General features: G+C 38.8%; 1 protein-coding gene and 1 pseudogene across 2 annotated transcripts; both read right to left on the bottom strand.

The window, feature by feature from the left end:
* Nucleotides 1–16,114: 16,114 nt before the first annotated feature.
* On the bottom strand, nucleotides 16,115–125,393 carry LRRC69 (leucine rich repeat containing 69). Of its 2 annotated transcripts, XM_017341434.4 has the most exons (8): nucleotides 125,205–125,393; nucleotides 107,032–107,158; nucleotides 104,083–104,155; nucleotides 98,425–98,620; nucleotides 93,985–94,056; nucleotides 39,058–39,159; nucleotides 34,488–34,667; nucleotides 16,115–16,456 (listed from the first exon to the last, which is right to left on the bottom strand). In XM_017341434.4, exons 1-8 carry the CDS (start codon nucleotides 125,385–125,387, stop codon nucleotides 16,346–16,348), a joined length of 1,044 nt encoding a protein of 347 aa, XP_017196923.3. In that variant the 5' UTR covers nucleotides 125,388–125,393; the 3' UTR covers nucleotides 16,115–16,345. The 2 variants fall into 2 exon arrangements, 1 of the variants encoding a protein (XP_017196923.3); XR_016235800.1 differs by lacking the exons at nucleotides 16,115–16,456; nucleotides 34,488–34,667; nucleotides 39,058–39,159; ... (1 more) ...; nucleotides 107,032–107,158; nucleotides 125,205–125,393 and adding an exon at nucleotides 104,785–104,917 and having other exon boundaries at nucleotides 98,562–98,620.
* Nucleotides 89,367–89,593, bottom strand: LOC149126266 (thymosin beta-4-like; annotated as a pseudogene).
* Nucleotides 125,394–126,147: the final 754 nt, after the last annotated feature.

Genomic DNA, 126,147 nt, shown 5'->3' with positions numbered 1-126,147 from the left:
CAGGGGAATCCAGGCACATGGACCAAAGCCCACCCTTGTCAGATAGAGTTTGAACTCCATTTCTGCCACTTCTTAGCTTTTTATCTTCAGGGAGTTCAGTTGATAGAAGTATTAATAAAATAACTTTCTCAATGTATAAATCATAAAGGTTGTCAAAGAGTAAGGAACGTTGATAACTACTGGACACTGGTGTGGTGGTGAGTGATATCAGGAGTAGAAACAGTAGTCGTTTGCTTTTTTTAAGTATGTGTTAAGTGTATATAGCAGCTAGTATTGTCAGCACTATGAGAAAAGATTAACAGTGTGTTAGTTTTGTTCATACCTATGAATCAGACATTCACAATTAACTAAGAAAAATATATTTATAACAAATATAAACAATAGGGCTTCCGTGAAATTTTTACAAGGTTTGTGGTGCTTCCTGCACTAACTCTTGAAGCAACAGTGTCACCTAGTGGTTGTGAAGTCAATAACAAACAGTTAACAACACCTGGATCAAGGTTCCTAGATTGTTTGCCCAGGACTTAGTACTGCTGATGAACGGTGATGATAAGTAGTATTGTCATATTACATCAATTTATCTCACTTTATCTTAGCAAAATGATGCTCATTCTGCCAACATAATGCCTTGGGTACTGCTTCCTTTACCTCCCTTCACCTGATAGTCTAATTTACTGTTGTAGAAAATCACTGCTGCTGCCCAAGAGGTTTTAATTATGAAATTACTCAGTTGGAGTTTGGACATCTCATAGCGTCTCCTAACCCTGTTATTCCCTAAAAACTTTGGCAGAAGGGGAGGGATGTGGGCAGTGCTGGAAATATGAAGCTTGAGGCTTTCTCAATTACCAGCTTCAAATTTTTTTGCCTTCTATTTAGGTTAGAGGTTTCCATTTTCTTTCTCATGCAGTCAAGAGGATCTGTGACTTTCTTTTGGAAAAAAAAGTTTCCCGAAGCCCAAATTCAGATATAAACATTCTATTACAAATTTTGTTTCTGTGTTAATTGAGAACCAGTTTCTACTCCTCATAGATTAGTTAGCTTCTGTCTTAAGGGCCTCACAAAGAGCTGAGAGATTTCTAACCCATAGGGTTATGCATGTAAGTAAAATTTTTAAAATGGAAAAAAATAGGTTATTTTTTTGTTAAGTTACAGAAATGTCAAGAGAAATTAAATGTAGACTCCCAAATAGCCTCTAGGGGAGATTTTACTTTGGCCCTATTTAATCTATGTCTTATATGAAAATATTATAGAGGTCCAAAACTAGAATTCCATGGCCCAGTAGTTACCAGATGGCTAAATTAAGTGAACTTCACATTAAAATGATAATATATCAACTCAGATATGGCTCAAGATTATCCATCAATGACTACTAGAGGTATTTCCAGAGTTCGTTTGTCAAATATATATATATATATATACATATATATATACACACACACATATTTCTTAAATATTAGTTAGGAATCATTCCTTTCAAGAACAAATCTTTTTTTAGAGACTTTTTAAATTCCCTAATGACTTTCAATCACCAAATGTTTCTGTGGCTCTCAGACCTTTTACAGTTTTTTCCTCTCCCAAACTACACTTCACCCAAAATCTTTCATAAATATTTCATAGCTGACACTGTTTCACAATGTTCCTGGACTCGTGGGAATTCTTACTTTCTCTCTTTCTCCTGCTAGGAATGAGTAAAGATATGAACCATAGTCCTTGTCCTAAACATGAGCAGGAATATATCTCCTATAATAGTTCCTTTCATCCCCTCCATTAGCTCTTACTCTCTTAAGGCCTAGTTTAGGGATTTAGGGGCCAGAGGTAGACAGTCCAGGAACAAGTGCACCCTGCAGAAACCCCAGACATTTGATTCCCAAAGGAGCTCCAACCCCTCACTCAGGATTTCATGTCACAACTACTTACAGGACATCAGTGATCACTATTCTAGGAAAATCTAACTGTAAAGTGAGAGGAGACACTGTGCAGTCCACTTGAACAGATGAGGAAAGAATGTCATGTTCCTCCTTGAATGCATTTCTTAGCTGAAAATGTCTGAGAAAATCAGATAGCAACACAAGGACTGTTTAGCAATAATAACATGTCTATTCATTGAATGGAATGATTGCTTTCCATCATAATCATTTCCAACCTGAAAAAATATAAGCTTCTCATTCAGATGTGGCTATTTTATTTAAAAATATCAAATAGTTCAATACTTAATTTCTCAATTCCCTCTTGAAGCTCAAAAATAAACCAGGCATTTTATGAAACTGAAAAGAAGCAAAGACAATAACCTTTCACTCCCAAGTGTCTCTGTAGCCATTTCATAAAATATGACAGAAAATCTACCCATTTTAATGCATTCAAGAATAATATATATAATATGTGTGTATACAGATGTGTGTGTGTGTGTGTATATATATATATATATATATAAAATATACCATATAGGAGTGAACATTCAGACTAAGTGCTAAGCTGCCCATGTCCCATGTTGGAGTACCTGTGTTCAAGTCCTGGGTCACTCCTGACTGCAGCTGCCTGCTAATGCAGGTCCTGGGAGGCAGCAATGATGACTGCAGTCATTGGATTTCTGCCACCCACACGGGAGATCTGGATTGAGTTCTTGACTCCTTACTTTGGTGCAGCCCAGGCACTTGTGCATTTGAGTAGTGAACCACTGGGTGGGATCTCTTTCTTTTTCTCTCTCCCTCTCTCTCCTCACACACTCTCAGCCTCTCAAATAATTTTTAAATTTATGTACAGGTTTTTATTTTGTTATTTTATTTATATGAGAAACAGACAGCAACAGAGAGAGAGACAGAGAGCTCTCATCTGCTACTTCACTCCCCTGATGCACACAACAGCCAGGACTGGGCTAAGCAGAAGTTAGGAACTAGGAACACAATCGAGGTCCCCGACATGGGTAACAGGTATTCAACCACTTCAGACAACACCTGCTGCCTCCCAGCATGTGCATTAGCAAGAAGTTAGACTCTACGAGAGGGTCAAGACTCAAACCAAGGCATTTTGATAGGAGATGCAGGCATATTAACTGCTAGGCCAAATGCTTGTTTCTACACACTGTTCAAGTAATCACTTAACCGTAAGCCACTGCCCTGCTTCTTAAGAGGCCTAGAAGAATTTTCTAATCCACAAACCAATTAATGAAGTTTAGGAGATCAGTATAAAAACATAATGGGTTCAAAACTTCAAGTGAAAATTTTTTGCACTTTTAATGCTATTATTTTGGAAATAACATATTTTTCAATTTATAAGATAGTCAAAGATTTAATGCGTCACTAAATAGTTCACAAAAACAAAAAGCAGAAAGATAATAGTTCAGGAGGAACACAGGCAAGGGCCATAAACAACAGCAAAATGGAAAGATGCACATTTCACAAATATACAGTAAATATGACCAACAGATTTTATTGAAACCTGTTAAGTTGGGGCACCCATTGTGGCACAGAGGGTTTAGCCACTCCTTCAGATACTATATACCATTTTAGAGGGTAGGTCCAAGTCCAAGCTATGCTACTTCTAACCCAGCATTCTGATAATGTACCAGAGAAGGCAGCAGATGGCAGTGCAAAGTCCCTGATATTTACTTGGAAGACCTGGATGGACTTTGAGGCTCATGGCTTTGGCCTTGCCCAGCCCTGGCCATTGCAGACATTTGGGAAATGAACTAGTAGATAGAAGATCAATCTCTCTATTTCTCTCTCTCTCTCTCTCTCTCTCTCTCTCTCTCCCCTACCTCCCCTGCCCAGTCCCTCTATCTTTCAAATAAATAAATATTTTTTAAAAATAAAATCAGTTAAGTTATAGAGCTCATGAATTCCAAAATATAATTCTTACCAACATTCCGCACCCAGAGGGATGTGGTCACACTTGAAGAGCAAGAAAAAAACAAATACCAGAACTTTCAGAGAACTGGGGATTATACTAGTAGAAAACAAATTAAACTAAGTTAACATGAAAATGAATTCAAGAGTCATGGCAATCCAGTATTAAATTCATTCTTCTTATTGTCCCAGTCTTCTGCATCTGGCATCTGGTCTACTTAGAATGAGCAACTGTTTCTGAAAACGTGAATTTAGAGAATCATCCTTAACAGTTGGACAAAGGACTGGCATTTGACACACCAGTTAAGATGCCAGTTAAAACCTCCACACCTCATATCAGAGTGCCTGGGTGCAAGTCCCCCCTCCAGTTCCTGACTTCTACTTCTGCCAATTCAGATCTCTGGAGGCAGCGGTGATGGCTCAAGCATTGACCCAGTCCAGCTGAGGCCATTGAGGCCATTTGGAGAATGCACCAGCATATGGATACTTTCTGTTTGTCTGTCTCTCCTCCCTTTTGTCTCTCAAGTAAATAAACATTTTTAAAAAGCATGTTGGGGAAGAGGAGAGCTAAAGGGCAGAGTGCAGGAGAGTGACCGTTTTGGTGTTGTTCTTGGAGGGTTATAAAGCACTAATTGTATGTAAGTTTCTAAAGAGTGCAAGTTTGTGTAGCAACTGAGACTTAAAAAGTGGTGTTGCCGGGATTCTGGCTCTCTGAGGACTCTGACAAGGCATAGGCGTATTTGAAATAAAACAGGGGGCTGAGAGCTGTGGGCTTTGCCACTGCCACATTGGGTAATTCTGGACAAGTTGCTTTGCTTTTCAGGTTTCAGGAACACATTTGTCTGAAAACTGAGACGCTGTCAGGCGACATGTTCCTCTCCCACATTTCCAAAGAGGAAAGCTGCCTACTGTCCTTTCTCACTGTGTCTTCTACAACTCACTTCCCACTCCTGTTTCTCCCCAAGTTTCCTCCCCTTTGCTCTCATCCAGCTTCACACTATTACAAGGACAGATCCGATGCAGCTCAGCTGGCTGTTCTGAGGCTTCTTCTTTTCTCACAGGGAGGCCAAACAGTACAATTTAAATCCAATCAGACAAGACAGAAGCATCTTGTAAACCTAGGGCATTCTCTACCAACCGGGAAATATTCTCAGTGTACTTCAGTTTTCTTGAGAAACATTGGGCCTTTGGTTGTCAGTAATTCATCCAGAAATGTGCAACCTTTCTTGGAATAAAAGGAATAAAAGCAAACCCAAGAGATCACCTCATTCAATCATCTGCATTTTCTAAATGTCTTTCCCTAGGAAATCAACATCTTTGTTTAGATTGAAGCTCCATATAGGTGTTTTTTCAGCCTTCTAGGCATAGGCAGTGCCTGATTCTTTGGTGCAATGTCTGGGGACCTGAGAATGTTCTGTCAAAACACACTAACACCACAAAATAGGCCAATGTAGGATGCCTGGCAACATCTTCACTGACTCGCCCCTCCTCATCATCCACCCGAGCATTCCTACACTCTGATTTCCTCAAGTCATTAGTCACTTGATTTCCTTAGCTGCTTCTGGAATTAAGCAAGACATACTTAACCAAAGAAACAGATTATGGTACATGTGCCCTAGGCAGTCTATTGCTACTAAGCAAATGACAGTATCCTCAGTACTGTAAAAAGCATTCTATAGTGGAAAGGATTTTTTTGGTTTTTAATTGACACATAGGGGTGTCATGTGACATTCAATACATGTGTACAATTTATAATAGTGATCAAATGAGGATAACTGGCATATCTATCATCTCAGGCATACATTGTTTCTTTGCAAGGGGAGCATTCAAAATCCTATCTAGTATATTGTAATATTCAATTAATTGCAATCAACTACAGTTACCCTACTGTGCTATAGCACATTAAAAATTGTTCTTCCTTTTCAGTTTTATCCCTATACTCATTAACCATCCTCTCTCAATTTCTCCTTCCCCCACACCCTTCTGAGGCCTTGGCAACCACTAATCCATTCTCTGCTTTTTGAGGTCAACAGAAAAATACTTTTCTAACAATAATCCCTTTCATGAAATGAGAATTTGGAATCAGCAGTAAAATAGCTGGTGTCTATTTCATAACAGATTTAGTTTCTCTAAATACCTCTCTAAATACATAATGTATCAGAATTCCAGTTACAATACAGACCCTCATAGGAAAGAAAATACAGATAACGTATTATGAACAGATTCGTTTGGTTGGAAACAACACCTGGAAAGGTTTATATTGAAAAAAATTCAGTACAATCAATATTTCTATCACAAAAGTAGCACTTTGTTGTCCATATACTTCTAAAATATATTCAGAGAAAAATATTAACCTTGGATAAATTTCATTTTTCTTCCCCAATAATTCCGCTTCTAAAAGGAACTGTCAAGGAGCAGGTGTTTAGGCTTATGATTAAGATGCTCACATGCTACACTGGAGTGCCTAGGTTTGATTCCTGGCTCGGGCTCCTGACTTTAGCTTTCTGCTAATGCAGACCTAGGGAGTCTGAAGCGATGGCACAAGTAATTGGGTTTCTGCCACCCACCTGACAGACATTGATTGAGTTCACAGCTCATATGTCTAACCACAGTCCCAGCCCCGGCTGTTGTGGGCATTTGGGGAATGAACCAGTGAATTGGAATTCTGTGTATTGTGTGTGAGTATGTATGTGTCTCTGTGTGTCTTTCTTGATGCCTCTCAAATAAAAAAAGGACTTCTCAGCTTGGAAGTATTAGGTCATTTTTGTTATATTATGCACTAACAAAATTCTGCAGCATAAGAGGTGAATTTATCTAACTTTCTAAAAGATGACACAAAGATCCAGCACTGTGACTAGAACATTTTAATAGGTCATAGGAGGGCTAATGACAAATGTTTATCTGATTTCCAGTTCCTGCAAACCGTGGAAAAGAATTCAAAACAAGGAAGAAAGACAACAATTGCACATGCATGAAACACACACAGATTTCCCTTTGTCACACAGTACTTGTTCTTGCCTGGAATCCAGGAATCTTATACTACCTACTGTCCCATCTTTTGCTTTACAGTTTTAGGATTTAAAATAATCCACTCTAAACTTCAAATTGGAATGCAGTGATTCAAAGTGCTACAGCCCTAATCCTGCAGACAAAAAAAAAAAAAATGAAAAGACACAAGAAAGAAAAAGAAAAGAAAGGTCTCTCATTGCAAATACAGTGAGACCTTACAAAGTGCTCTCCTTCAAACAGTGCCCCTTCTGCCTACAAGGTCCTGGGAATGCCTTTGGCCTCACGATACTACACGCATCTGGTGTATGTCCCTGTACCTTTGTTTTCCAAGACTACAATGTGTAAGGAAAAGAGTTAATTGTTTACTTGTTAGAATTTCATCCAGAGATAGTTGATATATTTTCCTTTTCATTGGTCTGCTAGGCATTTCCAGCAATGTCCATGAGTATCCTTAATTTCCCATGTCTAAAGTCAACTCATCATTTCTCACCAAATTCAGCCTTTCTTCCTCAATCTTTTGCCATCTACTTGACACTCAACGTTCTTTTTTAAAAATCAACTTTTAAGAGCTGGCGCCGTGGCTCAATAGGCTAATCCTCTGCCTTGCGGCACCGGCACACCGGGTTCTAGTCCCGGTCGGGGCGCCGGATTCTGTCCCCGTTGCACCTCTTCCAGGCCGGCTCTCTGCTGTGGCCCGGGAGTGCAGTGGAGGATGGCCCAAGTACTTGGGCCCTGCACCCCATGGGAGACCAGGATAAGTACCTGGCTCCTGGCTTCGGATCAGCATGGTGCGCCGGCCGCAGCGGCCATTGGAGGGTGAACCAACAGCAAAGGAAGACCTTTCTCTCTGCCTCTCTCTCTCACTGTCCACTCTGCCTGTCAAAAAAAATAAATTAAAAAAAAAATCAACTTTTAATTATTTGAAAGATGGGGAGACAGATATCTTCCATCTGCTTATTCACTCTTCTTTTAAGCATCTACAACATCCAGAACCAGGAGAGCTAAAGACAGGAACTGGGAACTCAGCCTAGGTCTCCCATTCACTTTCAGGGACTCAGGTACTTGAGCCAACACCTGCTGCCTCCCAAGTTGTGTATTAGCAGGAAGCTGGAATTAAAAGCAGAGCCTGAGCTCAAACCAGGCTCCCCAACATGAACTAGAGGTGTCCATGAGCTAGAGGTGTTATTACCTGCACCAAACACCATCCCCTGGCACCTACATTCTTAGAGATACTCAACACAGAATCTCAGAAGTACCTGTGTTTTCATCTTCCCTTTTGATGTTTAATATTCAGTTAGTTCTCTCTATAATATCTTCTGTCTCCCCATGTTTAATTCTTACTGATGTTAACTCTCATTTAATGTGCTCATGTATATTGTGACTGTAAATCTCACTCTGTTCTTTCTCCTCCTTGCTTGCTTGGTGCCCCTAAACTCCACACTGTTGGCATTACCTTCCATCATTCTTGTTTTTTAGTACAAAATCTATGTAAAACATAAGGTTCTACAAATTCCAGGTCCTCCATAGCATCAACAACAACTATTGATTGAGCATTTACTGAGGTGCCAGGCTAAGTGCTTCCCATATATTAATTCTAAGAATGCTCAATATAACCCTCTGAGAAAGGAACTCTTAGACTGTGTTACAGATAGGGAGGTCACAGATAGAAGTGCAGAGAAGTGAGGAAGCTTGCCTATTGTATCATCACACTGTAATAGGGAGAGGGTCATGTTCAAAATGTACCAGGAACCAAAGAAATAGTGTTCCAATTGCAGCAAGATGCAGGTAAGAGGTCCAAGTGGAAGCTTCAGAGAACTAAAGGAAGATGGCTGTGAGAAGTGAGCTGGAGGAAACAGTGGCAAGAGATGAGATCAGGGGCCAGTGTTGTGGCACAGCAGGTTAAACCACTACTTATGACACTTGCATCCTGTATCACAGTGCTGACTTGAGTCTGAGCTTCTGCACTTCCAATTCAGCTTCCTGCTACTGAACCTGGGAAGGCAGAAGATGGCCCAAGTACTTGGGCTCCTGCCAACTATGGGGGAGATCAGGACGGAGTTTCTGGCTCCTGGTTTTGGCCTGGCTCAGTCCTAGTTCTTGCAGCCATTTGGGAAGTTAACCACCAGAGGGATGTTTCATTCTTTCTCTCTCTCTCTCTCTCTCTCTCTCTCTCTCTCTCTGCTTTCCATATAATATTTTTAACAGGATATATAAACCAGAGAAGAAGAAAAGTTAAATTACAAGGGTTCTATGAGCCTTGTTAAGGAGTTAAGGAGTTAAGGAGTTTGGACTTTGTTTAGGACTTAATTAGTAGCCACTGAATATTTCCAAGTTGCTTTGGTTCATAGCAGCTTGTTCATAATAGACAAAAAATGAGAAAAGCCCAAGATGAAAAGCTACATTACAGTTATACCATGGAACAATATTCAGTAATAAAAAGAACAAAGGCCTGACATATGAAACCAAAAGGGTGAATCCTGCGACCATTACACTGAAAGAAAAAAGCCAATAGTAAAGAACACATATTGATCCCGTTTCTAGGAAGTTCTAAAACAAGCTAAATCTACAGTAGAACAATGCTTGACTCTGGGTGGGGCAGAAGTTTATTGTAAAATAAGGTTGCCAGATAAAATACAGGATTGTTAGCCAAATTTGAATTTCAAATAAATAACACAGAATGTTTTAGTATAAGTATGCCCCACAAAATATGAGTACCTGTGTGATATTATACTAAGAACATATTCATTGATTTGCTGAAATTCAGATTTAGCTGGATGTCATGTATTTCTTATTTGTGAATCCCATCGACCCTATGCAGTCTCCCCTCCCTGAGTTTGCAGAAATGTGGACCAGCCCTCTATGTCTTCTGGATGCTTACACACTTGCCCTTGAATGTGCCACATCCCTCAGCTGCCCTCGGATAGCCCAACTCGCTAAGATCATAGATCCTTTGCCTTCTTATACAATGTTCTAAGCTCTTTTAGTTTCTGTAGCTTTCTTGCCTATAGTGCTGCCCTGTTAACCATCTTCACTTACTCCAACCCTGTACCAAGAAACAGAGCACCCATCTTGGACTCCTTTCACTTCCAGTAATGCAACTGGCCCCTCAGGACATCCGCTGTAGTAGGATCAAGACTATTTCAAAGGTCTTCCATTAATCCTGTTGTGCCATGGCAGCTTTGTGAGTACCAAGGACCATTTTGAACTTCAAGTCAGAAGCCTTCACACAATTTGGAGTCCTCTGGCCTAGAGAAGGCACCCAAGTTTCCAGCATTCTATTGGCAGATTAAGCTGCCCTAGGACTTTGCAACAAGAAGCACAACGTGTCAGCAAGAGTTGCAAGAGCAAATGACTTCCAGTCATTTATTTTCTCACAGCTACAGCCTGAATAATAACCTAAACAACATGAAACATGTAAAGAAGTATTTTATGAGGAAGTAACAATAGGAGTTCTAAGGATTACTGTGGAGTCTTTAGAAGCTTTGTTAAGTGAGAAAAAAAAAAAAAGTCTACCTTCATTTAAAACAGTCTCATGGCGGGTATTTTAGCACACCAGGTTAAGCTGCCACTTGGGATGCCTCCATCCCAGGTCAGAGTGCCTGGTTCAAGTCTTGACTATTCCACCTCCAATCCAACTTCCTACTAATGCACTCGTTAGACAGTAAATGCAGTTCAAGTACTTGAGTCCTTGACACTTATGTGGAAGACCTGGATGAAGTACTTGGCTCCTGGCTTTGACCTGTCCCTTCTTCAGCTGATGTGAGCATTTGGGGAGTAAACCAACAAATTGAAGACCTCTCTCTCTCTTTCTCCCTTTCTCTTTCTCTCTCTGTGAGTGTATGTGTGTGTGTGTGTGTGTGTATGTGTGTGTCTAGCCCTGCCTTGCAAGTAAAAAATATAAGCAAACATGTTTTACAATATTATCAGTAATTTCCATTAATAAATATGTTAGCATAAATAAAAGAATGTTTTAAACATAAAAGTCCAAATAAAACAAATATCCTTAAAGGTGTATTGATTTGATTATAGAAAAATAATAGCAATATATTAGCCAGATCTAGCACCACTTTATCCTCTGGATCCAACTAATACCTTTCTTAAAAGTTGTTAGAAATATTGAGTAATTAAATGGAGAAAATTTATCTTAGCTTATGGCTACAAAGGACATAGAAACACAAGAATCAGAGAACATACTTGAATTTTTCATAATAATCACAGATATAAATGCAATTAATTAATAATATTAATATATATTGTTCTCTTTGAAACTGTCCCACATCACAGATAACAATTTACACCAAATAGTAAAAGACATCTGTGTTTCTATTTTTATTTACCTCCTGAGGAAATTCTAAGCAAAAAAGAAAATTTCCAGAGATTACCCATGGAATAAACAAAAAAGGAGAAAACATGGATCTAGATTATTCACAAAAAGTTAATGTTCCAATTACTTCAATTTTATATGAATAAATAAATGTAAGTTGTAATTATTAGAAACTAAAAATATTTTTGTAGTGTTTCATGTCCCAACAGTAGCTTTTTACCACACACTCACATGCACAAACACATCTACAAGTAAGTGACTTAATAAACCAATGATTCAGAACACAGAGTGGCCCCACAGAGCAGAAGCAGCTGCCTCCTGCTCTGTCTGGTTCCAGTGTTGACACCTGATACATGACCATGCATTCAGCAACCCTGAATTTTCTGACATAAAGTCATGATTACTCTTCAGCACATTTTAAGTTATTTGATGCTTTCTAACATCATCCTGAGCTTTTATTGCTTCAAATACACAAATGGTTCCCATTCACTATATCCATCAAACTCACTTGCTTCATGTCTCTGATCAGATATAACTTTATCAAAACTAAACTGCCCTATATAAAACCTTTCTCATTATTCTCTAACTCTTAAATTCTGTTTTACTCTCTTCAGAGTAATTATCACCATTTTAGTGGTCTCTTAGTTATGGTTTCATTTTCTCATTAGAAAGCACGCTAAGGGAGAACAGGAGCCCTTTTTTGGTCATCGTATATCCTTAAACAGAGCGCCTAGAAGATAGTAGCCCTTCAATAAATAGTTGTCCAACAAATAAATAAATGTGAAAGGAAAAATTAGTCAAAAAGAGAATTCATTCTATTTCAGATATAATAAAATTGGGAATGTTCAAAAAAGGGGAATGTTCAAAAAATGTTAAAAATGGAAAAAAAGCTGGCAATATGGCATAGCACTTTGAGCTGCTGCCTGCGACACCAGCATCCCATATGAGCACTAGTTCAAGTCCCAGCTGCTCCACTTCTGAGCAACCTCTCTGCTAATGTGCCTGGATAAGCAGTAAAAGATGGCCGAGGTACTTGAGCCCCTGCCACCCACAGGGCAGGCCTAGATGAAACTCCTGAATCTGGGCTTCAGCCTAGCCAGATCCCAGCAATTGTGGCCATTTGGGGAGTGACTCACTAGATGGAAAATCTGCCTTTTTCTTTTCTTCTAACTCTGCCTTTCAAATAAATACAATGAACCTGTTTTTAAAAACTAGAGAAATAAGGTAAGCATTTGTCCTAGTAGTGAAGATGCAAACACCCCATTTTAAAGGATCTGGATGAGATACCTGACTCCAGCTCCTGACTCCAGTTTCTTGATAATATAGACCTTAGGATGCAATGGATGACTCAAGTGATTGGGTTCTTGCCACCCATGTGGGAGACTTGTTTTACGTTCCTGGCTCCTAGCCTCAGTGCTATACCCAGAGTCATATGGGTATTTGGGGAGTGAACCAACAGATGACAAATCACTCACTTTCTATCTCTCTGCTTTGCAAATAAACAACTTCTTTTTAAAAGATAGGGAAGAAATTTGCTAGCTACTCTCTCAGGTGTGATAAATGGAGCTAAGTGAATGTGATGGGAGTATCATTCAGTAAGGACAGAAAGGAATACAAGATTAAGAACCACACAGAACACTTTTTTTTAACAGAAAAGCATAGAAGAAAATTCAGTTGAAGGGATGAGGAAGGATAAACCAAAAGAATATGGTTCAAAATAGTGAGAAGATAATCAGTTGATCTCCATGTGCAGAAGTGTGAAACAAGACCCCTACCATACTCCTTACACAAAACTCCACTCAAAATGGATCAAGGACATAAATCTGTAACCCAATATCATCAATATACTAGAGAACATTGGGGAAGCTCTGTAAGAAATTGACACAGAGAAAGAATTCTTGGAAAAGATCCTCAGAAGTACAGGCAATCAAAGCCAAAATAGACAAATGAGATTACAAAGAGCTGAGAAGCTTCTACACTTCAAAAGAAACACTCAGAAAAGTGAAGAGGCAACCGACAAAATGGGAGAAAATATCTGCAAACTATGCAACTGATAGAGGATTAATATCCAGAATCTATAAAGAGCTCAAGAAACTCAACAACAAAACAAACAATCCAGTTAAGAAAAGGGCAAAGGACTTGAACAGGCATTTTTCAAGAGAGGAAATTCAAATGGCTAACAAACACATGAAAAAATGCTCAGGTTCACTAATCATCAAAAAAATGCAAATCAAATCCACAACGAGGTTTTACCTCATCCCAGTTAGAATGGCTCTCATAGAGAAATCAACAACAAATGACACCGGCACCATGGCTCACTAGGCTAATCCTCCACCTGCGGCGCCAACACCCCAGGTTCTAGTCCTGGTTGGGGCGCCAGATTCTGTCCCGGTTGCTCCTCTTCCAGTCCAGCTCTCTGCTGTGGCCCGGGAGTGCAGTAGACGATGGCCCAGGTCCTTGGGCCCTGCACCTGCGTGGGAGACCAGGAGGAAGCACCTGGCTTCTGGCTTCCGATCGGCACAGCGCATCAGCTGTGATGCGCTGGCAGTAGTGCCACTTAGGGGAGGGGGGAACCAATGGAAAAAGGAAGACCTTTCTCTCTGTCTCTCTCTCTCACTGTCTAACTCTGCCTGTCAAAAAAAAAAAAAAAAAAAACAACAACAACAACAACAAATGATGTGAGGATGTGGAGGGAAAAGGTACCCTAATCCACTGTTGGTAGGAATGTAAACTTGTGCAGCCACTGTATACGACCGTATGGAGATACCTCAGAAATCTGAATGTAGACCTACCATGTGACCCAGCCAGCCCACTTCTGGGAATTTACCCAAACAAAATGAAACCAGCATATGAAAGAGTTATTCGTACCCCCATGTTTATTGCAGCTCAATTCACAGTCACTGAGATATGGAATTAACCCAGATGTCAATCAACTGATGACTGGATAACACTCTGCAGTACTACTCAGCTGTGAAAAAAAATGAAATTCCATCTTTTGCAACAAAATGGATGCAACTGGAAACTATTATACTTAGTGAAATAAGCCAGTCCAAAAAAGACAAATTCTATATGTTTTCCATGATTTGTGGTAATGAATAGAGTACCCAAAAGGTAATCTATAGGAGTGAAATTGACATTTTGAGATTCAATGACTATTTATAGCACTTGCCTCAACTGTTGAAGAACAGTGCTTTTTTTCTTCATACTATTTTTTGAACTTTTTACTTAGTGTAGGGTTAATCTTATGAGTATAAAGTCAACAGAAAATAGTTAATTTAAAAAATATGCAAAAATTAAGAATGGGAATAGGAGAGGGAGGAGGAAGAAGGGTGGGAGCATGGGTAGGAGAGAGGGTAGGATGAGGAGTACTACTATGTTCCTTAAACTATACATATATATGTATATATATATATATGAAATACATGAAATTTGTATTCCTTAAATAAAATTTAAAAAATAAATTAACAAAACAATATGATCAGTTAAGCCCAAACCTAGAGAGTGCCAGCTATATGAGGAGCAGAGGTATTGGGAGAAAGTCATTGATAACCTATAAGAGATCATTCGTTGTGCAATGGTAGGTCAGAAACTGGGTTGCAGTGCCTTGAAATATGAAGAGGAGAGGAATAGAAAGGTAGTAGTAGAAAGTCAAGTCTCTCTTTTGTTTCACCTGAACTTCAAAGAGCTACCTGAAATTCAATGCATAAATGAATATATTAATGGATGAATTTATAGAATTTTCTGCCCAAGATCAAGATGGAAAATAAATTGTAGTTGAGGTCATGGAATGAAAATAGTAAATAAAACACTTTTTCATAGCACAGATTGTATGAAAACATTTCCCTAATCAAAATTAACTTACTGAGTGGTTTTCCCTCAATAAACCTGCATAGTTTATGCCTGAAACTGATTTTAATGTGTTCCTATGTCTTTTATTTGTACTTTGCTTTTGTTTTTGCTTAAAATGCATTCATGGTTAATGAAGCCTTTAAATAGTTACCTTGAGGCCTCATCTCCATCTCAGTGAGGCCTGAACCTTCTTCTCTGGAACTGAGGGCCTTTCTGCTACACTCCATTGAATTAGCTTCCAAGGTATGCTAGTGGCAACTCTGATACATGAAGCGGTACATCCTGATCTGATGTCATAAATTGCCTAAGTAGGATTTTGTACATAGTAGACTCCACTTTGCTTTCCATCAGAATGACTACCAAATAGTTGTGTAAAATATATATTTCTAGTGGAGTTTAAATATAAAATCATGGTTAAATTTCTTGCTGTAAGAATTCATAGCAACTCTATTTTTATTACTCTGTCCCTGTTGTTCTCAAACTAGAACATGCAAAGAAATCACCAACAGAATTTGTGAAATCAGAAATTGTTGGACCATTCTCAGAGTTTCCAATGCAGTCCTTCTGTGATAGAGTCAAGTAATTTGCATTTCTAACAAGTTCCAAGGTAATATGGTTGATGCTGACAGAATCACACTTCCAGGAACCAATACTCTGCAAAATATACCATGTGCTTTCACCATTTCTTTTTCTAGTTTTATGTTGTCATTCAAGGAAAATGAGGCAAATTCTCATTTCAACATTGCCACTTTGGCTCTTGTCAGTTTCTCTTGTGAAAAGCTACAAAGGAATGAAGGAAGGAAAGAACTTTGAAAGCAGTAATAAAATGATGTTAGGAGTTGCCAAATCTGAGTTTCCAGCCTTCACCCATTTTTATGTGTATTGAAGGTTTTATCTTAGTCACTAGATGCTAGTGCCTCAAGTCAAATTACAAAAATGAAATACAGCTAGAACTAAAAAGTGGTTCTCTTTCTATTGCAAAATGTTAATAAGGTAATTCTTTCTCCATCAAAGTCTATTAATACTTATCTAGAAAACAAGGGTACTGATTATAAAATAACAAGAAAGAATAACACTCATTTGCCAAAGCTTTATTTTTTCATTTTTTATTTTGTTTTTAAACCAAAAAAACAGCATGCCTAAAAATCTAAGCAATCTAAAGGTAGTGCTTAAACCGTGATCTTTATGGCTGAGTTATTTTTCCTTTACTTGATGTATTGACAAAGAGAACAGACACAGCATGGTACCATAAGTAGGTCATAATATGTGTACAGCGCTACAGAGCAATCCAGAGAGGTCCTGAAGAAGCATCTCACCTGTTCTATGCCTGAACAATTCCAAAGAGGTTAGCACCACGTTGAGTAAAACATTTGTAAGAACAAACTAATACTTGGAGAGGTATCAGCTGTAGATTCCTGCTTATCTTCCAGTTCTAAAAATAAAGATTAAAAATTAAATTAAGACAGTACTCAATAAATATTTGATTAAAATAAATATTTTATTTCTTAGGAGTTTCAAAACACTGACTTCTAGAGGACACATTCTTCTATTTATGCTTGATTTGTTCCTTTCCCATACACAATTAAACTTAACTGTCTATGAAAGACATACTCAACAGTAAACATAATTCATATGATAAAGGATTATATGTGCTTTTGGCCAAACATTATTATGTAAAGTAACCATAAAATATTTTGGATGAGAGTGAAATATAGTTCAGTCAGGCTGGTGTTGTGGTGTAACCAGTTAAGCTGCTGCCTGTAGCACCAGCACCCAACATGGGCACTGGTTTGAGTCCCGGCTGCTCCACTTTAAATCCAGCTCCCTGCCAATGTACGTGGGAATAGCAGCAGAGGACAGTTCAAACCCTTGGGCCTCTGAACCCACATGGGAGATGCAGAGGAATCTCCTGCCTCCTGGCTTCAGCCTGAGCCAGCTCTGGCAATTGCAGCCATTTGGGGAGTGTACAACGAGTGTACAAGCATATGGAACTTCTCTCTCTCTCTCTCTCTCTCTCCCTTTCTAACTCTGTCATTCAAAAAAATAAAAATAAATCTTAAAAAAGTACAATAAATGTGAATCTGACTTCTGCCTATAGGGGTGTTAAATTGTCAATTATCATACATTTCCTGAATGTCCCAATGGGCATCTTGGTCTTGCCCGTTCAGCATCCATTTCCCATGGAAATTAGTTCTCCTCATCTTCTTGGTTCACTTTTTGCAATGTTCATTAAGAACTTCACTGGTTGAGTCTCAAGCAAATTGTCCAATATATAACTTAAGTTTTATATTTCAAATATCGCAGATATTTCTTCTCAGTGCACAACACAGGCAGTCAAAAGTCCTATTAGCTAACATAGCATACATGTCCAGACCACTTATATTTTAAATAATGGCAACCCCACAATTTTTATCATTGCTATACCTTATAATCAACTTCTATAGTCAATACAGTTCTCAGTAAGGCTTTCAAACAGGGCCACACAACTGTTAGGCTAAGTCGGTTGATAGTGTGGCTTAGTTTACCATGGAACCCATCAGCCAACATCATCACAAGCCGCAGTGAGAGATGTAACCACTGTTCTGCTTACGTTTCCACAAAAGAACTTTGAGATATAACTTATAAGTTTGAACATATAGACATAATTGTTAATCCATCCTTGTGGAAATAGCAGCCTTCTAACACTGGTGATTTATTAGTGATGATCCAAAGTCCTAAACATATCACTTTCACCTGTACCCCCAACAATTATTGTGAAGTGCTTAGAGGACACATAGCACTACCCTAATCATATGCTATTTTAGATGAAGGGGAAAAATGATGTGGAATATATGCAAATATAAATTCTTTCCTGCAAAGATGTTCAGTTGATCAATCAGAAAACAGTTACTTTCCACAATGGGATCTTGGTGTTGTCCATCTAGCAGCCATTTGCCATTCTGCTGCCACAAAAGCCCACTTTTTCTTCTAAGGGAAAGGAAGGAGAACAGTCCCTCCACCAATATCAGTCCACATAATGGGAGAGTAAGAAGACAATTCATCACATGCTTTGGGTCAATATAAAGCCATGTAACTCCGCCCAGCCAATATCTTGACCACTTCCCTGTGACAATTGTGTGACTAATCTAGGGAAAGCAAATGACTCAAGACAGTCCCCAAAAGCCAATGAGCCTCTGACCCAGGACTTTCTCTTGTCTTTTGAAGAAGGGAAGCTCTCTCTCCACCCCAGAAGGTACAATTTAAGGAACTACTGCCTGAAAATGAAGACAAAGGAAAATTGAGACTATAAAAACGGACATATTCTTCATGATAACATTGGGAGCCTAACCTGGCCACAACTCACTATTTATTCAACCACACTCACCCCTGGACCTTAATCATAATTTGAGATAGTGTCTGAATTAAATAATTTTGACAAAGAGTACTGACAAATAAAAGTAACTGAGAATCTACATGTCATTAGGCAAAGTGTCAAAGATACAAAGATACATAGCCAAAAAAAATCCACGCTTTAAAAACCTTTCCCAGCATCTAGTTGAAAAGACAAAATATAACTAGAAACATATGGCTCAACTTAATGATAAATTCTGTGTAAATGCAGAGAATACTAACATAGGCTGATATTAAGCAAGATTTTACATTAAAAAAAAAACTGAGCTGAATTTTGAAGTATGACCAGAATGTGACTGCCTGGAGAGGAGGCAAAAGAACATTTTGGGAAGGGTGAACTATTAGAGCAGAAATTCAAGAACATGCATATTGAATTGTGTAAACATACAGTATAAACAATAAATTGACTATGACATGTTAAACCATGAGATATCAGCAATAAATACATTATTCCAGAAGTAAAAAGAATGCATCATTATTTCTCTAATGTAGACACATCATGTATATTTAAATCTATTCTAAAGAAGATAATATAGATTACCTCACTATAATGGCTAGGTGTTTAAAGTCTGCTTGGAGAACTAACAAAAATCAAAAGCTAAGCATGACCTTTTTATTTTCCACACAAGGGTCAACATTCCCATCCAACTGGCTCTCCCTGCCTTCTTCTGTAATATAGCTCAGATAGCACTAATGGTTTATTGACATCAAATCAGACTGCACACATTTGCTCAGCTCTTGTTTTAGAATCCTAAGCAAATGATAGAGTCATGAACTAAGAGAAGGAAGTTAGAGAAAGAAACAAACATAAGCCAAAGAAACAAATGGAGCCATGCATTATTCAATTTGCTTTGCCTAGTTTCCCCATGAAGTGAAATGTTTATAATCGAAACTATTAAAAGCATTTTCTATTTCCAGTGTGGTTTTAGCCATTCCCCATGTGTCATTAAGAAATTGCATGGGCAGAATTTGGGTTGGCTCTTGTTGCAAGCAGGAATGCAAAGTGATTGTGTCCCTCTTTCCCCCTCTTGGACGGGTTATTGTTTAGTTAATTAGAATAAACTGAATGTTTTGCTTATCTTTTTGTTTGTTTTGCCAAGGGCCATTGTCTATCTTATAATGAATTTGAAACTTCATTAGTGATTATTCCTTAACTTATAATTTCTATTTGTAATATATTTCTCAGGGATATGAGTTGATTTCTGAAAATTTTGCTGAGAAAAAAGGATCAACATGATTCCTTGCACAGACACTTTTCCAACTATTGTCATCATATTCAGTAATATTTGCATGAAAAAAATTGAAATTTGTATTTCCATTTGTGGCATAACTGCAATTGTTTCTAATGGCATTACATATAACGATACTTCAAGAAGGCTGTGGAAATGAGATTAAAAGAAGTTTATCTGGGTACAAGAAGTTTTGAAATCCATGCATAGTTATTTCATACTATGCATTTTCCATAAGCTTTCAGAAGTTCCTTCAAACATCTATTTGAAATGAATGTTACAAAGCACCAATGACACTCTGTCTTGTAAAGAATCTCCACAAACCTCAATTAACAAATTCCCATGGTTCTGTCAAAGATATTTTCCACTTTGGTTGATGTTTTCAGATAGAAATTAAAACACAGAATTAAATGTCATTTATATAAAGCCAGAGAAGAGGAAACAGAGTTGACCTATGATTAGAAATGCCTTTATTTTGAAAGGATATCATTTCCGCACAAAGCTTTAAAAAGTGAAATGCTATACTTAAGTTTAATTTTCATTCTTTACTATTTACAATGAATGTATTATTTCCTGAAACAAATAAAACAAACAATTATATCCTATTTCCATTTAGGGAAAAGTAGTTTTCAACTCTAAATTTAAATGTGTTTGCTAAGTTTTATGTTCGTTGAATGGTAGAATTGAGACATTTTAAAAAACCATTTAACATATGGCTTGGTGACAATCACTGCCATATCTTCAACTTGAGAAATCAAAAATTATCAAAGTAACGTTTGAATAAGGCTTCAATATTATTTGAAACAAAAGGAATAGAAAAAGGGAGAAGATGATAAGATGGTTTCCATTTCCTCAGGAAAAAATATCATGGTAGACAAAATAATGCTCCTCCAAATGTATCCACAACCTAGTTCTTGGAACCTGTGACTATGTCTCACTTTACTTGCCAAATGGACTGTCTTGATGTGATTATGTTAAAGACTTGGACATATGTAGGTTAGCCTGAATTATCCAAGTGAACTCAATATAACCACAGATTTGTTCAAAGAGAAGGAAGAAGGGAAGAGAAGATCCAAGTGATGTGATGTGAGAAGGACTTGATCAGCCCCCACTGCTTTGAAGGTGAAGGAAGAGGACCATGAGCCACGCACAAGAAGACAGACTCTGACCAGAACCTCCAGTATGAAACACAGCCTATCACACCTTGATTTTCACAGTGGGGGTCTATGTTAGATTTCTGACCTACTAGACTTTATGTAAGGGAATACATTTTTCTTGAACGATTACGTTTATGGTAACTTATTACAACATGAGTAGAAAACTGCTAGAGGTATCTTGTTCTAACAAGAATTGGAAAGCATGATATTGCAACCATTCCCTCTCATGGAATTGAGGCCCTTTCAAAATAGAAGAACTTTGGTTTAATCCTTTCATTATCCACATAGGAAACTAATCCAGATATTTTGAGAAGATAGCTGGTCACATGATTCAAGACACTTAAAGTTCACTAAATTCTAAATTATTGTTAGTCATAGTATGTCTCCCAGGCTTTTTCATCAATAAAGGGTTTTATTACAGTTGAATGACCATTGTAGAATAGTTTGAAAGAAAAAATTGTTGGAAAGAGTTCTCATATAATGTACAAAAGTACAGGGGCTGGCACTGTGGCGTAGTGGTTAAGGCCACTGCCTGCAGTGCCGGCATCCCATGTGGGCACCGGTTTGAGTCCCTGATGCCCCACTTCCGATCCAGTTCTCTGCCATGGCCTGGGAAAGCAGTGGAAGAAGGCCCAACTCCTTGGGCCCCTGCACCCACATGGGAGACCCGGAGAAAACTCCCGGCTCCTGGCTTGGATCGGTGTAGCTCCAGCCGTTGCAGCCATCTGGGGAGTGAACCAGCGGATGGAAGACCTCTCTCTCTCTGTCTCTGTCTCTGTCTCTGACTTTGCCTCTCTGTAACTCTTTCAAGTAAACAAATAAAATCTTTAAAATAAAATAAAAGTGTATTGCTGTGCTCTTCCCAACCTTCTCCGATTGATGGTTAAACACATCCATTTGAAGTTTCCAGGCATCACCTGAAATCTGGGGTCTTGCCTCCCAAATTAGCTCCTCTTTGGACTCTCTTTTCTCCTCCACAAAGCTCAGTGACTTCCCATACTTAATCAATGAACAAATGTTGCTGCCCTTCCTTCCTCATGTCTCCTCTCCTCATTCCCATCACAAACCAACTTCATGGATGCACAGTCCTGTAAGCATGATTCATTCTCCTCCATACTAGTCTCTTAAAATGTCTCCCTGCTCCCTTCTCCGTGTATCTGAATTCTACCCAATTCAAGGATCTGAATAAGTCCCAGAATCTTTCTGGGCCCTTTCAAAGTCAGATAACCTTCCCTAATGTAATTATTAAGTGTGATCTCAGCTTCCACTTTGAAGGCAGAGCAATTATCTTCCAAGCATTTAGTGTATATTGCTAGTGTCTTTTTATATCTTTAAACTCACATTTTAAACCATTTGGGACAGATTATGTCCCCTACTTATTTGCATTGTATTTAGCAGCCAGTTTCCTACTTAAAGTAGGCTCTCAATATTTATGGAGTGACTAGAAATAATTTTTAAAATCCGAGATGAACATTCAGAATGTTTAGTGCCAACAACGAGCACAACTATGAAGTTAACAAGTACTCCTACCCCATTTAGGAAAGGTAGTCATAGATTCAGATTTGTTTAAGAAAGCCCTGGTTTTCTGTTCCTTTTGCAACTATTAATAATGTCCGTTTTTTTATTCTCAAAAGCATCTTTGCTTACGTGATACACCCTTAGGGCATTTTGGATTGTGGTAAGGACAGAAACCAGACAGAAAATCCCACTCAAGTTCCAGCCAGTTATCTACAGAGAGGCCTCCCTCTCCAACCTCATTCCCAGTATCATCAATATCCTTTGAATTTCATATGGGTGGTTGGAACATTTTAGTGATGTGCACAGTTTCAGATAAATGAACTGAACTTGAATACAATTTAAAATTCTTTAGAAGAACAAATTCATAGATCCTGAATGTAACTGTAACTCTAACCAGCAGTTTTACGAACAAAGGTTCTCTAAAGAGAAAAGAGGATTCAAGGAGTTCTCATAGAAGTAAAAGTAATCATGACACAGTGTATGAATTCGTTTATGATTGTTTTTGTTATTTTCTGGAAAAATAATAAGGGACAAACATACCATTTCAATTTTTCTGAGCAATGAATACATATTACTTTCATGACTGTTTAGAATTAGAAATGTGATGCCTCCTGATCTTCTTAGTGCCTAACATATATTAAGTTGACTAATCAGTGCTCATTTTCACAGTTGACTGATTGAAATGATCAGTTTCATAAATGAATGTCAGTGGTGTCTTAACAGTAATAACTTTTTACTGCAAAGTAAGATTTTCCTTTATAAGTAATGAGTAAAATTATTAAATGTAATCTTATATTATGTTTCATTACTGGCAGCTTGTCATAAAAAAGGAATTAAGGTTACAAATTTTCATTTATTTTCATAAAGTAGATGAGCGTTTTCACTCATTTGTAGAGAGACCTGCTCAGTCTAATCTCTTTTGAGGGTAGTTTTAATTACATTACATCATTCAACACAGGGTTGAAAGTTCATGTTCCAAAACATTCCCTCCCTAAACTCTTCAACTTTAAAGGAATCTGGGGAAATATTAAGTTCAACTAATGAAACTATAAGAGATGAAAACTATCAAATGCACATCTTGGGCACAGGATCACTCAAGTGTTTGGAAAGTATTTTATGAGACTATACAGGTTATTTCTAAGTCACTAGTTCAAATATGACCCAAGTCAGTAGTAACAAAAGAGGATTAATTTTTGTTTCTGTTTCAAAGATTTATATCATTAGTCATTAATACTGAAAAATAAATTACATCAAGATTAATTATCATTTTTTTTTTTTGACAGGCAGAGTGGACAGTGAGAGAGAGAGACAGAGAGAAAGGTCTTCCTTTGCCGTTGGTTCACCCTCCAATGGCCGCCGTGGCCGGCACGCTGTAGCCGGCGCACCGCGCTGATCAGATGGCAGGAGCCAGCTACTTATCCTGGTCTCCATGGGGCGCAGGGCCCAAGCACTTGGGCCATCCTCCACTGCACTCCCTGGCCACAGCAGAGAGCTGGCCTGGAAGAGGGGCAACTGGGACAGAATCCGGTGCCCCGACGGGGACTAGAACCCGCTATGCCGGCGCAGTAAGGCGGAGGATTAGCCTAGTAAGCCGCGGCGCCGGCCAAGATTAATTTCATTTTAAGGAGTAACAACTCAGGGGGCAGGACCACAACATTTACAAAAATTCAAAACCATCTGGATAAATTATGGTCAAAGAAAATATTTGAGTAAAATTTTTCATTGACTATTTTCCAATTTTCATCTCATTATTTCCCAAGGCAAGTATGACATCATTTCACTTCACCTGAATACAAATCATAGTCGCTTGATAGTTGGTTGTTTCTGTGTTTCATGTCAACAATAAAGACTCATTTATCATCCAGCATCTCCTTCCTTCGAGCAAAAACCTGGTTAGAGGCAGAACATTCTGACACACATAACAAGGGCAGACACTGGAATTATTAAGTGTGTTCTCCCTTCAAGATAAATTATTTACTAGAAAGGTCAGCATTTGCCATGTTTAGTTTCTAAAGAGATAATCAAGAAATTAAAGACTTTTCAATGGAAATGGAGGCTCATAGGCAAACTAGTTTTATGTTCCCTCTCTGTCTACTTAAGTTAAAAGGCAGCACAATTTTCTAAAGACATAAAAGCAACTGCTTACCAACTTAGTTATCTGGTTACCATCGCAATGTACTTTACGCATCTTTTCACTCTGGAATCAGGGAACTAAACAACCTCAATAAAATTTTTATTACGGGGAGTGGGGAAGCCACTGTAATCCAAAAGCTGTACTTTGGAAATTTATATTTATTAAATAAAAGTTAAAAAAATTATTTTTCAATTTCTAATCTAATTTTATCAATTTTAACAAATTTCAATAACTTTAAATTTGTTTAGCATTCTTTATTAATTTATACTATAGATATTCTAATTCAATTGTCAAATACATTTTCACTATCATACACCTACTAAATATTACTAATTTTTAAATGATTTTAATAAGGTTAGAATGAAAGATTCAGTGATTGCTTCCATGATAGACAACTTTCCTTTTCACAATTTTTATTCACACAATTTTCTGATACTGTCATACCTTTGGCCTATCAACTTATCTGGTCATATAATTCTAGATTTTTAAGTTTCCTCTACTGTTTTCAGGATATTATCCTTCTGTTTTTTAACTGCCAATGCAAACTTGATTTTCAGCCTAGTGTCTTGCTTCATTTTATAGGTGATCTATCTTGTCTTAACATTTGATCTTTAGCTCTTACTAGTTTAGCTTTTGTGGTATGCATTTTTGTCAAAATGTGTCTACACACAGATTTTCTTATTATTTATTCTACTAGGCACTCAATGCACTCCTTCAGTTTGAGAGATTGCATCATTCTTTAATATTTGAACATTTTCTGCCATTAGCTAGGACAGCTCTCCAGTTAGTTTCTTCAGTCATAATCCATGTTATATTTTTACGCCACTCTTGTTATTTTTATAGTACTCTCAGACATATTTAATTGATAAAAATATTTCCTTTTTAAGTATTTTAATTAATTTATGTAGATACCAAATCTTTTTATTCCTCTATTCACCATATTTATCATTTCTTCAGTGATGACTAATGTTAACCTACAAACTCAGATCATGTAAGACTTTGAACAAATGAACCACTAATAGTGGTTACTCAAGTGTGAGAGTCTGTGTGTATGTGTGTGTGTGTGTGTGCATGTGTGTTTAAAATCCTCTACAAAAGTTCTTCCATCTTTCTGTCCAAAATACCAGAGGTTCTGTGTTCCACCCTTCAGTTCAACAGAGAAAATCCTTATCTTTCTTTCACAGATGACCTTTCAGCTATACAAAGGCAGCTTTTGGGAGCAATTGTATCACCATCAATCAATGAATTTATTAGCACTTTCTCTTTGGGTTAAAAATTAAAATGTGTATGCTATGCTGCAGTGAAAAGAAACCTGAAGGTAGTATCAGAAGCCAAGCAGAATTTAAAGTAAGAAAACTATTTAATGCACATTGTGTTTTACAGATGGAAATCTGCACCCACGCTACCTGGTTTTGCTCCTTGGTCCCTACTTGTTCTTTCTCATTCTCCCTTCCTGACTCCTACTTTTGCCTTATTATCACTAGTGCTGTCCTCAGGGTTCTATCCTTCTGGTCATCTGCATCACTGGGCAAGTTTCCCTGAGCAGTGTTCATTCTAATGGCTTCAAATGCCATGGTCATTACAAAAAAATCCATATTTCTAGCTGCAAGCTCCCTGTCAACCAAAAGCTTCTTCCTCCTACTGCCATTACCTCAACAACTGTAGGCAGCTGTTATGGGTTGAATTGTGTCACCCAAAGATCCACATGTTACAGTCTTAATAAATCTTCCTTGCCACTACTCAAGGATCTCTGAATACAACTCTGTTTGGAGATAGAGTATTTAAAGTGGTAAGTTAACATGAACTCATTGTGGATGGGTTCTAATTCAATATGGCAGGCATCCTCATAAAAGAGAGGAAATTAGGATAGACAGATAAAGTAGGAAGACCATGACAAGACACAGGGAAAAGGCTGTCATCTGCAAGTCCAGGAAAGAGATCTTAGAAGCTAACCCTTCTGTCCTCCAGAATGAGAGTGTCTGCTGTTGAAGTCCTCAGTCTGTGGTGCATCGTTAAGGCAGCTCTTGCCAACAAAAGTGGCAGCTTTTGAAATTAAGTTCACACTTCCCATGTTAGAGACCTCCGAATCTCATACAGCTTTTTCTCCGGATTTGTCTCTGATCCCTCATTTTCAGTGAGTTTCCTCTACTCACCGTGTAACTTATTTGCCCAATATTGCCTTTCCATGGGCAATTACTTACCTGATATGTCTGATTTCTGGTTCTTTAGCCTATCCTTCAAAGCACATTTCCAAGAACTGTCTCATAAAATATCCTTAACCTTTATTATGTATTCTCCAAATACCAAACCAAAGTACTAGGCTAGGCCACAGGGATAGACTAGCGGATATCCCATCTTAATGAGATGCCTTCTTCTTATAACACCCGGGACATCCTCATATCTACTTATCACAGGAATGTAAATCATTCTTGTCTGAAGACCTTGATTTGAAAATAAAAGACTATCTTTATTAAGTATTTACTATGTGCTCTTTATTAAGCACCTGCTATGCTAAGCACCACCTGTACATCACTTCACATATCTGTCAACACAACTATATGTGAGATAGGTACTGTTAATATTGTCATTTGACAGATGATGAAGCTTAGTCTCAAAGAAGAAATTAAAATGACACAGGTTGCAAGTGGTGGGGCTGGTCATCAAGCCTAAGTTTTTAGATTCCAATCACTTTATTGTCCCAATCCTCCTGGGAATATGTGAGTTTCTCAAGGGTCAGAGTTCTGTATTTTCAGGCCCTGGGCAAGAACCTCGCACATTGCAGGAAAATAAATAAATAAATAAATTCCATTGAATAAACGGCAGAAGAAAGTGATTTAACATCAATATTTTAACCTAATTTGAAATGAATGGGTGAATATCTGGGTTGAAAAGCAGAAGAAAGATAGCACAGCAAATTTTGTTAAGAGCAAGGAATCCCATGTATGGGTTCTCTCCTCACAGTGTCTACTTAGCAGCTCTGGGCATTTGGCAAAAATCACTTTACTACTCTGTGCCTCAGGTTTCTCAGCAGTGTCCTTGGGGTTGTTTGGGACATTAAGTTTTCCAGGTGATATACTTAGTACATCAGACACACACTTTGTACCAAGAATATGTGTAGTTATTTTCATTACGTTGTAATTTCTGTAAGACAGACTTAAATGAGACTAGCAGCTCATCAGAGAATTTTGAAAAGGAGTCTTTCAGAGCAAATAAGAGCGAGGAAACTTGTCCAGGGTGTTCGAACTATGGCCATTGAAAAACTGGGTGTTTTGGCAAATTTGTCAAGTAATCTGACATGTAGTACTCATTAAATACCTTTTGACTATAGCAGTCTATTCCAGATGATAATGTGGGGAGCTTACAGATAAGTCACATTTGTGATCAGAACTACATATGTACTCCATCTTGAGGACAAATAGATTTCTATTCTCATTTCCCAGTGTTGATCTTTCCTTTTATTGTTGTTTAATGCCCAGCTGGTTTTGACTTCTAAATTTCTTCTCAACCATTATTTCAATGTTCTCTTGGGCTTTAAGACTAGCTCTAAATCAAGTGTTTTCTGAAAAGCTTGACATTAGCCCTCTTTCCTCATTTTGACTAGGTTTGCCAACTTTTCTCTATGATATATTTGATATAATACACTTATAAGATAACAAAAAGAGGAGCCAATATTCAAATCTAGATCTGATTCATCATTCAGCAGAAATAAAATATATTCCAAACACAGTGATAAGCTGACCCTATTTAAAGTCAAACAAAAATAAAATTATCCTTGAATTCCTTGAGCTTTGGATTCAATGGTAGATAGATATCAAACACCAAATAAACAAATAACCTCAAATTCTGCTAAGTGCCATGAAGACTTCAAAACTTTCTGGTTGGAAAACTGACTTATTTTTGACAAAGCCAGTTTCATAGCAAAAGCATTAACACATTAAAGACTGGACAACTGGCTGTTTCTTATTCATTGAGAACTTTAACAGTATGAATACAGCCCAGTAAAAATTTAACTAGGTTGAGGATGTTTTCTCTGATTAAATATTTCCTCTTTTTAAGTATTTTTCCTAAGCACAAGTGGATGTTCCTAGTACAAATGACTAATAGAGAGGAAAAAAAATATTTGGTATTCCTATTAGGCTTCTAATTCCTTAGAAAGTATTTTTGCAAACCTGATGCCATGTTAGATGATGGTGATTGTATGAATTTCTTAGAAATTATGTACATGTCCTTTCCTAATTATTTAATATGATTTCTTTGTGATAAATGAAAGCTCATCCACAAAGATATGACATCAGCTGGGTTTTCACATGTCACATTTAAAAATACTCAGTGGTCTCAAACATTCCGACAAAGGACACTGTGAGAAAAATTTTAAATAGTTCTATACCCCTAGCTGTAGCTGACTTAACATCTCTTAATCACTACTTGCCTTGGGGATCCTGATAGCTACTAGACACCAATACTGTGAAAATACCTGATGTCAGGTGATGTGAACTCCAGTGACAGTTCCCTGATTTCATTCTGTAGGATTATAAATGACCTACTTAAAGTGGCCTTTTAAATCTCTGCTCTGCTTCCTAGGGGTAACAAGGATAGTATGGAACCGCCATAGCTTAAGCCTGGGTTAGCATATCTAAAATAACCTACATGTTTTCTGGTCCATAAATATTGTGTTATCTGTTGTTGCTTCTGATAAAAATCTATCTACCTTTCTGACATCTTACTTTGTTATTAGAACCTATTATTTGATACAAAGTGATACCTTTTCTCTAGATAGGCTGTTTTCTTGGTTTATCAATATCAAATTCATTTTAGACAGTATGTACACATCAAGGCAAAAAATAACAAGAGTTAAGACCAATAGAAGAAAACACTAAACATTGGTGACCTCAGGTAAAGGAAGTACAAATGTTCCTTGTACTGTTGACTCAAGTGTTGTGTTTCGTTCAAAGTTTTTGAAATAAAAAGTTGGTGAAAAAATGTTTTTTCTTACTGAATTTGATCATGGACAGTATGTATAGTGAATTTGGTGAAAGGAATTCCCATGATGATAATTTGATAAAGATAACGTAGCTCTGAAATATAAGTAGTGATGATCTCATAGCCGTTATAAATGTAAACCTATGAAATAACAACTAATGTTGCTGGTGAAAATACATTATCAGCATGCACATGAGCCCTCCCTCTGTCCTGGGGGAAGCCAAGGCTATGACAGGCCTAATCCCAGCTCCTTAGATACTCAGGAACACAGCAAACTTGTGTACAGGAGCCTTTGTTGTACTTAGCTGAATAAATTGGAAGCTTCCCAGTACATGGATTCGATGAAGCACATTGATGGACAACAAACTCTACAATGTACCCTTCAGCAGCTTTAACAAGGATCCACTCAGCCTTCATGATGAGAAGGCAGTATCAAAGTGTTTATCATTTGTCTGTATGCCACAATGGACTGATCTCTGAGCCAACCCTAACTTTTCTTTGATACTATTATCCATTTCGACATCATCATCACTAAAGATGTTATCAACATGTGTATTAAACCAATGATTTGAGATTCTGTTATATAGACTTGCTTAGCAGGTAAGACATAGACATTGCCCTTTAGTTGGGGGACAGCCCTACACATGCAAAGTAGAGATGCCCAGTCCTGACTATGCATGAAAATCAATTGGGAAAATTTATAAAAATTTGAATTCCCAGGGCACTGCTTCCACAAATTCTGATTTAATAGATTTAGGGATATCTTTTTTTTAAATTTTCACAGGTAAATTTGATGAGTGGCTAGTGATAAGATCCAATGAAGACATACATAAGCAGATTAGCAACTCATGCCCTTCATTGGCTGAAAGACTACTTGACTCCAAAGATACCATAAACTGGATCTATAGGATTCATATTTGGAGTCTTTAGAGATGGAAATTGAGCCATAGATCATACAGCTATCTCCCCAGCAAAATCTACCCCTCAACATACCACTAAATCCTCAATTCCCAAGCAGGCCTTATAGATTAAATAGGAGTCTATGGCTTCTTCTTTTTTTAACTTTTATTTAATAAATATAAATTTCCAAAGTACAACTTTTGGATTATAGTAGTTTTTACCCCATAACCACCCTCCCACCTGCAAGCCACAAGCCATCCCATCTCCTACTCCCTCTCCCATCCCATTCTTCATTAAGATTCATTTTCAATTATCTTTATATACAGAAGATCAACTTAGTATATACTAAGTAAAGATTTCAACAGTTTGCACCCACACAGACACACAAAGTATAGAGTACTGTTTGAATACTAGTTTTACCACTAATTCGCATAGTACAACACATTAAGGACAGAGATCCTACATGGGGAGTAAGTGCACAGTGACTCCTGTTGCTGATTTAACAATTGACACACTTATTTATGACGTCAGTAATCAACTGAGGCTCTTGTCATGAGTTGCCAAGGCTATGGAAGCTTCTTGAGTTCACAAAATTCGACCTTATTTAGACGAGGCCATAATCAAAGTGGAAGTTCTCTCCTCCCTTCAGAGAAAGGTATCTCCTTTTTTGATGGCCATTCTTTCCACTGGGATCTCACTCACAGAGGTCTTTCGTTTAGGTAAGTTTTTTGCCACTATGTCTTGGCTTTCCATGCCTGAGAAACTCTCATGGGCTTTTTAGCCAGATCCAAATGGCTTAGGGGCTGATTCTGAGGCCAGAGTGCTGTTTAGGCCATCTGTATGGCTTCTGTTTGATCATCAATCCCTGCCTGCAGAAATCTCATGTCCAAAACAGAACTTTCACCTCTCTCCCACAAATCTACTTCTCCCTTAGTCATCCTAATTTCAGTAAAAAGTATGTGCATCCATGTCATTCTTTAAGCCAAGAAACTGGAAGTCTCATTACTTCTTCCTCCAAAATTTATCTCAAATCTACCCATCTCTCTTTTCTAACAATGCCAGCATAGTTTCTTGCCTGGTCTAATACAATAGCCTCTTTAATCTCCTTATTGCCTGCCCTCTTCTAATGCATTCTCCACTCAGAATCTTTTCAAAGTGGAAATTGAGACATATTTTACCCCAAATGCTTCAATTGTTTCGCTAAAATTTTTAAAAGACCTAATTTCTCAATGAAGACTACTTGATGCTTTGTAATCCAATTGCAGCCTACATCAGTTTCAAATCAGTTAATACTCTCCAGTCAGACTAAGCTGTCTTTTGGTTCCTAAAACCATAAAGTGATTTCCCACCTCTAAGTCCCAACACATGCTCTTCCTACCACCTGGAACTTCTGAGCCAGCTCTTCACCTGACCAACTCCTTTCAGTGTCAGTTAAAATATCCTTCCTCAATAGGGCTTTCCTTAGCCCATATTTTTTTTTTAACTTTTATTTAATAAGTGTAAATTTCCAAAGTACAGCTTATGGATTACAATGGCTTTTTCCCCCCCATAACTTCCCTCCCACCCACAACCCTCATATCTCCCGCTCCCTCTTCCATTCCATTCACATCAAGATTCATTTTTAATTCTCTTTATATACAGAAGATCAATTCGGTATATATTAAGTAAAGATTTCAACAGTTTGCACCCAAACAGAAACACAAAGTATAAAGTACTGTTTGAGTACTAGTTATACCGTTAATTCACATAGTACAACACATAAAGGACAGAGATCCTACATGGGGAGTAAGTGCACAGTGACTCCTGTTGTTGATTTAACAATTGAAACTCTTATTTATGGCATCAGTAATCATCCGAGGCTCTTGACATGAGTTGCCAAGGCTATGGAAGCATCTTGAGTTCACTGACATTGATCTTATTTAGACAAGGCCATAGTCAAACTGTAAGTTCTCTCCTCCCTTCAGAGAAAGGTATCTCCTTTTTTGATGGCCATTCTTTCTGCTGGGATCTCACTCACAGAGATCTTTCATTTAAGTCTTTTTTTATTTTTATTTTTATTTTTTTGCCAGAGTGTCTTGGCATTCCATGAATGAAATACTCTCATGGGCTTTTTAGCCAGATCCGAATACCTTAAGGGCTGATTCTAAGGCCAGAGTGCTGTTTAGGACATCTGCCATTCTATGTGTCTGCTGTGTATCCTGCTTCCCATGTTGGATTGTTCTCTCCTTTTTAATTCTATCAGTTAGTATTAGCAGACACTAGTCTTGTTTATGTGATCCCTTGGACTCTTAATCTTATCATTATGACCAATTATGAAATGAAACTAATCACTTTGACTAGTGAGATGGCATTGGTACAGGCCACCTTGATGTATCCCAGATTTATTAAAAGAGAACAAATTTCATGTATTTCATATATATTTTAAGAGCACAATGATACTCCCCACCCCATCCTCCCTCCCTCCCTCACTCCCACCTTCTTTCAAGGTTTTTCTGTTCCTCTTGTTTGTGGAACCTATTTGTTATGGATTGAACTGTGTTCCCCACACACACCCAAGTTCATGTGGTAAAATCCTCATCTCCAGTGCCTCAGAAGGTGACCCTGTTTGGAGGGCTTTTGCAAAGGTGATCAAGTCAAAAGGAGGTCATTTGGGTGGACCTTAATCCAATATGACTGATGTCTTTCTAACAAGAAGAAACTTGGAGGCAGACAGACACAGAAGGAAGATGGTATGGATAGACATGGGGAGAAGAGAACCATCTACCAGCCCAGGAGAGAGGCATGGGATAGATTCCTCCTCACAGTCCTCAACAAGAGCCAACACTGTCCATAACCTGATACTGAACTTCTAGCCTCCAGAACTGAAAAAAATAATTTTTCTTGCTAAGTCATCTAATTTGTGGTACTTTAATATGGTATCCTTAAATGTACTATTCTTTTTTGTCTCTTTTGTTATCATAATTTCACAGCTTGTAATTACATATATGCTTATTTGCTTAATGCTTGCCTCCGTCAACAAATGATAATATTCAGAATGGCAGAAAATACTGTTTTTACTGATCTATTTAGCATTATCACCAGCCAAATCATTGCACTCTGCTGCTCCAAGGGAGGCCAAATGCTCAACAAGAGCAGAATAGACACCCGGATGTAAAGAATATGTGTTCAATGGTCTAGAACAGATGTAGGCAAACTATAGTCCCCAGGCCAAATCTGGCCCCCATCTTCTCTTCATAAGTCCTATGAGCTAAGAATTATTTTCACATTTTTAAATTATTGAAAAAATTTCAAGAAAATATTTATTGCATATGAAATTCAATTTTCAAAGTTCATAAATAAAGTATTATGGGAACATAGCCACCTTCATTTACATATTATCTAGGAATGTTTTCATACTGCAAAGAGAGTCAATGTGACAGGGACCACACTGTCTAAAACATTTACTATCTAATCATTTACCGAAAAAGTGGATCTAGAATACCAATGTAGAACATATTTTGTGGGCTATGTGAACTGCCTGGGAATATACAACTCCTGAGAGACATGATGTTACGGGCACACATCTGTGCACATTCAATATGCTGGACATCATTGTAATATAAATTAACTGGATTATTCACTTTTTCTCCACCAAAATTCCATAACAGAAGCACACTTCTTCCTGGCAAAGATACTTCTGATTTTATTAGCGATAATGATGAACAAAAGTGATTTACTGATCAAAAATATTCAATTTCTTTTTTCTTTGGACAGGCAGAGTTAGACAGTGAGAGAGAAAGGTCTTCCTTTTTCTGTTGGTTCACCCCACAAGTGGCCGCTATGGCTGGCACGCTGTGCCAATCCGAAGCCAGCAACCAGATGCTTCCTCTTGGTCTCCTATGTGGGTGCAGGGCCCAAGGACCTGGGCCATCCTCCACTGCACTCCCGGGCCACAAAAATATTCAATTTCTATGTGATTTGAGGGAGTTGATAAATGTCAATGAATGGGTGATCTTTCTCATTATAGACACTCAAATTTGTCTACCCAATGTTAACGTTATATAATTCAAGAACTCAATTCTTAGATACAATAGAGTTAGTATTGTTTGACTTATATAAGGATAAAGGGTAGGAGTAGATTTTTATGTTAATATTCACACCACAAGCATCATTTACCTTCGATGGAGGAGAAAATTGAACACATTCCAGCCAAACAGTTAAAAAGGACTTTCCACATATTGCACATTTTTTCCCCCGAGAGATTATGTTCCTGATCTGTGGGTACAATTCTACAGCTTGTGCTAGCAAAGAATTATCTTCTGACAGTTGATTCATTACAAATCTTGATGCTATTTCCTAAATTAACAAAGAATATGGTTCCTTATAGTTTCAAAATTCTATATTACAATGATTTCCATTTCACTAATTTAAAATCTTCATTTGTTCCTTAGTTTCTGTTAAACTAAGATTCCATAGTATACATAATAGATATGTTGTAAATGATGTGCATTGTAAGTAAGTTTGGTTTTTATCAATATAAGCAAAACAAGTTACTTCCATTGTAACATTTATATATAGAAATCTAATTATAATTAATTTATATTACATATTTTATAAAATAAAGAATAGTTTAGGTTCAAATTTGGTATGTTCATATGTTTCATGACAGTTAATAAGGACCATGCATGTACTCAGTTGGAACTCAAAAATTGAGTCTGTCATATTCATTAAGGTCGAAATCCTTACTACCTAAATTGTGGCCCATGGACCAGCAGAATCTGTATCACCTGGGAGCTTATTCACAAATTAGCAGATACACCTGTCATGGAAGTGCCTGTTGGCACGGAGAAATCCACTCCGAGACTGTTTCAGAGAATGATGTCTGTTTTATTTTTGGTTTTTTGGAATTATATACAGGCTATAATTCCAGGTTTGCAACTTTGATTTGATGGGAATGTATACATACATGTGGGCAGTATCTAGGCAGGTAGGCAAGCTACAGGTTAGAATGTGGAACAATCTATGTGAGGAAGTATTTGAAGCTCGAGAGGACATGGGCCAAGAAGTGAACTGCACTGCACGTACTCCTCCAGCTGCGCCAGATGGGGTTTTTCTGTGTTAGTGTGCTGACCACAACTTCCTCATACAGGCAGTGTGCTGCCTGGAGATTACCCTCTGGCACAACAGGCCAAGTAGGTATCCTTCCAACCTGGTCCACTTCCTCTAAGACTCCCAACATACACCCTCAATCTGCTCAATCAAAATCTCATCTTAACAAGGTCCTCAGGTAATCTTTATGCACATTCAGTTCAAGACATATGTTTAATTATTTACTGTGTTGTGTACCTAACTAGCACTCTCTTGGTGAAAAGCAGTAACTCCTATGATTTAAATGTCTGAATTCAATTTGTGTTAAACCTATTCACACAGATATGTTTGGAAATTTACCTTTGTGCAATAATCAAATATTAAATAATTAAAGAGGTGGTGAGGGAGTGGAAGTTGCCTTTCACTAGGGCCATCAATGTCATCGTCTTAAGTAACAATACATTATATAGTACATAAAATTCAATCCTCACTGACCAAGCAAACAAACAAAAAAAAGCAATTGTCTTCTTTCCTAAATACCCTTCATTGTATATGCCACTAGCATGAAAGTCCTGTACAAAAGTTCACAAACATTACTTGAAATTTTAATAGTGTAATGGGGATAGTTTATTTAGTACATTTTTTTCTGGCTGAAGTGAAAGATTTCCCAGTGGTATTAAAATAATCCACATCAGACTAAAATAGGAATCTTTGAGTAAACATAACCACCTACCTACTTACATAAATGCCTACATGCATACAAACATAATTCACTCCAATTAAATCCTTTAAAAATGTTAAAAGTAACAACAGAATTCTACCAGTTGTTATGTCCCTACTTCCTGTCACCCTATCCCTTCCAGTTTACAAGGGTCTGAGAAAGCTGCCTTTATACAGCCAAGAACCCCAAGCATGTGTTCCTTAAATGTCTGATCATCCAATAGCCCAACTTCCCACCCACTTCAGCTCATTCTCCTGACAGCTGCAGGACTGAGGTAGTCTGAAAACATGAAGGCAAAAGCACTGATCTCACCAGGACTCCTAATCCTAAATGTTTACTGTCACCCTTCCTTCCTCTATGGAATTAAGCAGGCAGGCTTTTAGCTGTAGGAATTCAATGACTAGGTCTCACTAGAAAGCTACAGAAAATTCATACTCAAGGACACAACTCTTCAAATAGATGGTAAAGAACGCTAAACTCGTGGAACCTATAAGTGGGTTCTTATAGATCACTTTTTCCACATATCATGTCTAGACGTAACATATTTATTATACTCAGTGTATCTTTTGACAATTTTTACATCACCCCAATTATTTCTATTTTTCTCCTACTTGCTGCCAATGTGTTGCTTTGGAAGAATAAACATATACCACTAAAATATAAAGTAAAATTATCATTTGGAAATGTGAGTGTATATAAAGTTAACTACTGCTGGCAAGACCAATATTTATCATTATTTAGTACATCTCTTAAAGATACGTTCAATGTACCTTTGGATAACATACAAATCAATGAAGGCCAATTCATTGTTATTTAAAAATCAAACACTCTTTTTATGGGGTTGGCATGGCACAGCAGGTTAAGCTATTGCTTATGATTCCAACATACCATGTTGGAGAGCCCATACAAATCCCAGCTGCTCCACTTCTGATTCAGTGCCTTGATAATGTGCCTGGGAAAGTACTGGAAGATGGACCAAGCACATGGGACTCTGCTACTTTGTGGCAGACCAGGATGAAATTTCTGGCTCCTGGCTCCAGCCTGGCTCAGCCGTAGCTATTGTGGCCATCTGGAGAGCAAAGCAGCAGACAGAAGATAAATCTCCCTCTGTCTCTCTCTCTCTCTCTCTCACCCTTTCTTTGTCACTCTGCCTTTCAAATAATAAAGAGTTTTGAAAATTTTTATGAATAAATAATTTCTTTTGAATAGCATACATGCTATTTTTCTGGAATATCAACTATATGTAGTTCAGAGATAATTTGTATTTCTTATCCACTGCAAATAGAAATTAGTTCCTTATATTGAATTATGAGATTATACATATAAGTTTTATCTATACAAGCATAAAAATTATAAATATAAAAATATAAATCCTTGCAAAAAATAATAAATTTTGGATCTATTATATAGTCAATGATTACTGTGTGTCTGATAGACACTAAATACAGTATTAGGAGCAAAGATTCTGAGATTCAGTTATACATAAGCTCATATCCTAGCTATATGATTTATTAGCTGTGTGATCCCATTTGAGTAAGTCCTTAACCTTTGATGTTGGATACCTTATCTGTAAAATAGGAGTTTCAATGTTATCACATGAAATTTGGGGAATTAAATTATATAACATTGGTAAAGCATTTAGCTTGGGGCTGGTGTTCCAGTGTAGCAGATAAAGCCACTGCCTACAGTGCTGTCATCCCACATGGGCGCTGGTTCTAGTCCCAGCTGCTCCTCTTCCAATTCAGCTCTCTGCTATGGCCTGGGAAAGCAGTAGAAGATGGCCAAGTGTTTGGGCCCTTGTATCCATGTAGGAGACCTGGAAGAAGCTCCTGGTTTCTGGCTTTGGATAGGCGCAGCTCCGGCAGTTGTGGACAACTAAGGAGTAAACCAGTAGATGGGAGATCTCTCTCTCTCTCTCTCTCACTGCCTCTCCTTTTCTCTCTGTGTAACTCTGACTTTCAAATAAATAAATAAATCTTTAAAAATAAACAAACAAGGGCTGGCACTGTAGCGTTACAGGTAAAAGCTGCCACCTAAAGTGCCGGCATCCCATATGGGCGCTGGTTTGAGTCCCGGCTGCTCCACTTCCAGTCCAGCTCTCTGCTATGGCCTGGGAAAGCAGTGGAAGATGGCCCAAGTCCTTGGGCCCCTGAACCTGTGTGGGAGATCTGGAAGAAGATCCTGGCTCCTGACTTCGGATTGGTGCAGCTCCAGCCGTTGTGGCCCTCTGGGGAGTGAACCAGTGGATGGAAGACCTCTCTGTCTCTCTGTCTCTCCTTCTCTCTCTGTGTAACTCTGACTTTCAAGTAAAATAAATAAATCTTTAAAAATAATAATTAATAAATAAATAAACAAATAAAAAGCATTTAGCTTTGCTTCCACTAATGCAGTAAAGCCTGCTGCTTTCTGAGACATTAGCATTGGAAGTGGAGCAGCCTGGAATTGAACCTATGCTTATAAGGGATGCCGGCATCGAAGGTGGTGACTTAACCCACCACACCACAATCATGGCTCCAAATTATACATTTCATGTTTTATTTAAAGTAATAGCAATTTTTATTATACATTTGGTCAATACTGTTGATTAAATCACATGGGTTTCAGGGATTTATAAGGCTTGGATATAGGCTATTCCTAGGTAAAGATTTTTAAAAATGCTTTTAACCTCAAAGATTTATTAACTAAAATTTAATGTGAGTAGCTAGTATATAGCAAAATATTAGACAGACTTTACTGCATTTAATCATTCTATAAATCAGATGCGATTACATGGATACTAAAAGCAAATCAAAGATTATGGGTAGGATCTACATTGCCAATGCACTAGGGTTACCTTAATCATTTGGTAACTTGGCAAGACTGCTTTAAAAGCAAACTATTTAAAACTTAAATTATGACTTCAGTTTGAAGATGTATGTGAATGAACTAAGCCTTCACCTGTAGGCTCCAGACATCTTCCTGTTGTACAGTGACAATCGGTTTCTTTTGGAGCAGTGGATTTTCCTCACAGTAGAATTCACTCAGCTTTAGATTCTGAAACTTGTAAAACAAAATAAAAATCATATGGCACCAAAAAAATTGCCAAATTCACCTCTAAAACTACATAGTCAATAAAATTAGACTAGAGTGGGGCAATTGGCCTAATGGTTAAGACACCTGTTAAGATACCTAGTTCTCATATTAGAATGCCTGGGTTTGATGCATGAGGTCAAGTCCCTGCTTCTGCTCCTGACTCCAGTTCCTGCCAATGAGTACCACAGGATGCAGTGGCAATGACTCAATGACCTGTACTGAGTTCCTGGTTCTCAGCTTTGGCCCCCAGCCTAGCTGTGAGGTCATTGCAGGTGTTGTAGATGTTTGGGGAGTGAACTAGAGAATTCTATTCTCTCTCCCCACCCCTCTCTCTAATAAAATAAATAAATAATTTTTAAAATGCTTTAATAAAATTAGGTGAAAATTAACTTTATTTAGAATTTATTACACATTAGTATTTTCTTAAAGATTTTATTTATTTATTTGAGAAGTAGAGTTACAGACACAGAGAGACAAAGATCTTCCATCTGCTGGTTCACTCCCCAAATGGCCATAACGGCAAGAGCTGGGCCAACCGGAAGCCAGGAGTCAGAAGCTTCTTCTGGGTCTCCCATGTGGTTGCAAGGGCCCAAACACTTCAGCCATCTTCCACTGTTTTCCCAGGCCATAAGCAGAGAGTTGAACAGAAGTGGAGCAGCCAGGACACAAACCAGCACTCATATCGAATGCCAGCGTCACAGGCAGAGGCTTAGCCTAACACACCACAGCACTGGCCCCCACAATAGTATTTTAAGAATATGATATACTCTTGTTTTTAAAAGCATAAAATTTTAATACTGGCATAAATGACCATGGCCTTATTGACCATTGATCCTATCCTCCATATTGTACAGCTGAGAAAACTTGTTTATGGTAATAGAAATGGTTAGTAATAGAATAATTCAAATGATTAGAACATTTTGAAAATATTATATTTGTTACAAAGCCAAATGTGATGACAAATAATATTCCAAAACACACCAAACTCCAGATCTCAGTGACTGTCTTATGATCAATTTGTCCTCAATGAGGATGTCACAGGAAACACAGGAAAATCAAAGTATTTGCACTATACTCCACTATGCCCAGAGAAAACAAAAACAAGAAGGAAAACATACAATTCACAAGGATATTTAAACTTCTATGGACAAAAATCTAAATCCAGTTGGAATCTACCACTTCAGTACAAAAATAACAAATTTTCCTATATTAATATCATTCCTTGCCTCCCAAGAATCCATATTACTCTCTAGGCTCAACTAATTCTGGAAGTTATTTCTCTGAGCCTAAATTTCAGCTATAAAATGGGGACAGTAAGATTCATCTTCAATGGTCTATTGGTAAAAGAGGTCTCTGGAAAGAAAAAAGAGGCCTTATTTGTGGTGTCTGTTGATTCCTTTGTGTAAATATTCCAACCACGGCTGACTCAAGTCACTGAATGCAGAATGGGAAGGAGTGGTGCAAAATCAGTTCTTCCAAGCCAGGTGAACTGGTACCATCACACTACTGTGCTGTGCAAAATATATGGGGGAAGAGGCAATATTTCTTGGATTTCAACCCAGGATTGGAAATAGATCAAGCACTCAAAAATTAAAAATACCTTATTTAAAACAATTTCGGGGCATCATGTCATTAGATTTCAAGTTATAGGAAAATATGCGTACTAGTTCAAGTTTCAACTGCTCCACTTCTGATCCAGCTCTCTACTATGACCTGGGAAAGCAAGGGAAGATGGTCCAAGCCTTTGGGCCCCTGTACCTGAATGGGATACCTGGATGAAGCTCCAGGCTCCTGGTTTTGGATTGGCACAGCTCTGGCCATTGCAGCCATCTGGGGAGTGAACCAGCAGATGAAAGACCTCTCTCTCTCTCTCTCTCTCTCTCTCTCTGTGTGTGTGTGTGTGTGTGTCTGTCTCTCTGCCTCTGCCTCTCTGTAGCTCTGACTTTCAAATAAATTAATAAATCTTTTTTTAAAAAGTTATGGGAAAGCTTGTACAGCATAGCCAAGATTTTTAAATAAAATACAGACGTCAAGCCCCCAATGGTATCAATTTGAGTTCTGGTCTCACAACAGACACGTCAACTTTCCTAATTCAGTTTCCTATATTACCCATCACAAGGGAACAACTTGGTGTGTTGAATCCAGTGCTACCCTAAGTCAGTACTAAATTCACTGTAACAAAAAGTGACATTTTTTGTTTAATGCTCATATTTTCCTTTCTGTCCTATAGAATGTCACTCACAGAAATCTAGCATAAATTTTATGAATAAATAAAAGAACAGACTATCAATCCTTCAATTATAAAGTACTGCCAAAGAGGAAATTTTGAGACCCGATGTTGTAGCATAATGGTTAAAGCCTCTGTCTACGAAGCTGGTATCCCATATGAGTACCAGTTTGTGTATCAGCTGCTCCACTTCTAATTCAGCTCCCTGCTAATGGCCTGGGAAAAGCAGCAGAGGATGGCCCAAGAACTTGGGCCCCTGCCACCAGGATAAAGCTCTTGGCTTCAACCCTGGCCATCATGGCCATCTCAGGAATGAATCAGACAGTGGACAATCTCTCTCTCTCTCTCTCTCTCTCTCTCTCTCCCTCTCTCTCTCTCTGGCTCTCCTCCTTTCACTGTCACTCTTTCAAATAAATAAATACATCTTAAAAAAAAAAAAAGATCAGGGCTGGCACTGTGGCATACTGAATAAAGCCACCTAGGCACGATTCTAGTTACAGCTGCACCACTTCCAATCCAGTTCCCTGATAATGTACCTGGGAAAGCAGAGGAAGATGGTTCAAGTGCTTGGGCCCCTGTACCCACATGGGAGACCTGGAAGAAGCTCCTGGCTCTTGGTTTTGGATTGGCCCAATTCTGGTCGTCACTGCCAACTGGGGAATGAACCAGCAGATGGAAGACCCCTCACCTCTCTCTCTCTCTCTCTCTCTGTAACTCTGCCTTTCAAATAAAAAAAAAAAAACTTTAAAAAAAAAGGATGAAATATTGATTACCTTAATTTGTTCAGTAAGCATCGTATACATGTATGTTACTGGAACCCATATATATGTACAATTATTGTTAAAGTTTTTTAATTAAATTATAATAAAGCATTGATATAAAAATATCATTCCATAATCTATATCTAAACTCAGCATATTTTTTAAGAAGCTGAGGATGGGCATTTGATGTTGCAGTTAAGATGCCATGTGGGACAGCTGCCTCCCATATTGGAGCGTCTGGGTTTCACTCCGGCACTGCTCTGAATTCCAAAAGCCTGCTAATGTGCACCCGGAAGGTAGCAGGTGATGGCTCAAGTAGTTCTGTCTCTGCCATCATCTTGAGTAAACCAAATTGAGTTCCTGGCTCCTGGGTTCAGGTTGGCTCAGTTCCATCTTTTGTGGACATTTTGGAGATTGAACCACTGGATGGAATATCTCTTTTCTCTCTCTTTTTCAAATAAAATAAATAAAATTTATTTTAAAAATTTTAAGGTTTGATTTAAACTTGAATTTGAATATGCAAAATATTTATCTACATGAATCGCATTTTAAATTTCATTTTAGTTCAGAAGGAATGACTTTCTCTCTTTAGGGTTATGTTTCTCTTCCTTCAAGTTCTGTTGGCATTCCCCCATCAAACCAGAAAGACGTTATCTTAATTAAGGAAAATTCAACAGCCTGTTTTTTGTAGCAGGTTAATTTCCAATAACATAAAGTCTCACAATCTCTCAATGTGCACTCTGAGTATTCCCCAGAGTGACATCTTTCATATCCACAACTGGGTTTCTCATTACTCTAGCTTCTTCAGAAACTACATTCTTTGCTATCACTCTGGCAGCAAATCACCTACATTATCCCCTGGTTACAAAATGTTGTTGAGGCATTTCAGTCTTTATATCTGCATCCAGAGGAGGATGTTAGGAGTCAAACCTTGACCAGGTCAGTGTTGTTCCCCTACCACAGGGGTCAGCGGACATTTTTGGTTGTTACCACTGGTGGGAGGAACACTGCTGTCTTCTACTGGGGAACGACCAAAGGTGCTGCTAACCACCTGACAGGACAGTGCCAACAACAGTGAACTGTCAGGCCCAAAATGTCCACACTGCCAAAGTGTAGATGCATGGTTTAAAGACATTGGAGAATAAAAAGTCACTGATCCATTATGAACTGGAGAGGGGACTGGCAGCTGAAGGAAGATGAAGTTTCAGAAGAAAGTTTTCATTTGTTTTTAAGGCTTTTGAGCAAGCAGAAGATATATGGCAATGAAAAGAGATTAATATAGAGGATAAAGAGGGAATAATTGAAAGATAAGTGACCAGGTGAAGAACTAGAATTACCTTTGAATATTAACATCTAATTGTCTTCTCCTCTGTGGTCAGAGGAAAGGAGGATTAATAACAACCAAGAACAAGTTTAAAGGTACAGCATTGAACGGTGGAAGGCGTCAGGCAGGATTCCTTTGATTTTGTCTATAAATAGATTATCTGCAAGTTGGATTTTTTAAAAAACAAAAAATACAGATCTATTTTTAAATCTTTGAAAGGCAGGGTAATAGAGGGAGAGAGAGACAGAGACAAAAAGACATTTTCCATCCACTGGTTCATTCTCCAAATGGTCGGGGCTATGCCAGGCCAAATCCAGGAGCCTTGAACTCCATCCAGGTCTCCCATATAGGTGGCATGGGTGCAAGTACTTAAGCCATCATCCTCTGCCTTGCTAGGTGCATTAGCAGGAAGGTGGATAGGAAGTGGAAGAGTCAGGATTGAACTAGCACCGTGATATAGGATGCAGGCTTCCCAAGCCAAAGCCTAACCTACTGCATGAAGATGCCCACCCTGAATACATAATTCATAAATAAACAAGCATTTAAGGAGCTATAGCACATACAGCTGTCCCTGGACATTCAGGATTTGCAAAGAAAGGCCTTCTTCTCTCTAGACTTTGTAACTTTTTATAACTATTCCTATAAAACTTCATGCTTTGAAAATAATATATAAATTCAGTAAGTTTTTTTCTTGCTTCAGACTAGACTAAAGTAAGCAGAGATATCAGAGGGGGCAAGCTTAGAAAGAGCATTTTTAATGTGAACAGGAAAAAAGGAAGCTGAGATCCCACACGGACTCAAAAATAGAACTGAAAAGTAGGCTATATCAAATTCCCATGTACTCTTGAGAACATCTCAGAGCTCATGCAGGGACCCTTTAGACACAACTGAGATTTCTAAATAAACTAAAGGTAAGTTTAGAAGAGGATGAGATTTAAGTGTGGGGGCTCTGAGTTACAAAAAAATTTTAGTTAACAGTTCATAAAAGGGATATGATTAAGATTTTCGATCAATAGGAAATTGAAGAAACTATATGATAAACTTGTTATCTAATCAGAATTATAAATAATTAGACTGATGGTATCATTTGAACACAAGAAAGCCCAAAACTCTGCAGTAGGAATCCCTCTCTCACACACCCTGTGTGAATGGGAGGGAAAATAGGCAGGAGGCAACTTGGCAGAATATCCCTTCAGTATCTGCTGGAAACTTGTCCCCAGAGAAGATTCTTGGAGGGAGTTGAAGATAGGAGGCTAAAAGCCAAGGCTGGAGGGAAAGAGATGACTGAATTCCCAGGCTGTAAACAAATACACACACACATGCACACACACGCACACACACACACACACACAGACACTCCTTCATTCGTGCCTGAGAGAAGCTGCTGAAAGCCCAATTCCAGCCCCTTCCCTGTCTTTTAATATCCTGGTCCTTAAAGCTGAAGGGATCGTCTCCAGCACCCTCTTTCAGCCTTTCCTGATTGCAACTCCACTGCAGAAAGAACTGCTCTAGGAGGACTTATTTGTATCACTTCACAACCCCCTTCCATACTTGCTTTAGATCTTGCTTCTGCACTGGAACCAGCAGCCTGAAGAGGCCTCGGATTCCATCCCCAATGATGTGAGCTCTTTACAATGCGTATCAGACCACTTGGCTCCCTCTGCCACTGGAGAACCATCCAGAGGTTTCTCATCTCACAGTGAAATGCAAATTCTTCACCCTGGCTTAGAAGACTGTCATGACATGGGCCCTGCACTATATCTTTGACCTCATCTCCTGGTTCTCACTCTCTCCCTTGGTAACACTGGCTTTACTCCCGAGCTTTCTCCACTTCAGGACCTTTGTATTCCCCTCTTGGGACGCTTTGGTGCCAGAACTGTCCATACATTTAAAGTCTGAATAAAATGGAATAAATATTTAGTGATTAGGGAAGGGACAGGACTTGATAACCAAAGACTCGATGACCAGAAAGTTTTCATTAACGTACAAAAGCAACCGGAAGGCCTTCTCATAGGTGCATGAGATGAGTCTCTTCACCAAAGAAAATTACTCAAGACAAATGGCTTTAAGAGGGTAACAAAAAATAAGAATTAGGCTGGTGCCGTGGCTCACTTGACTAATCCTCCGCCTGTGGTGCTGGCACCCCAGGTTCTAGTCCTGGTTGGGGTGCCGGATTCTGTCCCAGTTGCTCCTCTTCCAGTACAGCTCTCTACTGTGGCCTGGGAAGGCAGTGGAGGATGGCCCAAGTGCTTGGGCCCTGCACCCACATGGGAGACCAGGAGAAGCACCTGGCTCCTGGCTTCAGATCAGCGCAGCATGCCAGCTGTGGTGGCCAATTGAGGGGTGAACCAACGGAAAGAAAACCTTTCTCTCTCTCTTTCTCTCTTACACTCTAACTCTGCCTGTCAAAAAATAAATAAGAATAAGAAGATACATTATTTTATCCTGTCAAAATGCAAGTAAAACAACACCTACTGTCACAGAGCAAATAAGATTGGAGCAATTTCTTTGGAAATGAATTGGTAATATTGTTAAAAAGCCTGAAAGATTTTCTACCTCTTTGAGTAATTCTACTTCTAGGAATTTATCCAAAAGAAATATTTGAAATGAGAACAAATATTTAGGTATAAAATTTATGCATACTATTTTACATCTCAGAATTCTTTAAAAATTAAAAAAAAACTTATTTCCCACTTAAAACTTGTATGGTATGGGAGACCAGGAGGAAGCACCTGGCTCCTGGCTTCGGATGGGTGCAGCGCTCTGGCCGTTGCAGCTATCTGGGAGGTGAACCAACGGAAGGAAGACATATCTCTCCGTCTCTCTCTCTCACCATCTAACTCTGCCTGTCCAAAACAAAAACAAAAACAAAAACAAAAAAACAAAACAAACAAACAAAAAACAGAAGACTCTTCATCACTTTCTTAAAAAAAAAAAAAAACTTGTATGGTAAATTGTATGGTAAATTATGTTGTATACTGAATCCTCCAGCCCTCTACCTATTATTATATATGTCTTGTAAAACCTAATCTTCAGGGCGGCGCTGTGGCGCAGCAAGTTAACACCCTAGCCTTAAGTGCTGGCATCCCATAGGGTGCCGGTTCAAGACCCAGCTGTTCCACTTCCAATCCAGCTCTCTGCTATGGCCTGGAAAAGCAGCAGTAGAAGATGGCCCAAGTCCTTGGGCCCCTGCATCCTCGTGGGAGACCCAGAAGAAGCTCCTGGCTCCTGGCTTTGGATTGGCGCAACTATGGCCGTTGCGGCCAATTGGGGAGTGAACCATTGGATGGAAGACCTCTCTCTCTCTCTCTCTCTCTCTCTCTGCCTCTCCTCTCTCTGTGTAACTCTGACTTTCAAATAAATAAATAAAATCTTAAAAAAAAAAAGCTAATCCTGAGTCATTACTGCCACTGTTTTTTTTTGCTTTTTCCAGCTTTGATTCCCAAGCAAACATGTTCTGTTTATAGAGTTATAGAGTCACACCTCTGCCATCAATACAAATTCATCATCACTAACTTCCATTATGCCTTAGTGGTTGCTGACAATTCCACTCTGTTCTTTGTCAAAACTTGAACTTCTGATGTGCCTATTTAAATTTTGATCTTGATCTAGTGTTTTCTGTTTCAGCCCATAGGAAGTTTACCAAATCATTACCCTTTCTAAATTTATCTCTTAAATATCTTTGAAAATGCTCAGGTCTTTCCATCCCCATTGCCACCACCTTCGACCAAATTTTCATCACTTTTTTGACTTGGTTTCAGCAAAAGTCTACTAGAATTCTACCTCACATTCCCTCTGGCCTCCCTCCAGTCTATCTGCCACATTTCAGAGGAAAAACTCTTCCAAAATACAGATCTGATTATGTCACCCCCAAACTAAAACCCTTTGATATTTTTATTGTCCTTAAAATAAAAATCAAATTCCCTAGCATATCCTACAGATTCCTTGGAAAAGATTCCCTTCCACCCACTCTGAGTTTTAGTTGAACTGCATTCCTTATGATTCACATGCTGTTCACTCTATCTAGAATGTTTTTTCCCTAATTGTTATTCATTCTTTAGATGTCAACTTCTTTTTTAAAAAAATAGTTGTTTATTTACTTGAAAGTCAGAGCTATAGAGAGGGAGGGAGAGAAAGAGAAAGAGAAAGAGAGAGGTCTTTCATCCATTGATTCACTCCCCAGATGCCTGCAACCACCAGGGCTGAGCCAGGTAGAAATCAGGAGCCAGGAGCTGATTGATTAGCAGGGAGCTACATCTGAAAGCAACCAGAAAACAAACCAGTGCCCATATGGGATTCAGGTGTCACAGCAATGGCTTTATCTGCTGTGCCACAATGCTGGCCCCAGATCTCAACTTCTGTTACCACCTCCAGGAAATCTTCCTGAGAGCTCTTTTTGTCTCTCATGTCTCTTTCTTTTAGTGTACTAATGTCAGTTTATAATTATATATTCATAACATGAATTAGTTAACATCTGTTTCCCTACTACACTACAGGCCAGAGAGAGCAGAGACCCTCTCCAGTTTCCTCACCAACATATCCCCAGTTCCTGCTATAGAGTTAGCATGTAATACGAAATTATGGATTGAGGAAAATGAACTTGCAAGTTGAACTTGTTTCAAGTCTAGCTTGCACTATTACCTGTGAAAATTTGAGCCACATTACCAGAATTCTTTAAGTAAAATAACAATAATAATTATAGATTCCTCTTCTGGTTAGTATGATTATTAAATGATACAATCTAGGTAAATTACACAGAACATTTGCGATGGAGTAAATAATATCAGCTATTATAATAGTAGTCAACTAATAGGTTACAATGCATGATTTAAATCTGTTACTTATATTTCATAAATTACATTAAATACTAAGATTAGATTTCATGTACCACTTAAATTTATCCAAACTTTAAGTTAATAAGTTTTTTTTTAAAGATTTTATTTATTTATTTGAGAGGTAGAGCTACAGACAGTGAGAGGGAGAAACAGAGAGAAAGGTCTTCCTTCCGTTAGCTCACTCCCCAAATGGCCGCAATGGCCAGAGGTGCAACAATCCGAAGCCAGGAGCCAGGTGCTTCCTCCCGGTCTCCCATATGGGTGCAGGAGCCCAAGGACTTTGGCCATCTTTTACTGCTTTCACAGGTCATAGCAGACAGCTGGATTGGAAGAGGAGCAGCCAGGACTAGAACCAGTGCCCATATAGGATGCCAGTGCCGCAGGCGGAGGATTAACCTACTGCGCCACAGCACCAGCCCCAAAGTTAATAAGTTTAATGACATTTCCAAAATATGTCTAATGACAAAAAATTTTTCATGATAAAATAGAGTAAATTAAACATTATGTAAATTTATGTTTTAAAAAGGTATCTTTTAAATCGTGAATGTTAGATTTTGGCCAGGGGAAGACAACCAAAGAAAAGCGGAGGAAGTGCATTCCCAGGAGAGTTGGAGGGAAGTTTGTAGTGGAAATTCCACAGAAATAAGAGGGATAATTTGGAGCAGCAACATGTGGGGACACCACCCATGGCACCAACAGCTGGGGACCAAAGGAGACATCGGTTTCCGAGCCCAAGATGAGAGCAGACTGCAGCAGCCCATGTGCCTGGTGATATTACCTTGAGGACCACACTCACTTTGAGAATGGTCTGGAGTCCTAGCAGGGAGCAGTGTACCTGTCTAATCCAGTGAAGGAAAAGCACATTTCCTTTGCCCCATCTCCCCATAATGGCCCCAGCAACCACGGGGGAGAAGGCACCATGTTGATGCCAGTAGAAACTACAGCCACACAACCAGGGATTTTACCAGGGGGAAAAATCCACATTCTCAACTGACTTTGAATCTGGGTAGAAGGGTTGACAGGGAAGTGGGCACACACTTAGGACCGTGAAGTTCTCCATCCTCTCAACCTATCACATGCTCCAGAGCTCAAACTGCCAAGGCTAAACACCCACAGGCAGACAGCTCTGGAAACATCGCTGCTGTCTGTGGACAGGTCAGGCTCACGGGGCTGAGAGCATATCCTCTGCACCCTATGACTGTGAGAGCCTTGCACGGTGATACTGCGGGAATTCTGGGACTGCACGATAGGGCATAGGGTGTAGTCGAGTCTACGGGCAATCATTGTGTCTGGCATCAGAAACTCAGAGCTTCTTGATTGCCTTGGATGGGTCACTTCAGAGGGTTCTGTGCACATACTGAGGACTGCACATATCCTTTGTGTGGTTCATGCACTAGCATGGATGGGGTTGCATCCACTGTGGACTAACCCCAGGCACTGATCACCTTGGGAGAGAGATGAGGTGATGAGGTACACCAAGAGGCATGATCATACCCTCCCCTTTTAACAACAGAGGAGATCTATCAAGCCCAACCTAGTGTCACCCTGGATACTCACTCCTCCATTGAATGCTGACCAAAGATTCCTGGCCCCACCCAGCACACGCCTCTAGGTATTCACGGAAGGAGCAGACCCTCTAGTAAGTCACAGAGGCATAGCTCAAAGATAAAAGCCATCAGAGAAGAAAATCAACAAGCATTTCCACAAATGCCAAAAATAAACACAGAAATACAAGGAGCAAGAAAAATGAAGACAATATGACTTCCCCAAAGGAACACAACAGCACTCTAATATCAGAATACGAAGACAAAGTGATTGAAGAAGTACCTGAAAATGAATTCAAAAGAATGATCATAAAATTATTTAGAAACACTGAGAAACAAATTCATGAAATAAAGAAATCCACATACTATATGAATAAAAAAAAATTTGCCAAGATTGAGATAGTGAAAAAAAATCAAATGGAAGTATTAGCAATGAAGAATTCAATATGTCAACTACAAAATAACAGTGGAAAAGCCTCAACAACAGACTTGGTGAGGCAGAAGAAAGAATATCCAAGCTAGAAAACAAATCCTTGGAAATAGACCGAAAAATAAGAAAAAATTAGAAAAACTGAAAGCAGCATTTGAGATGTATGAGAATACTATCAAATGACCAAACATATGTGTCTTAGGAGTTCTTGAAGGTGTAGGAAGAGAGAATGGATTAGAAGGCCAATTCAGTGAAATAATAGCAGAAAACTTCCATGTTGACCAATGGAATAGAGACCATAGAAATCAATCCACACATCTGCAACTAACTAATCTTCGACAAACAAGCTAAAATCTAAAATTACTCCTTGGAGGAAGGACAGTCTCTTCAACAAATGGTCTTTGGAAATTGGATCTCTGCATGCAGAAGTATGAAACAAGAACCCTATCTCATATCCTATTCAAAAATCAACTCACAATGGATTAAGGATCTGAACCTAAGACCTGAAACCATCAAATTACCAGAGGAAAACATAGTGGAAACACCGCAAGATATTGGCATAGGCAAGACTTCTTGGCTAAGACTCCAGAAACATAGGCAATAAAGGCAAATGGGATTATATTAAGCTAAGAAGTTTCTGCGCTGCAAAGGAAACATTCAACAAAGTAAAGAGACAACAAACAGAATGGGAGAAAATATTTGCAAATTATATATCTGATAAAGGATTAATACTCAGGATATATAAAGAACTCAAGAAACTCAACAACAACAAAAACAATGCAGTTAAGAAATTATTAAGAATATGAACAGGCATTTTTTTTCTTTTTTAAAAGATTTATTTGAAAGGCATTTACAGACAAATATAGAGACAGAGAGAGAGAGCTCTTCCATCCATTGTTTTACTACCCAAATGGCCACAGTTGATGCAATTGGGCCAGTTCAAAGCCAGGATCCAGGAGCTTCTTCTGGATCCCTCACATGGGTGGCAGGAGTCCAAGCAATTGGGGTATCCTCTGCTGCTTTCTCAGGCACATTAGCAGGGAGCTGGATAGAAGTGAAGCAGCCAGAACTTAAACCAGTATGCATAAAGGATGCTGGCAACACAAGTGGCAGCCTTACCAGCTACACCACAATGCTGACTCCTGAACAGGCATTTCTCAAAGGATGAAATTCAAGTGACCAACAGACACATGAAAAGATGCTCAGTAGTACTAACCATCAGGGAAATGTAAATTAAAACCACAATGAGGTTCCACCTCTCCCCAGTAAGAATGGCTATCATCCAAAAATCAAAAAGTAACAAAGTCTGGCTTGGATGTGGGGGAAAAGGTACCCTAATATACTGTTGGTGGGAATGAAAACTAGTGCAAACATTATGGAAGACAGTATGGGGAGTCTTTTTTTTTTTTTTTTTTTTTGACAGGCAGAGTTAGACAGTGAGAGAGAAAAACAGAGAGAAAAGTCTTCCTTCCGTTGGTTCAACCCCCAAATGTCTGCTACGGCCGGCGTGCTGCACCGTTCCGAGGCCAGGAGCCAGGTGCTTCCTCCTGGTCTCCCATGCAGGTACAGGGGCCCAAGTACCTGGGCTATCCTCCACTGCCTTCCCGGGCCACAGCAGAGAGCTGGACTGGAAGAGGAGCAACTGGGACAGAACCGGCGCCCCAACCGGGACTAGAACCCGGAGTACTGGCACCGCAGGTGGAGGATTAGCCTAGTGAGTCGTGGCGCCAGCCAGTATGGGGATTCTTTAGAAATCTGAAAATAGATCTGCCTAAGGACTCAGCCATTCCACTTCTGGTAATTTACCCAAAAGAGATGAAATCAGCCTATGAGACCGTACCCCATGTTTATAGCAGCTCCATTCATAATAGCTAAGACAGGGCCTCAATCCACATGTCCATCAACTGATGACTGGATAAAGAAATTGTGGAATATATACATGATGAAATACTACTCAGCCATAAAAGAGTTAAATACTGTCTTTTGCACAAAATGGATGCAACTGAAAGCTGTTATGCTTAGTGAAATAAACCAGCCCCCCCCCCAGAAAAACAAATATCATGTTTTTGCTGATTTGTGGTAGCTAATATACAGAGTACAAAAAATATTATGCATATGAATGCAATGGATATTTTGAAATTTGATTTGTGTTTACAGTCTTTGTCTATACTCTTGAGGAACAATCGTTTTTCTACCTGCTACTTGTTGAATTCTTTATTTATTGGAAGGTTAAGCTTGTGATTATAAAGCAAAGTGAAAGTATGCCATTTCAAAAATTAAAAGAAAATAAGGAGTAGGGAGAGTGGGGGGGTAGGGTGGGAGGTATCATTATTCTCTTAAAACTGTATATATGAAATACAAAAAATTTGTTCCATTTATATAAATTCTAAAGTAAAATAAAAAAGAAAACTTTTTATCTCTAAAAGAAATATTGAGTCTTCATTTAAGCATTAGAACCAAAAATGTATCTCCTTATATGAAAAAAACTGTCAGTTTCAACACTGACAACCTTTTAATTTTTCAACGTTTATGAAAAAAAAATCATTACCATTCTTGCCTCTTCTGTGAACTAAAGCTGAAGAGAAAGAAAAAAAATCTCCATTTTTGTCCTCCATTTACTCTCCTTAAAGTCTATACTCTTCCTAGTTATGTCTTGCAAGCTTCTTCAATTTTAAATACTCATTTCTTGGTGTGGGTGTATGGCCCAGTGGGTTAAGCCCCGGCTTTAAATGCCCACATCCCATATAAGAGTGCTTGGTGTTAAGTCCCAACTACTCTGCACATCTGATCCCACTTCCTGCTAAAACTTCTGGGAGGCAGTACATCCTGATTCAAGTCCCTAGGCCCTTCCAACCACATAAGAGACCTGGATGAAATTCTTGATTTCTGGTTTCAGCTTGGCCCAACTCTGCTGCTGCAGGCATCTGGAGAGTGAACCAGCAGATAGAAAACCTCTCTCTCTCTCTTTCTTTCTCTCTCCACATTGCCTTTTAAGTAAATAAATAAATATTTTTTTTAAAAAAATCTCCTTTCTCATGAAAACCATTGCTGCCATTTTAAATTATATACCTATTTCCACTCAACTACTTCTTTCTCCTAGTGTTGTTTCAAAGGCATGTTTCTTCCTATTTACTCTTTGCCTAATCTAAAATCTAGAGTACCTTCCTACATACTTAAGTGACAGTCTTGCCACTTTATGACTTTTATCTCTTTTTCTTCTGAATAATATCATATTTAACATATATTGTCTTTCCTTGTATAACTGTTCTGATCTACAAAACAAAAACTATATATCAATCTTACTGCTTAGCTTACTTGTGTATTATATTAGGTCCATCTGTTGCTGTACCTCTGATTTGTAAACATGATATGAGACTACAATGAAAGTTCTCAAAGTCTGTATTTCAGAAAAGTGAATGATTTCAATAGTCACTCTTTCCACATTGAGAAATTCATAGGAGAGAGAGAGAGAAGAGCGTTGCCCCCTGGCCTACCTTTGGCTACTTTATCCCCATCACATATTTTTTTTATTTAAAAGATTCTACTTATCTGAGAGGCAGAGTTACAGAGAGAAGGAGTGACAGAAGAAAGGTTTTCCATCCACCGGTTCACTCCCCAAATGACCACAATGGCCAGGGATAGGCCAGGCTAAAGCCAGAGCTTCATCTGGGTCTCCCACACGGGTTCAGGGGCCCAAGCACTCGGGCTATCTTCTGCTACCTTCTCAGACCATTAGCAGAGAGCAGGATCAGAAGAGGAGCAGCCAGGACACAAACCAGCCCCCATATGTGATGTTGTTACCGCAGGCGGAGGCTTAGCCTACTATACCACAGTGCCAGTGCCTAGTTTTCTTCAAAGGCTGCTTAGGTGTCTACAAAATTTCATCTTAACATCCAGTCCATCACATATTTATATTCTACTTTTCATAGTCTAAATCTGCTCATGCTTTGCCACTAATGACTTTTTTTTACTGACGCAATTATTTTGTTTGATAACCATTTGCTTTTAAATCATTTAGACAAAGAAAGTACAGCAATTCTTTTTTATCCACATTATTTCCTATAAAAGAATCATGAATCGCTCTACATTTAAATCAATCCATTCTGTTCAGCAGTGTGGCCTGAGTCACTGCAAAAGTGCCTCAAATCATTTATGTAGATATTACACAATAAACATTTGCCCCCTGGGGCTCTTCAGCTGTTCTTATTTGATTTTTATCTGGGCAACAAACTTTGGTTTTAGAAGTTTCTCCTCAGAGGTACAGACTTCCCTTTGTATCTATGGAGAATTGTTCCCAGAACCCTTACTGATAACCACATCTGAGAATGCTCAAGGCCCTTATATGATAGGGTAGCACTTGCTTATAATCTATGCACATCCTCCCATATACTTTAATTCATCTGTATATTGCTTAGAATACCTAATCCAACATAAATGCTATGTAAATACCTTATACTGAAAGAGCTAAGAATAATGATACTAAAATTATTTCAATTTAGACCTCCTTTTTTGTACTGAACACTTTCCATCCATGGTTGGTTAAATCTTTGGATGAGCAACCATGATAAGGAGGATTGAGTCTACTGTATTTTATTTAATTCTGTTTTATTTCATTTTATTTTCTTGCCCTTCTACATTTTACACAATTACCCGAAGAATAGATTGCTTTTTCCTCAAACTATTTTCCTTCCTTGTTCTTTCCCCACTACCATGCCCAATTGTGATTCTCTTTGCCTCCTTCTTAGGAATACCTAAAACATTAGAACATGACTCTCGTAGCTGGGGCAGTCATTGTCCTATGCCAGACCCTAGCTCCTTCTGAACTCTTGGCATTCTCCCAGTTCCTCCATCTTCGTGTCCCTGCCTTATGCTTTCTACATCCTGACATTGTGCCCTCAATCCTCAGAGTTCCAGAAGGGAAACATGATAGAACACATTCTGCGCTGCTATCATATTACGATGATTTTAAGATATGCATAAATTACATGACATGTCTCCTCTGATAAGAAGGAGAGCCCAATTTCCTCCCTCCTCAACTGTGCTCTGGACTTGGTGACTCACTTCCAACGAGTGGAATAAAGAAGTGATGTGTGTAACTTCAGAGAGTAGGTTATAAAGCACATTGCAATCCCTGCCTGTGCTCTCTTCTTCTTGGATCACTTGCTCAGGGGAAGCTGGCTGCTGTGATGTAAAGACACATGGTAAGAAAATGAGACTTTCTGCCAAAAACCGTGTGAGTGAGCCATCTTGGAAGCATATCCCACAGCCCCAGTTGAGCCCTCAGATGGCTACAGTCCCAGATGACATCTTGATTGTAACTCCTGTGAGACCCTAAGCCAGAACCACACAGTTAAAACACTTTCAGACTCTGAATGCTCAGAACTTGTATGAAAAAATAAAAGCGTGTTTTAAGCAACTAACTGTTGGAGTAACTTGCTATACTTTAAAAGATAACTAAAGTAAATAGCTTGTATTCTATTAAAGCAAGTCAGGGAATATGCCGATAAATTTCATCAGCTACTAAGAGCTTTATTCTATGCTGAAAAGAATAGAAAGTAGAATAAAGTAGACGACCTACCACTCCTTTCGGCCCCCCAAAAAATACGTGGTTTTAAGCTCTAGAATTGTACTTATCATGCTGCACTGTAATGTCCAAACTTACATTTAATGCCTCATGTTAAGAACTATTTCGTTACAACAAAATTTTAATCCCAAGGATTCTCAAAAAAATATTTTACAAATGACAGCATGAAAAATAAAACTTACACAGTAATTCAAAGTCCAGCTCTACAATTTACCCTTAAACTGGCAGAATACTGGTATTCTTAAAATCACAAATTCCCTAATAAAGGCCTTACAAACAGCTATGTATTCTAAATAGCAATCACATAAGGAACTTATTACCTAAGAAAAGGTAAATTTTCTTGAAACTTACCAGATTCCATACTAATTAATCAATCCTTGCCCAGGGTAAGATTAGCTGATATTTTCAAAAACTTCTCATCTAGTTTAGTGGTGTAACTTTTAATTTTACCTGCTGGCTTAAGATCACAGCAGCTTTTAAAGGCTGCTTGTTCATCTATAACTGTGTATTGTATGCCAGCTATGAAAAAAAAAAAGTACATCTTCGTTCAATTTTGCCAGATTGTTTCTATGATTTTAAAACACCACACTTTCACTGGGCAGGATTTAAAGGTTATCAGACTATGTAAGATTAAAGTTCAAAGTAAATTCAATCTTGCATAAGAGAACATTCGAAAGTAACAGTTCTTGGTTTTGCATGCTTCATATGATTCATTTCAAACTGTGGAGAATTATATCTTTCTGAGTGTCAGTGCTCCAACAAATTTAACAGCTAAAACATCTTCAAAATGCACCAAGCTTAGGAAGTCTCAAATAAAACTTGAATTTTCTGAAACTACTTGATGAACCCATATCACAAAAATAGGAAATGATGAGACCTTCCTTTAATGTTAGAAGATGATAAAACACAGTAAAAGTAGAAAGAGACAGAGATGGAAAGAGAAAGCAGTACAGGTTTTAAACCTACAATTTTAGTGCTGGAAACTATAAATCCTTTGTTCCTCAAAAGTAACAGATAATATTCATCTCCCTTTGTCTTTGATCTCTCACTTTCTGCTTTTGAAAGATAATTTTTCACATTCAAACTGGAGGGTTTATCTGTTGTAGAGTACAAAGCCCCGTGGTATTTCCAGAAAGTGATTATACATATGTATACAGGGCCTACTGTTGGTATCAAAGAAGTTTTATTATATAAAAAGGAGCTTAAATAATGATTATATCCTTAAATAACTTTCTTTAACTACAATTCTTATTAAAGGTAATTAAGCAAATACAATTAGCCCCTGTCTTCTTTGATCCTAATGAAATAGAATATGTAATAAAATAACTGCCTGAGGCCCTAAGAATCAGATGAGATGGAAAAAGTAATCGATTAGGTATTTCATTTAATACCCTCACAAATAACCTAAAACAGAACACAAAAATCTTCCTTTAAATCATGCTGATATTTTTAGAATTAAAGCTATTCCTTAATGACTGTATGTTTGTATAATACATAAACATGCTCAACATCAGTTTCAATAGCAACCATTCAAAATTACTATCTATGATACTTGACAGTAGTACTTTGTGTGCTAGCTAATCAATCCTTGATTAAAAGATATAACAATTGAAAATTAAGTAACTAAGACCTAATCCTCAAAAAAACCAAGGCTACAACAACCAATTTTTAACAAAATGGGCAGAGTTAACTAATTAAAACATAAATTAATCAATTTAGTAGACCATATAATAATAATCCTAATATAATATCCATAGCATATATATAAATATATATTAATACATATATTTATGATTATATTTATATTATGTATTATATTATATTAAATATAAATTATATTATATTTATGTATTATATTATATATATAAAATATGTATTATTTTAATATTATATTTATATATATTTGTAATTGTATAATTCACATATATTATATATAATAACTAGACTTCTTTCCTTCCTTCCTTCCTGTCTCTCCCCCCTCCCTCCCTTCCTTCCTTCTTTTTAATAGGAAAGATTTCTTAGAACCAGACATTGTTTTCTTTTTTCTTTATCATTTTTCTTATACAGTTGACTCTCCTCCCATCAAAATCTATTTACTGAAACTTAATCTCAGTGTGATAACATTAAGATATGGGAACTTTAGAAAGTGGTTAGTTCTTGAGGACTCTGACTCCATGAATGAGATTAGTGCTGTTGTATGAGGCATCTGCAAAGTGTTCCTGGAAAATACTTACTATAAAATAATAGTGAACGGATGTTAATTTTTTTGCATAAAATTAAATTCCAACTAACTTGTTAACACATGTCTTGACAGGGCCTAGTTTGAAGAACTAAGAATAAGACATCAGGTTTGAAAACAGCCTCTATAAGTGAAAAATGAATTCTATTAAAATTAAAGTAAGAATAAGCATCAGATTGGAGATGAAGCTTGGGTGGAAAAATGGTAAAATCATTAATGCTTTATGAAATGTTTATAGGGACTTCTCAAAAAAAAAAATCAGCAGTGTACAACTGGATAATTCATTTTAAGAAGGGACTGAAATTCCCAGTGGTAGACTATCCACATCAACTTCTCAGAAAAAAAAAAAATTGTTCATGCCATAAATTAGAGAGGATCAACAATTACCAGCAAAAGTAATAGCCAACACCATACACATCTCAACTGGTTCAGCCTACATAATTCTGGCTGGAAATACTAAAGTGGACCAAATTTTCTGCTCATAGGTTGCTAAAACTTTTTGCCACTATCAGCTGCAGACAAAAGCAGAATTTTCAATGGAAATTTTAGACAAGGAGGATTAAGATCCTGAAGGATTTCTTCCAAGAATTATAACAGGAGATGAAATCCAGCTTTCCCCATACAATCCTAAAGACAAGGCACAATCAAAGCAATGGCTACTATGGGGTAGAAGAGGCCCAATCACAGCAAACACAAGCAAAGGTCCAGGCAACACTTTCTGGGGATACTCAAGGCATTTATTTCACTTGCAGATTTTCTATAAGGCCAAAGAACAATGATATTTGCTTATTAGGAGGCTGTTTTGAGAAAGTTAGCCAAAACCCAAGCAGAGAAACACCCAATAAAGTTCCACCAGAGTTCTCTTTACACCTCAATAGTGCTGCTGCTCATTACTCTCATCAAACAATGACAATCTTGCAAGAGGTTTGATGATAAACCATTAGGTATCTGCCTTACAGTTCTTATTTTGCTCCTCTAAATTCGTTTTGTTTTCTAATCTTAACAAGTCTTTAAAGGGTACCCATTTTTCTTCAGTTAGTAATATAAGAAAGATTGTATTGACATGAAAAATTCCCAGTACCTCAGCTCTTTAGGGCTCTTCACACTCAGTTCTTCAGACCAAACAGCGGGTATTATTGTGAGGAGTCACACTGGCTAACAGGCAGTCAGGTTGGTCTCAGTGGAAATCAAGGGTGCAAAATGCTTGCTTTCCCCAAAAGCTGTCTTTAGCAAGGTCAAGATGCCTGCCCCACTCCTTGGGAGCTTCCAGTTCTATCATGAGAATAGCAGGGAGTGGTGATTCCATCCTTCTGAGCTCACAGCTCACTGCAAAAACAAGTTACCTATCCCACCCCTCTCGGCAAATAAGATTACAGATCAGGTCTTCTGATGGGTGTTGTCCTTGCCTTGTAACTGAATGTCAAGCTGTCAAGTTTTTTTCTTCCCCAAAATTGTGTTAAAAACCCCTGCTACCTCCAGCCCCTGGCCCCTTTGGGTTTTGCTTCTCTTGGAGCCTCTTCTAGGCTACTCTGGCTAGAGGTTTCTGATTTAAATAAATCTTGCTTTTCTCTCTGCTTTGTCTGCTTGGAAATTCTTCCATATGAGACAAAGAACGGAAGTGATCTTTTCTCCACTGCTATGTCACCCGTAACATTTTGGTGCTATAACTCAGATAGCAACACCAGGGATCACGCTCGAGTCTGAATCCAGCCAGCATTGGATCATCTCACCAGATGGGTAAGCATGTCGACTGCTCTTGCTTCTGTTTTTCAGAGTTTCACTCTCCTCCATAGCAACTCTCCTTTTCTCAAAAACACCGGGTCCCTGTCAGCCAGTTAAAAGCAATGAACTTGGCTGCTGGCCTCAAGACTCAGGGGCTAGGCTTGCTCCCCTGGAGCTGAGACTCAATTCTAACCGCTCTCTCTGGTATGGATTGGCCCTTTATAAGGGACTGGGAAAGGCCTTGTGATGACTGAGGAACTCTGGCAGCGCACTCCCCGGTGTGTTCTGAAAACCTCTTGGCTGGAACCCAGTCCCTGACAAATCCGTGTGAGTGTTGGGCTGTGAAACACCTCCCCTCCCTCTTGCACGGATCACCCCTTTGCATGGGACCGGGAGAAGGCCTTGAGACATCTACACCCCAGTGCTTCCAGAAGGTCTCTTGGCCAGGCTCCAGACCCCAACAGCCAAAATGGTATTGGGCCGGGAAACACACATTTCTGCAGGGGGTGAGTCCCCTGCTCTTTTGGAATCCTTATGAACTGTAAAGCCAGAGGCTCCACTCTTCGTATTTCTCATCTCAGCTCTGGGACTGCCTAGTCACCAACCTAAGTGGTAACCAGGACTGGTACTCTCTCTAAACTCTAGCTTAAAAACACCTTTGCTAAGGCTCTGGCCACGGAAGCACATTGTCAAAATCAGGCCCATTAGATAAGACTCACAGTTAAGGGGCATAGAACAACTATTTTTCTTCATGTAAGGAAACAAAGCAACAGTATATATTTGACAAGGCAGAGGCCGAGTCTAGCACACCACCAGTAAGGGAACTGATTACTGCCAGCACATGCTATTCTAACAAATATATACCCTAAGTTACAGGCATGGACGGTGAGTGAGAGTGGGTAATACATGCTAATCCCACCCTCACCTTCCTCCCTTCTCTGTGGGCTTCAGTGCATGTCTGGACTACACAACAGCAAAGAGAGTTTTGAGAATGCCAGCCCCTCTACTCTGACAACCTGTCTCAGAACTCTGTCTTCTTACTAGGCTCTTGCCTCCATTTCCCTGCATGGGCTTTGATATGCATTAAATTCTTTGCCAGAGTATCACAGGGTCCTTGAGTCTATTCTTGAGTGAGCCACCAGGGTCCCTCTGTTATCTATTGTTGAGGATTTTAATCTCTGGTGGAGGACAGTTTTTATCAGGTCACATTGTCCCCATTATTGTAACTTTGCTCAGGGGTTTCTAGACAAGAATCCAGGCCCAGTAGCCTCAGATGCTGTTGAATACATATGGACAAATCCATATGGTGAAGTCTTGGACTTCTTGAGATACCTCCTGACCCGATTCCTCATCCCTGAGTCTGGTTTGACTGACAGCCTCATGATTAGATACTTTCAGAACTGGCTTTTGGTCTGGGGTAAAAGGTTATTGTATCTTTGCTGGGCCTCCAGTTTTTCTCTCTTGCCTTCCAATTTGCAGGGTCTTATAGGAGCCTTTCTGCCCCGAACCCCTAAATTAATTTTTGGGACCCTTCTGTCACATAATTTCCTTCCTTTTGCATTTGGATCCCAAGAAGGGCTCCCTCCAAAGGCAACATAACCCTGGGAGGTATTGCCCCTGAGCTATGTGGAATAATGGTCAAGACTACTGGCCCTTCAGACTACTGGCCCTTCAAAGCAGCAGGCTCACTGGGTTATCTCTTTCTTCATAATTGCCCTTTAACAATCTCCATTGGACTTCTTGTTCCTAACATATCAGCTCCTAGCCCACAGTCATCCTTGGAACCTGTCTTACAGCTATCTGAACATGTATTTGTTTCAGAGGCTGTCCCAAGTAGCTGACTGTTAACTAGGCATCATTGCCCTAAGGTGCTTTTTGGGTAAAAAGAAAACTAGACTCAAATTCAGTTAAAATCTAAAGAGATGTCTTTGGTAAATAATAATCTCATGCATGAGAATTTGAATCAACTGTAACTAGACAGTGGATTTAAAGAATTTCTCTCTTTTGAATCTAGGAAGATCACTGCCTTAAAAAATTGTCTTGTAACTTGACAAACTTGTTTTATGACTTGGTTTAACAGATCTGGTTGAAATATCTTGTTATAGCCCCTAAGGTGGATTTTGCAATCTCTGGCTTATGTCACTGATTTCCAGCTAGAATTTTTACAAACAGGAGTAGAATTCCATGCAAATGTAATTTTGATGTTAATTCAGATAAAGATTTGATAAAATATCAGTATCTAAGTTGTCTAGGTATAATTATTAAATGTAAATTGAGTAAATGTAAATGAGATAAATGTGTCTAAATGTAAACTTTGGTATTTTAGCAACTTACATTCTATTGAAAAACTTTGGATTTGTTAATAAATATGTTTTGATAAACTGTCCATATGAAAAATAATTCAAAACTTTTTGAAAATAACTAAAGTTGAAATTTGATGTTTTATCTCATCTAGAAAATGTTGTCTTAATTTGGATAATTTTAAAGGGGCTATTTCAAAATTTAAATCAAGGAGATCAGCAGAAATATTTGGAAATAGCCCTATTTCTGTTTTTGAAATCTGTTCAAAAATTGCAGCAGAACCTTTTAATAGTCTTTGTTTAATTGGGACTCTGTGTCAGTTTTCTAGTCAGCTCCAGTAAGCCATTTTCTCTTCCCTAGTTCTGACTGTTAAAATTCCAAGTTAATTATTCCAAGTTATAGGATAATTCCATGTGCTAACTCTTATATTTAAGATTTTTTTTCCAATTTTTGGGATAACGAAGGAGACATAGATTCTGTGTTCTGTTGAAGTAATCTATTGTGTGTTCCCTACTGTCTCTGTTAAGTTCTGATTAAGAAACAACTGGGTTTTAAAAGAGTTATGGTTTGTTTAAATAAATATACTGATTCTAAAGCATTTGGGTGATTGCTTTATAACAATGATCAAATCTGGTATATATTATGTGATGAAACAAAGACATAAGTCTCAGCCATTCTCGCTCATTGCCCAAAAGATAGATAAAAATTTTTCCTTTGTCCCTGAATCCCAATTTGATCTCACATCCTATTGTCTTTACACCTCACCCCCACATTCTTCCCCAGGTTCAGAAACCAACCTCTGCAGATTTGTTTTCTCTGAATAAATTCAATCTGGCTGTAAATTCATACCCTGCCTTCTCTCTGTTCTGCACCTCTTTTCCTTAGACTTTGGTGCCCCATGTGAGGAGGCCCCAACCTGCACTCTTTTCCTTACATTATATGTCATGATGTTAAGGGATCCTGTTTCTACCCAATATTTTAAACCTTCTTGGCATCTTTGATAGGAATTCAAAAAAATCAAAATTCCAATTCTCTTGACATTAATATTTCTGGATGGGCCCCTGGAAATGTCAAAGGATTTGACATATATCTCTCATCTTGTGGAGACACTAACTAATAAGGCTATTTGGATTATATTAAAGACACTATCAAGAGGTGAAGCGGTGCTAAATTTTAAGTTATGATAATGTAAAATGCTACTGATACAAGTGTCCAAAATTTACAAAAGTCTAATGATCTTGTTGTGTCATTATCAGACATGATGGTTATCTCAATGAGAAAGGTCTAGAGGCCTGAAAGGGATGTTTTATAAAATCTTACAGATGCTTTCAAAATACTGTGTGGAGTAAGCAAGTGTCTCTTTTTGTTGGTTAATAAATTTATAATTTTAAACATGGCTACTTAAAGTCTCTTGTCATTCACAATTCTGTATTCTCCAAACACTAAAAGTCAGATTTACTGCTCATGGAAATTAAAACATTGTTGGTTCTGTGTTTAAATGTGTCCTCTGGAAGTAATTCTAATCAATTGATGGTAATTAAAAAAAGTTAAAGATTTTAAGAAGCTATTACTGAAACTGCTTTATTTTTCTGTGTGATGTTATACATGTATACATACTCTATGTCTACATGGGAAAATTCATAAAGAGCTCTGTTTCAAATGGCTTTTAGGTAAAAGACTGCTCAAATTTAAACTGCTAAAATAACTGACGATACCTTTCTTGGTTCCTGTGACCTAAGTAAATCTCTGTATCTAAGACGTTTTAAGTTTGTTGGTAGAAAGAAACTAAAAAAATGTTTTAAGTCATTGACATGCTTGTGCTTGGGTTTGCTAGTCAAACAAGTTATACTTGTGTTAGATATTTAAGCGCTGTTTCCAAATACATGTACTCTTGTCTTGAAATTTCTAGAAGTCATTGGACTGTTTGGTAAATGTTTTTTAAGTTGTTATTTAACAGTTAAAATTACTTGCTAAGTTTTCCCTTGATATTAAGTTACTAAGAATAAGCAATCTGGGAAGCTTGACTTGCTCCCTCATTTTTCCTCTATTCTCTTCAAAGATGGGAAAACTGACTCTGTTCTGAAGGACTCTCCCGGATGTACAGTTTAATCTTGAGACCTTATAAAAGGGATGGCTAACATTTTTCTGTAATAATAGCCTGCCACATAGAAGACCAAAAAGCATAGCCAAAATAAGAGCTCAAATTATGATTTCACAGCTAGATTTACTTTGCCATGTGCACAGTAAAAAAGTAAAACCTCCCTTTTCAAGCCAAACTACGGGAGAGAAAGTGTTACTAATTACTTCAAAATTTATAAGACAATTTGGATAAGGTGATCTTAATGTTTGATCTTACACAGAAGGACATAGCTTTCCTCCTGGGCATCATCTTAGCTCACAGGAAAACACTGTCATAACATGCCTGTAACCACAGATTTCTAGCTTTGACCATTAGAGATTAGGGATGGGATTGAGCACCCTCTTGGCTGACATTCCTAAAGGCTGCCTCTGTGGTCTACTTTTACAGAGACCAGGAGGAAGAGAAGTGAGATAGGCAGCAGGAACAATGTAAAGATTGTGGCAGGCCAATTAATGGCTGCTTTACACAGTGATCTGCTATACAGAAGACCCAGCAAGGCTAATCCACCCTCCCCAAATGGCACCTGTTTTCTATATGAGGCATAGCAAGCAGCTATCATGACAGAAACCAGCTTCTGAAGAGCCCTACTAGCTCTGCCAAGAGCCAGGCCACTGGACACAGAGTCAAAGGACTCCCAGTCAGAGCTGCACACCCTGTTGGCTCTAAGCTGAAAAAGCCCTTCACTCCGCCTGGCTTCCAAAGTAACCACCACTGTTGAGGGGATGTTATTGAGGGTCAATAACACTGCGGGCAGAACTGTAAATCTGCTTTTAGAGATGCTACCTGCCTTCTATTCAGACCAGCTCTCCTCCCAGGGCAGCTAAGTGATGGAAGTCAACAGGGTGTCTCCCTTAAGGAGGTTCTTACCTCCATTGTGACTCCTCTTCCAGCACCCCGTGTAAAGAGATAGTAGGTCTGGCCTCATACCTGACCAGGCCTTAATGGCCACCTGATTATTATCAAGAGCCTCCTGTTAGTTTCTATTTGCCTCTCAATGGGAAAACTTCCTCCTTGTTTAAGCAGCACCTATCTTAGGTCCTCTAATAATGACTCTGTCCTTGGATTTACAACCTGTGGGTTTAATCTGCTTGTTAGATTCATTTTCTTCAGATTTGAAACAGTGAAATTCTAGATGGCCATTGCACAAGAAACCTCGGATAGAACCAGTTTCTGCAAGCTGGTATTGTGTCCTCCTTGAGAGAAAAAAAACATCCTGCTGGAACCCTGTCTTGACTGCTTTTAACTACTCTACCCCTACTCAGCTTGAAGAAGCGAGAGCAGTCAATGTCGTGCACACTGTAACACAAGTTAGGGTCTGTTCTTCTGGGAAAGAAAACGGGAGGAGTCAGACTGGTTAACAGGCAATCAGGTTGGTCCTGGTGGAAACTAAGGGTGCAAAATGCTTGCTTTCCCCAAAAGCTATCTTTAGCAAGGTCAAGATGCCTGCCCCACTCCTTGGGAGCTTCCAGTTCTATCATGAGAATAGCAGGGAGTGGTGATTCCATCCTTCTGAGCTCACAGCTCACTGCAAAAACAAGTTACCTATCCCACCCCTCTCGGCAAATAAGATTACAGATCAGGTCTGATGGGTGTTGTCCTTGCCTTCTAACTGAATGTCAAGCTGTCAAGTTTTTTTCTTCCCCAAAATTGTGTTAAAAACCCCTGCTATCACCAGCCCCTTGGGTTTTGCCTCTCTTGGAGCCCCCTTCAGGCCTCTCTGGCTTTTCTCTCTGCTTTGTCTGCTTGGAAATTCTTCCATGTGAGACAAAGAATGGAGGTAATCCTTTCTCCACTGACATTTCACCTTTAACATTATCACATGTAAAAGTGTCTTGAACTTGATGGAGTTCATGCTGAGAAATAACATTTTTATTTTTAATTTTTATTTTAACTCCACTTTCTATCGACTTCTTGAAGTCTCTTCATAAAAGAAGCCCAAGGGAGCTTATTCACCCTTCCTCCCTGTGAAAACTTAACCAAAGAGTACCTTCTTTAAAGCAAAACAATCCTTACAAGATACCAAATCTGCTCGTGCCTTAATCTTAATCTTAGACTTAACAAATTTATAGAAATTTCTGTTGTTTATAATTCACTCGTCATAAGGTCTTTTGTTATGGTATCCTGACAATTACTTTGCTTCAGTTTATCTCTACCAGACAAAGATGAAGGGTTTTTAATATACTGTAGGTGTATTAGAAAACTGAGAAAGTATTTCCAGTTTCAAGATGTTAAAACTAAGCACATTTAATAGTTTTCTCCTATGCAAGTCCTAGAAATGACAGATGCCTTTAAAATAATAAATGAATAGGCACTTGACAACAGGAAGAACAATTTTCACAGGAACAGAAACTATGTGTGAGCAATGTTAACTGATGGAGGAAGCACTAGCCCAGGATGAATATGGAGACCCAGGGAAGAACTCCCACCAAAAAAACAATTGAGAGAATTCAATTCAGCTATAGATGCTGTCAGGGAATAACGGAACAGGCATTACTGGGCTCTTAACAGTCAACACTCTACCCCTACAGCTACACTCCACCTTCCTAGCTCCACACTTTTTTCTCTGAATTCCACACACCTATAGCCTGGTAGGATCAGTGCTTTGAAAAGGAAGCAATAAGATGGGGTACTGAGTGGCTGGCAACATCAGAAAGGAATCCAAATACATTACACTTGCTGGCATATTTCAACCATTACCACACTCTCACTGACAAAGTTCCCCATGAAAACTTTATCCTCTCCTATAAAGTGAACTGCTTCCAAGCTTTCAGGGAATCTCAAGTGTTGCAAATTAAAAAACAAGCTGAAAGTTTAAAAGTGGAATTACCTGATAACCATTAAGTAACCTCATCTATACAGGTAATAGATGGAAAGATTTATACAAGAAATAAACCTCATGGGACAGTAACCTAAAATAATTAGCATAATTAATATCTTCAGTGAGGCATATGAGGTATTGCTTATGTAAAACAAAAATGTGATTTTTTTTTAAGTAGCAAAATGGGGTCAGCCTTGTGGTGTAGCAGGTTAAGCCACTTCCTACAATGCTGGCATCTCATATGGGTGCCAGAACAAGTCCCAGATGCTCCACTTCCAATCCAGCTCCCTGCTAATGTGCCTAGGAAAGCAGCTAAAGATGACCCAAGTCATTAGGCTTCTGCACCCACATGGGAGACCCAGATGAGGCTCCTGGCTCCTGGCTGTAACCTGGCCCAGCCCCAGCCATTGCAGTCATTTGGAGGGTGAACCAGCAGACGGAATATCACCTCTAACTCTGCCTTTCAGATAATCTTTAAAAAAAAAAAAACAACAAATGGAGTTTTTAATGTTTTTTATTATTATTTTAATGCAGAGAAAGAGAGAGAAATTCCATCTGTTGGATCACTCCCCAAATGTCTGTAACAGCCAGGGCTGGATCCGACTGAAGCCAGGAGCCAGAACTCCATTTGAAACTCCTACGTGGGTGGCAAGGGCTCAAGTAGATAAACCTTCATCTGCTGCCTCTCCTGATGTGCATTAACATGAAGCCAGATCAGAAGCAGAGGAGTCTACACCTGAGCCAGGCAATTGGATATGGGATGCAAGTGTCCCAAACAATGAAATGGTTTACTCAACGCAAAAGGCCTGCCCCTACATGTGATTTAACAACAACAACAAAAACAAAGTGTGGAAATGTTCATTTAAACATTCTAAAAACAAGACTTGGCAACATTGATCAGTAAAAATGTGAATAATTTTTGATCCACCAATTACATATCTAGAAATCTTTCCTAAGTTATACTGGCATTCACAGAAACATTTTTATCATAATGAGTCTGAAAAACTACCTCTGAAAGTGGAGGTGGGAGCTGTCATGGTACATGTCTCAGTGCTGTACAACCATTAGAAATAGTGGATACGGGGCACAATGTGGCCCATTGTGTCAAGTTGCTGCCGCCAGCATCTCATATAAGCACTGCTGGGAGTCCCAGCTGCTCCACTTCTGATCCGGGTCCCTGCTAATGTGCCAAGGAAATCAGCAGAAGATGGCCAAGTGCTTGAGCCTTTGCCACTCCATCTGGATGGAAGCCTTGGTTTCAGCCTGATCAAGCCCTGGCCATTGGGACCTTTTGGGTAGTGAATCAGTAGATGTCAGTCAGCAAATCTATTTTTCTCTCACTCCATCTCTGTAATTCTTTCAAATACATAAATCTTTAAAATAATGAATATTAAAAAATACTTTAAACCCTGGAGAACTCTTAAAATAAAAATTGAAAAGGCATGTCATTAAAGATGTACTTATGACATTAATAGGTATGAAGAATACTACTAACACATGTTATTGTAAAAATTCTGTTTTTTTTTTTTTTTTTTTTTTGACAGGCCAAGTGGGTAGTGAGAGAGAGAGACAGAGAGAAAGGTCTTCCTTTTTTACCGTTGGTTCACCCTCCAATGGCCGCTACGGCCAGCGTGCTGTGGCCAGCACACCACGCTGATTGGAAGCCAGGAGCCAGGTGCTTCTCCTGGTCTCCCACGGGGTGCAGGGCCCAAGCACTTGGGCCATCCTCCACTGCACTCCCGGGCCACAGCAGAGAGCTGGCCTGGAAGAAGGGCAACCGGGACAGAATCCAGCACCCCAACCAGGAATAGAACCCAGTGTGCCGGCGCCACAGGTGGAGGATTAGCCTATTGAGCCATGGCACTGGCCAAATTCTGGTTTTTAAATATGTGTGCAAGTATACATGCACTCACACTCACCCAGAGAAGGCAGCTCCAAAAAGTATATCGAAAATGCATTTCATGAAAAAAACTATGCGTGGATTTCAAAATGTCTTGTATCAAAATAAAGATATCTATTAATTTCATTTCCATCAATTTTTTGAAATACCCTTATACTTAAAATAAAGCTGAAAGAACAGTAAAACAAAACAAAACAAAACAAAACAAAACAAAACGCCTTTATGTTGATCATGAGGTTCTTGCCCCCAATCCTGGTCAGATTATGGGTAATTTTGTTTTTGTTTTTGACTTACCTATATTTTCTAAATAATTCCCCAAGAAAATATAATGTTTTAAGTTTTTCCAGAGATAATTAAATTTACATCATCCTGATTCTGATGACCAGTTTGGCAATAAGAGCAATGGGAGAGAGACTCCTCCTGTACTGTGTTAAAAGATTGAAAATACAGCTTTCCAAAGTGAACAAAATTTTCCCAGGGCTAAAAATATTGCAAGAGTTTCAAGAAAGCTATATCAACATCTGCATTGATTCTAAGATTTTCTCAGAAGTTTGAAAACTCTCCCACATATCTAGCTCATGAGGTAAAAAACTAAGAAATATTTTTCAAGGTCTTTGCTGGTTCTGTGCAATTGAATAGAAAAGTTGGGGTGGGGATGATATCATTCCCAAAGAGAGGAATATTAGTGGAGAAGTGAAAAAAATTTAGATATTACAATGGTTTATGGTCCTCCATAGCTCAATCCTATCCGGATTGCTAATATTAAAATTTCATGGAGGGTGGGAGACATTATTAGAGTAAAAATATGTTTAAAAAGGCCACTGGGTGGGTTGGGGAGGATAATAATGCAAACAAGGTTAGCAAAAATTGGCTCAGCTATAGGAACATAAAACCCAGTTTCTTTTTTTCATACATTGTCTCTTTGGGTTAATTGCTTAGACAGTGGGCACTGACTACATTATTATCTTTCTAATTATACAAACATACACATACACATACATGAATATATATTCTTTTCTACCAGGAAACTCACTTCTAATACTGAAATTTCTGTAGAAAAAAGGATAAGATTTGATGAAGAGTTGGATTATATTTCTAAACATTGCTTTGTTTCCTGCTTTCTAATATGAGTGTTTGGAGCTTTGATGAAGTATGCACTTGACACCCTTAATATTGGTCCCAAGATTTTAGACTCACAGTTTGGTGTACTTTTTTATTTGAATCACTTACATTATTATGATTCTTGTTGTAAAGCAGAGGTTAGAGGCTCAAAAATATATAATCATTCTTTAGTTCATGTGTTCTTCATAATTTTTAACAGCAACATTTTTTTGGTTTTTTGTTTTGTTTTGTTTTGTTTTTTGACAGATAGAGAGAGACAGAGAGAGAGAGAAAGGTCTTCCTTCCATTGGTTCACCCCCTAAATGGCCGCTATGGCAGGAGCTACACCAATCCGAAGCCAGGAGCCAGGTGCTTCCTCCTGGTCTCCCAAACACTTGGGCCATCCTCCACTGCCCTTCCAGGCCACAGCAGAGAGCTGGACTGGAAGACGAGCAACAGGGACTAGAACCAGCGCCCATATAGGATGCCGGCACCACAGGCGGAGGATTAACCAAGTGAGCCACAGTGCCGGCCCCAAGAGTAACATTTTTAAGGTACTATTTCTTAAATTCTGCCATGTTGCACATGATTTGACTCACTTAATCCTCATGGCTGTTCCTTAAGTGTTATGGTTTATTTTATTTTGACCTGCCTTTCTGTATTAATTGCAAAGGAACAGAAAACATTTGGAGTGAATTTATGCTTATAACAAGTATCCAAAGAGGAGCAGTCCAGAAGTGGTATTGTCATGCAGTGGTGCTTCCAGACATTCACTTTTCAGTGCACTGTGTTTAGCAAATTGTGTCTTCATGCCTGTCAGTTAACAGTCTCAAAGGCTGCTCCTTCTCAATCAAGTCCAGGCAACAAAAAGGAGAAAAGACCAAGGAGCAAGAGGTAAATAAAATCTGTCCAGTTTTATTGGAAGAACAAACATTTTCCCAGAAATCCTACTCAAAAGATTTATTCTGTCCTGAACATCTAACATAAACATTCCTACTGGAGGTAGCTCAGGAGAGGAAGGCTGGGAATGGGACCTTCAGCCAGCAACCCAACCGCATCTTCCCAATCTGAGTCAGGGGTGCCAAGGTTACCCACGGGCATGCTGACTAGTACCAGTTCAGAGTCACTTCTGAACATTAACTTCCAACTTGGCTTTCAGTGGCATCCCATTAGAAATATAACTGCCATATGATCTATAAATATATATCCAAAGACACAAAGTCATTGTATCAGAGACAGCTCTTCCACACTGTTTACTGGAGCACTATTCACAATAGCCAATATACGGACTCAATCAAGGTGTCCATCATCAGATAAATGAATAAAGAATGTGTGGTATCAGAATCAGTCCTTAAAGCATTCGGATCTGGCTGAAAAGCCCATGAGAGCATTTCAGGCATGGAATGCCAGGACACTATGGCAAAAAATTATCTACATGAAGGACCTCTGTGAGATCCCAGTGGAAAGGAGGGGCCATCAAAAAAGGGGGTACCTTTTTCTGAAGTGAGGAGAGAACTTCCACTTTGCTTATGGCCTTGTCTAAATACTGACAGAGACAAGGTATTCAAAGGGCTTCCATAACCTAGGCAGCTCATGTCAAGAACCTTTGGTGATCACTGACATCATACATAAGAGTGTTAACTGGTAAATCAACAACAGGAGCCCATGTAGGACTTCTGTCCTTAATGAGTTGTACTAAGAGAATTAACTGTAAAACTTATCTTCAAACAGTACTTTATACTTTGTGTGTCTGTGTGGGTGCAAACTGTTGAAATCTTTACTTAGTATAGATTTGGGGGCCGGCGCTGTGGCGCTGTGGGTTAAGGCCCTGGCCTGAAGCACCGGCATCTCATATGGGCACGGGTTCTAGACTTGGCTGCTCCTCTTCTGATCCAGCTCTCTGCTATGGCCTGGGAAAGCAGTACAGAATGGCCCAGGTCCTTGGGTCCCTGCACCCACGTGGGAGACCTGGAGGAAGCTCCTGGCTTTGGATCAGCACAGCTCCTGCCGAAGTGGCCATCTGGGGAGTGAGCCAGTGGATGGAAGACCTCTCTCTGTGTCTCTACCTCTCTCTATAACTCTGTCTTTCAAATAAATAAAATAAATCTTTAAAAAAAGTATAGATTTTGTCTTCTGTATTAAAAATGAATCTTAATGAAGAATGGGTTGGGAGATGGAGTAGGAAGTGAGATAGGAGTAGCGGTGGGAGGGCGGATATGGAGCGAAGAACCACTATATTCCTAAAGCTGTACCTATGAAATTTGTATTTATTAAATAAAAGCTTTCTAAAAAAAAAAAAAGAAAGAAAAGAAAGGATGTATGGTATATCCACACAATGGGATACTAGTCGGCCGTGAAGAATGAAATCCTTACATGTAAGCAAAATGGATAGAACTGGAGGACATAATGTTAAGTGAAATTAGTCAGACACAGAAACATACATGTTCTTCCTTGTATGTGAAACCCAAAAAACATCAACCTGAAAACAGAATGCTGAATTACTAGAGGCTGAGAGGAGTAGAGAGCTAGAGGGAGTTTGAATCAAATATATGGGAAGCAGGGTGTGAATCATTAATTGAGATAGATTAACTAAACTAATATGAAATATTATAGATTAAACTAATAGGGGAATATGGATGCAGTGTATAGATTGTGACAACTATACCATACTAATATAAGATTTTAACAATAAGGGAAGCTGGGTGTGGGGCATATCAGTACTCTGTACTCATTCACAATTGCTGTTTTGTAAATTTAAAACTTCTAAAATAAGTTTTTAAAAAATGGCTTTCATATCACAACATATAAAAATAGGCTTTATTATATTAAAATAAAAACACTCTTAAGAGGAGGAGGTATAAAATAACAATCTGTATACACAGCAGCTTGGCAATGTGTATTAAAATTTATAAGACTTTGTATTTCCCTTTAACTGTGAAAGTATACTCCTAACAATGTATTTTACAGAAATAATCATGAATGTTGCAGATGATTTTCTCCAAGATTATTATAAAATTGCTTATAGTGATGAGAAATAAAAGTTCCCAAAGTAAGCTACCAAAAAATAAATGCCTAGAATAGTAACTAGCATTTTAAGGACAGTGAATGCTACTGGTTATTTTTGTTATTGAAATATTTTCCAACTGGAAAAAAAATCTCTACAACAATGACCAAAATTAATTCTAGATGGCTTGCCATTTATCACCTGTATTGAAAATTGTTAAAAAAACAAATATTAGTTCTGGTTATATTCGTAGCAAATATGTAAAACATAAGTAAATTCATGACCACATCTGCCTGTGCAGAGGAAGTGATATGGTATTGGGAAAGATGTGTTATCTGTAGTGTTGGGATTGTGTAAAAACAGTGGCAGGTATTTGGCACACCACTTAAGATGACATTGGGATACCCACATTCCACATCAGAATGCCTGGAGTAGAGTCCCAGCTCTGTTCTTGACTCTACTTTCCTGCTAGTGCTCACCCTAGGAGGCAGCAGATGATGAGTCCAGTGGCAGGATCCCTGTCACCCACATGGGAGATATGGATTGAGTTCCTAGTTGCTGGTTTCAACCTGTCCTAGCTACAGCTTTTGCAGGCATTTGGGGAGTGAACCAGCAAATGGGAGATCTCTTTCTGTGTGTCTCTGTCTCTCTGCCTTTCAAATAAATAAAAACTTTCAAAAATACAAATCTGTATCTAAAGCAAATATGCCAAAATGTTTACATTTGTTAATTTTGGGTAAACAAAAGTTAGCTTGATCTTTCATACTCTCCTATATTTTGTTTCAATATTTTAAAATAACAGAGAATTTTTAATATAAAAGTTCCATAGTGGGAGTAATTATACCCATGTAAATCAGCAGCCACTACAAACGAGGGCTCTCCATTCACCAGCAAACCCCAAGGTGCTTCTATTCCCCCCTTGTCCATATTATTGCAGAAAGTACAAATATGGGCTTCCCAGTTTCCTCCTCTCCCTGGAAACGGCCATGATTATGCTGCTTCTGTGGTACTCACTGAGGTTTCAGCTTGGTGCCCTATTCCAGATTTTGTTATTCTTCAAATCTCTATTGAACAAGTGTCACCACACACTAAGAGGTTGGACAAAACAGTAACTAAAAAATGTGACTCATTAGCAAGCAAATCAGGCAACATTCCCAGCACATAGGTGAGCAAAGAGAATGTATAACCAGCATCTGAATATATAACCAGCATCTGTATCTATGACAATGAATAGCAGCAGACTTTATTGAAGGGCAATGCTTGGTTGGCAGTCCTGGGCTCCCCCACAATGCCATAAATCCTATTGTGCTTTTCATGTGAGAACAAGCAGCACCACACTGACCCTACCCAGGGAACAGTCAGTAGAATTTGCCCTCTAAAATAGTTAATACTTGAATAAAAATACATGAGTGCTGTAAAATAACTTTATTAAGTGGCCTCTGCCACTCTTATTTTTAAAGTAATTTTATGTTCATTTTATTTGAAAGACAGATGCAAAGAGACAGCCAGAGGAATCTTCCAGCTGCTGATTCACTCACCCAAATACAAAAACCAGATATGGGCCAGGCCAAAGCCAGGAGCCAGGAACTCCATCCAGGCCTTCCATGGAAGATTCCATTTATATGTAATAGTGGATATATTTTGCTGCCTCCAGTGAAGATAGCATACTGGCTGCAACTCATTCCATTATACCTAAAAGTGTCTCTGTCAAACTGATTCACAGGTTTCCCTTGGAAAGCTAATTTATAAATTCAGCAATTAAAACCTGTGTTTTTCTATCGTCAATTAAAGGATCCCATGTCAAGTTCTTTTATCTTCAGGAATCATAAAAGTATCAGAACCAGAATTTAAACTCAGATTTGTCTGGTCCAGACTGTTTCCCCACTTTATACTTCTTCCATTAATGAATAAAAAAATCAAAATATATCCACTATGACATAAAATGGAAAACTCATTCACTACATGAGTTTAGAGTTGTGCGTGTGAGTTGATGCAGCTGTGATTCTTGTGATAGACATCCAAGTGGGAAAAAGTCTCAGACCCAAGGAAGCACTCAAAATACCTTGGAAAATCTTCATTAGCAACAACTTCCTCTTGCAACCATTAAGTAGGGAAACTTAAGCAAAATTCTTATATTCTGAAGCAACAAAAATATTACAAGCCCCACCTTCTCTCCACAGCGACACACTCAGCTTTCCTCAATGTCACCTGTGGGGAGCAACTGGGAGCAACTCGGACTAGACTAAGTTACTGGAATTAAGACTTATTCTATGCATCTGCTTTCCCACAATATGGCGCTGAGAAGGGAAACAGCTTCTACACAGCTGCCTCCAGTTCAACCAATAAACTGTGGGACCTGCTCCTGATTGGAGGAGAGCAGCGTACTCGGCGTGTGGGTAGCAGAGTTGGGATTGGTGGAAGAGGACTATAAAGGAGGAGAGAGACGGCATGCACCAGGAACATCTAAGGGGAACATCTGAAGGAACACCTGTGCAGCCCCCGAGAGAGCCGGCCGGCGGTGTGCCGCTCCCCTGCGGAAGTGGGGAATGTGGCCAGGGGGAACTGCCCTTCCACGGAGGTGGAAGGGATAGTAGCCAGCCCGGGAAGAACCAGCAGCGAACCCGGGGAGGGCCGAGCAGACGAAAGAACAGCGCAGGGTCCTGTGTTGCTCCTCCACGAAGACGGGGAGCGACAGTCACCGACCACCGCCTCCTCTGTGAGCAGGTTCCATGATGCCCCCTGCACAGCCAGGTCATCTAGGCCTTCCACTAATGCAGAGTCTTCTTTTGGAATTATTTCCTTGATTTCCAGCTCTGCTCTGTCTGTAGTTTATATTCCTAGAAAGCCACACTTGAAATTTCTTTAACATTCTCCCTTTATCCTGGACATCAGGAATGTCAGCAGAAGACTCTAAGATAGCATGTGTGAAAATACTCGCCAGCCCCCAGCATCCTTCCTTCCACGCACCAGCTGAGATATCAATCCCCTGCCTGCAGTACTGTCATCCCATATGGGCACTGGTCGAGTCACAGTTGTTCCACTTCCAATCCAGTTCCCTGCTAATGCACCTGGGAAAAGCAGCAGAAGATGGCCCAAGAATTTGGGCCCCTGCACCCACTTGGGAGACCTGGAAGAAGCTCCTGGCTGCTGGCTTGAGCCTGGCCAATTGTACCTATTTGGGGAGTGAACCAGTGATGGAAGATATCTCTCTCTCTCTCTCTCTCTCTCTCTGCATCTCTGCCTTTCAAATATTTTTTAAAAAAAAATACAAACTTGAAAAATGAACAATGTATAATAATCAGGCATAGTACATTTATCTAAATTACAACTAGAGTATTAGAATTAGAGTACTTTTACTTTAAAGCAACCAAAGTTTGAATTTCAGCTCTGCTACACAATGCTGGGCAAAGCACTATAACCTCTTTTCAAAGTTTCAGTTGTCTCATCTTAAATTGGGGATAGTAGTAATAGTACCTAGCTCATGGAGCTATAATAAGGTTTAAATGGAATGACACTTCTAAAGTGCTTAGTACAAAGCCAATCACGTAGTTTTAAAAACATATTGCTTACCATTGTTTGATGTAATGTAGCAATTTTATACATTTCCCTTGGCATGTTTATTTTTTTTTACAAAAAGTTACAGAGAGAGGTAGAGATAGAGAGAGAGGTCTCCCATCCACTGGTCCACTCCCCAGATGGCTGCAACAGCCAGAGCTGCCCCGATCCAAAGCCAGGAGCCAGGAGCCAGGAGCTTCTTCCAGGTCTCCCACGTGTGTGCAGAGGCCCAAGGACTTCTCCAGGCCATAGCAGAGAGCTGGATTGGAAGAGGAGCAGCTGGGACTAGAACCAGCACCCATATGCGATGCCAGCACTTCTGGCCAGGGCTTTAACCCACTGCGCCACAGCACCAGGCCCTCCCTTGGCATATTTCTATTTCCAACAAGCAACTGCGACCCAGGAAGATGAAACCATCACTAACTATACCAAGTGTATCACAGACTGGAGAATATTCCTCCTACACTAGCCTTGACCATCTTTGATGATTGTGCCTTTAATCACAAGACTCTTGGATGTTCTTGTAAAGAGAAGCTGTCCTGATTCAAACAAGAGAAGAGACTGTTTTTCTAGGCCTAGTTCCCTGACACTTCTAAGCAGCTGTCTTCTTGACACAGACATGATGGTTTCCCCTCAGTGTGTTCTAGAACCTTCCCTCTTTACTATCACTAGTCACAGTCCATATCTTACCACCACACCTTCTCTGCAATCTACAGTGTGATTTTCTGCATGTGGACACTTAGAGGAAAAAGCAAAAGAAAGCTAACATCGATGAAGTAACAGGAAGTTTTTTATATATTTATTTGATCCTTACCTCACAAAAATTCTGGAAATAATTAGAAAATTTATCCTCTTGCTTCCTATCCTTAGCTGACAACAAAATAAATATTTTAAAATATCCTGAAATTTAATATGGGGAGCTTTAGAAGTATCTTGGAATATCTTCTCAGTCAGGAGCTGGGTTTTTATTTTTGGCTCAGTTTGTATGTTACTATATATTCTATTATCTGCCAAGAAAGTCAGGTGTTTTATGATAGATGAAATATAAATTGGGCCAACAAAATTCTAGATCAAAATAGAGAAAAATGATAACTCTAAACCTGTAATCTTAATTTTTGCTGAATTCTTGGCAGCCAAGGCAAAGGCAGTATTACAGGGCAAATATAATTTTAATTATTTGAAAAAATTTAAAGGGAAATATAAATATAACCATAACAGAAATGTAATGCCATTATTCAGCAGCAATTTACGTTAGTATGGTAGTGACAGACTACACTAAGAGCATGGTATCCTCCCAAGGACAAATGGAGCAAGCAAGCAGTATACAACCAAGCCAATAAAGTGCAAGTTGTGGAGGCAGGGTCAAGGAGAAAATAAGTTCTCACATCAAGATCAAAGATTCTTGAGAGCTTCCCAGTACAAGCATCTTGTGTGCGTAAGGGGAAGAGTAAGGAAATAAGGCAAGGGTGTGAACAGGCTATTTAGTCATTCATTCAATCATCAAACATATGGTGCATGCTTACTGTTTGCCAAACACTTCTCTAGCTGATGAGACGATAGCAATGGGGGTAGACTTTTGGCACAGTGTTTAAGGTGCAACTTGGGACACCCACATCTATTATCAGAGTACCTAGGTATGAGTCTCTGCTCTACTTCCTACTCCACAGTTCTACTAATGCACACCTAAGAAGGGAGCAAGTGATGGTTGGAGTAGCTGGATCCTTACCATCCTTGTGGGAGACCCAGATGGAGTTCTGAGCTCCTGGGGATTAGCCTGGCTCTGCCTTGGCTGTTGCAGACATGTAAGGAGTGAACCAGTAGATGGAATATCTTTGTCTTTCTCTGTCTCTTTCTTTCTGCCTTTCATGTAACTAAAAAAAAGAATATAGTAATGAATAAATAGGCAAATATCCTCTTCTCATAAGATCTTGCAATTTATTGGAGGGTAAAAGAATGGAAGGTGGATATATAGCAATAAAACCAAGTAAACAACAACAACAAAAAAAACACATGGATTTATAGTAGTGTTAAGAGCCATAGAGAAGGCCGGCGCCGCGGCTCACTGGGCTAATCCTCCGCCTAGCGGCGCCGGCACACCGGGTTCTAGTCCCGGTTGGGGCGCTGGATTCTGTCCCGGTTGCCCCTCTTCCAGGCCAGCTCTCTGCTGTGGCCCGGGAGTGCAGTGGAGGATGGCCCAGGTGCTTGGGCCCTGCACCCCATGGGAGACCAGGAGAAAGCACCGGGCTCCTGGCTCCTGCCATCGGATTGGCGCGGTGCGCCGGCCGCAGCGCGCCGGCCGCGGCGGCCATTGGAGGGTGAACCAACGGCAAAGGAAGACCTTTCTCTCTGTCTCTCTCTCTCACTGTCCACTCTGCCTGTCAAAAAAAAAAAAAAAAAAGCCATAGAGAAAATGTTAAATTTTGATATCATAGAGTAATGGGTTTATTGGGGGGGGGGGCAGTGATGGTTAGGAAAGGCTGTTCTAGGGAGTAGCTATCTGAGCAGAAACCTACATTATACACTAGAGCTGTCTACATAGATCAGAGTATGGCCCACTCCTCCAGAAAGGCAAGATATAAGAAGACCACCATGCCACTTAGAGAGCCAAATCAAATACCCACACATCAGCAAGGAAAAGTTTTAACTGAGATTGAGCACCTATACATCAGCAAGAAAAATAAGTCAGAATGTTTTGCTACTTCAAGTTTTGACACCAGTCAAAAGAGTCCTAGAAATGATCAGAAATGAATTTTCATTAAGGAAAAGAAAGGTATTAGCTGTTGAGGGAGGTAAATGGGTTTTTCAGAAAAAAGTCACTCATGTTTTCTCAGTGTCTGAATCCAAGTTATTTTAAAAATTCCAATTCTAATAATGAAAAAGGTCATTTGGCAAATTAAAATAAGTAACAAATGCATAAAAATCATAAAAGCATCAAATAGCTTAAAAGAACATCAGGAATAAAACAAGATCTAGGAGCTGGTGGCTATCCAGAGACATATTTTCATCAGGAGTAAGTATAAATCAGAAGGAACCAACACAATATGGAAAACAGCTGCACTTTGAATTTACTAGGTGATCCTTAAGCATCAAAACTGAAATAAAGGGGCCACCACCTGAGTTGCCAGCATCCCATGTGTGCGCTGGTTCTAGTCCCGGCTGCTCCATTTCCAATCCAGCTCTCTGCTATGGCTTGGGAGAGCAGTAGAGGATAGATGGCCCACGTCCTTGGGGCCCTGAACCTGTGTGGGAGGCACGGGGGAGGCTCCTGGCTCCTGACTTCAGATCAGCCTAGCTCCAACCATTGCAGCCATTTGTAGAGTGAACTGGCGGATAGAAGACCTCTTTCTCTCTCTTCCTCTGCCTTTCTGCAATTCTGCCTTTCAAATAAATAAATAAATCTTTTTAAAAATATTGAATTAAAGAATTAATATCTGCACTGGATTAAAGTGATGGCATATTTTTCATAGAAAAAGCAAACGAAAGCCTCTCTAGAAGTGTACCTCATCTGAGGCTTCAGCTGTTTTCAGCAGTAATTTTTCAAATACCATGTTCAAGACATAATCTAAGAAGATGGTATACTGGATTGAATAGGATTTCTCTGAAGAACTTTGACTTATTCAGTGAATGAATTTGCACAATGAGTGCAGAAGAAATCAAAATTACATAGCAAGGTGTTGATTTAGCCCCAAGTAAAGCAGCAATTTTTTTTAATTTCTTAAATTTATTCAGTTGAAAGTCATAAAGAAAGAGACATACAGAGCTCCTACTGCTAGTTTACACTTCAAATGCCTGCAACAGCCAAGGCAGGGCCAGAGCTAGAGAGCAGCATTAGAAATACAACCCAGGGGGCTGGCACTGTGGCATAATGGATAAAGCCTCTGCTTGCCGTGCCAGCATCCTATATGGCCAACGGTTATAGTCCTGGCTGCTCCATTTCCAATCCAGCTCTCTGCTATGGCCTGGGAAAGCAGTGGAAGATGGCCAAATGCTTGGGCCCCTGCACCTGTGTGGGAGACCCGGAAGAATCTCCTGGCTCCTGACTTTGGATTGGCCCATCTCTAGCCCTTGCAGCCATTTGGAGAGTGAACCAGCAGATAGAAGCCTTCTCTCTCTCTCTGTCTCTGCCTCTCTATAACTCTGACTTTCAAATAAAAAAATAAATCTTGAAAAAAAAAAAAAAAGAAAGAAACACAATCCAGGTATGCCACAGGGGTGGCAGGAATCCAATTACTTGAGCCATCACCACTGTCTCTCAGGGCTTGCATTGGCCAGAAGCTGGAGTCAAGAGCCAGTGCTGGCAGTAGAACCCAGGCATACTGACGTGGGCTACAGGTGTCTTTATCACTAGCTAAATGCCTGCTCTCTAACTGCTGTAATTTAAAGACAAAAATTATCATAAAAATGAATAGTCATATGGCATTTATAAAATATATCTAGAATGCGAAGACAGAATGTTGAGATGAAATATATATATATATCATTCTAACATGAATCAAACAGAGCTAAGATAGCTATATTAATATAAGAAAAATTATTTAAAGCAAAAATATCATTAGTAATAATTCAGAATATGTAAGCATGAGGCCAAGACACCAAAACTGTAACCATCACCACTGCTGCTTTTTAAGTATTTTAAGAGCTGTTTAATAAGGTTATATTTTATGAAGATAAGCCCCGAAAAACACAAAAGAATAAAATCGTAAGTCCCCTAAATCAGGAGTTCCCAACCTTCACACTGACATTTTGGACCAGATCAGTCAAGTCTTTTTTTTTTTTTTTTAAGATTTATTTATTTTTTACTTGAGGGTCAGAGTTACACATAGAGAGGAGAGGCAGAGACAACTGGCCGCAACGGCCGGAGCTGCACCAGGAGCCAGGAGCTTCTTCCTGGTCTCCCACGCGGGTGCAGGGGCCCAAGGATTTGGGCCATCTTCTACTGCTTTCCCAGGCCATAGCAGAGAGCTGGACTGGAAGAGGAGCAGCCAGGACTAGAACCGGCACCCATGTGGGATGCCGGCGCCTCGGGTGAGTGTGTTAACCCGCTGCGCCACCGCGCCGGCCCCATTCAAGTCTTTTGTTATGAGGACTATCCTGTGTATTACCAAATGTTCAGTGGGATCCCTGGCCTCTGCTCACCAAAGATATTGGTATCACTTCTCAATTTTAACTCTTTCAGATATTACCAAATACCCCAGAGAAGCAAACTCGTCACTGGTTGAAAACCATTGCTTTAGATCAACTGTTTCATAACTTCCATATTTTGGTTTCAACTTTTCAGACATAGCAAAGCAGTCCTGTTTGTTATATAAAATCCATATGTAACCATGCATTCATCTACCTGTGCACCCATTCAGCACATATTTATTAGGCATCTACTCTACGCCAGGACCTGTTTCAGGTGTTTGGAACATGAGTAAAAACACAAAATCCCTTCTTTCACAAAGTTACATTGAGAAGTTTAAAGGGACGGAGAGAAAATTAATCATCTAAATGGAAATTTAAATGGGCTTCATGGAGCTGGCGCAGTGACATGGTAGGTTTAGCCTCCACCTGAGGTGCCAGCATCCCATATGCATGCCGGTTTGTGTCCCGGCTGCTCCTCTTCCAATCCAGCTCTCTGCTGTGGCCTGAGAAAGCAGTAGAAGATGGCACAAGTGCTTGGGCCTCTGAACCCGCATGAGAGACCCAAAAGAAGCTCATGGCTCCTGGCTTTGGATTGGCCCAGCTCTGGCTGTTGTGGCCATTTGGGGAGTGAACCAGTGGACGGAAGACATCGCTCTATCTCTCCCTTTCTCTGTCTGTAACTTTGCCTATCAAATAAAGAAATAAATCTTTTTTTAAAAAAATACGCTTCACAAGAGCACAATTATAGATTTCAATCAGATCCTCCCTCAAAAATATTTCTCATTTTTATTGGGCTTATTCTCTGAAAAATAACTGATTTTGAAATCAACTTTTATCACAAGACAGAAAAGAAAAAAAGCTTATGAGTAGGTAAGCCTGACCTTCCTACTTTTTGAACAAATGAGGTGATGTTACTTAAGTTTTGGAATCTCTATATTGAAGATAAGCAAGGCATCCCTTTTCTCCCCTGAATCACTTTCATTATTTTATCATTTTTATTATTTTTTCATTGGCTAGCAGAATAAACTTTCCAAGTTTGACTAGTAACAGAAAATACTGTTCACCAATCACCATACCATGTAGAACAGTACTATTTTGCAACACCAAATATTGTGGGCATCTAGCACCAACCTGCCTTTAATTAATAAGATCACATTTAGAAGTATAAAGTCAAAACTCAGATAATTTTATTTAACAAAGTAGAAAAAAATCCATTAGTTATGCTCCTACCTTAATTGGGTTCTCAATGTTTAAACTAGATTTTTAACAAAATCATCATTGTATCAAGGGTAATAGTTTATATATTTTCTCTATGATTTTTTTTCAAAAAGTCATATGAAATTTAGATTTAGAAGGGTATAAAACATGATAGTATATAATTCAACACCCCTCTCTTTACCCACCCCCAAATAAGAAATAGCAGAAAACATGATCTCATTCTCATAAAACAAGTGACAGGGAAAGCATTTAGTAAAGTTTTGGAACTCACTAATTCTATATTAGCTAAGCTTACATCACTTACATAAAACCACAGAGCCCACAAGGGGTTTCCATTAGGAAAGTATTGGCTTAAGTCCCATTTTTTTAAGGTCACTGAATGCTATTTTAAATGTATATCTTCTAATAAATGGAGCTGATGATGGTGGTACTGACATCCAAAGAAAAATACACTATTTTCAAAACAAGGTCAAATGTTATAACACCGTTTAATGAGCTTCAAGGATGGGCTATATTTTTCCTTCATAGTTAACAGAAACAGAAAATGAACTATTAATACAAAAACAAGAATGAATTATATCTCCAATGTTGTTACTCAAAGAGGGCAGAATAGCAATGAAGATGAAACAGATAAGAGCAATTTCTCATGGCTAGTTGAGCCAAGTGGATACTTCAAACCAACTCATTAGACTGGGGAGATATCTGGGCATGTCCTGACTTTGGTTTTACAGACATTTCCTGGTGTATCATTTTTAAACTTTAAGGCTGTTTTTCTAACCATCTTTGAAGAAAGAGTTTTGAAAGTTTTGATAGAAGTTTTGATATAACTAGAAACATAAAATATAAAAAAGACATCAGGATTTCACTTTCCCAAGGAATTCCTTTCCCACAATTGTATTGCACTTTCTAGACCACTTAAGGATATTTTTGATCATGGACATGTTGAAATTTGTTATAGTCATGCTTCAAGTATTTTATTTCACAGAAATATTTCTCTTAAGCTCAAACTAAATGGTGTCCCTGGGAACACTGGTATCTATGTCCATGTATTTGTGTATAACTATTCATATATGAAAATAATTCTGTACCATGAAAGCAGGTGAATTCATTTGGAAATGATGAGCACCATTCAAAAGTAAAATAACTTTCATCACTTGATTTTGTATTAAGCACAAAAAGGTAAAATAAGTTAGTGAAAACCTGTGTGAAATATTTAGCCTTTAGAAATTAGAGAAACATTCATCAGAGAATAAAAGCAACACAGAGTCTGCACCATGACAGACCCAAGGTATGTGTCTGGAGAGAGGACATCATCGCAAGACATGGTTAAGAATGGTGTGGATCAAAATCAGTCCGCACTGGCTATAAATAGAGAAGTCATTTAACTACAAATATCTAAGAAAAGGAGGGACCTTAGAATGAGTAGCAGGTGACAAGTTGTGTAAAGTTTCTAAAAATAAGGAAGTTCTACAATGAAAGTTTCTATTTTGAGAGGAATCCAATCTGGCAATCAGAAACCAAGTGAGCCATGTGGTGGAGGGAGGGGTTGAGGAGGTAGATAAAGTAGAAAGAAACAGAGGGGCTGGCATTGTGGCACAGTGGGTTATACCAGCACTGGAGTGCTGGTATTCTATATGGGAGCTACTTTCAGTCCTGGCTACTCCTCTTCCAATCCAGTTCTCTGTTAATGCACCTGGGAAACCAGTGGAAGATGGCCCAAATATATGGGTCCTTGCATCCATTCCATGTGGGAGATACGGATGAAGCTGCTTGCTATGTCTCTGTCTCTTCCTTTCTCTCTCTGTAATTCTACCTTTAAAATAAATACAATAAATATTTAAATAAATAAATAAACAAACAGAAAATCAAAGTTGAAGATCCAGGGAAAGCAGACCCAGTTCAGGGAAAAAAAAATTCGTTCAGTTTTGTTGCCTAACCAAGGTAGCCCAGTAGAAGGTAAATGAGTCTGCAGAGAAAAAACATAGAACAGAGATTTTCAGGCAAAGAGAATGTGGAGAATAAGAAGCAATGTACATTGTTGAGATCTGAGACCATTCCACCCTTGTACATCCTTGGCTACAGATCAGTGGTTACTCTGAGAGCTGCAAGTTGAATCACTAAGGTAATATCATGATATGTAAACTGCAGACATCATTACCATTAGGACTGAACAGATCGGCCGGCGCCACGGCTCACTAGGCTAATCCTCCACCTTGCGGTGCCGGCACACCGGGTTCTAGTCCAGGTCGGGGTGCCGGATTCTGTCCCGGTTGCCCCTCTTCCAGTCCAGCTCTCTGCTGTGGCCAGGGAGTGCAGTGGAGGATGGCTCAAGTACTTGGGCACTGCACCCCATGGGAGACCAGGATAAGTACCTGGCTCCTGCCATCGGATCAGCGTGCCGGCCGCAGCGCGCTGGCCGCGGCAGCCATTGGAGGGTGAACCAGCGGCAAAGGACGACCTTTCTCTCTGTCTCTCTCTCTCTCACTGTCCACTCTGCCTGTCAAAAAAAAAAAAAAAAAAAGGACTGAACAGGAAGCAGTAGCTCAGAGCAAACCTTTTTTTTTTCTTTCTTTCTTTTTTCTTTTTTATCTTTTATTTAATGAATATAAATTTCCAAAGTACGACTCATGGATTACAATGGCTTCACCCCCCTATACCGTCCCTCCCACCCACAACCCTCCCCTTTCCCACTCCCTCTCCCCTTCCATTCACATCAAGATTCATTTTCGATTATCTTAATATACAGAAGATCAGCTTAGTATACCTTAAGTAAGGATTTCAACAGTTTGCTCCCACACAGAGACATAAAGTGAAAAATAATAGATGATTTTTTTTAAATGATGATGAAATCAGATCAGACCTATTGTCATGTTTAATCCCAGTGAGAGTCAAGTTGGGAATTGATAATTTCTTTTTTTTTTTTTACAGAAGATCAGTTTAGTATACATTAAGTAAAGATTTCAACCTTTTGCACCCCCATAGAAACACAAAGTGAAATATACTGTTTGAGTACTCGTTATAGCATTAAGCCTCAATGTACAGCACATTAAGGACAGAGATCCTACATGAGGAGTAAGTGCACAGTGACTCCTGTTGTTGACTTTACAAATTGACACTCCTGTTTATGGCATCAGTAATCTCCCTATGCACCAGTCATGAGTTTCCAAGGCTATGGAAGCCCCTTGAGTTCTCCGACTCTTATCTTGTTTAGACAAGGTCGTAGTCAAAGTGGAGGTTCTCTCCTCCCTTCAGAGAAAGGCACCTCCCTCTTTGAAGACCTGTTCTTTCCACTGGGATCTCACTCACAGAGATCTTTTTGCCAGAGTGTCTTGGCTTTCCATGCCTGAAATACTCTCATGAACTACCTATAAATAGTTTGTATACATTATTTCACTTTATCATTCATTAATACTATTTTTGCTATCTACCAACTGTTGTGTCAGATATTTTCCCAACAGTTACATGTTATTGATATCCCCAACTTAGACAAAAAAAAAAAGTGAGATAGCGTAAATGAGTTATGTGTCCAGCTCACACAACTAAAAACTTTTCAAGCTAGGCAAATTTAAATTTCTTTGGAGAAATGGATTCAAGACTCTTCTTTGCTGTTCAAGGGATTTGTGTTTCTGGGGAAAATGCTCCTCCTGTGTTCTTTTTCCCTCATGGGCTTCTCATACTATAAAAGAGAAACTGCAAAAATTTGTTTTATTCTCAAATTTGATTTATAATAACTCCAAGGAATTCCTGAAGGAAAATGAGGGCATTGATGAAATGTGATAGGTGCTTTAACTATTAACCCCATAAATAGTCCAAGCAAAATTTTTCTCTTGGCAGTACCATTGCTTGAGGATTTTCCTCTTGGTATACTTTTTATTATAAAATATCATATATCTACAAACTTTAGGGATACACAAATACCTAAGATTCTTTACTTTAACACAGAATTTGATTATGAAATCTACAGATTCAAATGAATTTTAATATGTCTTTGAAACAGAAAGCAAGAAGCAACTATGGAAAAATGTAGCTTTGACTCAGATCTACAACTTTTTATTTCCTGAGTGTCTGTTCTCAGCGAAGTCCTTTCTCATAAGCTGTTATATTCATCTGAGTCCTTTTAATGTTTTACTTAAACCTGGGTTTCATTTCCAAACTACAACCACTCCAGGTCAATGGGGAACTTTATAAAAACCAAAACTCAGAAACAATTAAATGTAATATGGTAAACATACAGGCTTCCCAAAATTTCTCCAAAACAAAACTTAGTATTAGAGTCACATGCTAAAAACCTCTCCAATTTTTAGATTGGCTAACGAATAAATGTTTAAGAAGTATAGTCAGTGGCATATATGAACCAAATATGTGGCTAAAGAGAAGTGAGGCTAACTCAGTTAGGCAACAAATAGTCTCCAACTGTTAGGCATTCCTTGGATTCCACCCCAAAATCCTAGTTTCTATGTGAAGTATTTTTCAGACAGTACAAGAATTCTATTGTTCAAGGAATGTTCCTTGAGTATCATTTTAGTTAAGGACATAGTGAAATTCTCAGAACCCAAATCCCAGTTAGATAAAAAAAAAAAAAGTCATCTTTATTTGTGCAGTTTAACAGAGAATACCCTTTCCAGTCACTCCTGAAACAAAGAAGATTCTCAGAGGCAGTGTGCTAATAATATGGGAGGAATCATGAGCTTGCAGTTTGAACTACTGAGTTCAAGGTCAAGCTCAAGCACTGGTTTATGATTTGGGCCAGTGGTTCTCCAACTGTGGTCTCCAAACTTGCAACATCAGAATCACTTGAGGACATAAGTAGAAAGGCAAATTCTAGGGCTCTCCAGCCTATTGACTCAGAAACTCGGGGGTTGGGGTCCAACTTTTTGGGTTCTAAGAACCAAGAGATTCTGATGCATACTCAAGTTTGCAGGAAACTATTTCAGTCAAGTTACTTCCCTGGAGGCTCAATTCCCTCATTTTCAAACAGGAAGAATGATACAAATCTGTCTTTTTAAAGAATCATAAAATATCAAATAGACATATAAAATTGCTTCTCAAACTTGCAAATTACTAACAATTGCAAAGTGCTGATCCAGAAAGATAACACTTAATGCCATTTATCAATATGAAATGTTCAGATTAATATTCAGGTGATTAAAGTTCTAAAGGAAGATTCTGAGCAAGAATGCAACTGAAAAGTGAAGTTTTCTGTTAGGTCTGCAATGTTCTGTATGTGGTATTTTAGTATAAACTGCACATCAAAGACAAACCTCTTGATGCTCCTGGTGATGATCATTAAAACTTTTTTCTCACTTTCATCACGTCTACTTTTTCTTCAAATGATTGCACTTTGAAAAATAACTGGACTCCTCAGAGAAAGAGAAGACAGAAAATCTGTGCTTAAAAGATTAAAAAAAATTCAAAGGAATGAAAAACAGTAAATTGCTTTTCTCCCTGTCAAAAGGACTGAATCACAACTGCTTCAGAAGCTAAGTTTTCTACACTTTCTTTTAGAATCTAGAGAAAGAGATTGGTAGCACTTCCCTCCCAGAAATCCCACTCTGATATCCTATCAATACAAAGCCTTTCAGCAGCAAATAACAACAGATTTTCCCCTCCTGTCAAAAATTATGAAAATAGGGGCTGGTGTTGTGACATAGCAGGTACATCCATGACCTGCAACACCGGTTCGTATCTCAGTAGCTCCACTTCCTATCCAGCTCCCTAATGGCCTGGAAAAAGCAGCAGAAGATGGCCCAAGTGTTTGGGCCCCTGCCATCCATGTGGGAGACACAGAAGAGGCTTCTGGCTCCCAGCTTTGGCCATGCCAGGCCATTGTGGCCCTCTAGGGAGTGAACCAGTGGTTGGAAGAGCTCCATCTGTCTCTGTAACTCTGCCTTTCAAATAAAACAAATCTTTAAAAAAATGTGAAAATAATTGGACATTTTCCTCCTTCACATTTTTAATTCAACAATAAAATCACTGCCTATCTGCCTCTCTTCATTTTCCAAGCTAATTATTGTTGTTTTCTTTAATTTTTCTTTTTTTAAGGTTTTAAAACTTTATTTACATATTTAAAAATTGTTCATTCCAAAAATTAAAAATATTTGAACAAAAAAAGGCACTCGGATTAAACTCTATTTTACAGCCTGCTGTACATCTTAGGTCATCTTGGTTTTCCCTCTAGATTTCAACATAGTCCCACCCAGCTTCTTCCTTCACCAATATGCACATTCTTTTCCCTCCCTGCAAGACAGAAGGGAGATGGATGAGGAAGGCATAGCATTGGACATCAGTCATTCTCCATTCTTTGATGTGAAAGGGGCAGCACAGTCATTTAAACTTGATCCAACCTCTTTGCATCTTACAAAGTTAAACAGCTCAGAGAAGTAAAACAAGAAGGCAATGCCTGTGGAATGTACAGTCCATACTGACAGGCTACACCTCATTATGATTCACCTGCTTGATTCTCCTCTTCAATCGTTTCTTTTGAAGGCAGTGGATTTTTTTTCTTGTGTTTCTATCTTCTTCAGTTTCTACTTATTGAACTGTTCATCTCAGCCACATCAGGTTTGTCAGACATGGCTGCAGAGGAGGCCAAGGGAGACCACTGAACAAACTAAATCCAACCTAGGCAATGGCCACCACTGAGCCCTTTAATTTTTCTAATTTTAAAATGCTGTATTTACCTTTTCCCTGTGATCTCTCCAGGACCCACTTTAATTTCTAGAGATTTCTCCAAACATAAATTCCAAAGTTCTTATAGGGCAACATCCATATTTATTCACTTACCTTTTTTTTTTTTTTTTTTTTTTTTTGACAGGCAGAGTGGACAGTGAGAGAGACAGAGAGAGAAAGGTCTTCCTTTTGCCGCTGGTTCACCCTCCAATGGCCGCCGCTGCAGCCGGCGCACCGCACTGATCCTGGCAGGAGCCAGGAGCCAGGTGCTTTTCCTGGTCTCCCATGGGGTGCAGGGCCCAAGCACCTGGGCCATCCTCCACTGCACTCCCTGGCCATAGCAGAGAGCTGGCCTGGAAGAGGGGCAACCGGGACAGAATCCGGCGCCCCAACCGGGACTAGAACCCGGTGTGCCGGCGCCGCAAGGTGGAGGATTAGCCTATTGAGCCACGGCGCCGGCTTGATTCACTTACCTTTTGAGAACTCCCTGAGGGTAGCAATTCTTCAAATCTTTGTGTCTAATACTTCACAGAAGATTTGGCCACAGAGAAAGTACCCAAAAAGTGTCACTTAAAACTAAAATAGAAGATTTATACCTATTGTACAAGCAGATCCTAAACAGAGTACTAAAACTCAATGTTATAACAGAGAATAATGGGCCAGCATCCTATTGAATAGAGAAAAACTGGAAACATCCCCACTGAGATCCAGACCCAGACACCATTGCTATTCAATATACTCCTGGAAGGGTTAGTCAGAGCTATTAGGCAAGAAAAAGAAATCAAAGGGATACAAGTAGGAAAGGAGGAAATCAAACTATCCCCATTTGCAGATGACATGATCCTATGTATAGGGGATCCAAAAGACTCCGCTGAGAGACTGTTGGAACTCATTGAAGAGTTTGGTAAAGTGGTAGGTTATAAAATTAACACACAAAAATCAACAGCCTTTGTAAACACAGACAATGCCATAGCTAAGAAAGAACTTCTAATATCAATCCCATTCACAATAGCTATAAAAATATTGAATACTTTGGAATAACCAAGGATGTCAAAAACCCCTATGATGAGAATTACAAAACATTAAGGAAATAAACAGAAGATACAAAAAAATGGAAAAATGTTCCATGTTCATGAATTGGAAGAATCAAGATCATCAAAATACCAATGACATTCTTCTCAGATCTGTAAAAAACAATGCTAAAATTCATATGGTAACACAATAGGCCCTGAATAGCTACAGCAATCATCTACAAGAAAAACAAAGCCAGAGGCATCACAATATCAGATTTCAAGACATACTACGGCCAGTTATCATCAAAATGCCTGGTACTGGCGAAAAAAGAGACATGCAGAGCCATGGGACAGAATAGGAACTCCAGAAATCAGTCCATGCACCTACAACCAATGTATCTTTGACAAAGGAGCTAAAATCAATCCGTGGAGCAAAGACATTCTCTTCAACAAATGGTGCTGAGAAAACCGGATCTATGTGTGCAGAGGTATAACAAGACCCTTACCCTACACCTTCCATAGAAGTCCACTCAAAATTCATCAGAGACCTAAATATATGATCAAATATCATATAACTAGAGAACATTGGGGAAACTCCACAAGACATCTTTGAAAAGACCCTAGAATCACAGGCAATCCAAGCCAAAATTGACAAATGGTATTACATCAAGCTGAGAAGCTTCTGGACTGCCAAAGGAACTCAGAAAAGTGAAGGGAAATGCAAATTAAAACCACAATGAGGTTTCACCTCACCCCAGTTAGAAAGGCTCTCACACAGAAACAATAAAAACAACAAAACCAACAAATGCTGTCAATGATATTGGGGAAAAGATACTATAATCTAGTTTGTGCGATGTAAACTAGTATAGCCACTGTAGAAGACAGTATGTAGATACTTCAGAAATATGAATAGACCTACCATATGACCCAACCATCCTACTCCTGGGAATTTACCCAAACAAAAAAGAAATAAGCATATGAAAAGTTATGTCTACCCCATGTTCATTGCAGGACAATTCACACTAACTAAGATATTGAATTAACCCAGATGGCCATCGACTGTTGGCTACATAAAGAAATTATGATATATACACATTATGGAGTACATTCAGCTATTAAAAAAATAAATTTTGTCTTTTGCAACAAAATGGACACAACTGGAAACCATTATACTTATTTAAATAAGCCAGTCCCAGGCTGGTTCCATGGCTCACCAGGCTAATCCTCCGTCTGCGGCGCCGGCACCCCAGGGTTCTAGTCCCGGTCAGTAGTGCAGTGGAGGATGGCCCAGGTCCTTAGGCCCTGCACCCACATGGGAGACCAGGAGGAAGCACCTGGCTCCTGGCTTCAGATCAGCGCAGCACGCCGACCACAACGCGCCGGCCATAGCGGTCACTTGGGGGGTGAACCAATGGAAAAAGGAAGACCTTTCTCTCTGTCTCTCTCTCTCACTGTCTAACTCTGCCTCTTAAAAAAAAAAATAAGCCAGTCCCAAAAAGACAGATATCATATGTTCGCACTGATCCAAGGTAACAAATAGGATACCTAAAATGTAAATGTATTGGAGTGAAATGGACATTTTGAGATTCAATGATTGCTTACAGCCTTTGTCATTTCCATTGAGGAACAGTGGGGATTTTTTTTTTCATGCTATGTGTTGAATCTTTCACATAGGGTAGGGTTAAGTTTACTATCATTAAGTAAATTGAAAATACATCCTTGTAAGAATCAAGAGTGGGAATGGGAGAGGGAAGATGAAGAGGGGTTGGAACATGGGCAGGAGGGAGAGTAGGATGAGAGATACCACTATGTTCCTAAATCTGTACGTGTGAAATACATGAAACTTGTATTAATTAGATAAAATTAAAAAAAACTCCAAAGTCATGTTCTTTATTTATACACTGGTCTGCCTCCCTAAAGGCATAACATAATTAATTTTGGTGTCCACTATCATTATATTGAAAATTATTCTTTTGCTGATCATGACAGCACTATCTGATGTCCTTCATTTCCTCTGTTTGTCATTTGTCCCACCAGCTGCCCCTTCTTCAAATGTGTAGAACGAATCTTGAATCAGTTGGACCAAAGTTCAGTTGAATTTGGAGTTTTCTTATTTTAAGATATTTACAGACATTTCTGACACAGGTGCTACCAAAGCAAAACAACTCAGATCCTGTCAAAATTATTTTAAATTACTGGGATCTAGGTAATTATGTGTCACCAAAATTATGAGTACAAAATTACTTTGTCAAAGAAATAGCAAATTAACAGCACTACTAAGTTGCATACTGAATGTAGTTTAAGAACATTATTTAGGTTTACTCATGTAACAAATACTTATTAAATTGATGACGTTCAAGGTATTATAGGTATAGAGGTGGGAAAAAAGTATTTCTTCTCTTGGGAAGCTTATAGTCAAACAGAAAGACATACTTGAATTACTCTATTTTGTTTTCCCTGTTATAATGGCATCATGGAAGAAGCAACAACCGAAGGTAAATTTTATATTATATATATATACACATATATATATTACCACAATAAAAACACTATATATAGTCTTTTAAACATAGATTTTACACTGATCTTTCTAATATTTGAAAAATCTTTAGTATAAAATATGTCTCTAGGGAGCAAAAAGGACTGAAACCTCAACCTGCTGTGTATCAACCCAAAAAAACAACTAATAGAAAAACAACTATTTATGGAGTGCTTTCTGGATTGATGGATTTCTAACTGTTACTTTGAATGTTTAAGCATGTTCTCTTGTAAATAAAAATGCAATATTTAAAAACCTAGATTTCTTTCCCCAAAGTTAGAAGTTACCAAGTGTTTCCCAGTTATTTGAAACAAAACAAAACAAAAATTCATTTCCAGATGGGAAAAAATGTGCATTTTTACTGTCTATGCCTTAAAAACAACAAATGCGTCACCATTAAATTAATTATTAGGGATAAAAATTTGTGATCTATAAATTCATATTTTTAAGAAGTCAGAGGTGATGAAAAGCAGCTATAACTATAATGAAAAACTAATCATCACTTATATATTAAAATATTTATTATAACAATCAGAGCTCATCTAGGTCAACAAGTTCACTGCAGAACACAAAGAAAGGAGTGAGAGAGAAATCTTTGAGACGCTAGAGCAAAGCAAGGTTTTGAGTCATTTGTATAATTCAAGGTTCCAATTACTACAGGTATCACTGGCTGCCCATATTTTTATACTTCCAAGAGCATAAACAGAATTTTTTTCTATGATAATAGAAGTTGATTCTACTTACTTTTGATGGAAATACCTGAATAATATTTCCAGCTACATCTAGGATTCTTAGTTTTTTAAGATCACAAAGTCCCTGTGTCAGAAAACAAAAGAAATGTTTTTAAAAATCTAATATCTAAAATCATAAGTGTTTCTTTTGAGTTCAGACTTGATGGAGGCTACCATCTTTCTACCTGATGAATTTTTCAGTATATCTGCCCCAAGGAGATTCTATGGCCCAAGGTGCCAGACATCTTTGAGTTCTCTATTTCTTCTAACCGCTCCAGGGCAACATAACACAGTAGCTATGAGTTAGAGCACTTCTAGCTTGAAATCTTATCTCTGGCAACTAGTATTTGTAACTATGAGCCAATTTCTTTGTGTCTTTGTACTTCAATTTCTTCATTGGTAGAATGGAAATGCTAATAGAAAACCCCACTTCATGTGGTTTGTAGAATAAATTAAATGAGTCACTAAGCTGTAAGTGCTTACTAAAGTGTTTAATATGTGGTAAGTACTAAATAGATATTATATGTAATTAAAATACAAAGAACAAATGTAATCTTGAAATTTTGCCTTTTGTGATAATTCAGCCAAGATTTGTTATACATCTACTTCTGGCTTAGCACAGCATTACCACAATCCTTTCCTTATAAAGGGATGTGTCTACCTGCATACTCAAATGACATACCCAAAATCATTCCTTCTTAAAGAATGGCAAGATACATACTAGCAGATCTGGGATGATATTCTTCTGATAAAGTAATTCCAGCATAAAAAAATTTATTTCTCATAAATCTAGCAAATTTCCATCTCACTGGCCTAGCTAAAATCTACCAATCCTTGAAGAAATCATTGTGTCCAAGGTGATAAAATATTTGATTGGCCAAGTCTGGTCTGACTTGGGTCCATCAGCTCTAAACAAACCTCACAGATTGATTGAGGAAGAAAAGATATTACAAAGCCAAATAATAATGCCATTATGGAAAGTAGCAGCGCTGGATACTAGTTAAACAAAAACAACAGATGAATGCCATGCTTTGTTAAAGAGTATATTTTTTATATAAGCAATCACATATTTAGTGCCAACCACATTCTAGGAACTGAGTGGGAGGCTAATATTCATTATGGGCTGGCGCCGCGGCTCAATATGCTAATCCTCCGCCTTGCGGCGCCAGCACACAGGGTTCTAGTCCCAGTCGGGGCGCCGGATTCTGTCCCAGTTGCCCCTCTTCCAGGCCAGCTCTCTGCTGTGGCCAGGGAGTGCAGTGGAGGATGGCCCAAGTGCTTGGGCCCTGCACCCCATGGGAGACCAGGATAAGTACCTGGCTCCTGCCATCGGATCAGTGCCATGCGCCAGCCTCAGCACGCCGGCCGTGGCGGCCATTGGAGGGTGAACCAACGGAAAAGGAAGACCTTTCTCTCTGTCTCTCTCTCTCTCACTGTCCACTCTGCCTGTCAAAAAAAATTTTTTTAAATTAAAAATAAAGAAAAAATATTCATTATGATTAATAAAAACATATGAGTTGCATTTTTTAAATTTTAATTTTAATGACTCCAACATTCCCAAGGCACAATCCATGGAATATTAATAGATATTAAATGCAAAAAAAGAGTTCTAAGTTAAATTCAGGAAACTAATTTAATGAAGTTAAGCATCTTTACTGCAGAACTGCTCATTATTTTTAATATACTAATATATTCTGTGAATCTACAAGAAGAGGTCATTAGCACCTGTTTTATTCAGGCCAGGCTGCTTGTGTAACAAAGTACCACAGATTGGTTAGCTTATAAACAGAAATTTACTTCCCATGATTCTGGAGTCTAGAAGTCTAAGAGCAGGATTTCAACATGGTCAGGTTCTGGTGAGGGCTCTCTTCTTGGTTGCAAACTGCCAACTTCTCATTGTATCCCCACATGTGGAAACAGCTAGAGAGCTCTCTGAGGTCTGCTTTACACATCTCTTAATTCCACTCACAAGAGCTCGACCCTCATGAACTAACAAACTTAAAAGGCTTCACTTCCTAATGCCATCACATTGACGACTAGTATTTTAATAAATGAATTTTGGAGGGACACCAACATTCAGTCTATGACAGCCTTTCTGATCATATATTGTTCCAGAGGAATACTCAGGACTTGTGTTCTTTGAAGAATACTTCAGGAAATGATACACTAGGCCCTATGTTGAACACTCACATTTTGGTTCCTAATATTCTATCTTTGTATATGAACTCTGAATTTCTTTGTTGGAGTTTTAAGATATTGCTGCCATTATGACCAAACCATAGATATGTAAACCTTACTTTTATAGCAGCAGAAGTCTACATAACTCTATACTTAAGTAATGGAATTCAAATGTGTGTTTGAATTATAATTTTTAGCACCACTTTCATGTATTGTATGAAGTTTTGTAAAGGTCAACTATTATAATTAAAAGGAAACTTTATTTCTAAAAGTTAAAGTATATTTCATGTTTTATACATTTTCTCTCTCTGCTTATTAATATACAAACTCAAATCCAAATAGATTAGCCTTTCATGACCTCAACTATCATAAAAGCCACCTTAGAAACACATTTTTAGCTCCTAAGTCTATTTGTTCTCAACAGATTATTTGACTGTCCCTCAGACCACTTTAGAGAAAGAAAATTAAATTATTGATCTATCAGTATTGGGGCATAAACATAAATAGAAAACATATATTTGTAAATACATACAAATACACACACAACTTATGAAGTATACTAGAGTGGCCGGTACTGTAGCATAGTGGGCAAAGCTGCCACCTGCAGTGCCAGCATCCCATATGGATGCTAGTTCAAGTCCCAGCTGTTTTTTTTGTTTGTTTGTTTGTTTGTTTTTGACAGGCAGAGTGGACAGTGAGAGAGAGAGAGACAGAGAGAAAGGTCTTCCTTTTCCGTTGGTTCACCCTCCAATGGCCGCCGCGGCCAGCGTGCTGTGGCTGGCGCACCACGCTGATCCGAAGGCAGGAGCCAGGTACTTATCCTGGTCTCCCATGGGGTGCAGGGCCCAAGCACTTGGGCCATCCTCCACTGCACTCCCAGGCCACAGCAGAGAGCTGGCCTGGAAGAGGGGCAACCGGGACAGAATCCGGTGCCCCAACCGGGACTAGAACCCTGTGTGCTGGCGCCGCAAGGCGGAGGATTAGCCTAGTGAGCCGCGGCGCCAGCCGAGTCCCAGCTGTTTCATTCCCAATCCAGTTCTCTGTTATGGCCTGGGAAAGCAGTAGAAGATGGTTCAAGTCCTTGGGTCCCTGCACCTGCACTGGAGACCTGGAAGAAGCTCTTGGCTCCTGGCTTCAGACTGGCCCAGCTCCAGCCATTGTGGCCATTTGAGGAGTGAACCAGCATGGAAGACCTCTCTCTCTTTCTCTCCCTCCCTCAGCCTCTCTGTAACCCTGTCCTTCAAATAAATAATAAATAAATCTTAAAAAATATAATATACTAGAAGATTAATCATAACCAAGCAAGTTAGTTTTTTTCTGTAATGCATAAAAATCATTGATAACATAGAACAAAATTTACAATGACCAATTTAATCACACTAAATGCCCCAACAGTATAAATGTAATCATGGGCATTCTTTGCATGAAAGTGTAGTGTAGGACTCATTTGGCCAGGCTTAAGGATGCTGAAGTTCCCTAAACCAAGAAAAATGATTCCATAAACACACAAAGGTAATAGAAGCTAGCAGCATTGGGGAGTTCTTTACTACCCTAATCTTCAGAGAGCCAAAAGGAAGCAATAATTGTTTCTAAGTGGACTACCTAGAACTAATGGTGGCCTTTCAGCGAGGCATGCAGTCAACCAACAGCACTCTGCCAGAAAGGATACTGTAAGAATACCATCTGTTACTCACTCTCCTTGCACCCTTTCACTTCCTGCTTGTGTCTCTGATAGGCCCTATCCAATAGGAAGCCAGAGGACAAAGAATCTCACCGATGCCTACACACAACAGTCTCCCAGGCATAAGCATGTGAGAGAAAAACAGAATGGACATAGATGAAAAATGGAAGACATCTAGCACATATTGAAAAGCCAAAATGAATTTGTGTTTTGATCTTTATATAGGATTTCCAGGTAAAATACATAATGTTCACATAAATCTCAAACCATGAATATTTTTTAGTTTATGTGTCAACAATATTGGTAGCATACTATTACTAAAATATAAACATGTGTTGCTTGCCTGAAATTCAAATTCAAGTGGGCATCTTGTAATTTTATTTACTACATCTGAGAGTTGTGTCGAGTAACCCAAATTAGCACCTTCTTCTGTTATAGGGATGTGGAAACCGACTACATCTAATTTGAGTGAGAGAAAGGTATGTTTCATACTCGGATACGCAGTTCTAATCTATAGCCTTCTCCCATCATGCTGAAATGAGTTTCTCTACAAGAACAACAACAACAACAAATGTGTCTCCATGTTTTGCTTACCTGTGGCAAAGCTTCAATGTTGTTCCTCACCAGAAAAAGTTTCTGGAGCTTCTTCAAGAACTTAATCTCTTCAGGTATACAAATGAGCTTATTGTAGTTAAGTTGAAGTTCAGAAAGATTTTCAAGGAAACAAAGTTCTGTAGGAATACTGGATAGCTGGTTATGATTTATACTCATATACTTAAGGCTCTTTAGTCTACAAAAGAAAAAAAAATATGAATAAGAATGTCCTTTGTCTCAAAATGACTTATCAGAAGTCATTTGTCTATTTTTAGTAGCTCATCGGAGCCTTACGTCAAGTGTTTTCACGTACTCTGAATCTTTGAGCCTTAAGAAGTCTTTGCTGAAATTTAATATTTAAATACATTTTATAATCAGATGACTATGTCAAAAGTATTTTATGTAATCAGTTACAAGATATACTAATCAGCTTTTCATGACCATGAGGAAATACCTGAGAAGGCTAATTTTATAAAGAGAAAAGTTTTATTTAGCTCACACATTTGGAGGTTCAAGGCCAAGCTCAGTTGACCCCATCAATCTGGCTATCTGGTGACACAAGAGGATGACAATGTGGAGTGCAAGCAGAGGAAGAATTACATGGTGAGTCAGGAAGCAGAGAATGATCTGGCAGGTTGTTGGCTTTTATAGCTAGCTATTTCATGAAACCAACCTTTCTTAGGCATATTCCCATGACCTAAGAACTTCTCACAAGGTTCATCTCCTGAACATTGTATGTGGATTAAGTCTCCACCCTCTTAGTACCATCAACTGATGACTAGAGTTTAAAGTCTATCATGAGTTCAGAAGCTATATCCTCAAACACAGTACTAGATGTAAGAAAAAGAAAATTCTGCTTTCATCATTTACATGTACACACTGACCACATCAAAGATGAAACTGGAAAACATATACATATCTAGATAGACAGATACAGCTAGACAAAGGCATAGGTATAAATACAGATATAGGCATAAGTATAGATAAATGTAGACATAAATATATCTGATACCAAAGAGATATTAGTATTTCTTAATTGCTGTAGAATATTCAAAAGTGGTTTGGCCATAAATTCTGCAGTTTTAGATATTTTGGTTTAGAGGAAGATATCAGGTAAGGGCATAAAAGGAGGACAGGAATGTCACTAGATTTAAAAAGAAAAAGATTAAGGAAATTGGAGTCTATCATGGCAGATATGGCTTTACAAGTTTCTTGGAATAACACAAGAGCACATGTGAGGATACAGTGTGAAGGTGACAGTCTATGAACTGTCAGCTCTCTGCTGTGGCCCAGGAGTGCAGTGGAGGATGGCCCAAGTGCTTGGACCCTGCACCCTATGGGAGACCAAGATAAACACCTGGCTCCTGGCTTCGGATCAGCGCGGTGCACCGGCCACAGTGCGCTAGCCATGGCGGCCATTGGAGGGTGAACCAACGGAAAAGGAAGACCTTTCTCTCTCTCTCACTGTCCACTCTGCCTGTCAAAAAAAAAAAAAAAAAAAGAAAAAAAGAAAGTTTACTGAAAATATGTCTTTGTGGGGCCAGCACCTTGGCCTGAAGCGTCGGCATCCCATATGGGTGCTGGTTCAAGACCCGGCTGCTCCACATTCCATCCAGCTCTCTGCTATGGCCTGAGATAGCAGTGGAAGATGGACTAAGTCCTTGGGCCCCTGCACCTACATGGGAGACCGGGAGGAAGCTCCTCGCTCCTGGCTTTGGATCAGCACAGTTCCTGCTATTGCAGCCAACTGGGGAGTGAACCACTGGATGGAAGACCTCTCTCCCTCTCTCTGCCTCTCCTCTCTCTGCGTATCTCTGACTTTCAAGTAAAATAAAATTTAAAAATCTTTAAAAATATATATCTTTGTTAAAATTGAGAATTAAGAATGGGAATAAGAGAGAGAGGAGGAAGAAGGGTGGGAATATGGGCAGGAGGGAGGGTAGTGTGGGAAGTATCACTATGTTCCTAAATCTGTATACATGAAATACATGAAATTTGTATACCTTAAATAAAATGTAAAAAAATAAAAATAAAAAGGTACAATTACTTTGCAAAAAAATAAAATGTTGGCAATCCCTTCAAAAGTAACATATATGCCTACCCTCCTACCTTATGACTATACAATTCCACTCCTTGAAATTGAAATAAAAAATTAAACATACATCCCAAAAAAGACTTAACACAAGAATATGACATATAAACTCATAATAGCATCAAATTGGAAATAACAGCTCTACATAAATAGGAAAAAAGACTGATATTTTATGGCATATCCAATGCAATGAAATGACAGTCATGGTAAACAAAAAACAACTACTGATGAATATAACAAGATGAATCACTCAAAGTGCCAAGAAAATAAGGATATAAAAGGGGCAGGCATTGTGGCATGGCAGGTAAACTTACCGCCTGCAATGCCAGCATCCCATTTAGGCTCCCTGCTAATGCACTGGGAAAGCAGCAGAAGATGGTCCAAGTGCTTGGGCTTCTGCACTCACGTGAGAGACCCACAAGAAGCTCCTGGCCCCTGGCTTTGGTCTGGCCCAGCCCTGGTCATTGCAGCCATTTGGGGAGCAAACCAGTTTATGGAAAACCTCTCTCTCTCTCTCTAACTCTGCCTTTCAAATAAATAAGATAAATCTTAACAAAAAGAAGATAGACAAAAAAGAGTATATGCTGTGATTCACTTATTTAGTTGTAAGACAAGTAAAACTAATTTGTAGAGACAGAAATCAGAACATTAGTTTCTCATGAAAGGCAAACAATAGAACTTAATTCACTTGAAGAGTTTAAAAGGAAATGTCTGAGTTTAAGGAAATGCTGTACACATTATTCATGTATGTATATTTGTCAAAACTCAGCAAATTATACACTCATGAGCTTTATGAAGTTTTTAGTCAGCAGAGAGAAAAATCATAAGATTTGGCTAAAGGACACTAATGACATTCAAAAATTATCTACAACAGAATAGGAGAGGCTAAAGAGACTACACAGAGGATTAAGCAGGAAGCAAGGGCAATAGATAAAGGGTACTTTAGGAAGGAGTTGAGGGAGAGGAGAGTAGATCAGTGGTAATAAAGAGGCTAAAAGAAGGGAAATCAAATTTTTCAGTAATGTAGGGAGCAAAGTCATTTGCAGAGAATACAGAGGGTCAAAGCAAGACAACTGAGAATTGAAAGGGAGTGAAAATGTGTGAGTAGGTCCAGGAAAAAAGGAAGAGGAATCAACCAGGCTACAATCATAATTGTAATCAATTCTACTCTGGATTACTATATTATATGAGTGCCTTTCCTTCTCTTTTCTATTTTTGTTGTTGTTATTTCAAGGCACTAATTTGAGTTCAGAGTCTATTGTAAATGTGTTCATTATTCATTTGGGTGAGTAGAGAGGAGAAGAGACACACAAGTATCTGGCACTGTTCTGGTTTCCAGAGAGTGGAGAGAACCAGTTTTTGAAAGAAAAACTGCTTGCCCTTCTCTTTATTCTATCTCCTCCCTAGTGAGCTGATGAACAACCTCACAGGACAACTTCACTGATTCGTGAAATTCAAGAAACAATGCAGACTGTTGGCCTAGTCCCTTCCTCTTTCCTTCTCTGTCTCTTACAGAGATCCTGCCCCCAAGATGCCCAACTTCTCCTTCTCTTTCTGGAATTGCACAGCTCTGTCCATGACAGTCATTTAGTGGTAAAACTCTCACCAGTCTAGGCTTGACTACAAAGTCATGAATAACTACTCTGTAGTTTAAGCAAGTCACAATCAAAACTCCTCTCTCCCACTCCTGAGTTGTGAACAAACTGAAAAGTAGGATTCAGCAAAAAGGAGATCAAACATCAGCATAAAGCTGACATAACCACTCAGTCTCCCTTCGAGCCCTCCCCTAAATTAAACAAATCACCCTGTCAGTCACAGCCCTTCTGGCTCAGGCTGCTGCTTACTTCTTGACAGGGCGAGAAGAGCCATTGTGTGTTCAATGCTGTTCCCAACTTCACTGGTAAATCACTCTTTTTCCCTGGAAAGGAGTGAAGGGGGGAGACAGATACAATCTAGAATAAAAATAACAATCAGTGATAATAAATGCTCACATCCAGTTGAGCATTTACTCAGTCCTAAAAGCCTGTTATATTCCAAGCTCAACCTTAAACACATTTTCTAGATTAGCTTACTTGAAATTCAAAACAACCCTATGAAGTAGGTAGTATCACCATTTTTACTTATGCAGATGGAGACACTAATATATAAGCAGGTTGAAAGGAGAAAAAAAAAAACTTGCCCAGAGTCAGAAAATGGAATTCTGCTTGGGGAGATAACCCCCATTTTATATTCGATATCTTGGTCACAGCCAGAATACAGACAAACCAAAATTAGCTATAAAACAACATGAACCTATAGCAGTCCTACTTTTTTCAGTGAATAGTTCCATTCACATTTCTAATATAGCACCTTCATTTTTACGATTCCTCTAATATTGTACTTTGTACTCCAAACAAATGTAAATTTATTAAGTTATGAAATCATAAAATTTTATAACAGTAAGACTTTAAGTTCATTTACTCAAAATTCTTCCTTTAGAGATGAGAAAGTTGAGGTATAGGGCAGTTAAATTACCTGTCCAAGGTCAATAAGGCCTATTGCACAGAAATATGGTACAAACCTAACTCACCAGATTATTCAAGGTGTCCTTTTTTTGTTACACCATTATCACTAAGCAAATCAAGTGATAAGGTGAACAAGTTAAAACCAAGAAAATAACTACTACTATAAATACTTCCTTTCTATGGAAATTAGGTCAATTCTATTTTTTTTCTAGTTCATTTGACTTACAATACTACTTTTCCTGTAAAAATCTATTTGGGAAGGAGAATACTTTGGCTAAAGGAACAGATAAGTGAATGAGGATAGACTTTAGGTGCTGCAGAAAGCCTTGTGTTGAGGACTGTTCATAGATTTGTATCCTCCTATAAAACTCGGGATGTTCTTACTTTATAACACATCTGTTTCTGCTCAACAAGCAATAAAGAGAGCCTCCAGAGTAAACCAGAGTGAGGTTCTCGCTCCATCTGTCAGAGAAAAAGCCCAAGAGGGTGTTTTGCCTGCAGAAGAACAAGGCCCTCAGCTGGCTCCAGACAGGCATCGTAATGGCAGCTTGTCTGTGCAGATGTGCTGGAGACAGGAAAAATAGCATTTTGTTGTTAATGATAGTAAAATGTGGGGGATATTTTTATGAAAATGACATCTAGTTTTAAATCCTTTGCTTTTATATTACCTTTTCTATCAAGCTCAAAATGGTTTACAACAATCATGTGAAATAAAATTTAATGTCCCTAATTCTGGAGCTAGGTAAGCTCCAAGAACCCTAGAGTTGGAAAACCAATAACACCATCAGCTTTAGGACTTAAGGCTTCAAACCCCCACTTTTACACTTAGACTACCAAGCCCTGCTGTTTCTCATTTCTCTGAAGTGTTTAAGGGATCATCTGCTTAAAATTAGTGGTTTGCCTCAGTCCTTCATATCCCTCTGTGCTATGTATAAACATACAGGGAACTGTGGCAAGGTATAATGCTTTCAGATGACCAGGGCAGGGGCCAGAGGCAGGGGCAGGGGGGGTAGTGGGTGGAGAGGCATGGGTCTCACCAAGTCTCACTATCAACAAAATTACCTGCTGATTTCTTCAGGAAGCCATGTCAGCTGGTTGTTGTTCAGGTTAAGCAGGATCAAATTTTGTAAGCCATCTGTTAGAAAATAATTATAGTCACTCCAGCCATCTGTTAGAAACTAATTTTTAGTGATTTTTCTATACACCTTTATTTTCCTTATGGTTTCGTGTCTTGGCCAAAACTCTTTTGGTTGCTGGCAATAGATAAGCTCTTAAACTAGCTAAAGCAAAAAGGGAGAATTTATCATGAAGTTACAAATCTCAGTCACAGAGAATGAGGACAGAGGGCACAATCAGGCTCACCACAAACTAGGACCAGAAACTAAGCAGCACTCAGAACTGGGACTAATGTACTCTCTAGGCATCCCTTTAAAGTGTCTCTAAACTTCACATTTACTTCACATTCTCTTCTACACCCTCACTTCCCTCCAGTCTTTCTCTTTTGAACAGATTTGCTCCATTTTTCTATTTATTCATAGCCATCCTACAACTCTTGAGTTTGAATGTTCACAGACAGGATAAGCAGAGTCCTCAAACTCAAACACATATAAGAATCAAAAAGGTACCTATGCCTTGTCAAATAGGGACACCATCGCTCAGCCAGCTCCTGGCAATATGGGAATGTGATTACAGCATTGCTTAATCTTTCTTTCATAAAAGATCCTATAAAACAAGAAAAAAAAAAAAAAAACCAGAGATCCTGACCTTTAAATGAACTCTCCTACTTGAAAATCTGGGCATCTAATTCAAAGTTTTAAAAAGGTTGACAAAATAGAACCAATTTTGTGAAGCAGATTCAATCCATGGGCCATTGGTTTACAATCTCAGCCTCATGCCATATGATGATCTCAAACCAATTAAACAGCTTGAGACTCTATCATAATCCCTTAGACAGAAAGTATAGGACTGACTCAGCTTGAAACCTATGTCTAGTCTGTGGGGAGCAACCCGGACTAGACTGAGTTACTGGAATTAAGACTTATTCTATGCATCTGCTCTCCCACAATATGGCGCTGGGAGAGGAGAAAACAGCTTCTACGCAGCTGCCTCTTGCCAACCTGAGTGATGACCTCCAGGAGCTGAACCTGCTCCTGATTGGAGGAGAGCAGTGTACTCGGCGTGTGGGCAGCCGAGTTGGGATTGGCAGAGGAGGACTATAAAGGAGGAGAGAGACGGCATGCACCAGGAACATCTATGGGGAACATCTAAGGGGAACATCTAGCTGAAGGAACACCCGTGCAGCCCCCCAGAGAGCCGGCCGGCGGTGTGCCGCTCCCCTGCGGAAGTGGGGAATGTGGCCAGGGGGAACTGCCCTTCCACGGAGGTGGAAGGGATAGTAGCCAACCCGGGAAGAACCAGCAGCAAACCCGGGGAGGGCCGAGCAGACGAAAGAACAGCGCAGGGTCTTGTGTCGTTCCCCCACGAAGACTGGGAGCGACATAATGGTGCCGTGACTCGGATATGAAGCCTAGGCAGGGTTTAGTGTCGTTCCTCCATGAAGAGGGGGAGCGACATAGTCCTCTTCAGTCTGGTCAAAAGAACAGGGTCATATAACACAAAAAGGTATCCAGACCCATGCTAGATAGCACTCAACTTCTTGCCTCCAAACCACAGCCTTGGAAAACCAGGACTTGACACAGGACGTAAATTATGTCAGTCACATGGGACTTCCAAAACACAACAACGAAAAATCAAGAAATATAGAACTTAAAGACATCCAAGAGCACTATGGGGTTGGTGTTATGGTGCAGCTGGTTAGGCCACCACTTAGGACTCCCACATCCCATGTCAGAGTGCTAGTTGGAATCTTGACTACTCTGATTCCAGTCCAGCTTCCTGCTATTGTACACCCTGGGAGGTAGCAGATGGTCTTTCTCTCTCTTTCTCGCTCTCTTTCTCTCTCTCTCTCTTACTCCCTCCCTCCTTCCCTCCAGCTATCTTTCTGTATCACTGTACCTTTCAAATAAATACATTTGACTATATATATATGATTTATGTACATACATATATCATATGTATACATATATATATATATATACAGTAAAGTAGCTTACATGAATTAACAAACTACAAAAATCAACTTGGTCACTTTGCCTACTTAAGCCCACTATATTAAATGAGAAGAATGTCACACTAAATGAAGAAATACAAAGAAAAAAGTTCCACTTATTGAATCTCATATATTTTCTTTAAACTTCTCCCCAAATAGATTTTTCCCAATAAATTTTTGTTGTTGCTTTTTTCAATTTTTATTTATTTTACTTATTTGTGCTCCTAGAAGAATTTTTAAAATTTATTTTAAGATTTAACAATTTTTAACATGTTGTCATATTCACTTCATAAGTAGAAACACTATATAAATACACATATATATTATTTTCCTTAAAAATAGAGATATTACTATCACATAATATGAGACTCATGACAGTGATCATCAAGTGAGGAAAGAAGGGTATATTGTTATGTAGATAGTATAATTCAAAGAAGATAGCATTTATAACTATCTATATACCAAATAGTATTTGAATTTAGTATCTTCATCAGAAATTTTAACTTAAGATCTGAGACAACAAAAATGAAAAGAGGGGCCGGCACTGTGGTGTAGTGGGGAAAGCCACTGCCTGCAGTTCCGGCATCCCATATGGGCGCTGGTTCGAGTCTCGGCTGCTCCACTTCTGATCAAGCTCTCTGCTAGGGCCTTGCAAAGCAATGGAAGATGGTCCAAGTCCATGAGCCCCTGAACCTATGTGGAAGACCTGGAAAAAGCTCCTGGCTTCAGATTGGCCCAGCTCCAGCTGTTGCAGTCACCTGGGGAGTGCACCATCAGATGAAAGACCTCTCTCGCTCTCTCTGCCTCTGCCTCTCTGTAACTCTCCATTTCAAATAAATAAATAAATCTTTTTTAAAAAAATGAAAAGAGCAAGGAAGAACTCTCTTCTATGACTAACTTACCACATGCTCCAGATGCAAATCTACAAATCCTGTTTCCAAATAAATGGAGTTTCTTTAGGGATGTAAGGTATTTCATCTCTTCTGGAACTTCTTCTAAAAGGTTGTTCCCCAAATTTAGTGCTGTCAACTGAAAACATATAGAGATTTAATGGACTCATACATTAGATAACTTCAAATAAGCAAAAGAAATAATGTAAGCCCATTTGTTCAGATTTATGTAACCTAATTTCAAGACAATAATGTTGATTGAATTGCTTAAATCATTAAATTGCATTATAAACCTTCCAACTGTGTTTAAAAACATAATTAGTGATATATTCATAACTCATTTAAGCAACCAAAGAGTATCCTAACATTGTGACCCATAGAATCAACCCATTAAAGATTCAGCAAAGGGTCTCATTTCCTAAAATCTGAAACAGAGCCAAAGATTCGAGATCCTTCTAACTTACTATTCCCAAATGAGCTATTTCATTTAGGCCAACAAGGCTGCTCCATAACAAGGATTTGGCTGGAGGAATTGGTCTTTAATTTAGATGTTACCATGTGATCACAAACTTTACGAAGTCAGCTACTAAAATGCTATAGAGTTAAGAGGATCTGCACTATATGTATCTGTCCTACTATTGATGGATTGGTCAGACACAGGAAGAACAACACAAAAGAATGAAAAGATTCCTCCTTGATACCCTACAATAAACCAATGATTTAGAGTTTTTCCCTAAAACATGGTAATTTTCTTGGATATAGAATTTATTTGTACCTTCCAAAGTAATAATTTACCATTTGGATTTAATTACCAAGTCTATCCCTTAGAATTTTAATATTAAAGATAAAATAAAAGGAATCATAGCATTTTAAAAAATAATGAATTTACATAAGACAAAAAATTTTAAGAAGAAAGTTCAGGGCCGGCGCCGTGGCTCACTTGCTTAATCCTCTGCCTGCGGCGCCAGCATCCCATATGGGTGTCGGGTTCTAGTCCCAGTTGCTCCTCCTCTACTCCAGCTCTCTGCTGTGGCTGGGGAGGGCAGTGGAGGATGGCCCAAGTACTTGGGCCCCTGCACCCGCATGGGAGACCAGGAGGACGCACCTGGCTCCTGGCTTCTGATCGGTGCAGCGCCGGCCATGGTGGCCATTTGGGGAGTGAACCAATGGAAGGAAGAACTTTCTCTCTCTCTCTCTCTCTCTCTCTCTCTCTCACTGTCTATAACTCTACCTTTCAAATAAAAAAAAATGTTCAAGTAATTTACAATTTATATTTAAATGTGACCTAGCACATTTGGCATGGATCCATGTCAATTATTTAAATTAATACAGAGAAGTACCTGTAGATAATTACATGAAATTTTTTATTCAATGATAAAGGTTTAACTTCCATATGTAGTTTTGTCTGATAATTACCACACATTTAGGGGGCCTGTGCTGTGGAGCAGTAGGTTAATCCTCCACCTGTGGCATCGGCATACCTTGTGGGCGCTGGTTCTAGTCCCAGCTGCTCCCCTTCCAATCCAGCTCTCTGCTGTGGCCTGGGAGGGCAGTGGAGGATGGCCCAGGTACTTGGGCCCCTGCACCTGTGTCGGGGACAAGGAGGAACCTCCTGGTTCCTGTCTTCGGATTGGTGTAGCTCCAGCTATTGCGGCCATTTGGGGAGTGAACCAAAGGAGGGAGGACCTTTCTCTCTGTCTCTTCCTCTCACTGTCTGTAGCTTTACCTCTCAAATAAATAAATAAATAAAATCTTTAAAAACACATACACATTTAGGTAGTTATTTGGATGCAAAGACTGTTACTGTATTAGTTTCCTAATATTGGTGTAATGAACTGCAATGAACTTCATGGCTTAAAACAACACAAAAATATTAAAGTTCTTGAGGCCAGAAATCAGAATTGGATCTCAGAGACATACAACCAGTGGTGGTAGCAAGGTGTTCATTTCTGAGAACTCTTAAAAGAACTGTAAGAGAGAGGGCTATCAATGACTACTTGAAATTTCGTTTCTATAAAGAAGTAGATTTCATTCTTTTCCCTAAAGTTTAGTGAAAAAATTCTTAGTAGTCAACCAGTATAGAGAACCTAACAAAATCTGTGAGCACAGATGAGATATGCAAGAGTATCAGGCATCAAAAAAGGTCCAAGATTTTATCCAATGTGCAAGCTAACAAGTTAATCTGCCAGTTTCATAAATGCTGATAGAGACTGTTTCTGAGAACTTCAGGAAAGAGACAAAGCACAATTACTTTGAACAACCGAAGTGCCAGCATATCACTATTTTTGCATTAGAAATGCAAAAGAAATGATACCAGGATTACAGTGAGCTGTGTTACAGAAAAGAAACCATGTGCATAGGGACCCTGATTCTTTTTTAATGGGCAGTAAATGATTCACCTTTGCTCCAAATGGAGACACTTATTTTCAAGGCTGTCTGCTATTTAAATACCCTTGAAAAGTTAATCCAGAACAAAGGCAGCCTATGCTTCTACTTACAAGACATTTGGAAGAAAAAAAGAGGGTGCAATTTATATTTTAAAATTAGGTAGGTAAAAGTAAACAAGAAATAGAGCTTGTGATTTCTCACATTATCAATATCTTTCCCTACATTTCTGAGGACACATATTGTATAGTGTTCATTTTGCATGTTATGACGTAAGTTGTCAACTATGAACTAGAGATAATTTTGTCATTGTCTACACAATATCTAAAGGAATGGACAAGATATATAAGGATAGCATCATAATTTGATTCCATGGCATATCAAAGAGAAGGCACAGGATATTATCAATCTTGACTATAATGTGAGGTGGCTTTTTATTTTATTTCATGTTTGTAAGGTTTTTGTGATGACTAAAATATAAACAAATGAAGAAAATACATTCTGAACCACCCATATTCTGAGAATATAATCATCTCTAAGAAAGTAGCTGGAAGGTCACCTATTGATTTAAACACTCTGAAAAATATGCATTTCATGCCTACCATGGGCATGAAGTAAGACACATGAGTAAGACACATGACATCTTTACCCTGAATTTGCTTACACAGTAATAGTAAAAGAGTGGTAACACAATAAATGGCTGAACAATTAATAATAAAAAATAACAAACCATATTAAGATGATTTTCAATCATCTAATTGAAAGAGGAGAGAGTGATTGATCGGGACAATCTTAGACATTGATAGAGACATGAGTTGACACTAAGGAAGAAGAAATGACTAAAATAGGCCAGAGCTGAGGCTTACTTGGTTAATCCTCCGCCTGCGGCACCAGCACACCAGGTTCTGGTCCTGGTTGGGGAGCTGGATTCTGTCCCGGTTGCCCCTCTTCCAGGCCAGCTCTCTGCTGTGGCCCGGGAAGGCAGTGGAGGATGCCCCAAGTTCTTGGGCCCTGCACCCACATTGAAGACCAGAAGAAAGCACCTGGCTCCTGGCTTCGGATCGGCACAGCGCGCCAGCCATAGCAGCCATTTGGGAAGTGAACCAATGGAAGGAAGACTTTTATCTCTGTCTCTCTTTCTCACTGTCTACCTCTGCCTGTCAAAAAAGAAAATGACTAAAATAAAGATCTCAAAGTAAGAATGTTCTTGGTGTGGCTGGGGAGGCAAAAGATGCAACTGATGCAGCTGAGCACAGTGGGTAGAAGGAAGCCAACAAATATGACAATCAAAAGGGTTATCTGGGTCAGATGTATGTATGGTTTTGTAAAGCAAAGAAAGACAGTGGAGAGAGATGGATAGGTTTTGGAGTTGCTTTCAATGTAAAGCAAAAAGAATGTGAGATGTAGGAGAAACAGAAGAATCATGGATGGCATCTATCTTTGAAGTCTGAGCATATGTGCACATGTGATGGGCAAAACTAGTTCAATGGCAGTTTTTGGAAGAGGAACAAGGAATTAAGAGTTTTTCTTTAAAAAATTTATACAAAGAGAAGATATTTCATGTATTTCATATATACAATTTTAATTCCATATGATACTTCCCACCCTACTGCCCTCCTTCCCTCATCCTTCTTTTTTTTTTTCTTTTAATGTTTGTAATAGCACACTTTCAATTTACTTTATAGTTATGGCTTAATCCTCCACTAAATAAAGAATTCAATAAGTAGAAAGTGGAAAAACCATTGTTATGCAGGAGTATAAACAAAGGCAATAAACAACAACCAAACCCCACAATGTCAATTTCACTCAGATACATTTTTTGTACTCTATGAGCTACTACGAATCAAACATATGATATTTGTCTTTTTGGGTCTGACTTGTTTCATTAAGCATAATGGTCTATAGTTTCAGACCTAACCTATATGTATCACTAATTCAATTATGTTTATTATCAGTCTGTTGCAGATACATGAAAAAATGCTCAGGATCACTAGCCATCGGGAAAATGCCAATCAAAACCACAACAAGGTTTCACCTCACCCCAGTTAGAATGGCTCTTATACAGAAATCAACAAATGACAAATGCTGGTGAGGATGATGGGGAAAAAGGTACCCTAATCCACTACTGGTGGGAATGTAAACTAGTACAGCCATTGTGGAAGACAGTATGGAGATACCTCAGACAGCTGAAGATATATCTACCATATGATCCAGCAATTCCATTCCTGGGAGTTTATCCAAGGGAAATGAAAGTTCCTGTATCCCATTTATTGCAGTTCAATTCACAATAGCTAAGATATGTAATCAACCCAGATGTCCATCAACAGATGACTGTATAAAGAAATTATCACTCACACACACACACACACACACACACACACACTATCAATTACTACTCAGCTATCAAAAAGAATGAAATCCTATCTTTTGTAACAAAATGGTTACAACTAAAAACCATTATACCTTATGAAATAAGCCAATCCCAAAAAGACAATGACCATATACTGGGGCCGGCGATGTGGCTCACTTGGTTAATCCTCCACCTGCAGCGCCGGCATCCCATATGGGTGCCGGTTCTAGTCCCAGCTGCTCCTCTTCTGGTCTAGCTCTCTGCTGTGGCCTGGGAAGGCAGTAGAAGCTGGCCCAAATGCTTGGGCCCCTGTATCCACATAGGAGACCAGCAAGAAGCACCTGCTCCTGGCTTCTGATTAGTGCAGCTCTGGCCAGAGCAGCCATTTGGGGAGTGAACCAACTGAAGGAAGACCTTTCTCTCTGTCTCTTTCTCTCACTGTCTATAACTCTACTGTCAATAAAAATCTTTTTTTTAAAAAAAATACCATATGTTTTCCCTGATCTGTGGTAACTAATAAAGTACCAAAAATGTAATGTATAGACGTGAAATTGACATTTTGAGATTTAATGACTGTTTACAGTCTTCATCTGTACTGTTGGGGAACAGTGGTTTTTTTCTTCTTAGTATTTGTTGAACTCCCTACTTAGTGTAGGGTTAATCTTTTAAGTATAAAGTAAAGTGAAAATAGATCATTGTAAAAATTAAGAGAGGAAGGAGGATAAAGGATGGGACTGTGGGCAGGAGGGAGGGTAGAGTGGGAAGTATCACTATGTTCCTAAATCTATATATATGAAATACATGAAATTTTTATACCATAAATAATTTTTTTCTTGATCTGAAAAAAAATAATAAGTCTCTTCCATCCTACTATTATTTTGAATGCTAGAGGTACCACTCTGAACGTAAGATCTCTATCTTATATTTTAGGGAGTTAGACAAGAAATAAGCCAACAAATAATTTAACTGTTTAGTGTGAAGTTCTAGATAAGAAGGAAAGAAAGCAGGATAATGGGCTAGAAAACAACTCAGGCTATACTGGATAGTTAGGGAAGATCTCTCTGAGGAGGTGACATTTGAGGTGAAAGATGTGAGGTTCCGGCTGGCGCCGCGGCTCACTAGGCTAATCCTCCGCCTAGCGGCGCCGGCACACCGGGTTCTAGTCCCGGTCGGGGCGCCGGATTCTGTCCCGGTTGCCCCTCTTCCAGGCCAGCTCTCTGCTGTGGCCAGGGAGTGCAGTGGAGGATGGCCCAAGTGCTTGGACCCTGCACCCCATGGGAGACCAGGAGAAGCACCTGGCTCCTGCCATCGCATCAGCGCAGTGCGCCGGCCACGGCGGCCATTGGAGGGTGAACCAGCGGCAAAGGACGACCTTTCTCTCTGTCTCTCTCTCTCACTGTCCACTCTGCCTGTCAAAAATAAATAAATAAAAAAGAATTAAAAAAAAAAAAAGATGTGAGGTTCCTTGACAAAGTTGTTCCAAATGGTATTTTACTAAACGAAGGGTTTCAGAAATAGTAGCCATCCAGAAAGAACATACTCAGTGGGTGGTTAGTAACAATCTATGGTTATGAGTAATTCCTAAAGGAAGGTTTTAGTCACAGAGAGCTACTTCATAAGTGTGAAAGCTTGGATGGCTTTAATAATTATGTATAGATCCAAGTTCTGTTGATGTTCAGAGAGAGGAACTTTTCTGTCCTCTGTAAACTAGTATGTTGCCTTAGATCAAAAGACACAATCACCCCAACTGATTTGTTATGAACCCATGATCCAGGAATTAAAGCATCTTACAATTAGGAGCAAATTTCTAATAAGCTAATGACATAAAGTTTAGGTGAGTATTGTATGCCTTCCTTATGAACACACCCAGGGACAGGTAGCTCTATTATCTTGTTGGAGAGATATTTAGCATCTAACTATTTGTGTATATCTATCATCTTGCTCGATCTATCTATATCATCTATCATTAGTCTATATCTTTTAGGCTTAGACTCTTCCCAATTCTTCCCACAGCAATCATAAACATTTTTTAAATAAAAAGTTGTCCATTTTTCTTTCTCTCATGTGCTCATCTTTTAAATCTTCAAAGATTAATATCATATTCCCTCTAAAATTACCCCATTTTTCCTTAAGCATTTTCCTCAAGATATAATTCCAGGCCTCTGACCATCCTTGCCACTCTCTAATTTTTGTGAATATTTCTCTCTGAAAATGGAATGCCTAGGGTGAGACAGGAAATGAGTCTCATAGCACAGATGCTGATGGGACCACTGGGTTTCCCTCGGGCCAATGACTGCGCTTTCATGAACGCAGCATAACATGGCATGCACTCTTTCAGCAACAGGGCATGTTGGTGGTACATAATTAATTTTGTCTGTGGCCAACAAAACCCCTCAGTTAGCTGTCAAGCAGATAACCCACATCCTGAGCTTGTGCAACTGAATTCTTTTCTCAACCTAAATGCAGGAATTTACATTTAGCTTTGTAAAAAAATGTATCTTATTGGTTTTGGCTCCAGTGCATCACTCCAAATCAATGCCCCTAAACAAAGCAGATCTGTTTTTCGCATTCCCATTTTGTTTAACACACTTACTGTTCTAATAATACTATGGTGGCCAAGCTTTGAAGTCACCTAGAACTTCCTTCTTTTACACTCCCTAAATTCAATAAGTCACTAAGTCCTATCTCAAAGTTCCTTTTAGGTTCATCTTCTTCAGCTCTGGCTCATAATAATCATATTAGTACTATACTCGTTAGTGCTTGCCCATAGCGTTACACAGCAGAACACAAAGAATGGGCTGTGTTATCATTTAAATTCCCTTTATTCAATCCTACTAAACTGTATTAGTTGCCTAAATGAATCAGTCCATGTAAAATTTCCCTACCTCATACATCCTCAATGTTTTCAATTTCTTAGTAGCCTTTTTAATTCCTTGTTACAATAGTCTGTGTCTTCTCTTCTTAAATTTTATTTTATTTGTTTGATTGAATTGACCCACTCATACCACCAAGCTATAAGCTATCTGTGGCCTGCCTTGAAAAGTTGTCTGCATTTCTTCTTACAAATTGGACACAAGGTAAACATCTCAGTATCCACTGAAACCTTTGGGTTTCAGTGTATAGGTTCAATGTATAGTCTTTGCATGAATGAGAAAGAAAAGAACACAAAATTTGAGAAGGAAAACTACTTATCAATTTATTTTGACAATACTAATGGCTAACATATAAATGGAATTTAATATGTACCATACACCATGCCGGTACTCTTGAGCATTGCCTAATGTGGACCTCACAATACGCCTGATTTTACAGAAATGAATCTGAAATGTAGACCATGATCTATGGTATAGTAACAGCTTCATTCTATGGTCTACACTCCTAACTTCTTTTTAAAAAAATTTTTTTTAATTATTTATTTTTTTAAGGAATACAAATTTCATATGTACAACTTTGGAATATAGCTATTCTTTAATTAAAAAAATACTTCAAATAATGCAGAAAAATATAAAGAAGAGTTCAAAAGCATATATAGATGTAACAATGTTTAGCATTTTTGCTTCATATGTAAATATTCTACATATGTACATATAAACACTATTTTTCATGAAAACAGAGCTGGCTATATTAATATTACATAATGTGATTAAAAACAAAAATTATAAAGTGAGAAAAAAGGCTATATTATTATATAAGTGGTATTAGTGAAGACAACATTTATAAATAAATATATAACATATTATATGGTGCCCACATATCTTAATAATCTATTTATGTATACTACATATATGAACTGCTATATATGAGAGAAACATGCGGTATTTGTCTTTCTCTATCCAGCTTATTTCACTTAACATAATGATCTCCAGTTCCATCCATTTTGTTGATATCAGAAGTTATAATTTCATTTCATTTTATGGCTGAGTAATATTCCATTAGGTACATGTACCACATTTTCTTAATCTATTCATCTATTGATGGACATCTAAGTTGATTCAATATCTTTGCAACTGTGAATAGCACTGCAATAAATATGGGACACACTCCTAACTTTTAAGCTACACTTCAGTAATACTCAACCCTATTATTTAAATATCATATACACACAATACACATATGCACATGCACACACATGATGTGCACACACATACACAATGGAATTCTCATTTTAAATATTCTTGTTCTTTTTGTATGCTCATTGTTTACTCATATTACACAGTGAGCAAACATAGGTTTTGGAGACTTCCTGTTATACAATGTCCTAGCTATGTGATCTCAGGTAAGTCATTCAAATTGTGAAATCTCCACATATTTTTTTAAAATGGGGATACTAGCATCTACTTATAAAACTATTTTAAAGATTAGAGACAGTTTAATAAGGTACCTAGCAAGTATAAGATATTATTAAATGCTTCCTATAATCCAAGAAGATAATGTGGGAGAAAATGTTAGACACACATAGTGCTAAATGCAGTAGGCATTATATATTTATTGCCTACTGCATTTAGCATTTAGCTAAATTATATATATATATATATATATACACACACACATAATATAACTTCTAACTCATTTGTTCAAGTATATCTACAGTCATGACGACTTTTTAAAATCAAGTATTCAGGGACCAGCACTGTGGCATGTAACCTGCAGTGTCAAAATTCCATATGGATGCCAGTTCAAGTCCTGGCTGCTCTACTTCTGATCCAGCTCTCTGCTGTGGCCTGGGAAAGCAACAAAGGATGGCCCAAGTCCTTGGGCTCCTGTACCCAAGGGAAGAAGCTCCTGGCTTCATATCGGCTCAACTCCAGCCATCTGGGGAGTAAACCAGTGGATGGAAGACCTCGCTCTCTCTTTCTCTGTAACTATGCCTTTCAAATAAATAAATAAATAAATTTTAAAACAAAATAAAATGAAGTATTCAGCATTAAATTTCATAGATTAAAAAGCATATTAACTTATAAACATATTCATTCCACAATTCAAAGTGAAGAGCAGTTGGCTTAACTCAAAGAGTGGTGCTGATACCCAGTGGGATCAGAAGGATCCCCCTGTGCAGGGACAGCCATGAGCACAGGGATTTGAAGAAGACCTGCTGGGAATGCCACAGAGCAACTCTGCATTCTGTCTTGTTCTGCCCTCAGAACTCTCTGACCAGAGTTTGGAGGGCACAGTTACTTACAGAGATCTTATTTCCCTTCTTATTTAGTATTGCTGTTGGAAAATAACATGGTGTGACAAATTCCCACAAAGAATATAGCTGATAGAAACTAAGGGACTGATATGTCTTATGCCTGCAGTGGCCAGGGGGCTGAAGCCAAGAACTGGGAACTCAGTTCAAGTCTCCCATGGAGGCAACAGGGACCCAGCCACTTGAGCCATCACCAGTGCCTCTCAGGGTCCACAACAGTAGGAAGCTGAAATCAAGAGCATGAACTAGGGACTGAACACAGGCACTCCAGTGTGGGATGTGAGCATCCTAACCAGCGGCTTAACTACTAAGCCAAATGCTCATCCCAGTGTTTTCCCTTTCATCACACAAGCTCTTCACCTCTTTGGTTAAGTTTATTTCTAGGTATTTTATTCCGTTTTGTGGTTATTGAGAATGGAATTATTTGGTTAGTTTTCTTTCCAGATAGTTTTTGTCAATTGCCTCACATCACTCAGCTGACAAGTGAAAGGGCTGGGTCTCTTCTAGATGCCATCCTGCTAAGTAGAGGAAGAAGCTGAAGTGTCAATAGGGATGCAGGAGGCTTAAGCAGACACAAAGGAGAAATCATCAAAAGAGCTTGGAGAGAAGGAACTCATTAGGTTCGCCTAGTTATACCATAAAGCAGGATAAGGAATCCCTGTTTTGATAGTTTGGTTTAGAAAATAAAAGGTTTTACCTACTTGATGGAAGACAAAGGGCTTTCCAGGGAATAAGATAGGAAAAGGAAAAGCCTGATGTTGACAAACAATATAAATGACATCAGATGCATCCTGTTCTGCTAGGATTAGAGTGAGACACAGGTGGAAATGCTCATGGAGGTAGAAATAGTCTTTTCACACCATCATCTCTCTCGTATTCCTTTGCACAGTTCTTTCCTTATGATCACCTTCTTTGAATTCTCTGACTAGAGATTCACACCACAATAAAGATCTCCTTCCCTGCACTTTTCACAATTGCAATTTTCATTTACTTATATGGCTGATTACCTCTCCCTCCTAAATCAGAGATAAGGGATAGACAAATGTTTTGTTCCTGTTTGTGTTGCTATCAAATAGCAGAATGCCTAGTTGCTGCAAGCAGAAAAAACTAGTTGTCTAACTCATAAAAAGGAAGGAAGCAAGCAAGCAAGCTATCTAGCTGGCTGGTTAGCTGACTGATTTGGGGTCATCATAGATAGTAAATGTGGAAAAAGGAGAGGCTAGGGACACAGTAGCACATTTATAAACTATATAAGTCTGCTTAAAGTTGGCCTTATTTACTGTCAGTTGTTTGTGGTCAAGTACAAAACTCTGAAAGACCATATCTTTGCCCTGGGCAGCCACACATATGAGCAGCTTAAGGGGAACATTGCCACACTGTTACTGAACTTTGTCATGCCTGTCAACAACATTGCAAACAACTGGAAATCATAACTATTGGTTTCCTTGAGGAATTTAAAACTATGGCTGCCTTACCTTTAAGTAACTTTCAATGATTCCCTAAGCATGATAATACCATATTAGTTAAGCCTGGCTTGGAAAAATGCTTCCATTCTATTTTCACTCAAGATGACATTAAGTAGCCCTCTTGTTGCCAGGAACTAGGGAGAGGACAGGATGTTTGCCCTCAAAATTTATAAGGTGCTTCTTTGAAAATTGTTGATATCTCAGCACTTCAATAGTCACCATAAATACATTCATCATAAATTATAGAATATTAACTCACATTTTCTTGTCATTAGAAGTGAATGAAATTTCCCATAGAGTCACTAATCAAATTAAGCAAGGAAGAAAAGATATGATCTGTATTTTCTGAGGAAACAACTCATACTTTTTTTTTTTTTTTTTTTTTTTTTTTTTGACAGGCAGAGTGGACAGTGAGAGAGAGAGACAGAGAGAAAGGTCTTCCTTTGCCGTTGGTTCACCCTCCAATGGCCGCCGCTGCAGCCGGCGCACCGCGCTGATCCGATGGCAGGAGCCAGGAGCCAGGTGCTTTTCCTGGTCTCCCATGGGGTGCAGGGCCCAAGCACCTGGGCCATCCTCCACTGCACTCCCTGGCCACAGCAGAGGGCTGGCCTGGAAGAGGGGCAACCGGGACAGAATCCGGCGCCCCGACCGGGACTAGAACCCGGTGTGCCGGCGCCGCTAGGCGGAGGATTAGCCTATTGAGCCACGGCGCCGGCAACTCATACATTTTATCTGTTGTAAGTTATACCGTAATGGTAATACTAATGATAATAACAATTAAAATGTATTGAAAATTTCCTACATGTCACCCATGAAATTTTTTCTCCATTCATATTTAATTTAATCCCCAAACAGAAAAGCAGGAACCACATTTAATTCACACCTATGTCCTCAGAACCAGCACAAATGTAAGAAAATGAATGGCTAATATTTGCTAAAAGAATGGATATGCAAACAAATCAGAGATAGGGACAACCCATGTTCAAATCAGCCATCATTAGGAAATCTAGGTTTTTTTCTAACTATAATTTGAACACCATATCCTAGTAAATTTCATGTTACATACAAGTATATAGAATAATACAGCAAAGGAGCTAAAAGATACTTTGAAAGAGTCCTCATCCTATAGATATATTCACTCAGTGTGTGAATATATCTTGACATGTGACATAATCTCTTCTTATAAATTTTATTGACAATATGAGGGAAATAACTTCCTTGCAAGATTGGAGAAAATGAATGAGGAGCCCCAAGTACTATGCCCGGTTCTCAGAAGACAGTGCTGTTATTCTATGTGATACCATTTTGTGAGTATAGAAATTTAAAAGTAATATTTTGATTATGGGAACCTTAAAAAATATCCAGACTACCTTAATATTTTTAATTCTGTGAAAGATACGAGTAAAAATCAGTATATTGAGAGTTTCTTTGATGGCCAAAGAAAGCTCAGTCCAAAAGAGAAGCATGGTAGGGCAAAATGAAACAGAACAAAAGTTGGCCGGCGCCACGGCTCACTAGGCTAATCCTCCGCCTAGCGGCGCCGGCACACCGGGTTCTAGTCCCGGTTGGGGCACCGGATTCTGTCCCGGTGGCCCCTCTTCCAGGGCAGCCCTCTGCTGTGGCCAGGGAGTGCAGTAGAGGATGGCCCAGGTGCTTGGGCCTTGCACCCCATGGGAGACCAGGAAAAGCACCTGGCTCCTGGCTCCTGCCATCGGATCAGCGCGGTGCACCGGCCATTGGAGGGTGAACCAATGGCAAAGGAAGACCTTTCTCTCTGTCTCTCTCTCTCTCACTGTCCACTCTGCCTGTCAAAAAAAAAAAAAAAAAAAAAAAAAAAAAAGAACAAAAGTGGTAGGTTGATAATAATGTTAATCATTATTGATAAAAGCAGATAACACGTCAGTCCTGGGCACTGCTTTTAGTCCTATCTCCACACATTTAAATTTTCTGGAAATATTGTATAAATAATATAACATTTTGAGATTTGATGATTGTTTACAGCCCTTGTCTCTACTGTTGAGGAACAGCATTTTTTCTTCTTATTTTTGTTGAATTCTTTACTTAGTGGAGGATTAATCTTACAATTATAAAATAAAAGTATGTAATTGTAAAAATTAAAAGAAAGGATAATAAAGGGAGGAAGAGGGAAGGTGGGAGCCTGGGTGGGAGTGAGGGGAGAGTGGGAAGCATCACTATGTTCCTAAATCTGTATATAAGAAATACATGACATGTGCTCACCTTATATAAATAAAAAATTTTAAAAATATATAACAGGTGGCATTTTATACAAGATTTCTTTCACTCAACATGTTTTTTAAGGCTCATTCTTGTAGCATGTATCAGCGGTATGCTCATTTTTATTGCTGAAAAATATTTCCTGTACTATATTTCTTATTACTATAGTTTTTTTTATAAACAGACTAGACTTTGTTTATTCATTCATGAGTTGATGGAAATTTAGATTATTTCCAGGGTAGGAATATCATGTATAATGCTGTTATGAATAGTCACATACAAGTATTTGTGTCCACATGTTTTATTATTCTTCAATAGATACCTAAGACAAAAATTGCTGAAGTGTATGGTGAATTTATGTTTTGTTTTTTTTTTTTTTTTGAAGCTGATTTTCCATTTTGCATGCCCACCAGTAGTGTGCAAAGGTTTTAATTTTAAAACACACTCACCAGTACTTGGTAGAGACAATATTTTTATTAGAGTCATTCTAGTATGTTTATAGTAGTATCACATTGTGGTTATAATTTTCAGTTCCCTAATGAGTAACAATGTTATGAGTCTTTTCACACACTTATTAGCCATTCACAGATCTGTTTGGAGAAACATCAGTCCAAATCTGTTGTTATATCAGTTATCAATTGATCCATTTGGAGCACACTATCCCAAACTTAGTGATTTAGAACAATAATAAGTATTTCTAAGAGTCAAGAATCCAGTTGTGGGACCAGCAGTGTGACACAGCATGTTAAGCTATCTCTTGAAAATGCCAGCTTCCTATGTGAGTCTTGGGTTGCTCCATGCAGCTTACTGCTGTGCCTTGGAAAGTAGAAGATAGCTCAAGTACTTGGGCCCCTGACACCCACATGGGAGGCCAAGATGGAGTTGCAAGTTATAAAAGGCCACAGGACACTAGGCAGCACAGATAACTCATCAACATTTCAACAGAATGCCACAACATGCCCTGCCCCTTTTCCTTGCTCTTTCTCCTTTGCATTAATCAACATTATGCATCCTATTTTACTTAATTTTTTTTCTTATTCTCTGACTAGAATGTAAACTTTATGAAGGCAGGGATTTCCATGTGTTATGCTTACTGCTAAATCACCAGTCCCTACCTCCTGAGCCATAGACTATATTCAATACTTGTTTTTTGTGAATTGAATAAATGAAGGCAGAAATTGAGGCCAAGAAAGATTAAGGGCTTTATATTTATCCAGTAAGTAGTTAAACCAATTAAGTTATTCCAGAACTTTGAAACTCTTATCCAGGCTCCTTTCAACTCTCTAAGCTCTCTCTGACTCTCCACTTTCTCTCTCTCTCTCTCTCTCTTCATCTCTATCTCTTTCCTTCTCTGAAATCATCATTCACCCTTTCAATAGCAACCACAAGAATGAATTACCAGAATTTCTGAACTGTACAATAATGTATATCCATTATTTGAGGGTTTCTAGCACATTATAACTCACATTATAAAGGAGAAATGAGTTTTTTTAAATCTCACAATTTTGGAGACCTTATACAAAGAAAAGTGCTAGTTCACAAACAGCTAAACGGTATAATGCTTTTAATACAAATCTGAATTATAAAGTATTTTAAAGACCACAAAAAACATAGTTTCAACCAGCTGAATCTTAGAGGGCGGGAGGGAGTGAAGTATCATTATATTCTTAAAACTCTCTATTTGAAATATATGAAATCTGTTCCCTTTATATAAACAAAAAAATTGCTTAGCCCTATCCCTATTGAAGGAAACTAAGTTTGTGCAAACAGAAACCAAACTTTAGAGTTACCCCTAAATTGTAGAAGAATAAAAAGAAAGCAACAAGAGAAGCTATAAGAACAACACAAGTAACAAAAATGATAAAGGTAGTGATAACCAGACTTGGTATTCTTTTTACTGAAGAAGCATTTTTTAAATCTGAACTTTTTTTTTTTAATCAAAGCAACTACTAATCAAACATGAGAGGAGAACACAGACATTTTCAGATATGCAAAGAGTCAAAAAATATTTGTACGGGCCGGCGTTGTGGCTTTAATGTCCCAGCCTGCAGTGCCAGCATCCCATATGGACGCCGGTTCAAGTCCCAGCTGCTCCTCTTCCAATCCAGCTCTCTGCTATGAACTAAGAAAGCAGAAGAAGATGGTCCAAATCCTTGGGCCCCTGCCACTGTGTGGGAGACCCAGAAGAAGCTCCTGGCTTCAGATCAGCTCAGCTCTGGCCGTTGCGGTCATTTGGGGAGTGAACCAGTGGAATGAAAGACCTCTCTCTCCCTGGCTCTACCTCTCTAACTCTGTCTTTCACATAAATAAAATAATTCTTTAAAATAATTTGCAATTAATTAATGTATCTGAAAGAGTTACAGAAAGAGAGACAGAGAGAGAGACAGAGAGGAAAAGACAGAGAAAGAGAGAGATCTTCCATCTACTGGTTCACTCTTCAAATGGCCAGGGCTGGGCCAGGCCGAAGCCAGAAGCCAGGAGCCTCTTCCAGGTCTCCTACGTGAGTGCGGGACCCAAGCACTTGGACCATTTCCACTGCTTTTTCGGGCACATCAGCAGGGCACTGGATTGAAAGTGAAGAAGCTGGGCTGCAAACGGGCTCTCATATATGATGCCGGCAGGAGGTGGCTTAACCCACTATGCCACAACACTGGCCCCAAGAATCAAAAAAATTTAACTACCACATACTCAAACTAGGATGGGTTGCTGGAGACTCATTCCTGAAAAAATAAGACGGTAAACCAAGAAAAAGAGATAGCGAAAATAGTGGGGGCAGTTCAGGAGAGCAGCAGAAGGATGCTGTGGGCTGACCGTATCCCATGAACCCAGAGCCAGCAGCGCACTGGGCCAGAACAGTGGCCCCTGAGGAAAGGCTCTTCGGGAGAAAGCACATCTGATAGACTAGGTAGTGTGACCGAATCTGAAACAAAATGAGACCATAACAAAGCAAGAGCACGAAGTAAAGCAGAGGGAATTAGAAACTCCGAAGGAACAAAAATGGTACCCAAAGAAAGAAACTACAGCTACACGAGATTGATTGACTCCATCTGAATTACATTTACTTATTATATTAAACAATATACATTTTAGAAGTTTAGAATTCACCAAGAGACAAAATAAAGTGATCATGGTTAGAACTGAATAGTGTGTAAATTCTATAAATTTTACAGAAGGGAGAAGGAAGAGGGAGAGCTTTACAGGGATTGCAGACTTGGATATTGTTGTTTTACCAAGTGAGAAGTAAAAGGAAATTGTGGGTGGTGAAGGAAGAAATAAAGGTGTAATAGTAAGTTTCTAAGATAACTATGGATAAATAAACATATAAATAGAACTGCATTTGGAAGATGAAGAGTAATGTCTAAAATCAAGGGAAAAATGATGAGTTAAAACTGATTATATATGGCGATCAGAGTTGGAGATGAGGGGAATTTGGACAGAGATCACATTTTAATATGAACTTGTTTTAGTAATTAATTTTCTTAGAAACAATTTGCAATATTACTTTAATGAAAATAAATTCAAGCAGTCGGGAAGAACTGTTTCATGGTTTGGTTCCAAATTCTTTTTCCTATAAACCCCTCCTTCCCATTACAAAAGCCCACGTCCTGTAGGCTTGTAACTACGAGTACTCTTTCTGAGGTCATTGCTGAAGGGAGAAATGCGTGGCTATCTGGCTATTTCCTTATTTCTTGTGAAAACCCGACCATGGATTACACATTGAAATTTCTTTTTAAATATAAAAGGAAATCAGGCAAAGTGACAGTAAAACAGAGATTTATTTTATTTGCTTATTTATTTTTTGTAACTCTGAACTCAAAATCAGTGAGCTACAATGACTTAGCTGCTTGAAGCTTCTTTCCCTGCTAATGAGCATTTAAAAGCAAACAAAAGGAAAAATCACAAAGTTAATAACCCTTGCCTTCTCTCAACCTCAAGATTTTCAGCAGCTGGAGTTTTACATTGTTAGGCAGAAAAGTTTAACCCAAGCATCTGGGATTCATTTACGTCAACTATTGCCCTCTAAGAAGGGCATTCTTCATTTAAAATATTAACCTGCTTTTAAAAGACTGTTTCAGAAGAAATGAACATCCCCTCCTTCCTATTCCCTGCCAACATGTCATTTCAAAGTTTTAGTCTGCTCTAGGAAATTGAAAAGGAACTCCCTTCCCACATCCTAAACTTTCTTCATTCCATATGCAAAGGCTTCAGGACAATCCCCAGGGAGAACAGCATCTCCCAGATTCTCAACCTACTTCCAGATGTGAGCCCCCAAGGTAGACAAACAGACCCCAGCTTCCAACCCCTTTCCAGATGACAGCCTCCAGAAAGATGAGCGCAGCAAGGACCTAATCCCCTGATCCCAGATGTGGGCCAAAGAGCACACAAATAAATTGAAACATCTCTCCCTACCACACGTAATTCCCTAGCGAGAAAGCCTTCTTCAGCTTTTCCAACAATGCTCTACATTAGATATCCAGAGAGCTTAGCCTCCAAAGAGCAAAGGTTTATTGTTCTCTCTCTCACTACTTTTATCAAGCTAACAAAATACACTGTTCCTCACCTGGGTTAAGGTGCTGATCTCTGGGCATACTTTTGGGATTCGGTTGTTCTGAAGGTTCAGAGTATTCAAGCCAGGCAGTTTTTCTAATGTTGAGGGCATCTTTGTCATCTTCTTCCCATTTAACGTAATGATCTTAGTGTTTTTGCCACCCTTTAATGCACTTATTAACAATCTCTCAGTCATGATCTTGGAAGAGAAAAGGAAAAAGAAGGTAAGAACTAGGAATTAGAGTTCTTTAGAGCCTCTAATTGCAGAATTAGTGTGTCATGGAAACAACATTCTAAGATCTGCCATGTTGAAAGTAGAACATTAGATGATATTCTATGTGGAAGGTACGCTGGAGAAACAACTGGTCCAGGTTGGGGGCAGGAAATGTAGAAGATAAGCCTGGGGCTTCTTATGCCAGAGGCATGGAAGTTATCAAAGACCAGTGTGTCCACATCAAAAGGACACAGAAGCCAATTTCTGGAAGCTCCCATTGAAGATCAGAAAAATAACCTCAAGTGGACTGAAACACAACAAAACATAGTAAAGTCTGTGTTTATAATCACACTTTTAAAACAAAAATTCATTAATGAAAGTAAGGGGTTACTAAGGTACTAAGGCTGAAAATTGATGAAGAAAAAATAAGCATTTATTATAACCTAACAGTTAAGGAAGTTTTCTTTTGTACAGCAATTAGTGTTAATAAATGAGGAAGAAAAAACTTGCTTTAGAAAAGTCACCATTTTTGCAAATTATGCTGAAATAAAAGATCTATGCAAAAATCATAATTGGATGCTAAAATTAGGTGAAAAGTTGATTAGGAACTTCATAAGGAAGGGATCAGAGCTTAACCCACCAGTCAATCTTGGCAGCATTAAAACTGAGACTATCACATTATAAGCCTTAAGATATGAAGCAATAAAAAATGTACACAACACCATCTGTGAAATGTTCTTGA

Source organism: Oryctolagus cuniculus, chromosome 6, assembly GCF_051225735.1.
Source record: "Oryctolagus cuniculus isolate XC-2025 breed Fujian yellow rabbit chromosome 6, ASM5122573v1, whole genome shotgun sequence".
NCBI classification, from domain to species: Eukaryota; Metazoa; Chordata; class Mammalia; order Lagomorpha; family Leporidae; genus Oryctolagus; species Oryctolagus cuniculus.
The sequence above is the reverse complement of the archived record's forward strand: the minus strand, read 5'-3'. Positions and strand labels throughout refer to the sequence as shown.

Bases quoted from the DNA above. Each gene is read 5' to 3' on its own strand.
- LRRC69 (XM_017341434.4), bottom strand. From the start codon at position 125,387: ATGACTGAGAGATTGTTAATAAGTGCATTAAAGGGTGGCAAAAACACT. The intron at 107,159-125,204 runs GTGAGGAACAGT...ATATGTTTTCAG, and splicing joins AGATCAGCACCTTAACCCAG to TTGACAGCACTAAATTTGGG. The intron at 34,668-39,057 runs GTGAAGGCTTAG...TTGTTAATTTAG, and splicing joins AAGATGTCTGGAGCCTACAG to GAAATAGCATCAAGATTTGT.